Consider the following 124275-nt stretch of genomic DNA (forward strand, 5'->3'; position numbering starts at 1 on the left):
CTCCCCCCCTGTCTCTGCTGGTACACCCGTCTCTCCTGGTACACTCCCGTCTCCCCCCCCCCGTCTCTCCTGGTACACCCCTGTCTCTCCTGGTACACCCCTGTCTCTCGTGGTACACTCCCGTCTCCCCCATCTCTCCTGGTACACCCCTGTCTCTCCTGGTACACCCCTGTCTCTCCTGGTACACTCCCGTCTCCCCCGGTACACCCCTGTCTCTCCTGGTACACTCCCGTCTCTCCTGGTACACCCCCGTCTCTCCTGGTACACCCCTGTCTCTCGTGGTACACTCCCGCCTCCCCTGGTACACCCGTGTCTCTCCTGGTACACTCTCGTCTCCCCTCGTCTCTCCTGGTACACCCCTGTCTCTCGTGGTACACTCCCATCTCCCCCCGTCTCTCCTGGTACACTCCCGTCTCCACCCATCTCTCCTGGTACACCCTGTCTCTCCTGGTACACCTCTGTCTCTCCTGGTAGACCCCTGTCTCTCCTGGTACACCCCTGTCTCTCCTGGTACACTCCCGTCTCCCCTGTCTCTCCTGGTACACCCCTGTCTCTCCTGGTAAACTCCCGTCTCCCCCCGTCTCTCCTGGTACACCCCTGTCTCTCCTGGTACACCCGTTTCTCCTGGTACACCCCTGTCTCTCCTGGTACACCCCTGTCTCTCCTGGTACACTCCCGTCTCCCCTGTCTCTCCTGGTACACTCCCGTCTCCCCCCATCTCTTCTGGTACACCCCTGTGTCTCCTGGTACACCCCTGTGTCTCCTGGTACACTCCCGTCTCCCCCCCCCCCCGGTCTCTCCTGGTACATCCCTGTCTCTCCTGGTACACTCCTGTCTCCCCCATCTCTCCTGGTACATCCCTGTCTGTCCTGGTACACCCGTCTCTCCTGGTACACTCCCGTCTCCCCCGTCTCTCCTGGTACACCCCTGTCTCTCCTGGTACACTCCCGTCTCCCCTGGTACATCCCTGTCTCTCCTGGTACACCTCTGTCTCTCCTGGTACGTCCCTGTCTCTCCTGGTACACTCCCGTCTCCCCCGTCTCTCCTGGTACACCCCTGTCTCTCCTGGTACATCCCTGTCTCTCCTGGTACACTCCCGTCTCCCCCCATCTCTCCTGGTACACCCCTGTCTCTCGTGGTACACTCCCGCCTCCCCCTGTCTCTCCTGGTACACCCCCGTCTCTCCTGGTACACCCCTGTCTCTCCTGGTACACCCCTGTCTCTCCTGCTACACTCCTGCCTCTCCTGGTACACCCCTGTCTCTCCTGGTACACTCCCGTCTCCCCCCGTCTCTCCTGGTACACTCCCGTCTCCCCCTGTCTCTCCTGGTACACCCGTCTCTCCTGGTACACTCCCGTCTCCCCCCCGTCTCTCCTGTTACACCCCTGTCTCTCCTGGTACACTCCTGTCTCTCATGGTACACTCCCGTCTCCCCCATCTCTCCTGGTACACTCCCGTCTCCCCCGGTACACCCCTGTCTCTCCTGGTACACCCCTGTCTCTCGTGGTACACTCCCGCCTCCCCCCCGTCTCTCCTGGTACACCCCCGTCTCTCCTGGTACACCCCTGTCTCTCCTGGTACACTCCCGTCTCTCCTGGTACACCCCTGTCTCTCCTGGTACACTCCCGTCTCCCCCCGTCTCTCCTGGTACACTCCCGTCTCCCCCCTGTCTCTGCTGGTACACCCGTCTCTCCTGGTACACTCCCGTCTCCCCCCCCGTCTCTCCTGGTACACCCCTGTGTCTCCTGGTACACCCCTGTCTCTCGTGGTACACTCCCGTCTCCCCCATCTCTCCTGGTACACCCCTGTCTCTCCTGGTACACTCCCGTCTCCCCCCGTCTCTCCTGGTACACTCCCGTCTCCCCCTGTCTCTCCTGGTACACCCGTCTCTCCTGGTACACTCCCGTCTCCCCCCCGTCTCTCCTGTTACACCCCTGTCTCTCCTGGTACACTCCTGTCTCTCATGGTACACTCCCGTCTCCCCCATCTCTCCTGGTACACTCCCGTCTCCCCCGGTACACCCCTGTCTCTCCTGGTACACCCCTGTCTCTCGTGGTACACTCCCGCCTCCCCCCCGTCTCTCCTGGTACACCCCCGTCTCTCCTGGTACACCCCTGTCTCTCCTGGTACACTCCCGTCTCTCCTGGTACACCCCTGTCTCTCCTGGTACACTCCCGTCTCCCCCCGTCTCTCCTGGTACACTCCCGTCTCCCCCCTGTCTCTGCTGGTACACCCGTCTCTCCTGGTACACTCCCGTCTCCCCCCCCCGTCTCTCCTGGTACACCCCTGTGTCTCCTGGTACACCCCTGTCTCTCGTGGTACACTCCCGTCTCCCCCATCTCTCCTGGTACACCCCTGTCTCTCCTGGTACACCCCTGTCTCTCCTGGTACACTCCCGTCTCCCCCGGTACACCCCTGTCTCTCCTGGTACACTCCCGTCTCTCCTGGTACACCCCCGTCTCTCCTGGTACACCTCTGTCTCTCGTGGTACACTCCCGCCTCCCCTGGTACACCCGTGTCTCTCCTGGTACACTCTCGTCTCTCCTGGTACACCCCTGTCTCTCGTGGTACACTCCCATCTCCCCCCGTCTCTCCTGGTACACTCCCGTCTCCCCGCGTCTCTCCTGGTACACCCCTGTCTCTCCTGGTACACTCCCGTCTCCTCTGTCTCTCCTGGTACACCCCTGTCTCTCGTGGTACACTCCCGTCTCCACCCATCTCTCCTGGTACACCCTGTCTCTCCTGGTACACCTCTGTCTCTCCTGGTAGACCCCTGTCTCTCCTGGTACACCCCTGTCTCTCCTGGTACACCTCTGTCTCTCCTGGTAGACCCCTGTCTCTCCTGGTACACCCCTGTCTCTCCTGGTACACTCCCGTCTCCCCTGTCTCTCCTGGTACACCCCTGTCTCTCCTGGTACACTCCCGTCTCCCCCCGTCTCTCCTGGTACACCCCTGTCTCTCCTGGTACACCCCTGTTTCTCCTGGTACACCCCTGTGTCTCCTGGTACACCCCTGTCTCTCGTGGTACACTCCCGTCTCCCCCATCTCTCCTGGTACACCCCTGTCTCTCCTGGTACACCCCTGTCTCTCCTGGTACACTCCCGTCTCCCCCGGTACACCCCTGTCTCTCCTGGTACACTCCCGTCTCTCCTGGTACACCCCCGTCTCTCCTGGTACACCCCTGTCTCTCGTGGTACACTCCCGCCTCCCCTGGTACACCCGTGTCTCTCCTGGTACACTCTCGTCTCCCCTCGTCTCTCCTGGAACACCCCTGTCTCTCGTGGTACACTCCCATCTCCCCCCGTCTCTCCTGGTACACTCCCGTCTCCCCGCGTCTCTCCTGGTACACCCCTGTCTCTCCTGGTACACTCCCGTCTCCTCTGTTTCTCCTGGTACACCCCTGTCTTTCGTGGTACACTCCCGTCTCCACCCATCTCTCCTGGTACACCCTGTCTCTCCTGGTACACCTCTGTCTCTCCTGGTAGACCCCTGTCTCTCCTGGTACACCCCTGTCTCTCCTGGTACACTCCCGTCTCCCCTGTCTCTCCTGGTACACCCCTGTCTCTCCTGGTACACTCCCGTCTCCCCCCGTCTCTCCTGGTACACCCCTGTCTCTCCTGGTACACCCGTTTCTCCTGGTACACCCCTGTCTCTCCTGGTACACCCCTGTCTCTCCTGGTACACTCCCGTCTCCCCTGTCTCTCCTGGTACACTCCTGTCTCCCCCCATCTCTTCTGGTACACCCCTGTGTCTCCTGGTACACCCCTTTGTCTCCTGGTACACTCCCGTCTCCCCCCCCCCCCGGTCTCTCCTGGTACATCCCTGTCTCTCCTGGTACACTCCTGTCTCCCCCATCTCTCCTGGTACATCCCTGTCTGTCCTGGTACACCCGTCTCTCCTGGTACACTCCCGTCTCCCCCGTCTCTCCTGGTACACCCCTGTCTCTCCTGGTACACTCCCGTCTCCCCTGGTACATCCCTGTCTCTCCTGGTACACCTCTGTCTCTCCTGGTACGTCCCTGTCTCTCCTGGTACACTCCCGTCTCCCCCGTCTCTCCTGGTACACCCCTGTCTCTCCTGGTACATCCCTGTCTCTCCTGGTACACTCCCGTCTCCCCCCATCTCTCCTGGTACACCCCTGTCTCTCGTGGTACACTCCCGCCTCCCCCCGTCTCTCCTGGTACACCCCTGTCTCTCCTGGTACACCCCTGTCTCTCCTGGTACACTCCCGTCTCTCCTGGTACACCCCTGTCTCTCCTGGTACACTCCCGTCTCCCCCCGTCTCTCCTGGTACACTCCCGTCTCCCCCCTGTCTCTCCTGGTACACCCGTCTCTCCTGGTAAACTCCCGTCTCCCCCCCCCCCCCGTCTCTCCTGGCACACCCCCGTCTCTGCTGGTACACCCCTGTCTCTCGTGGTACACTCCCGCCTCCCCTGGTACACCCGTGTCTCTCCTGGTACACTCTCGTCTCCCCCCGTCTCTCCTGGTACACCCCTGTCTCTCGTGGTACACTCCCATCTCCCCCCGTCTCTCCTGGTACACCCCTGTCTCTCCTGGTACACTCCCGTCTCCTCTGTCTCTCCTGGTACACCCCTGTCTCTCGTGGTACACTCCCATCTCCACCCATCTCTCCTGGTACACCCCTGTCTCTCCTGGTACACCCCTGTCTCTCCTGGTAGACCCCTGTCTCTCCTGGTACACTCCCGTCTCCCCTGTCTCTCCTGGTACACCCCTGTCTCTCCTGGTACACTCCCGTCTCCCCCCGTCTCTCCTGGTACACCCCTGTCTCTCCTGGTACACCCTTGTCTCTCCTGGTACACCCCTGTCTCTCCTGACACACTCCCGTCTCCCCTGTCTCTCCTGGTACACCCCTGTCTTTCCTGGTACACTCCCGTCTCCCCCCCCCCGGTCTCTCCTGGTACACCCCTGTCTTTCCTGGTACACTCCTGTCTTCCCCCATCTCTTCTGGTACACCCCTGTGTCTCCTGGTACACCCTTGTGTCTCCTGGTACACTCCCGTCTCCCCCCCCCCCGGTCTCTCCTGGTACACCCCTGTCTCTCCTGGTACACTCCTGTCTCCCCCCATCTCTTCTGGTACACCCCTGTGTCTCCTGGTACACCCCTGTGTCTCCTGGTACACTCCCGTCTCCCCCCCCCCCGGTCTCTCCTGGTACACCCCTGTCTCTCCTGGTACACTCCTGTCTCCCCCCATCTCTTCTGGTACACCCCTGTGTCTCCTGGTACACTCCCGTCTCCCCCCCCCGGTCTCTCCTGGTACATCCCTGTCTCTCCTGGTACACTCCTGTCTCCCCCATCTCTCCTGGTACATCCCTGTCTCTCCTGGTACACCCGTCTCTCCTGGTACACTCCCGTCTCCCCTGGTACACCCCTGTCTCTCCTGGTACACTCCCGTCTCCCCTGGTACATCCCTGTCTCTCCTGGTACACCTCTGTCTCTCCTGGTACATCCCTGTCTCTCCTGGTACACTCCCGTCTCCCCTGGTACACCTCTGTCTCTCCTGGTACATCCCTGTCTCTCCTGGTACACTCCCGTCTCCCCCCATCTCTCCTGGTACACCCCTGTCTCTCCTGGTACACCCCTGTCTCTCGTGGTACACTCCCGCCTCCCCCCCGTCTCTCCTGGTACACCCCCGTCTCTCCTGGTACACCCCTGTCTCTCCTGGTACACCCCTGTCTCTCCTGGTACACTCCCGTCTCTCCTGGTACACCCCTGTCTCTCCTGGTACACCCCTGTCTCTCGTGGTACACTCCCGCCTCCCCCCCCCCCGTCTCTCCTGGTACACCGTCATCTCTCCTGGTACACCCCTGTCTCTCCTGGTACACTCCCGTCTCTCCTGGTACACCCCTGTCTCTCCTGGTACACTCCCGTCTCCCCCCGTCTCTCCTGGTACACTCCCGTCTCCCCCCGTCTCTCCTGGTACACCCGTCTCTCCTGGTACACTCCCGTCTCCCCCCCCCCCCGTCTCTCCTGGTACACCCCTGTCTCTAGTGGTACACTCCCGTCTCCCCCGTCTCTCCTGGTACACTCCCGTCTCCCCCCCCCCCCGTCTCTCCTGGTAAACCCCTGTCTCTCGTGGTACACTCCCGCCTCCCCCCCGTCTCTCCTGGTACACCCCTGTCTCTCCTGGTAAACCCCTGTCTCTCTTGGTACACTCCCGCCTCCCCCCCGTCTCTCCTGGTACACCCCCGTCTCTCCTGGTACACCCCTGTCTCTCCTGGTACACTCCCGTCTCTCCTGGTACACCCCTGTCTCTCCTGGTACACTCCCGTCTCCCCCCGTCTCTCCTGGTACACTCCCGTCTCCCCCCTGTCTCTGCTGGTGCACCCGTCTCTCCTGGTACACTCCCATCTTCCCCCCCCCCCCCCGTCTCTCCTGGTACACCTCTGTCTCTCCTGGTACACCCCTGTCTCTCCTGGTACACTCCCGTTTCCCCCGGTACACCCCTGTCTCTCCTGGTACACTCCCGTCTCCGCCCCCCGTCTCTCCTGGTACACCCCTGTCTCTCGTTGTACACTCCCGTCTCCCCCATCTCTCCTGGTACACCCCCGTCACTCCTGGTACACTCCCGTCTCCCCCCCCCTCTCCTGGTACACCCCTGTCTCTCCTGGTACACTCCCGTCTCCCCCCCTCTCCTGGTACACCCCTGTATCTCCTGGTACACTCCCGTCTCCCCCCCCCCTGTTTCTCCTGGTACACCCCTGTCTCTCCTGGTACACCCCTGTCTCTCCTGGTACACCCCTGTCTCTCGTGGTACACCCCTGTCTCTCCTGGTACACCCCTGTCTCTCCTAGTACACTCCCGTCTCCCCCATCTCTCGTGGTACACTCCCGTCTCCCCCGTCTCTCCTGGTACACCCGTCTCTTGTGGTACACACCCGTCTCCCCCCGTCTCTCGTGGTACACTCCCGTCTCCCCCCCTCTCTCGTGGTACACTCCTGTCTCCCATCCCCCGTCTCTCCTGGTACACCCCTGTCTCTCGTGGTACACTCCCGTCTCCCCCCCACTCTCCTGGTACACCCCTGTCTCTCGTGGTACACTCCTGTCTCCCCCCCCCCCCGTCTCTCCTGGTACACCCCTGTCTCCCGTGGTACACTCCCGTCTCCCCCCCTCTCTCCTGGTACACCCCTGTCTCTCGTGGTACACCCCTGTCTCCCCCCGTCTCTCCTGGTACACCCCTGTGTCTCCTGGTACACCCCTGTCTCTCCTGGTACACTCCCACCTCCCCTGGTACACCCCTGTCTCTCCTGGTACACTCCCGCCTCCCCTGGTACACCTCTGTCTCTCCTGGTACACTCCCGTCGCCCCCGTCTCTCCTGGTACACCTCTGTCTCTCCTGGTACACCCCTGTCTCTCCTGGTACACTCCCGCCTCCCCCAGTCTCTCCTGGTACACCCGTCTCTCCTGGTACACCCCTGTCTCTCCTGGTACACCCCTGTCTCTCCTGGTACACTCCCGTCTCCCCCATCTCTCCTGGTACACCCCTGTCTCTCGTGGTACACTCCCGTCTCCCCCCCCGTCTCTTCTGGTACACCCCTGTCTCTCGTGGTACACTCCCGTCTCCCCCATCTCTCCTGGTACACTCCCGTCTCCCCTGGTACACCCCTGTCTCTCGTGGTACTCTCCCGTCCTCCCCCCCCCCCCCCCCGTCTGTCCTGGTACACCCCCGTCACTCCTGGTACACTCCCATCTCCCCCATCTCTCCTGGTACACTCCCGTCTCCCCTGGTACACCCCTGTCTCTCGTGGTACACTCCCGTCTCCCCCCCGTCTCTCCTGGTACACCCCTGTCTCTCCTGGTACACCCTTGTGTCTCCTGGTACACCCCTGTCTCTCGTGGTACACTCCCGTCTCCCCCCCCCCCCCCCCCCCCGTCTCTCCTGGTACACCCCTTTCCCTCGTGGTACACTCCCGTCTCCCCCATCTCTCCTGGTACACTCCCGTCTCCCCTGGTACACCCCTGTCTCTCGTGGTACTCTCCCGTCCCCCCACCCCCGTCTGTCCTGGTACACCCCCGTCACTCCTGGTACACTCCCGTCTCCCCCCGTCTCTCCTGGTACACCCCTGTCTCTCCTGGTACACCCCTGTCTCTCGTGGTACACTCCCGTCTCCCCCCCCGTCTCTCCTGGTACACCCCTGTCTCTCCTGGTACACTCCCGTCTCCCCCCCGTCTCTCCTGGTACACCCCTGTCTCTCCTGGTACACTCCCGTCTCCCCCCGTCTCTCCTGGTACACCCCTGTGTCTCCCCCTCTGTTCTCCTCTTTTCTTTCTTCCGATGAAATCTCGGCTTGTCTCTTGATTGACAGGTCTGGACGAGTCCATTTGGTGGGAGGGGTGGTCGTCGTGTGCAGGCGTTGAGTCCCGCCACAGCTGCGGTGCGGGGAGTTGTGGTGACCTCTTGCGGACAGGTTTCCCAGTATTTCCCCGTGTGGAGCAGGACCGGTACTCAGCGGGAAGTGTCGGTGTGTGCGTGTCCCCCGTGCAGGCGCGCAGTGGTGCGCTCCGCCTCGGGTCCTCCGCCGTCTCCCCTCTCCCCTCAGTCTCATGGTTGTCGCGGCGGCGGTCACCTCGGGCCCATGAATGCTGCGCTCCCGGGGCCCCCGCACTGATGTGAGCGCCGCTCCCGGCCCGGCATGGCTCTGAGCGGGATCATCGTGTGCCTGCTGCTGCCCCTGACCCGGGCCGTGGAAGGTGAGAGGCCGGAGGAGAGGAGCTGTGTATGGGGGTATATAGGGGAGAGGAGCTGTATATGGGGGTATATATAGGGGAGAGGAGCTGTGTATGGGGGGAGAGGAGCTGTATATGGGGGAGAGGAGCTGTATATGGGGGTATATATAGGGGAGAGGAGCTGTGTATGGGGGGAGAGGAGCTGTATATGGGGGTATATATAGAGGAGAGGAGCTGTGTATGGGGGGAGAGGAGCTGTATATGGGGGTTATATAGGGGAGAGGAGCTGTATATGGGGGAGAGGAGCTGTATATGGGGTTATATATAGGGGAGAGGAGCTGTATATGGGGGTATATATAGGGGAGAGGAGCTGTGTATGGGGGGAGAGGAGCTGTATATGGGGGTATATATAGGGGAGAGGAGCTGTATATGGGGGAGAGGAGCTGTATATGGGGGTATATATAGGGGAGAGGAGCTGTGTATGGGGGGAGAGGAGCTGTATATGGGGGTATATATAGAGGAGAGGAGCTGTGTATGGGGGGAGAGGAGCTGTATATGGGGGTTATATAGGGGAGAGGAGCTGTATATGGGGGAGAGGAGCTGTATATGGGGGTATATATAGGGGAGAGGAGCTGTATATGGGGGAGAGGAGCTGTATATGGGGGTATATATAGGGGAGAGGAGCTGTGTATGGGGGGAGAGGAGCTGTATATGGGGGTTATATAGGGGAGAGGAGCTGTATATGGGGGAGAGGAGCTGTATATGGGGGAGAGGAGCTGTATATGGGGGTATATATAGGGGAGAGGAGCTGTATATGGGGGTATATATAGGGGAGAGGAGCTGTATATGGGGGTATATAGGGGAGAGGAGCTGTATATGGGGGTATATAGGGGAGAGGAGCTGTATATGGGGTATATATAGGGGAGAGGAGCTGTATATAGGGGAGAGGAGCTGTATATGGGGGTATATAGTGGAGAGGAGCTGTATATGGGGGTATATATAGGGGAGAGGAGCTGTATATGGGGGTTATATAGGGGAGAGGAGCTGTATATGGGGGTATATGGGGGAGAGGAGCTGTATATGGGGGAGAGGAGCTGTATATGGGGGTATATATAGGAGAGATGAGCTGTATATAGGGGAGAGGAGCTGTATATGGGGGTATATATAGGGGAGAGGAGCTGTATATGGGGGAGAGGAGCTGTATATGGGGGTATATAGGGGAGAGGAGCTGTATATGGGGGTATATATAGGGGAGAGGAGCTGTATATGGGGGTATATATAGGTGAGAGGATTTGTGTATGGGGGTATATAGGGGAGAGGAGCTGTATATAGGGGAGAGGAGCTGTGTATGGGGGTATATAGGGGAGATGAGCTGTATATGGGGGTTATATAGGGGAGAGGAGCTGTATATGGGGGTATATAGGGGAGAGGAGCTGTATATGGGGGTATATAGGGGAGAGGAGCTGTATATGGGGGTATATAGGGGAGAGGAGCTGTATATGGGGGATATAGGGGAGAGGAGCTGTATATGGGGGATATAGGGGAGAGGAGCTGTATATGGGGGTATATAGGGGAGAGGAGCTGTATATGGGGGTATATAGGGGAGAGGAGCTGTATATGGGGGTATATGGGGGAGAGGAGCTGTATATGGGGGAGAGGAGCTGTATATGGGGGAGAGGAGCTGTATATGGGGTTATATAGGGGAGAGCTGCTGTATATGGGGGAGAGGAGCTGTATATGGGGGTATATATAGGGGAGAGGAGCTGTATATGGGGTATATATAGGGGAGAGGAGCTGTATATGGGGGTATATATAGGTGAGAGGAGCTGTGTATGGGTGTATATAGGGGGAGAGGAGCTGTGTATGGGGGTATATAGGGGGAGAGGAGCTGTATATGGGGGTATATAGGGGAGAGGAGCTGTATATGGGGGTATATAGGGGAGAGGAGCTGTATATAGGGGAAAGGAGCTGTATATGGGGGTTATATAGGGTAGAGGAGCTGTATATGGGGTATATAGGGGGAGAGGAGCTGTATATGGGGGAGAGAGGAGCTGTATATGGGGGTATGTAGGGGAGAGGAGCTGTATGTAGGGGAGAGGAGCTGTATATGGGGGTATATAGGGGAGAGGAGCTGTATATGGGGTTATATAGGGGAGTGGAGCTGTGTATGGGGGTATATAGGGGAGAGGAGCTGTATATGGGGTATATATAGGGGAGAGGAGCTGTATATAGGGGAGAGGATCTGTATATGGGGTATATATAGGGGAGAGGATCTGTATATGGGGGAGAGGAGCTGTATATAGGGGAGAGGAGCTGTATATGGGGGTATATATAGGGGAGAGGATCTGTATATGGGGGAGAGGAGCTGTATATGGGGTTATATAGGGGAGTGGAGCTGTGTATGGGGGTATATAGGGGAGAGGAGCTGTATATGGGGTTATATAGGGGAGTGGAGCTGTGTATGGGGGTATATATAGGGGAGAGGAGCTGTATATGGGGTATATATAGGGGAGAGGAGCTGTATATGGGGGTATATAGGGGAGAGGAGCTGTATATGGGGGTATATATAGGGGAGAGGAGCTGTGTATGGGGGGAGAGGAGCTGTATATGGGGGTTATATAGGGGAGAGGAGCTGTATATAGGGGAGAGGAGCTGTATATGGGGGTATATATAGGGGAGATGAGCTGTATATAGGGGAGAGGAGCTGTATATGGGGGTATATATAGGGGAGATGAGCTGTATATAGGGGAGAGGAGCTGTATATGGGGGTATATATAGGGGAGATGAGCTGTATATAGGGGAGAGGAGCTGTATATGGGGGTATATATAGGGGAGATGAGCTGTATATGGGGGTATATAGGGGAGAGGAGCTGTATATGGGGGTATATATAGGTGAGAGGAGCTGTGTATGGGGGTATATAGGGGAGAGGAGCTGTATATAGGGGAGAGGAGCTGTGTATGGGGGTATATAGGGGAGAGGAGCTGTATATGGGGGTTATATAGGGGAGAGGAGCTGTATATGGGGGTATATAGGGGAGAGGAGCTGTATATGGGGGTATATAGGGGAGAGGAGCTGTATATGGGGGTATATAGGGGAGAGGAGCTGTATATGGGGGTATATAGGGGAGAGGAGCTGTATATGGGGGTATATAGGGGAGAGGAGCTGTATATGGGGGTATATAGGGGAGAGGAGCTGTATATGGGGTTATATAGGTGAGAGCTGCTGTATATGGGGGAGAGGAGCTGTATATGGGGGTATATATAGGGGAGAGGAGCTGTATATGGGGTATATATAGGGGAGAGGAGCTGTATATGGGGTATATAGGGGAGAGGAGCTGTATATGGGGGTATATATAGGGGAGAGGAGCTGTGTATGGGGGTATATAGGGGGAGAGGAGCTGTATATGGGGGTATATAGGGTAGAGGAGCTGTATATGGGGGTATATAGGGGAGAGGAGCTGTTTATGGGGGTTATATAGGGTAGAGGAGCTGTATATGGGGGTATATAGGGGGAGAGGAGCTGTATATGGGGGTTATATAGGGGAGAGAGGAGCTGTATATGGGGGTATGTAGGGGAGAGGAGCTGTATGTAGGGGAGAGGAGCTGTATATGGGGGTATATAGGGGAGAGGAGCTGTATATGGGGTTATATAGGGGAGTGGAGCTGTGTATGGGGGTATATAGGGGAGAGGAGCTGTATATGGGGTATATATAGGGGAGAGGAGCTGTATATAGGGGAGAGGAGCTGTATATGGGGTATATATAGGGGAGAGGATCTGTATATGGGGGAGAGGAGCTGTATATAGGGGAGAGGAGCTGTATATTGGGGTATATATAGGGGAGAGGATCTGTATGTGGGGGAGAGGAGCTGTATATGGGGTTATATAGGGGAGTGGAGCTGTGTATGGGGGTATATAGGGGAGAGGAGCTGTATATGGGGTTATATAGGGGAGTGGAGCTGTGTATGGGGGTACATAGGGGAGAGGAGCTGTATATAGGGTATATAGGGGAGAGGAGCTGTATATAGGGGAGAGGAGCTGTATATGGGGGTATATAGGGGAGAGGAGCTGTATATGGGGGTATATATAGGGGAGAGGAGCTGTATATGGGGGTATATAGGGGAGAGGAGCTGTGTATGGGGGAGAGGAGCTGTATATAGGGGAGAGGAGCTGTGTATGGGGGTATATAGGGGAGAGGAGCTGTATATGGGGGTATATAGGGGAGAGGAGCGGTATATAGGGGAGAGGAGCTGTGTATGGGGGTGTATAGGGGAGAGGAGCTGTGTATGGGGTTATATATAGGGGAGAGGAGCTGTATATGGGGGTATATAGGGGAGAGGAGCTGTGTATGGGGGTATATAGGGGAGAGGAGCTGTGTATGGGGGTATATAGGGGAGAGGAGCTGTGTATGGGGTTATATATAGGGGAGAGGAGCTGTATATGGGGGTATATAGGGGAGAGGAGCTGTATATGGGGGTATATAGGGGAGAGGAGCTGTGTATGGGGGTATATGGGGGAGAGTAGCTGTGTATGGGGGTATATAGGGGAGAGGAGCTGTGTATGGGGTTATATATAGGGGAGAGGAGCTGTGTATGGGGGAGAGGAGCTGTGTATGGGGTTATATATAGGGGAGAGGAGCTGTGTATGGGGGTATATATAGGGGAGAAGAGCTGTATATGGGGGTATATAGGGGAGAAGAGCTGTATATGGGTGTATATAGGGGAGAGGAGCTGTATATGGGGGTTATATAGGGTAGAGGAGCTGTATATGGGGTATATAGGGGGAGAGGAGCTGTATATGGGGGAGAGAGGAGCTGTATATGGGGGTATTTAGGGGAGAGGAGCTGTATGTAGGGGAGAGGAGCTGTATATGGGGGTATATAGGGGAGAGGAGCTGTATATGGGGTTATATAGGGGAGTGGAGCTGTGTATGGGGGTATATAGGGGAGAGGAGCTGTATATGGGGTATATATAGGGGAGAGGAGCTGTATATAGGGGAGAGGATCTGTATATGGGGTATATATAGGGGAGAGGATCTGTATATGGGGGAGAGGAGCTGTATATAGGGGAGAGGAGCTGTATATGGGGGTATATATAGGGGAGAGGATCTGTATATGGGGGAGAGGAGCTGTATATGGGGTTATATAGGGGAGTGGAGCTGTGTATGGGGGTATATAGGGGAGAGGAGCTGTATATGGGGTTATATAGGGGAGTGGAGCTGTGTATGGGGGTATATAGGGGAGAGGAGCTGTATATGGGGTATATATAGGGGAGAGGAGCTGTATATGGGGGTATATAGGGGAGAGGAGCTGTATATGGGGGTATATATAGGGGAGAGGAGCTGTGTATGGGGGGAGAGGAGCTGTATATGGGGGTTATATAGGGGAGAGGAGCTGTATATAGGGGAGAGGAGCTGTATATGGGGGTATATATAGGGGAGATGAGCTGTATATAGGGGAGAGGAGCTGTATATGGGGGTATATATAGGGGAGATGAGCTGTATATGGGGGTATATAGGGGAGAGGAGCTGTATATGGGGGAGAGGAGCTGTATATGGGGGTATATATAGGGGAGATGAGCTGTATATAGGGGAGAGGAGCTGTATATGGGGGTATATATAGGGGAGAGGAGCTGTATATGGGGGTATATAGGGGAGAGGAGCTGTATATGGGGGTATATATAGGTGAGAGGAGCTGTGTATGGGGGTATATAAGGGAGAGGAGCTGTATATAGGGGAAAGGAGCTGTGTATGGGGGTATATAGGGGAGAGGAGCTGTATATGGGGGTTATATAGGGGAGAGGAGCTGTATATAGGGGAGAGGAGCTGTATATAGGGGAGAGGAGCTGTATATGGGGGATATAGGGGAGAGGAGCTGTATATGGGGGTATATAGGGGAGAGGAGCTGTATATGGGGGTATATAGGGGAGAGGAGCTGTATATGGGGGTATATAGGGGAGAGGAGCTGTATATGGGGGTATATAGGGGAGAGGAGCTGTATATGGGGGTATATAGGGGAGAGGAGCTGTATATGGGGGTATATAGGGGAGAGGAGCTGTATATGGGGGTATATAGGGGAGAGGAGCTGTATATGGGGGTATATAGGGGAGAGGAGCTGTATATGGGGTTATATAGGGGAGAGGAGCTGTATATGGGGGAGAGGAGCTGTATATGGGGGAGAGGAGCTGTATATGGGGGTATATATAGGGGAGAGGAGCTGTATATGGGGTATATATAGGGGAGAGGAGCTGTATATGGGGTATATAGGGGAGAGGAGCTGTATATGGGGGTATATATAGGTGAGAGGAGCTGTGTATGGGTGTATATAGGGGGAGAGGAGCTGTGTATGGGGGTATATAGGGGGAGAGGAGCTGTATATGGGGGTATATAGGGTAGAGGAGCTGTATATGGGGGTATATAGGGGAGAGGAGCTGTTTATGGGGGTTATATAGGGTAGAGGAGCTGTATATGGGGTTATATAGGGGAGAGGAGCTGTATATGGGGGTATGTAGGGGAGAGGAGCTGTATGTAGGGGAGAGGAGCTGTATATGGGGGTATATAGGGGAGAGGAGCTGTATATGGGGTTATATAGGGGAGTGGAGCTGTGTATGGGGGTATATAGGGGAGAGGAGCTGTATATGGGGTATATATAGGGGAGAGGAGCTGTATATAGGGGAGAGGAGCTGTATATGGGGTATATATAGGGGAGAGGAGCTGTATATGGGGGTATATAGGGGAGAGGAGCTGTATATGGGGGTATATATAGGGGAGAGGAGCTGTATATGGGGGTATATAGGGGAGAGGAGCTGTGTATGGGGGAGAGGAGCTGTATATAGGGGAGAGGAGCTGTGTATGGGGGTATATAGGGGAGAGGAGCTGTATATGGGGGTATATAGGCGAGAGGAGCGGTATATAGGGGAGAGGAGCTGTGTATGGGGGTGTATAGGGGAGAGGAGCTGTGTATGGGGTTATATATAGGGGAGAGGAGCTGTGTATGGGGGTATATAGGGGAGAGGAGCTGTGTATGGGGGTATATAGGGGAGAGGAGCTGTGTATGGGGTTATATATAGGGGAGAGGAGCTGTATATGGGGGTATATAGGGGAGAGGAGCTGTATATGGGGGTATATAGGGGAGAGGAGCTGTGTATGGGGGTATATGGGGGAGAGGAGCTGTGTATGGGGGTATATAGGGGAGAGGAGCTGTGTATGGGGTTATATATAGGGGAGAGGAGCTGTGTATGGGGGAGAGGAGCTGTGTATGGGGTTATATATAGGGGAGAGGAGCTGTGTATGGGGGTATATATAGGGGAGAAGAGCTGTATATGGGGGTATATAGGGGAGAAGAGCTGTATATGGGTGCATATAGGGGAGAGGAGCTGTATATGGGGGTATATAGGGGAGAGGAGCTATGTATGGGGTTAAATATAGGGGAGAGGAGCTGTGTACGGGGGTATATATAGGGGCGAAGAGCTGTGTATGGGGGTATATATAGGGGAGAAGAGCTGTGTATGGGGGTATATATAGGGGAGAAGAGCTGTATATGGGGGGAGAGGAGCTGCATATGGGGGTATATAGGGGAGAAGAGCTGTATATGGGGGTTATATAGGGGAGAGGAGCTGTGTATGGGGGAGAGGAGCTGTATATGGGGGTTATATAGGTGAGAGGAGCTGTGTATGGGGGAGAGGAGCTGTATATGGGGGGTATATATAGGGGAAAGGAGCTGTGTATGGGGGTATATATAGGGGAGAGGAGCTGTATATGGGGGTATATAGGGGAGAAGAGCTGTATATGGGGGTATATAGGGGAGAAGAGCTGTATATGGGGGTTATATAGGGGAGAGGAGCTGTATATGGGGGTATATATAGGGGGAGAGGAGCTGTGTATGGGGGTATAGAGGGGAGAGGAGCTGTGTATGGGGGGATGGGAGCTGTATATGGGGGTATATAGGGGAGAGGAGCTGTATCTGGGGGTTATATATAGGGGAGAGCTGTATATGGGGTTATATAGGGGAGAGGAGCTGTATATGGGGGTTATATATAGGGGAGAGGAGCTTTATATAGGGGGCAGGAGCTGTATATGGGGGTTATATAGGGGAGAGGAGCTGTATATGGGGGTATATATAGGGGGAGAGGAGCTGTGTATGGGGGTATATAGGGGAGAGGAGCTGTGTATGGGGGTATATATAGGGGAGAGGAGCTGTATATGGGGGGTATATAGGGGAGAAGAGCTGTATATGGGGGTTATATAGGGGAGAGGAGCTGTATATGGGGGTATTTATAGGGGGAGAAGAGCTGTGTATGGGGGTATATAGGGGAGAGGAGCTGTGTATGGGGGGATGGGAGCTGTATATGGGGGTATATAGGGGAGAGGAGCTGTGTATGGGGGTTATATATAGGGGAGAGCTGTATATGGGGTTATATAGGGGAGAGGAGCTGTATATGGGGGGAGAGGAGCTGTATATGGGGTTATATATAGGGGAGAGAAGCTGTATATGGGGGTATATAGGGGAGAGGAGCTGTATATAGGGGAGAAGAGCTGTGTATGGGGGTTATATAGGGGAGAGGAGCTGTATATGGGGGGTATATATAGGGGAGAGGAGCTGTATATGGGGGTATATAGGGGAGAGGAGCTGTGTATGGGGGTTATATATAGGGGAGAGCTGTATATGGGGGAGAGGAGCTGTATATGGGGGTTATATATAGGGGAGAGGAGCTGTATATGGGGGGTATATAGGGAGAGAAGCTGTATATAGGGGGAGGAGCTGTATATGGGGGGTATATATAGGGGAGAGTAGCTGTATATGGGGGAGAGGAGCTGTATATGGGGGTTATATATAAGGGAGAGGAGCTGTATGGGGGTATATAGGGGAGAGGAGCTGTATATGGGGGGTATATAGGGGAGAGAAGCTGTATATAGGGGGGAGGAGCTGTATATGGGGGGTATACATAGGGGAGAGGAGCTGTATATGGGGGTTATATAGGGGAGAAGAGCTGTGTATGGGGGTTATATAGGGGAGAGGAGTTGTATATGGGGGTATATATAGGGGAGAGGAGCTGTATATGGGGGTATATAGGGGAGAGGAGCTGTGTATGGGGGTATATAGGGGAGAGAAGCTGTATATAGGGGAGAGGAGCTGTATATGGGGGGAGAGGAGCTGTATATGGGGTTATATATAGGGGAAAGGAGCTGTATATAGGGGGTTATATATAGGGGAGAGGAGCTGTATATAGGGGGTTATATATAGGGGAAAGGAGCTGTATATAGGGGGTTATATATAGGGGAGAGGAGCTGTATATAGGGGGTTATATATAGGGGAAAGGAGCTGTATATAGGGGGTTATATATAGGGGAGAGGAGCTGTATATAGGGGGTTATATATTGGGGAGAGGAGCTGTGTATGGGGGTTACATATGGGGGAGAGGAGCTGTGTATGGGGGTTATATATAGGGGAGAGGAGCTGTGTATGGGGGTTATATATAGGGGAGAGGAGCTGTGTATGGGGGTTATATAGGGGAGAGGAGCTGTATATGGGGGTTATATATAGGGGAGAGGAGCTGTATATGGGGGAGAGGAGCTGTATATAGGGGAGAGGAGCTGTATATGGGGGTATATATAGGGGAGATGAGCTGTATATAGGGGAGAGGAGCTGTATATGGGGGTATATATAGGGGAGATGAGCTGTATATGGGGGTATATAGGGGAGAGGAGCTGTATATGGGGGAGAGGAGCTGTATATGGGGGTATATATAGGGGAGATGAGCTGTATATAGGGGAGAGGAGCTGTATATGGGGGTATATATAGGGGAGAGGAGCTGTATATGGGGGTATATAGGGGAGAGGAGCTGTATATGGGGGTATATATAGGTGAGAGGAGCTGTGTATGGGGGTATATAGGGGAGAGGAGCTGTATATAGGGGAGAGGAGCTGTGTATGGGGGTATATAGGGGAGAGGAGCTGTATATGGGGGTTATATAGGGGAGAGGAGCTGTATATAGGGGAGAGGAGCTGTATATGGGGGATATAGGGGAGAGGAGCTGTATATGGGGGTATATAGGGGAGAGGAGCTGTATATGGGGGTATATAGGGGAGAGGAGCTGTATATGGGGGTATATAGGGGAGAGGAGCTGTATATGGGGGTATATAGGGGAGAGGAGCTGTATATGGGGGTATATAGGGGAGAGGAGCTGTATATGGGGGTATATAGGGGAGAGGAGCTGTATATGGGGGTATATAGGGGAGAGGAGCTGTATATGGGGGTATATAGGGGAGAGGAGCTGTATATGGGGTTATATAAGGGAGAGCTGCTGTATATGGGGGAGAGGAGCTGTATATCGGGGAGAGGAGCTGTATATGGGGGTATATATAGGGGAGAGGAGCTGTATATGGGGTATATATAGGGGAGAGGAGCTGTATATGGGGTATATAGGGGAGAGGAGCTGTGTATAGGGGAGAGGAGCTGTATATGGGGGTATATATAGGTGAGAGGAGCTGTGTATGGGTGTATATAGGGGGAGAGGAGCTGTGTATGGGGGTATATAGGGGGAGAGGAGCTGTATATGGGGGTATATAGGGTAGAGGAGCTGTATATGGGGGTATATAGGGGAGAGGAGCTGTTTATGGGGGTTATATAGGGTAGAGGAGCTGTATATGGGGGTATATAGGGGGAGAGGAGCTGTATATGGGGGTTATATAGGGGAGAGAGGAGCTGTATGAGGGTATGTAGGGGAGAGGAGCTGTATGTAGGGGAGAGGAGCTGTATATGGGGGTATATAGGGGAGAGGAGCTGTATATGGGGTTATATAGGGGAGTGGAGCTGTGTATGGGGGTATATAGGGGAGAGGAGCTGTATATGGGGTATATATAGGGGAGAGGAGCTGTATATAGGGGAGAGGAGCTGTATATGGGGTATATATAGGGGAGAGGATCTGTATATGGGGGAGAGGAGCTGTATATAGGGGAGAGGAGCTGTATATTGGGGTATATATAGGGGAGAGGATCTGTATATGGGGGAGAGGAGCTGTATATGGGGTTATATAGGGGAGTGGAGCTGTGTATGGGGGTATATAGGGGAGAGGAGCTGTATATGGGGTTATATAGGGGAGTGGAGCTGTGTATGGGGGTACATAGGGGAGTGGAGCTGTATATGGGGTAAATAGGGGAGAGGAGCTGTATATAGGGGAGAGGAGCTGTATATGGGGGTATATAGGGGAGAGGAGCTGTATATGGGGGTATATATAGGGGAGAGGAGCTGTATATGGGGGTATATAGGGGAGAGGAGCTGTGTATGGGGGAGAGGAGCTGTATATAGGGGAGAGGAGCTGTGTATGGGGGTATATAGGGGAGAGGAGCTGTATATGGGGGTATATAGGGGAGAGGAGCGGTATATAGGGGAGAGGAGCTGTGTATGGGGGTGTATAGGGGAGAGGAGCTGTGTATGGGGTTATATATAGGGGAGAGGAGCTGTATATGGGGGTATATAGGGGAGAGGAGCTGTGTATGGGGGTATATAGGGGAGAGGAGCTGTGTATGGGGGTATATAGGGGAGAGGAGCTGTGTATGGGGTTATATATAGGGGAGAGGAGCTGTATATGGGGGTATATAGGGGAGAGGAGCTGTATATGGGGGTATATAGGGGAGAGGAGCTGTATATGGGGGAGAGGAGCTGTGTATGGGGGTATATAGGGGAGAGGAGCTGTGTATGGGGTTATATATAGGGGAGAGGAGCTGTGTATGGGGGAGAGGAGCTGTGTATGGGGTTATATATAGGGGAGAGGAGCTGTGTATGGGGGTATATATAGGGGAGAAGAGCTGTATATGGGGGTATATAGGGGAGAAGAGCTGTATATGGGTGTATATAGGGGAGAGGAGCTGTATATGGGGGTATATAGGGGAGAGGAGCTATGTATGGGGTTAAATATAGGGGAGAGGAGCTGTGTACGGGGGTATATATAGGGGCGAAGAGCTGTGTATGGGGGTATATATAGGGGAGAAGAGCTGTGTATGGGGGTATATATAGGGGAGAAGAGCTGTATATGGGGGGAGAGGAGCTGCATATGGGGGTATAAAGGGGAGAAGAGCTGTATATGGGGGTTATATAGGGGAGAGGAGCTGTGTATGGGGGAGAGGAGCTGTATATGGGGGTTATATAGGTGAGAGGAGCTGTGTATGGGGGAGAGGAGCTGTATATGGGGGGTATATATAGGGGAAAGGAGCTGTGTATGGGGGTATATATAGGGGAGAGGAGCTGTATATGGGGGTATATAGGGGAGAAGAGCTGTATATGGGGGTTATATAGGGGAGAGGAGCTGTATATGGGGGTATATATAGGGGGAGAGGAGCTGTGTATAGGGGTATAGAGGGGAGAGGAGCTGTGTATGGGGGGATGGGAGCTGTATATGGGGGTATATAGGGGAGAGGAGCTGTGTCTGGGGGTTATATATAGGGGAGAGCTGTATATGGGGTTATATAGGGGAGAGGAGCTGTATATGGGGGTTATATATAGGGGAGAGGAGCTTTATATAGGGGGCAGGAGCTGTATATGGGGGTTATATAGGGGAGAGGAGCTGTATATGGGGGTATATATAGGGGGAGAGGAGCTGTGTATGGGGGTATATAGGGGAGAGGAGCTGTGTATGGGGGTATATATAGGGGAGAGGAGCTGTATATGGGGGGTATATAGGGGAGAAGAGCTGTATATGGGGATTATATAGGGGAGAGGAGCTGTATATGGGGGTATTTATAGGGGGAGAAGAGCTGTGTATGGGGGTATATAGGGGAGAGGAGCTGTGTATGGGGGGATGGGAGCTGTATATGGGGGTATATAGGGGAGAGGAGCTGTGTATGGGGGTTATATATAGGGGAGAGCTGTATATGGGGTTATATAGGGGAGAGGAGCTGTATATGGGGGGAGAGGAGCTGTATATGGGGTTATATATAGGGGAGAGAAGCTGTATATGGGGGTATATAGGGGAGAGGAGCTGTATATAGGGGAGAAGAGCTGTGTATGGGGGTTATATAGGGGAGAGGAGCTGTATATGGGGGGTATATATAGGGGAGAGGAGCTGTATATGGGGGTATATAGGGGAGAGGAGCTGTGTATGGGGGTTATATATAGGGGAGAGCTGTATATGGGGGAGAGGAGCTGTATATGGGGGTTATATATAGGGGAGAGGAGCTGTATATGGGGGGTATATAGGGAGAGAAGCTGTATATAGGGGGAGGAGCTGTATATGGGGGGTATATATAGGGGAGAGTAGCTGTATATGGGGGAGAGGAGCTGTATATGGGGGTTATATATAAGGGAGAGGAGCTGTATGGGGGTATATAGGGGAGAGGAGCTGTATATAGGGGGGAGGAGCTGTATATGGGGGGTATATATAGGGGAGAGGAGCTGTATATGGGGGTTATATAGGGGAGAAGAGCTGTGTATGGGGGTTATATAGGGGAGAGGAGTTGTATATGGGGGTATATATAGGGGAGAGGAGCTGTATATGGGGGTATATAGGGGAGAGGAGCTGTGTATGGGGGTATATAGGGGAGAGAAGCTGTATATAGGGGAGAGGAGCTGTATATGGGGGTGTATATATAGGGGAGAGGAGCTGTATATAGGGGGTTATATATAGGGGAAAGGAGCTGTATATAGGGGGTTATATATAGGGGAGAGGAGCTGTATATAGGGGGTTATATATGGGGGAGAGGAGCTGTGTATGGGGGTTACATATGGGGGAGAGGAGCTGTGTATGGGGGTTATATATAGGGGAGAGGAGCTGTGTATGGGGGTTATATATAGGGGAGAGGAGCTGTGTATGGGGGTTATATAGGGGAGAGGAGCTGTATATGGGGGTTATATATAGGGGAGAGGAGCTGTATATGGGGGAGAGGAGCTGTATATGGGGGTTATATATGGGGGAGAGGAGCTGTATATGGGGTATATATAGGGGAGAGGAGCTGTATATGGAGGTTATATATGGGGGATTGGAGCTGTATATGGGGTATATATAGGGGAGAGGAGCTGTATATGGGGGGAGAGGAGCTGTTTATGGGGGTTATATATAGAGGGAGAGGAGCTGTGTATGGGGGGAGAGGAGCTGTATATGGGGTATATATAGGGGAGAGGAGCTGTATATGGGGGTTGTATATGGGGGTTATATATAGGGGGAGAGGAGCTGTATGTGGGGGGAGAGGAGCTGTATATGGCGGTTATATATGGGGGAGATGAGCTGTATATGGGGGTTATATATAGGGTGAGAGGAGCTGTATATGGGGGTTATATATAGGGTGAGAGGAGCTGTATATGAGGGTTATATATAGGGGGAGAGGAGCTGTATATGGGAGTTATATAGGGGAGAGGAGCTGTATATGGGGGTTATATATAGGGGGAGAGGAGCTGTATATGGGGGGAGAGGCGCTGTATATGGGGGTTATATAGGGGAAGAGGAGCTGTATATGGGGGAGAGGAGCTGTATATGGGGGTTATATATGGGGGGGGAGAGGAGCTGTATATGGGGGTTATATATGGGGGGGGTAGAGGCGCTGTATATGGGGGTTATATAGGGGAGAGGAGCTGTATATGGGGTTATATATAGGGGAGAGGAGCTGTATATGGGGTTATATATAGGGGAGAGGAGCTGTATATGGGGGTTATATATAGGGGGAGAGGAGCTGTATATGGCGGTTATATATGGGGGAGATGAGCTGTATATGGGGGTTATATATAGGGTGAGAGGAGCTGTATATGGGGGTTATATATAGGGTGAGGAGCTGTATTTGGGGGTTATATATAGGGTGAGAGGAGCTGTATATGAGGGTTATATATAGGGGGAGAGGAGCTGTATATGGGAGTTATATATATATATAGGGGAGAGGAGCTGTATATGGGGGTTATATATAGGGGAGAGGAGCTGTATATGGGGGTTATATATAGGGGGAGAGGAACTGTATATGGGGGAGAGGCGCTGTATATGGGGGTTATATAGGGGAAGAGGAGCTGTATATGGGGGAGAGGAGCTGTATATGGGGGTTATATATGGGGGGGGAGAGGCGCTGTATATGGGGGTTATATAGGGGAGAGGAGCTGTATATGGGGGTTGTATGTAGGGGAGAGAAGCTTTATATGGGGGTTATATATAGGGGAGAGGAGCTGTTTATGGGGGTTATATATAGGGGAGAGGAGCTGTATATGGGGGTTATATATAGGGGAAGAGGAGCTGTATATTGGAGAGGAGCTGTATGTGGGAGGGTCATATATAGGGGGAGAGGAGCTGTATATGGGGTTATATATAGGGGAGAGGAGCTGTATATGGGGGTTATATATAGGGGAGTGGAGCTGTATATGGGGGTTATATATAGGGGAGTGGAGCTGTATATGGGGGTTATATAGGGGAGAGGAGCTGTATATGGGGGTATATAGGGGGAGGAGCTGTATATGGGGGTTATATATAGGAGAGAGGAGCTGTATATGGGGGTTATATATAGGAGAGAGGAGCTGTATATGGGGGTTATATATAGGGGAGGAGCTGCATATGGGGGTATATATAGGGGAGAGGAGCTGTATATGGGGGTTATATATAGGGGAGTGGAGCTGTATATGGGGTTATATATAGGGGAGGAGCTGCATATGGGGGTATATATAGGGGAGAGGAGCTGTATATGGGGGTTATATATAGGCGAGTGGAACTGTATATGGGGGTTATATATAGGGGAGAGGAGCTGTATATGGGGGTTATATATAGGGGAGAGGAGCTGTATATGGGGGTTATATATAGGGGAGAGGAGCTGTATATGGGGGTTATATATAGGCGAGTGGAACTGTATATGGGGGTTATATATAGGCGAGTGGAACTGTATATGGGGGTTATATATAGGGGAGAGGAGCTGTATATGGGGGTTATATATAGGGGAGAGGAGCTGTATATGGGGGTTATATATAGGGGAGAGGAGCTGTATATGGGGGTTATATACAGGGGAGAGGAGCTGTATATGGGGTTATATATAGGGGGAGGAGCTGTATATGGGGTTATATATAGGGGGAGGAGCTGCATATGGGGGTTTATATAGGGGAGAGGAGCTGTATATGGGGTTATATATAGGGGGAGGAGCTGCATATGGGGGTTTATATAGGGGAGAGGAGCTGTATATGGGGGTTATATATAGGCGAGTGGAGCTGTATATGGGGTTATATATAGGGGGAGGAGCTGTATATGGGGTTATATATAGGGGGAGGAGCTGCATATGGGGGTATATATAGGGGAGAGAAGCTGTATATGGGGGTTATATAGGCGAGTGGAGCTGTATATGGGGTTATATATAGGGAGGAGCTGTATATAGAACAGGTTCGTCTTTTTTTGCTTTAATTATTGTATTAACGTTGTTACTTATGACTGTTGTGTATGAACTGTTAAACTGTAAAGCGCTGTGGAATATGTTGGCGCCATATAAATGCAGATTATTATTATTATTGGGGTATATGGGGGAGGGGATCTGAGACACAGACTTGTTCCTGCTCCACTGATTCTGATCCATCTTCATCCGAAAAGAAGCAGCGCGCTCCTCTGTAATCCACCCATAGCAGAGCCCCCTCCTCCTCGCTGTCTTATGGAGGTGGGGTCTGTGCTCGGCACTGATCCTTCCCCTGCCGGTCCTTAAAACCCAGGAACAATGTGTATCAAATATATGTTGTCTCAATACTGACATTTTTCTAATTTGTCTTGCTCAGTGGTGGTCGGGCTCGGCCTCCTCACCTCTGCCCTGCCTGAGCGCGCCCTCTGCCCTGTCTCTGCGCTGGGCGCCCTCTGCCCTGTCTCTCCCTGTCTCTGCTCTGTGCGCTCTCTGCCCTGTCTCTGCGCTGGGCGCCCTCTGCCCTGTCTCTGCGCTGGGCGCCCTCTGCCCTGTCTCTCCCTGTCTCTGCTCTGTGCGCTCTCTGCCCTGTCTCTGGACACCTTTTGCCCTGTCTCTGATTGCTCTCTTCCCTGTCTCTGCGCTGGGCGCTCTCTTCCCTGTCTCTGCGCTGGGCGCTCTGTCCTGTCTCTGCCCTGTCTCTGCGCTGGGCGCCCTTTGCCCTGTCTCTGCGCCCTCTGACCTGTCTCTGCTCTGTGCGCTCTCTGCCCTGTCTCTGGACACCAATTTGCCCTGTCTCTGGGCGCTCTCTGCCCCGTCTCTGTGCTGGGCGCTCTCTGCCCCGTCTCTGTGCTGGGCGCTCTCTGCCCCGTCTCTGTGCTGGGCGCTCTGTCCTGTCTCTGCCCTGTCTCTGCGCTGGGCGCCCTCTGTGCTGGGCGCTCTCTTCCCTGTCTCTGCGCTGGGCGCTCTCTTCCCTGTCTCTGCGCTGGGCGCTCTGTCCTGTCTCTGCCCTGTCTCTGCGCTGGGCGCCCTTTGCCCTGTCTCTGCGCCCTCTGACCTGTCTCTGCTCTGTGCGCTCTCTGCCCTGTCTCTGGACACCAATTTGCCCTGTCTCTGGGCGCTCTCTGCCCCGTCTCTGTGCTGGGCGCTCTCTGCCCCGTCTCTGTGCTGGGCGCTCTCTGCCCCGTCTCTGTGCTGGGCGCTCTCTGCCCCGTCTCTGTGCTGGGCGCTCTCTGCCCCGTCTCTGTGCTGGGCGCTCTCTGCCCCGTCTCTGTGCTGGGCGCTCTCTGCCCCGTCTCTGTGCTGGGCGCTCTCTGCCCCGTCTCTGTGCTGGGCGCTCTCTGCCCCGTCTCTGTGCTGGGCGCTCTCTGCCCCGTCTCTGTGCTGGGCGCTCTCTGCCCCGTCTCTGTGCTGGGCGCCCTGTGCCCCGTCTCTGGGCGCTCTCTGCCCCGTCTCTGTGCTGGGCGCCCTGTGCCCCGTCTCTGCGTAGGGAGCTGTCTCTGAGCGCGCTCTGTGTGTGAGATGTCTGGTGCTTTGTTCCTTGAGGTCCTGGCGCAGCTTTGTCTCGTTGTGCAGCGGGGGCTGCAGCCGGACCCCTGAAGACGAGCTCTGCTGAATCCCATTGTTCTGCATTGTCTGCAGACCTCTGAGGATAATATTCTTTGCAGACCCCCTGCCCTGCAGCGTCTCGGGGTGAGGGGGTGCCCCCTGTAGGGTCTTGGGGAGGGGGGTGCCCCCTGCAGGGTCTTAGGGGCTCCTGCAGTGTAGGGGGCTGTGGAGTGGCAGCTGCCGCCATGCTTCTCGTGCTGCCTTCTGGCAGGGTCTTGCGTGTTGTTCTCAGCATTGAGGGGGGAGCAGAGGCCGCTGCTGGGATTAATTATGGAGACGTGGAGTCTCGTTAGGTACGTGGCGATATTACCGAGCGCTGTGGGCTCCCTGCTGTACATATAGGGAGCGGCTGTGGTGGTCTTCATTCCTCTGTGCCCTCCCTGTCACCAGCAGGTTTCTCATTCTCGGGTGGCTGATATACGCTTGATCCAAGCTAAACTGCATGAAATTGACGTGCCGCATCCCAGAGCCCTTAAGGAGCTTGGCTCAGTTAATGCTGCTCCCCTGTACATAATCTATACACACTCCAGTGATTGGTGCCGAGAAACAGGCACAAAGGTACAGAGCTACTGCCGTGCCCAGTACCACGCGGCTCCACCTCTATCCCAGGTAACTATAGGCCAGTAAGCCTAACATCCACGGTGTGGACCAACGTCCAAGGTGCTTGTAAGGGATTATGTGCAGGAGCATGTAGTAGAAAATGACAGAAGTGATCGCCAGCAAGGACTAGCTAAGGACCGAAGTTGTCAAACCAACCTGATAAGTATATATGAAGAAGTGAGTGGAAGCATGGACTCAAGGGAGTTGTGAATATATAGTATATACAGAGCGTGTGACTACAGAGAGGAGCTGTGGATATATAGTATATACAGAGCGTGTGACTACAGAGGAGCTGTGGATATATAGTATATACAGAGCGTGTGACTATAGTGAGGAGCTGTGGATATATACTATATACAGAGTGTGTGACTATAGAGAGGAGCTGTGGATATATAGTATATACAGAGCGTGTGACTACAGAGAGGAGCTGTGGATATATAGTATATACAGAGTGTGTGACTACAGAGAGGAGCTGTGGATATATAGTATATACAGAGCGTGTGACTACAGAGAGGAGCTGTGGATATATAGTATATACAGAGTGTGTGACTATAGTATATATAGTGATATATAGTATATACAGAGCGTGTGACTATAGAGAGGAGCTGTGGATATATAGTGTATACAGAGCGTGTGACTACAGAGAGGAGCTGTGGATATATAGTATATACAGAGTATGTGACTACAGAGAGGAGCTGTGGATATATAGTATATACAGTGCGTGTGACTATATAGTGTATATATAGTGATAGTGATATATAGTATATACAGAGCGTGTGACTATAGAGAGGAGCTGTGGATATATAGTATATACAGAGTGTGACTACAGAGAGGAGCTGTGGATATATAGTATATACAGAGCGTGTGACTACAGAGAGGAGCTGTGGATATATAGTATATACAGAGTGTGTGACTACAGCGAGGAGCTGTGGATATATAGTATATACAGAGCGTGTGACTACAGAGAGGAGCTGTGGATATATAGTATATACAGACCGTGTGACTACAGAGAGGAGCTGTGGATATATAGTATATACAGAGTGTGACTACAGAGAGGAGCTGTGGATATATAGTATATACAGAGCGTGTGACTATATAGTATATATAGTGATATATAGTATATACAGAGCGTGTGACTACAGAGAGGAGCTGTGGATATATAGTATATACAGACCGTGTGACTACAGAGAGGAGCTGTGGATATATAGTATATACAGAGTGTGGGACTACAGAGAGGAGCTGTGGATATATAGTATATACAGACCGTGTGACTACAGAGAGGAGCTGTGGATATATAGTATATACAGAGTGTGACTACAGAGAGGAGCTGTGGATATATAGTATATACAGAGCGTGTGACTATATAGTATATATAGTGATATATAGTATATACAGAGCGAGTGACTACAGAGAGGAGCTGTGGATATATAGTGTATACAGAGCGTGTGACTACAGAGAGGAGCTGTGGATATATAGTATATACAGAGTGTGTGACTACAGAGAGGAGCTGTGGATATATAGTATATACAGAGTGTGTGACTACAGAGGAGCTGTGGATATATAGTATATACAGAGTGTGTGACTACAGAGGAGCTGTGGATATATAATATATACAGGGCGTGTGACTACAGAGAGGAGCTGTGGATATATAGTATATACAGGGCATGTGACTACAGAGGAGCTGTGGATATATAGCATATACGGTGTGTGACTACAGAGAGGAGCTGTGGATATATAGTATATACAGAGCGTGTGACTACAGAGAGGAGCTGTGGATATATAGTATATACGGTGTGTGACCAGAGAGGAGCTGTGGATATATAGTATATACAGAGCGTGTGACTATAGAGAGGAGCTGTGGATATATAGTATATACAGAGCGTGTGACTACAGAGAGGAGCTGTAGATATATAGTATATACAGAGTGTGTGACTACAGAGGGGAGCTGTGAATATATAGTATATACAGAGAATGTCACTACAGAGCGGAGCCGTGGATATATAGTATATACAGAGCGTGTGACTACAGAGGAGCTGTGGATATATAGTATATACAGAGCGTGTGACTATAGTGAGGAGCTGTGGATATATAGTATATACAGAGCGTGTGACTACAGAGAGGAGCTGTGGATATATAGTATATACAGAGCGTGTGACTACAGAGCGGAGCTGTGGATATATAGTATATACAGAGCGTGTGACTACAGAGGAGCTGTGGATATATAGTATATACAGAGCGTGTGACTATAGTGAGGAGCTGTGGATATATAGTATATACAGAGCGTGTGACTACAGAGAGGAGCTGTAGATATATAGTGTATACAGAGCGTGTGACTACAGAGAGGAGCTGTGGATATATAGTATATACAGAGTGTGTGACTACAGAGAGGAGCTGTGGATATATAGTATATACAGAGTGTGTGACTACAGAGAGGAGCTGTGGATATATAGTATATACAGAGTGTGTGACTACAGAGAGGAGCTGTGGATATATAGTATATACAGAGTGTGTGACTACAGAGAGGAGCTGTGGATATATAGTATATACAGAGTGTGTGACTACAGAGAGGAGCTGTGGATATATAGTATTTACAGAGCGTGTGACTACAGAGAGGAGCTGTGGATATATAGTATATACAGAGCGTGTGACTATATAGTATATATAGTGATATATAGTATATACAGAGCGTGTGACTATAGAGAGGAGCTGTGGATATATAGTATATACAGAGTGTGTGACTACAGAGAGGAGCTGTGGATATATAGCATATACGGTGTGTGACTACAGAGAGGAGCTGTGGATATATAGTGTATACAGAGCGTGTGACTACAGAGAGGAGCTGTGGATATATAGTATTTACAGAGCGTGTGACTACAGAGAGGAGCTGTGGATATATAGTATATACAGAGCGTGTGACTATATAGTATATATAGTGATATATAGTATATACAGAGCGTGTGACTATAGAGAGGAGCTGTGGATATATAGTATTTACAGAGCGTGTGACTGCAGAGAGGAGCTGTGGATATATAGTATATACAGAGCGTGTGACTATATAGTATATATAGTGATAGTGATATATAGTATATACAGAGCGTGTGACTATAGAGAGGAGCTGTGGATATATAATATATACAGGGCGTGTGACTACAGAGAGGAGCTGTGAATATATAGTATATACAGAGCGTGTGACTATAGAGAGGAGCTGTGGATATATAGTATATACAGGGCATGTGACTACAGAGGAGCTGTGGATATATAGTATATACAGAGTGTGTGACTACAGAGGAGCTGTGGATATATAGTATATACAGAGCGTGTGACTACAGAGAGGAGCTGTGGATATATAGTATATACAGGGCATGTGACTACAGAGGAGCTGTGGATATATAGTATATACAGAGTGTGTGACTACAGAGGAGCTGTGGATATATAGTATATACAGAGCGTGTGACTACAGAGAGGAGCTGTGGATATATAGTATATACAGGGCATGTGACTACAGAGGAGCTGTGGATATATAGCATATACGGTGTGTGACTACAGAGAGGAGCTGTGGATATATAGTATATACAGAGCGTGTGACTACAGAGAGGAGCTGTAGATATATAGTATATACAGAGTGTGTGACTACAGAGGAGCTGTGGATATATAATATATACAGGGCGTGTGACTAGAGAGGAGCTGTGGATATATAGTATATACAGGGCATGTGACTACAGAGGAGCTGTGGATATATAGTATATACAGAGTGTGACTACAGAGGAGCTGTGGATATATAGTATATACAGAGCGTGTGACTACAGAGAGGAGCTGTGGATATATAGTATATACAGAGTGTGTGACTACATAGAGGAGCTGTGGATATATAGTATATACAGAGCGTGTGACTACAGAGAGGAGCTGTGGATATATAATATATACAGAGCGTGTGACTACAGAGAGGAGCTGTGGATATATAGTATATACAGAGCGTGTGACTACAGAGAGGAGCTGTGGATATATAGTATATACAGAGCTTGTGACTACAGAGGAGCTGTGGATATATAGTATATATAGAGTGTGTGACTACAGAGAGGAGCTGTGGATATATAGTATATACAGAGCGTGTGACTACAGAGAGGAGCTGTGGATATATAGTATATACAGAGCGTGTGACTACAGAGAGGAGCTGTGGATATATAGTATATACAGAGCGTGTGACTACAGAGAGGAGCTGTTGATATATAGTATATACAGAGCGTGTGACTACAGAGAGGAGCTGTGGATATATAGTATATACAGAGCGTGTGACTACAGAGAGGAGCTGTGGATATATAATATATACAGAGTGTGACTACAGAGGGGAGCTGTGGATATCTATATACATAATTGTCTAAGGGGTACTTCTGTCTGTCCTTCTGTCACGGTTATTTGTTCGCTGATTGGTCTCGGCAGGTGCCTGTCATGGCTGCCGCGACCAATCAGCGACGGCCACAGTCCGATTAGTCCCTCCCCTACTCCCCTGCAGTCAGTGTCCGGCGCCCGCTCCATAATCCCCTCCACTCACCGCTCACACAGGGTTAATGGCAGCGGTAACGGCCCGCGGTGTAACGCACTCCGTTATCGCTGCTATTAACCCTGTGTGTCCCCAACTATTTACTATTGATGCTGCCTATGGAGCATCAATAGTAAAAATATGTCATGTTAAAAATAATTGAAAAAAAAAAACCTGCTATACTCACCCTCCGCCGCCTTTCCCGCTCCTCGCCACGCTCCCGGGACCGCTCCATTGCAAGCGGCAGCTTCCGGTCCCAGGGCTGGTGTGCGACAAGGACCTGCCGTGACGTCACAGTCATGTGACCGCGACGTCATCATAGGTCCTGCTCACACCAGCCCTGGGACCGGAAGCTGCTGCTTGCAATGGAGCGGTCCCGGGAGCGTGGCGAGGAGCGGGAAAGGCGGCGGAAGGTGAGTATAGCAGGACTTCAACGGGCTATAGGTGAGTTGGAGCAGAACAATATTGTATCATACAATTATTAGGTTCTGTAGAAGGACGTAGATCTGGGTATTTATTATGATGGAATATAGGCTGAACTGGATGGACAAATGTCTTTTTTCGGCCTTACTAACTATGTTACTATGTTACTATGTATATGGTTATTTATTTTTTTTTTTTTAAGTCTCTATACTACGTAGCTCTGTGCTGGGCAATATACTACGTGGCTGGGCAATATACTACGTGGCTGGGCAATATACTACGTGGCTGGGCAATATACTACGTGGCTGGGCAATATACCGTACTACGTGGGCTGTGCTATATACTATAAGGCTGGGCAATACGTGACTGGGCAATATACTACGTGGCTGGTCAATATACTACGTCGCTGTGCAATATACTACGTGGACATGCATATTCTAGAATACCCGATGCGTTAGAATCGGGCCACCATCTAGTTTTGAATAAATCCCCAGCAGTGTCACCAGCAAAGCCCCCCACACCATCACACCTCCTCCTCCATGCTTCACGGTGGGAACCAGGCATGTAGAGTCCATCCGTTCACCTTTTCTGCGTCGCACAAAGACACGGTGGTTAGAACCAAAGATCTCAAATTTGGACTCATCAGACCAAAGCACAGATTTCCACTGGTCTAATGTCCATTCCTTGTGTTCTTTAGCCCAAACAAGTCTCTTCTGCTTGTTGCCTGTCCTTAGCAGTGGTTTCCTAGCAGATATTTTACCATGAAGGCCTGCTGCACAAAGTCTCCTCTTAACAGTTGTTGTAGAGATGTATCTGCTGCTAGAACTCTGTGTGGCATTGACCTGGTCTCTAATCTGAGCTGCTGTTAACCTGGATAAACTTATCCTCAGAAGCAGAGGTGACTCTTGGTCTTCCTTTCCTGCGGCGGTCCTCATGTGAGCCAGTTTCTTTGTAGCGCTTGATGGTTTTTGCCACTGCTCTTGGAGACACTTTCAAAGTTTTCCCAATTTGTCGGACTGACTGACCTTCATTTCTTAAAGTAATGATGGACACTCGTTTTTCTTTGCTTAGCTGCTTTTTTCTTGCCATAATACAAATTCTAACAGTCTATTCAGTAGGACTATCAGCTGTGTATCCACCAGACTTCTGCACAACACAACTGATGGGCCCAACCCCAGTTATAAGGCAAGAAATCCCACTTATTAAACCTGACAGGGCACACCTGTGAAGCGAAAACCATTCCCGGTGACTACCTCTTGAAGCTCATCAACAGAAGGCTGGTTTCACACTGCGTTAGTGTGACCCGTTTAACGGGCTACGTTACACCGCGGCATAACGCGGTGTAACGTAGTCCGTTAACGCCGCCATTATTTTCAATGGTGGATGCATCGCTAGCGCACGCACACAACGGGCGTCTGCTAGCGATGTGCCGTCATTGAGTGAAGGACCCGAGACGCGGGCTGCAGCGTTTCCGCCACTAGCTAGCAGAGGCTCAATCTGCGCTAGCGCTGTGCAAACGTTGGCACTTGCGCTAGTGCAGTCCGTTTAACGGATGTGTTGAACGGACTGCACTAACGCAAGTGTGAACTTAGCCTAAGACATATTTTCAGTTGTTTCACACTTTTTTGTTAAGTATATAATTCCACATGTGTTAATTCATAGTTTTGATGCCTTCAGTGTGAATGTACAATTTTCATAGTCAAGAAAATACCGAAAAATCTTTAAATGAGGTGTGTCCAAACTTTTGGTCTGTACTGTATATGCCTGCGCCCCCTCTTCTCCTTCCTCTGGTCGCTGCCTGCGCCCCCTCTTCTCCCTCCTCTGGTCGCTGCCTGCGCCCCCTCTTCTCCTTCCTCTGGTCGCTGCCTGCCCCTCCTCTTCTCCCTCCTCTGGTCGCTGCCTGCGCCCCCTCTTCTCCTTCCTCTGGTCGCTGCCTGCGCCCCCTCTTCTCCTTCCTCTGGTCGCTGCCTGCGCCCCCTCTTCTCCCTCCTCTGGTCGCTGCCTGTCCCTCCTCTTCTCCCTCCTCTGGTCGCTGCCTGTCCCTCCTCTTCTCCCTCCTCTGGTCGCTGCCTGTCCCTCCTCTTCTCCCTCCTCTGGTCGCTGCCTGCCCCTCCTCTTCTCCCTCCTCTGGTCGCTGCCTGTCCCTCCTCTTCTCCCTCCTCTGGTCGCTGCCTGTCCCTCCTCTTCTCCCTCCTCTGGTCGCTGCCTGTCCCTCCTCTTCTCCCTCCTCTGGTCGCTGCCTGTCCCTCCTCTTCTCCCTCCTCTGGTCGCTGCCTGTCCCTCCTCTTCTCCCTCCTCTGGTCGCTGCCTGCCCCTCCTCTTCTCCCTCCTCTGGTCGCTGCCTGCCCCTCCTCTTCTCCGTCCTCTGGTCGCTGCCTGCCCCTCTTCTCCCTCCTCTGGTCGCTGCCTGTCCCTCCTCTTCTCCCTCCTCTGGTCGCTGCCTGTCCCTCCTCTTCTCCCTCCTCTGGTCGCTGCCTGTCCCTCCTCTTCTCCCTCCTCTGGTCGCTGCCTGTCCCTCCTCTTCTCCCTCCTCTGGTCGCTGCCTGTCCCTCCTCTTCTCCCTCCTCTGGTCGCTGCCTTTCCCTCCTCTTCTCCCTCCTCTGGTCGCTGCCTGTCCCTCCTCTTCTCCCTCCTCTGGTCGCTGCCTGTCCCTCCTCTTCTCCCTCCTCTGGTCGCTGCCTGCCCCTCCTCTTCTCCCTCCTCTGGTCGCTGCCTGTGCCCCCTCTTCTCCCTCCTCTGGTCGCTGCCTGCCCCTCCTCTTCTCCCTCCTCTGGTCGCTGCCTGCCCCTCCTCTTCTCCGTCCTCTGGTCGCTGCCTGCCCCTCTTCTCCCTCCTCTGGTCGCTGCCTGTCCCTCCTCTTCTCCCTCCTCTGGTCGCTGCCTGTCCCTCCTCTTCTCCCTCCTCTGGTCGCTGCCTGTCCCTCCTCTTCTCCCTCCTCTGGTCGCTGCCTGCCCCTCCTCTTCTCCCTCCTCTGGTCGCTGCCTGCCCCTCCTCTTCTCCCTCCTCTGGTCGCTGCCTGCCCCTCCTCTTCTCCCTCCTCTGGTCGCTGCCTGTGCCCCCTCTTCTCCCTCCTCTGGTCGCTGCCTGCCCCTCCTCTTCTCCTTTCTCTGGTCGCTGCCTGCGCCCCCCGCAGTACCCTTAAGCTCATGCATCATGTGAGTGGCCAGTTTCAACATGGCGGCCGCGCTGCGCTCTCCTGATAGTGTGATGAAATGGTGCTGATTACGGGGGAGGGAGAACACTCTCAGAAGAGCGGTGCGGACACAATGGTGCATCAGACTTGGGGTCCAGGGTTAGAGTGGTCTTCATTTTAGTAATAGCGGCTGCATAATGACCCCTGAGCTGGGGCTTACATGGACGGCGGGGGAGGGGAGTTGTGTGATGTGGTGGTGAATCCATCTGCATGTGAACCCTCCGGAGCCGGCCACGTGGTGTGGTGATGAGCATCCATTTCCACTGCTCGTGAACACGTTGGCTGCGGTGCCTCAGATTTACTAGACCTTTGCAGCCCAGCCGTCATTGTTTCCTGCAGACCTTAGACATCTGATTGCTCACGTCAGCGGCGACTGTACAATTGTACCTTCTGGCGGTGCTGGGGTTAATGGTATCTGTGATGGGCACATGCCACGCAGCGGGCAGGGCGTCCCCCAGCAACGCGCCGCAGTGATGAGTATGCGAGTGGTCCTGGATATCCTCCCGTTCCATCGCTGGACACAGCCCCACTGCTGTGTTGAAATTGGTGTATCGCCTGATGCCCGCTCCTGCAGCGATGGCGCCATAATGCAGAGACATGCGGACAAGAGTGCAGTGATGGGAGTCAGCGCCCCTTCAGTCGCAGCCATGTGGAGGCCGTAAGCGCACTGATAAACATTTAGTCTGTGTCCGGCTCCTGCGCGTCATGTTCTGGAAAGACTGAAGACCTTGGAGAACAGGTCATTGTTGTACCCTTTGCTTTTCCTCTCTGCTGGCTAGTTGGGCCCCTGGTATGCTGCCGCTGTCTGGTTGGGGCCCTCATAAGCTGCTTTCCGTCTGCTGACTCGTTGGGTTCCTAAGGAGCTGCCCCTGGCCAGGTCCCTGGGATGCCGCCCGTTCCTCCTGGCTGGTTGGGGCCCTGGGATGCCGCCCGTTCCTCCTGGCTGGTCGGGGTCCTGGGACGCTGCCTGTCCCTCCTGGCTGGTCGGGGCCCTGGGACGCCGCCTGTCCCTCCTGGCTGGTTGTGGCCCTGGGACGCCGCCTGTCCCTCCTGGCTGGTCGGGGCCCTGGGATGCCGCCTGTCCCTCCTGGCTGGTTGTGGTCCTGGGACGCCGCCTGTCCCTCCTGGCTGGTTGTGGCCCTGGGACGCCGCCTGTCCCTCCTGGCTGGTCGTGGTCCTGGGACGCCGCCTGTCCCTCCTGGCTGGTTGTGGTCCTGGGATGCCGCCTGTCCCTCCTGGCTGGTTGTGGTCCTGGGATGCCGCCTGTCCCTCCTGGCTGGTCGTGGTCCTGAGACGCCGCCTGTCCCTCCTGGCTGGTTGTGGTCCTGGGATGCCGCCTGTCCCTCCTGGCTGGTTGTGGTCCTGGGATGCCGCCTGTCCCTCCTGGCTGGTCGTGGTCCTGGGATGCCGCCTGTCCCTCCTGGCTGGTCGTGGTCCTGGGATGCCGCCCGTCCCTCCTGGCTGGTTGGGGCCCTGGGACGCTGCCCGTCCCTCCTGGCTGGTTGGGGCCCTGGGACGCCGCCCGTCCCTTCTGGCTGGTTGGGGCCCTGGGACGCCGCCCGTCCCTCCTGGCTGGTTGGGGCCCTGGGACGCCGCCCGTCCCTTCTGGCTGGTTGGGGCCCTGGGACGCGGCCCGTCCCTCCTGGCTGGTCGGGGCCCTTGAACACCGCCCGTCTCTGCTGACGTGTTTGTGCTGAGCTCATAATGGCTCCGTGTCGGTGACTGCAGAGTGAATGTGGCCTGTATGATGAACTGGGGCCGAGGCTGCCATGTTTTGTGAGTATAACATCCAAATTATCATTACTGCAAACGGAGAATCAAGGGCTGTGATTGGAGGGTGTTGTAGTTGAGGGGTCACCGTAGTAAACAATATCATAGTGGGGTGCTGTCGTGGTTTATAGGAGGGGTCTGCACTGCGGTCATATAGGAGGTGTCTGCGCGGAGTTATATAGGAGGGTCTGCAGTCCTTGGGTCACTTGGTGAGGGTGGTCCGCCTCTGTTCTGTGATCATGTGACCTCGCCCTCTCATTGATTTTTTTTTTTTGTCTGTGTTTTTCAGAAACGTTAATGGATTCCACGACGGCGACGGCGGAGCTGGGCTGGACCGTGCACCCGTTATCGGGGGTGAGTGGGCTGACCCGCGTCCTGGACAAGCCGCGCACGGTGTGACACCAGAGGCTTTGTTCACAGGCAGCAGTTTCTTTTGCAGCGAACATCCGCTCTGCTGGCAGTAAAAACGCTGCGTTCATAATGCGGTTACTGCAGAGCTTGACACTGATCTCTCCTTCAAACCACATATCCAAGCCCTTTCCACTTCCTGCCGACTTCAACTCAAAAATATTTCACAAATCCGTACATTCCTAAACCAAGAATCTGCCAAAACCCTAGTCCATGCCCTCATCATCTCTCGCCTCGACTACTGTAACCTCCTGCTCTGTGGCCTCTAACACTCTCGCACCCCTCCAATCTATTCTAAACTCTGCTGCCCGACTAATCCACCTGTCCCCCCGCTATTCCCCGGCCTGTCCCCTCTGTCAATCCCTTCACTGGCTCCCCATTACCCAGAGACTCCAGTACAAAAGCCTAACCATGACGTACAAAGCCATCCACAACCGGTCTCCTCCATACATCTGTGACCTCGTCTCCCGGTACTTACCTACCCGCAACCTCCGATCCTCACAAGATCTCCTACTCTACTCCCCTCTTATCTCCTCTTCCCACAATCGCATACAAGATTTCTCTCGCGTATCACCCCTACTCTGGAACCCTCTACCACAACACATCAGACTCTCGCCTACCATCGAAACCTTCAAAAAGAACCTGAAGACCCACCTCTTCCGACAAGCCTACAACCTGCAGTAACCACCGATCGACCAAACCACTGCACGACCAGCTCTATCCTCACCTACTGTATCCTCACCCATCCCTTGTAGACTCTGAGCCCTCGCGGGCAGTGTCCTCTCTCCTCCTGTATCCTCACCCATCCCTTGTAGATTGTGAGCCCTCGCGGGCAGGGTCCTCTCTCCTCCTGTATCCTCACCCATCCCTTGTAGATTGTGAGCCCTCGCGGGCAGGGTCCTCTCTCCTCCTGTATCCTCACCCATCCCTTGTAGATTGTGAGCCCTCGCGGGCAGGGTCCTCTCTCCTCCTGTATCCTCACCCATCCCTTGTAGATTCTGAGCCCTCGCGGGCAGGGTCCTCTCTCCTCCTGTATTCTCACCCATCCCTTGTAGATTCTGAGCCCTCGCGGGCAGGGTCCTCTCTCCTCCTGTATCCTCACCCATCACTTGTAGATTCTGAGCCCTCGCGGGCAGGGTCCTCTCTCCTCCTGTATCCTCACCCATCCCTTGTAGATTGTGAGCCCTCGCGGGCAGGGTCCTCACTCCTCCTGTACCTGTTATGACGTGTATTGTTCAAGATTATGTATACCCTCCTCACATGTAAAGCGCCATGGAATAAATGGCGCTATAATAATAATAAATAATAATAATAGCTTCTCTGGGGGAAAAAGGAAGCGAAAATGCTGCATGTGAACAAAGCCTAAAAGTGCTGTAAGAGTTACAAGGTGAAGACCGGCCTCCGCCTGGAACTCATGGCTGCCGGAGACATTGGGGGGCAATAGCCAGGCTCTGGTTATTGGGGGCGGTAGCCGGGGCTCTGGTTATTGGGGGCGGTAGCCGGGGCTCTGGTTATTGGGGGCGGTAGCCGGGGCTCTGGTTATTGGGGGCGGTAGCCGGGCTCTGGTTATTGGGGGCGGTAGCCGGGGCTCTGGTTATTGGGGGCGGTAGCCGGGGCTCTGGTTATTGGGGGCGGCAGCCGGGGCTCTGGTTATTGGGGGCGGCAGCCGGGGCTCTGGTTATTGGGGGCGGCAGCCGGGGCTCTGGTTATTGGGGGCGGCAGCCGGGGCTCTGGTTATTGGGGGCGGCAGCCGGGGCTCTGGTTATTGGGGGCGGCAGCAGGGGCTCTGGTTATTGGGGGCGGCAGCCGGGGCTCTGGTTATTGGGGGCGGCAGCCGGGGCTCTGGTTATTGGGGGCGGCAGCCGGGGCTCTGGTTATTGGGGGCGGCAGCCGGGGCTCTGGTTATTGGGGAGGGGGGGCTCAGTCTCCCTTCCGCCTGATCTCCTTGCCTGGTTTTGCAGTCCTGTCTCCTCTCGCCCACCCCCAGAGCGGAGCTGAGGAGGCTGGGGGTTATTGTTCTCGTCTCCAGCGCTTGGCATGTTAATTAGAGGAGCAGGATAAAGGCCGAGGGTCCTAATTAGCACAGGGGGCACCTGCCTGGTGCGAGGACTCTGGGATTAGTCAGGCCGCCATGCTTCCTGGTGACAGTCGCACAATGCGGCCTCGCTCCCTTCCCCCTCTGGTCTCTTCTGCTTATTTGGTAGCGATACTTGCAATGGAGGCAGGTTGTCATGGCAGCCAAGTAACAGCACAAAGTGGGGGGGATGTTACCAGAGACCACCAGAGACACTAGTCCTATTTTTAACCCTTCCATTTTGCAACTCATTTTCGCTTTTGTCTCCTGCTTTTCGTGTACTTTCCAGCGGTCGTGTGAACGCAGGTGTTTCGTGGGACGGTTTCTACTTCTGAATGACATCGTTCACATTGCCATATAATTTACTGCAAAACGTGCAACGAAATGGCGAAAAAAATCCTAATTTCCGCCATTGTTTCTGAGCTTTGTGTTGTCAGCATATGATCTGCGGTTGTGACCCGGAGCCAACAGTATCCCAGTCGTGGCGATTTCTGCCGGGTCTGGTGTTTCTGGGCCTGTAACTGCTCCTCGTCCGCTGTGGCCAGGTCTGGTGTTTCTGCGCCTGTGACTGCTCCTCGTCCGCTGTGGCTGGGTCTGGTGTTTCTGCGCCTGTGACTGCTCCTCGTCTTCTGTGGCCGGGTTTGGTGTTTCTGTGCCTGTGACTGCTCCTCGTCCCCTGTGGCCGGGTCTGTTTTTCGTGTGCCTGTGACTGCTCCTCGTCCGCTGTGCCTGGGTCTGGTGTTTTTGTGCCTGTGACTGCTCCTCGTCCCCTGTGGCCGGGTCTGGTGTTTCTGCGCCTGTGACTGCTCCTCGTCCGCTGTGGCTGGGTCTGGTGTTTCTGCGCCTGTGACTGCTCCTCGTCCGCTGTGGCTGGGTCTGGTGTTTCTGCGCCTGTGACTGCTCCTCGTCCGCTGTGCCTGGATCTGGTGTTTCTGCGCCTGTGACTGCCCCTCGTCCTCTGTGGCCGGGTTTGGTGTTTTTGTGCCTGTGACTGCTCGTCCTCTGTGGCCGGGTTTGGTGTTTCTGTGCCTGTGACTGCTCCTCGTCCGCTGTGCCTGGGTCTGGTGTTTCTGCGCCTGTGACTGCTCCTCGTCCGCTGTGGCTGGGTCTGGTGTTTCTGCGCCTGTGACTGCTCCTCATCCGCTGTGGCTGGGTCTGGTGTTTCTGCGCCTGTGACTGCTCCTCGTCCGCTGTGCCTGGATCTGGTGTTTCTGGGCCTGTGACCGCTCCTCGTCCGCTGTGCCTGGATCTGGTGTTTCTGTGCCTGTGACTGCTCCTCGTCTGCTGTGGCCGGGTCTGGTGTTTCTGGGCCTGTGACTGCTCCTCGTCCCCTGTGGCCGGGTCTGTTTTTTGTGTGCCTGTGACTGCTCCTCGTCCGCTGTGGCTGGGTCTGGTGTTTCTGCGCCTGTGACTGCTCCTCGTCCGCTGTGCCTGGATCTGGTGTTTCTGGGCCTGTGACCGCTCCTCGTCCGCTGTGCCTGGATCTGGTGTTTCTGGGCCTGTGACTGCTCCTCGTCCTCTGTGGCCGGGTCTGGTGTTTCTGGGCCTGTGACTGCTCCTCGTCCGCTGTGGCCGGGTCTGGTGTTTCTGCTGGGCCTGTGACTGCTCCTTGTCCGCTGTGCCTGGGTCTGGTGTTTCTGTGCCTGTGACTGCTCCTCATCCGCTGTGCCTGGGTCTGATGTTTTGCACATGTGACTGCTCCTCTTCCACTTTGGCCAGGGCAGGTGTTTGCAAGCCCTGTGATTGCTCTTTGTCAGCTGTGCTTGGGTCTGGTGTTTCTGTGCCTGTGACTGCTCCTCATCCGCTGTGGCCGGGTCTGGTGTTTCTAGGCCTGAGACTGCTCCTCGTTCGCTGTGGTTAGGTCTGGTGTTTCTGTGCCCTGTGTCTGCTCCTTGTCCGCTGTGCCTGTTTCTGCGCCTGTGACTGCTGCTCGTCCTCCGTGGCCGGATCTGGTGATTCTGCGCCTGTGACTGCTCTTCTTCCACTTTGGCCATGGCGGGTGTTTGCAAACCTGTGACTGCTCCTTGTCCGCTATGCATGGGTCTGGTATTTCTGTGCCTATGACTGCTGCTCGTCCTAAGTGGCCGGGTATGGTGTATCTGCGCCTGTGATTGCTCCTCGTCCGCTGTGGCTGGGTCTGGTGTTTCTGCGCCTGTGACTGCTCCTCATCCGTTGTGCCTGGGTCTGGTGTTTCTGTGCCTGTGACTGCTCCTCATCCGTTGTGCCTGGGTCTGGTGTTTCTGTGCCTGTGACTGCTCCTCGTCCGCTGTGGTTAGGTCTGTTGTTTCTGCGCCTGTGACTGCTCGTCGTCCGCTGTGGTTAGGTCTGGTGTTTCTGTTCCTGTGACTGCTCCTCGTCCGCTGTGGTTAGGTCTGGTGTTTCTGTTCCTGTGACTACTCCTCGTCCGCTGTGGTTAGGTCTGGTGTTTCTGGGCCTGTGACTGCTCCTCGTCCGCTGTGGTTAGGTCTGGAATTTCTGCGCCTTATGACTGCTTGTCGTCCGCTGTGGTTAGGTCTTGTGTTTCTGTGCCTGTGACTGCTTCTCGTCCGCTGTGGTTAGGTCTGGTGTTTCTGTTCCTGTGACTGCTCCTCGTCCGCTGTGGTTAGGTCTGGTGTTTCTGTGCCTGACTGCTCCTCGTCCGCTGTGGTTAGGTCTGGTGTTTCTGTGACTGACTGCTCCTCGTCCACTGTGGTTAGGTCTGGTGTTTCTGTTCCTGTGACTGCTCCTCGTCCGCTGTGGTTAGGTCTGGTGTTTCTGTGCCTATGACTGCTCATCCGCTGTGGCCGGGTCTGGTGTTTCTGTTCCTGTGACTACTCCTCGTCCGCTGTGGTTAGGTCTGGTGTTTCTGTTCCTGTGACTACTCCTCGTCCGCTCTGGTTAGGTCTGGTGTTTCTGGGCCTGTGACTGCTCCTCGTCCGCTGTGGTTAGGTCTGGAATTTCTGCGCCTTATGACTGCTTGTCGTCCGCTGTGGTTAGGTCTGGTGTTTCTGTGCCTGTGACTGCTTCTCGTCCGCTGTGGTTAGGTCTGGTGTTTCTGTTCCTGTGACTGCTCCTCGTCCGCTGTGGTTAGGTCTGGTGTTTCTGTGCCTGACTGCTCCTCGTCCGCTGTGGTTAGGTCTGGTGTTTCTGTGACTGACTGCTCCTCGTCCACTGTGGTTAGGTCTGGTGTTTCTGTTCCTGTGACTACTCCTCGTCCGCTGTGGTTAGGTCTGGTGTTTCTGTGCCTGTGACTACTCCTCGTCCGCTGTGGTTAGGTCTGGTGTTTCTGTTCCTGTGACTACTCCTCGTCCGCTGTGGTTAGGTCTGGTGTTTCTGTGCCTGTGACTGCTTCTCGTCCGCTGTGGTTAGGTCTGGTGTTTCTGTTCCTGTGACTGCTCCTCGTCCGCTGTGGTTAGGTCTGGTGTTTCTGTGCCTGACTGCTCCTCGTCCGCTGTGGTTAGGTCTGGTGTTTCTGTGACTGACTGCTCCTCGTCCACTGTGGTTAGGTCTGGTGTTTCTGTTCCTGTGACTACTCCTCGTCCGCTGTGGTTAGGTCTGGTGTTTCTGTGCCTGTGACTACTCCTCGTCCGCTGTGGTTAGGTCTGGTGTTTCTGTTCCTGTGACTACTCCTCGTCCGCTGTGGCTGGGTCTGGTGTATCTGCGCCTGTGACTGCTCCTCATCCGTTGTGCCTGGGTCTGGTGTTTCTGTGCCTGTGACTGCTCCTCGTCCGCTGTGGTTAGGTCTGGTGTTTCTGTTCCTGTGACTACTCCTCGTCCGCTGTGGCTGGGTCTGGTGTATCTGCGCCTGTGACTGCTCCTCGTCCGCTGTGGTTAGGTCTGGTGTTTCTGTGCCTGTGACTGCTCCTCGTCCGCTGTGGTTAGGTCTGGTGTTTCTGTGCCTGTGACTGCTCCTCGTCCGCTGTGGTTAGGTCTGGTGTTTCTGTGCCTGTGACTACTCCTCGTCCGCTGTGGTTAGGTCTGGTGTTTCTGTGCCTGTGACTGCTCCTCGTCCGCTGTGGTTAGGTCTGGTGTTTCTGTGCCTGTGACTGCTCCTCGTCCGCTGTGGTTAGGTCTGGTGTTTCTGTGCCTGTGACTGCTCCTCGTCCGCTGTGGTTAGGTCTGGTGTTTCTGTGCCTGTGACTGCTCCTCGTCTGCTATGGTTAGGTCTGGTGTTTCTGTTCCTGTGACTGCTCGTCGTCCGCTGTGGTTAGGTCTGGTGTTTCTGTGCCTGTGACTACTCCTCGTCCGCTGTGGTTAGGTCTGGTGTTTCTGTGCCTGTGACTGTTCCTCGTCCGCTGTGGTTAGGTCTGGTGTTTCTGTTCCTGTGACTACTCCTCGTCCGCTGTGGTTAGGTCTGGTGTTTCTGTTCCTGTGACTGCTCGTCGTCCGCTGTGGTTAGATCTGGTGTTTCTGTGCCTGTGTCTGCTCCTTGTCCGCTGTTGCTAGGTCAGGTCTTTATGCGCCAAGAGCTTATGTTTGCGCTGATATTTTTTAGACTTTTTAACAACCAACCTTTTGTAGAAAGTAGAAGCTTAGATACACAGGAGAGGATCACATTCTTTCTGCTAAGCCAGTGTATCTGCTCTGTGGCGGGTGACTGGTACGAAGACAGTTGGTGGTGGGTGACTGGCACGGTGCTTTCCACGGTCTCAAGGGGGTTACTGGCATGGAGGCTGCATCAGTCAAAGGCGGGTGACTGTCACGACGGTTATCGGCGGGTGACTGTCACGACGGTTATCGGCAGGTGACTGGAGTGGAAACATGGAGGCTGCCGCAGTTGGTGGTGGGTGACTGTCATGGAGGCTTCCTTGGTCGGGGACTTGTGATTTATGGGGAGTCCTGCCCGTTGCCCTGTTTGTGGCATGCCATCCCCCTTCCATGGGTCCTGGACAAGCTCCCAATCCTTGTGAAGGTTTCTTGGATGCAGATCTCCTAGAGCCCAGGGTCCCAGACTGCTTGAGACAGTGTGGCGGTGCCCAGGGTTGAAGATCCATTTTCTCCTTATGAGTTTGATGTTTTCATTGTCCATGTTATCCATCTCCTGGTGTAAATCCTGTGGAGATTGAGGGTTGTAATCCTACCTGTGATGGTATGCTCAAGCTGTACATTCCTCTCTTGCAGTGGGAAGAGGTGAGTGGTTACGATGAGAACATGAACACCATCCGGACCTACCAGGTGTGTAACGTCTTCGAGTCCAGTCAGAACAACTGGTTGAGAAGCAAGTACATCCGGCGTCGTGGAGCGCACCGCATCCACGTGGAGATGAAGTTCTCTGTCCGGGATTGCAGCAGCATCCCCAATGTCCCCGGCTCCTGTAAAGAAACCTTTAACCTTTATTATTACGAATCGGATAGTGACTCTGCCACCAAGACCTACCCTCTCTGGATGGAGACCCCTTGGGCCAAGGTGGACACCATAGCTGCTGACGAGAGCTTCTCCCAGGTGGATTTGGGTGGACGGGTGATGAAGATTAACACAGAGGTTCGCAGTTTTGGCCCAGTTTCTAAGAATGGATTTTACCTGGCGTTCCAAGACTATGGTGGCTGCATGTCTCTTATCGCCGTGCGAGTTTATTACCGGAAGTGTCCGCGGGTGATTCAGAATGGTGCAGTATTCCAGGAAACCTTGTCTGGAGCAGAGAGCACGTCTTTGGTGGCAGCTCGAGGGAGTTGTATATCCAACGCGGAGGAGGTGGATGTGCCGATCAAACTGTACTGTAATGGGGATGGCGAATGGCTGGTGCCGATCGGGCGCTGCATGTGCAAAGCCGGCTACGAGTCTGTGGAGAACGGAACTGTGTGCAGAGGTAAATATGGAGGACTGAATGCTATATTTCATGCAGGGTATGAGGGCTGTATATTATATGTGGTATATTACATGGAGGCTATTAGGGGTTGTATACTATATGCAGTCTATTACATGGAGGATATGAGGGCTATATATTATATGTGATATTTCATGAAGGATATGAGGGCTGTATATTATATGTGGTATATTACATGGAGGATGTGAGGGGCTATATATTATATGTGGTATGTTACATGGAGGATGTGAGGTGCTATATATTATATGTGGTATGTTACATGGAGGATGTGAGAGGCTATATATTATATGTGGTATATCACATGGAGGACATGAGGGGTTGTATATTATATGTGGTATGTTACATGGAGGATATGAGAGGCTATATATTATGTGGTATTTCATGCAGGATATGAGGGCTGTATATTATATGTGGTATATTACATGGAGGATATGAGGGGCTATATATTATATGTGGTATGTTACATGGAGGATGTGAGGGGTTGTATATTATATGTGGTATGTTACATGGAGGATATGAGAGGCTATATATTATGTGGTATTTCATGCAGGATATGAGGGCTGTATATTATATGTGGTATATTACATGGAGGATGTGAGGGGCTATATATTATATGTGGTATGTTACATGGAGGATGTGAGGGGTTGTATATTATATGTGGTATGTTACATGGAGGATATGAGGGCTATATATTATGTGGTATATTACATGGAGGATATGAGGGCTGTATATTATGTGGTATATTACATGGAGGATGTGAGGTGCTATATATTATATGTGGTATGTTACATGGAGGATGTGAGAGGCTATATATTATGTGGTATTTCATGCAGGGTATGAGGGCTGTATATTATATGTGGTATATTACATGGAGGATGTGAGGGGCTATATATTATATGTGGTATGTTACATGGAGGATGTGAGGGGTTGTATATTATATGTGGTATATTACATGGAGGATATGAGAGGCTATATATTATGTGGTATTTCATGCAGGATATGAGGGCTGTATATTATATGTGGTATATTACATGGAGGATGTGAGGGGCTATATATTATATGTGGTATGTTACATGGAGGACATGAGGGGTTGTATATTATATGTGGTATGTTACATGGAGGATATGAGGGCTATATATTATGTGGTATATTACATGGAGGATATGAGGGCTGTATATTATGTGGTATATTACATGGAGGATATGAGGGGTTGTATATTATATGTGGTATGTTACATGGAGGATATGAGAGGCTATATATTATGTGATATTTCATGCAAGATATGAGGGCTGTATATTATATGTGGTCTGTTACATGGAGGACATGAGGGGTTGTATATTCTATGCGGTCTATTACATGGAGGATATGAGAGGCTATATATTATGTTGTGTATTACATGGAGGATATGAGGGGCTATATAGTGTATGTGGTCTGTTACATGGAGGCTGAGAGGGGCTGTATATTATATGTGGTATATTGCATGTAGGATAGGAGGGATTGTATATTATATGCGGTCCATTGCATGGAAGCTGCGAGGGGCTGTATATTATATGTGGTATATTACATGGAGGCTATTAGGGGTTGTATACTATATGCAGTCTATTACATGGAGGATATGAGGGCTATATATTATATGTGGTATGTTACATGGAGGATATGAGAGGCTATATATTATGTGGTATTTCATGCAGGATATGAGGGCTGTATATTATATGTGGTATATTACATGGAGGATGTGAGGGGCTATATATTATATGTGGTATGTTACATGGAGGATGTGAGGGGCTATATATTATATGTGGTATATCACATGGAGGACATGAGGGGTTGTATATTATATGTGGTATATTACATGGAGGATATGAGGGCTGTATATTATGTGGTATATTACATGGAGGATATGAGGGGTTATATATTATATGTGGTATGTTACATGGAGGATATGAGAGGCTATATATTATGTGATATTTCATGCAAGATATGAGGGCTGTATATTATATGTGGTCTATTACATGGAGGACATGAGGGGTTGTATATTATATGTGGTCTATTACATGGAGGATGTGAGGGGTTGTATATTATATGTGGTATGTTACATGGAGGATATGAGAGGCTATATATTATGTTGTGTATTACATGGAGGATATGAGGGGCTATATAGTGTATGTGGTCTGTTACATGGAGGCTGAGAGGGGCTGTATATTATATGTGGTATATTGCATGTAGGATAGGAGGGATTGTATATTATATGCGGTCCATTGCATGGAAGCTGCGAGGGGCTGTATATTATATGTGGTATATTACATGGAGGATATGAGGGGCTGCATATTATGTTGTCTATTACATGGAGGCTATTAGGGGTTGTATACTATATGTGGCATATTACATGGAGGTTATGAGGGCTCCTTATTATATACATGGTTGTCATAGATGTAGTGCTATGTATGAAGCCATCTCTTGAGAGGTGATGTCACCCTTCTAATGAACATGGAAGCTCGGCTTTATTACAACTTGGGAGAGGAACGAGCTCGCACCTCACTGCCGGGAACAGGTCATTAGAGTAGGTTATCTGCTGATGAACAGCCATGAAGTCTGCTCCGTGTGCACAAGAGGAGGCGACCAGTAAATAGACCTGTAAAGCTGCCTTCATTGTGAACGGCGCAGGTCCTATTCTGGTATTCTCGACATCTAACAAACTTATCACACTTGCATCACTGGGCGGTCGCCACATCCGCTCTATATTAATATCGGACAGATGGATGACTATATATGCCAAGCTTCCTATCCATGGAAAGCTAAACGCCTGATGGTAAATATGGCATTAATATCTCCCGCCTGAGCAGGGCTGTCGCCAGGAATTTCAGGTCCCCATACTGGCAACATATATTCTGGCCCCGTTGAGGCTCCGCCTCCACCCATCAAACCTTTCACAGTCACCACCACCCACTCTTGGAAAAACTCCACATCTCCACCACGTCCTCACCAGTCAGATATTAACCATTCCCATCGAACACCAGATCATAGCCAGAAGCTTTTATTTTGGCCAAAAGAATTTTTAAGTTCCCACCATAACAAGGTAGACTCTGTTGGCCGGGCCCTACTCTACTCTATCCTGTTAAACATTTCTTTAAAAACATGTACTCTTTTTAGGTATATTTTTATTTATTTTTCTCTAAGGGACTGTGTCACATAATTTTTTTTTTTAAATGACCAATAATACCACATACAAAGGACAAATACCGTCTCACTATGGCCGGACCACATATTACCACCACATAATGACCAAACAATGCCACATACAAGTGACAAATATCGCCACACCATGGCCAGATCACATATTACCACCACATAGTGACCAAATTGCTACAATTCTGATCATTAGTAAAAAAAAAGCCACAATACTAATATTACCATAAGTACCATTATACACAATAGCTCTGTACATAGTATACAGTCTATACTGTAAGTGTAAAGGTAATACAGTGTTCACCAGTGACATTATACTCAGGAGCTCTGTACATAGTGTATAGTGTCAAGGTACAGGTATGTCACGATTCACACCGTGACGTCACCCCTACGCCATGGATCGGGGTGACTTTAGGCCAACAGACGGCTATCACATGTGCAGGGGGGCTTATCTTAGTTATCCCTCCACTGCTACAATGTGATGAAAACACACACAAGGCTAACGGCCTATCAGTTTACAGCAGGGGCTTATTTTAGTTATCCCACTGCTCTGCAATATACCACGAACTGCAGGGATTTATGTATATCCCGCTTTACAGTTCCGCTTGAAAACTTGCAGCTCTCTGGCGCCCGCTTACCCTCAGGTCAGATTAGGTACTGCACCCTGGGTAATTAGTCGCCAGAAAGGCTGCCTGCTATGTACTGGCTATTGGGCACGCTGCAGCGAGGCAATATAACTAATCCCACTCAGGCAGGAACAATAATTATCAACGCCGCAGTCGCTACAACGACTCCCAACTACCCAGTACAAACCTATGCTGCCACCAGCTTCGATTAAACGGGTCCGAAGCTAACCCAAAACAGTAGCGTAATTCCCTTCAGAAGACTTGGGGTACGTTATAGGCTGAACTGGATGGACAAATGTCTTTTTTCGGCCTTACTAACTATGTTACTATGTTACTATGTTTTAGAGCAGGAAGAACGAAAACTAGTAATTAAAATATTTTTCTCCGAAAGATTAAGGCAGTGTTTCTAAAAATTATTACAAGGATGTTACAATAAGAGACAATTGAAAATATGTACAAGGTAATTATAAAAATAACAGAGGTTAAATGAGAAATCAACACTTACATGTGTTCGGGACATAGCAGGCAATCAGGCTAGTTGGCGGAGTTCCCATATATCCCAGTTCATCAGGGCTAGCAGTAAGGGCTCCTCAGGTAAGACTCACTGCTGGGTGCCTTGCCTAAAACTTATAGCTCAGCCTGGTGACATCACTAAAAGGGTTGGATTACCCAGACCCTCCCCTTTCATCAGACTTACCAAATTTAACACAAAGTTTTATAATGCTCTTAGCTCCACTCCAGAACATGTCAGAATCCACAGTATCTAGAGCAACTCTCCCAGAGCACATTCCCCAACTTCTAAACTTCGCAGCTGAATACAGATGTAGTTCGCTCTGGTTCTGTAACCTTTTCCTAAAAGGAGAGCTTCCCTCCACTAAGATCTGCGCCATTTCCGTGACATCAGGTTTATTACTTCTCTTGTTATTCCTTTTTATTGTATATTTTGTGACAAGGTCTCAGGTAAAGTACTGGAGGAGAGATATGTATCACTGAGGATGTTGGCTTCAGTGATATGAACCTGGGCAAAATATCCCAACACACTAAGGGTTTAATGGGCCATGTTAAGGGCTGGGTTTTTTTGTGAATAGCTGAAAAGTGGGTGGGAGTCTGTTCACCATATATCCACCCCAGGGTGGGTTTCTAGAAGGTTAAGGGTATGTTTCCACGTTCAGGAAACGCTGCGTTTTTGATGCTGCGTTGAGCCGCAGTGTCAAAAACGCAGCGTCCAGACGTTACAGCATAGCGGAGGGGATTTCATGAAATCCCGTCTCAACTATGCAGTAAAAGATGCATGCGGCAGACCCGCGGAAACGCACAAGCGGCGCGTCTTTTAAGAACGCAGCATGTCCTTACATTGCAGAAACAACGCAAGGACGGCGCAGGTGACCTGCCAGTGACCTCTGGTGCAGATTTGGTCAGGATTGTACCTGCATAAAATCCTGATCAAATCCTGATGCAATCCTGAATGTTGACACATACCCTTATAGTCCGCCTTCTGAGACATTCAGGGTTCAGTGTGTCTGTAGATGGGCGCTCCAGAGCTGGGCTTGTGGTAATGAAATCTGGATCTGGCTGTTTTCCCTGAGAGGGCTGATCTCCGCAGCCAGACTGTGCTATATGGGGTATTGTTGTGAAGCCAGTAAGGCTATGCTCTCTGTACTTCACTTTGCCTAGGTTTCTACCCTTGTAATAAACCAGTGGAAGATGATAAATGTCCCTGTGTCCTCCTCTGTGAGCCGGCCTCCTGCAATGCTGTACTCTTTTGTGGTATATGTGTACACTGTACTTTCAGAATGGAATGGCTGTGACCGCCTCGCTCTGTGAACTGCACCCTTGGAGCCGTACGCTACCTGTGACTGGTCCCATCGGCCATATAAGCGATTGGTGGCAGCGAGATGTCCTAGGTTATTTCAAAGCTTTGCAGTGACAGTACCAGTGTATGTATGGGTGTATGTATATATAATGTATATATACTGTGGTATATTACATGGAGGCTACGAGGGACTGTATATTATATGTGGTATATTACATGGAGGCTACGAGGGGCTGTATATTATATGTGGTATATTACATGGAGGCTACGAGGGGCTGTATATTATATGTGGTATATTACATGGAGGATACGAGGGGCTGTGTATTATATGTGGTATATTACATGGAGGATACGAGGGGCTGTGTATTATATGTGGTATATTACATGGAGGCTACGAGGGGCTGTATATTATATGTGGTATATTACATGGAGGCTACGAGGGGCTGTATATTATATGTGGTATATTACATGGAGGCTACGAGGGGCTGTATATTATATGTGGTATATTACATGGAGGATATGAGGGGCTGTATATTATATGTGGTATATTACATGGGGGATACGAGGGGCTGTATATTATATGTGGTATATTACATGGAGGCTACGAGGGGCTGTATATTATATGTGGTATATTACATGGAGGCTACGAGGGGCTGTATATTATATGTGGTATATTACATGGAGGCTACGAGGGGCTGTATATTATATGTGGTATATTACATGGAGGCTACGAGGGGCTGTATATTATATGTGGTATATTACATGGAGGATATGAGGGGCTGTATATTATATGTGGTATATTACATGGGGGATACGAGGGGCTGTATATTATATGTGGTATATTACATGGAGGCTACGAGGGGCTGTATATTATATGTGGTATATTACATGGAGGATATGAGGGGCTGTATATTATATGTGGTATATTACATGGGGGATACGAGGGGCTGTATATTATATGTGGTATATTACATGGAGGCTACGAGGGGCTGTGTATTATATGTGGTATATTACATGGGGGATACGAGGGGCTGTATATTATATGTGGTATATTACATGGGGGATACGAGGGGCTGTATATTATATGTGGTATATTACATGGAGGCTACGAGGGGCTGTATATTATATGTGGTATATTACATGGAGGCTATGAGGGGCTGTATATTATATGTGGTATATTACATGGAGGCTACGAGGGGCTGTATATTATATGTGGTATATTACATGGGGGATACGAGGGGCTGTATATTATATGTGGTATATTACATGGGGGATACGAGGGGCTGTATATTATATGTGGTATATTACATGGAGGCTACGAGGGGCTGTATATTATATGTGGTATATTACATGGAGGATATGAGGGGCTGTATATTATATGTGGTATATTACATGGGGGATACGAGGGGCTGTATATTATATGTGGTATATTACATGGAGGCTACGAGGGGCTGTGTATTATATGTGGTATATTACATGGGGGATACGAGGGGCTGTATATTATATGTGGTATATTACATGGGGGATACGAGGGGCTGTATATTATATGTGGTATATTACATGGAGGCTACGAGGGGCTGTATATTATATGTGGTATATTACATGGAGGCTATGAGGGGCTGTATATTATATGTGGTATATTACATGGAGGCTACGAGGGGCTGTATATTATATGTGGTATATTACATGGAGGCTATGAGGGGCTGTATATTATATGTGGTATATTACATGGAGGCTACGAGGGGCTGTATATTATATGTGGTATATTACATGGGGGATACGAGGGGCTGTATATTATATGTGGTATATTACATGGGGGATACGAGGGGCTGTATATTATATGTGGTATATTACATGGGGGATACGAGGGGCAGTATATTATATGCAGTCTATTACATGGAGGATACCAGAGTTGTATATATACAGTTGTGGCCAAAAGTATTGACACCCCTGCAATTCTGTCAGATAATACTCTGTTTCTTCCTGAAAATGATTGCAATCATAAATTATTTATTATCTTCATTTAATTTGTCTTAAATGAAAAAACACAAAAAGAATTGTGGGAAAAAAGGTAGAGACGGCGCATAAGGGAGTACAGTAGAAATAAGAGAAATGTGCGATACCACAGCACATGGAGGCGCTAGTATTGCACATTTCTCTTATTTCTCGTGTTCTCCCTTATGCGCCGTCTCTACCTTTTTTCCTATCTACTGTTTATATCGGGTGGCGTCTACCTGTTTCGAGTCAAGCTGCAAAGGGTTTTCTTTTGGTTCAGTAAAGGTACCGTCACACATAGCGACGCTGCAGCGATACCGACAACGATCCGGATCGCTGCAGCGTCGCTGTTTGGTCGCTGGAGAGCTGTCACACAGACCGCTCTCCAGCGACCAACGATCCCGAGGTTCCCGGTAACCAGGGTAAACATCAGGTTACTAAGCACAGGGCCGCGCTTAGTAACCCGATGTTTACCCTGGTTACCATCCTAAAAAGTAAAAAAACAAACACTACATACTTACCTTCCGCTGTCTGTCCTCGGTGCTCTGCTTCTCTGGTCTGGCTGTGAGCGCCGGGCAGCCGGAAAGCAGAGCGGTGACGTCACGGCTCTGCTTTCCGGCTGACCGACGCTCACAGCCAGAGCAGGAGGAGTGCAGAGCACCGAGGACAGAGAGCGGTAGGTAAGTATGTAGTGTTTGTTTTTTTACTTTTAGGATTGTAACCAGGGTAAACATCGGGTTACTAAGCACGGCCCTGCGCTTAGTTACCCAATGTTTACCCTGGTTACCAGCGAAGACATCGCTGAATCGGTGTCACACACGCCGATTCAGCGATGTCTACGGGGAGATCCAGCGACGAAACAAAGTTCTGGACTTTCTTCCCCGACCAGCGATCTCCCAGCAGGGGCCTGATCGCTGCTGCCTGTCACACTGGACGATATCGCTAGCGAGGACGCTGCAACGTCACGGATCGCTAGCGATATCGTCTAGTGTGACAGTACCTTAAGCGCTGGTGAGTTTATTATTTTACAAAAAGAATTGTCCTAAAGCCAAATTGGATATAATTCCACACCAAACATAAAAAGGGGGTGGACAAAAGTATTGGCACTGTTCAAAAAATCGTGTGATGCTTCTGTAATTAGTGTAATTAACAGCTCCTGTAACTTACCTGTGGCACCTAACAGGTGTTGGCAATAACTAAATCACACTTGCAGCCAGGTGACATGGATTAAAGTTGACTCAACCTCTGTCCTGTGTCCTTGTGTGACCACATTGAGCATGGAGAAAAGAAAGACCAAAGAACTGTCTGAGGACTTGAGAAACCAAATTGTGATGAACCATGAGCAATCTCAAGGCTACAAGTCCATCTCCAAAGACCTGAATGTTCCTGTGTCTACCGTGCGCAGTGTCATCAAGAAGTGTAAAGCCCATGGCACTGTGGCTAACCTCCCTAGATGAGGACGGAAAAGAAAAATCGACAAGAGATTTCAACGCAAGATTGTGCGGATGTTGGATAATGAACCTCGACTAACATCCAAACAAGTTCAAGCTGCCCTGCAGTCCGAGGGTACAACAGTGTCAACCCGTACTATCCGTCGGCGTCTGAATGAAAAGGGACTGTATGGTAGGAGACCCAGGAAGACCCCACTTCTTACCCCGAGACATAAAAAAGCCAGGCTGGAGTTTGCCAAAACTTACCTGAAAAAGCCTAAAACATTTTGGAAGAATGTTCTCTGGTCAGATGAGACAAAAGTAGAGCTTTTTGGGCAAAGGCATCAACATAGAGTTTACAGGAGAAAAAAAGAGGCATTCAAAGAAAAGAACACGGCCCCTACAGTCAAACATGGTGGAGGTTTCCTGATGTTTTGGGGTTGCTTTGCTGCCTGTGGCACTGGACTGCTTGACCGTGTGCATGGCATTATGAAGTCTGAAGACTACCAACAAATATCGCAGCATAATGTAGGGCCCAGTGTGAGAAAGCTGGGTCTCCCTCAGAGGTCATGGGTCTTCCAGCAGGACAATGACCCAAAACACACTTCAAAAAGCACTAGAAAATGGTTTGAGAGAAAGCACTGGAGACTTCTAAGGTGGCCAGCAATGAGTCCAGACCTGAATCCCATAGAACACCTGTGGAGAGATCTAAAAATGGCAGTTTGGAGAAGGCGCCCTTCAAATATCAGGGACCTGGAGCAGTTTGCCAAAGAAGAATGGTCTACAATTCCAGCAGAGCATCGTAAGAAACTCATTGATGGTTACCAGAAGCGGTTGGTCGCAGTTATTTTGGCTAAAGGTTGTGCAACCAAGTATTAGGCTGAGGGTGCCAATACTTTTGTCTGGCCCATTTTTGGAGTTTTGTGTGAAATGATCAATGTTTTGCTTTTTGCTTCATTCTCTTTTGTGTTTTTTTTATTTAAGACAAATTAAATGAAGATAATAAAACCAAAGAATTTGTGTTTGCAATCATCTTCAGGAAGAAACTGAGTATTATCTGACAGAATTGCAGGGTGTCAATACTTTTGGCCACAACTGTATGTTGTATATTACAAGAATATGAAGGATTGTATATTATGTGGTTAATTACATGTACGATGAGAGCTTTATATTATATTTGGTATATTACGAGGAGGCTACGAGGGGCTGTATATTACATGGATGAAGTGAGGTCTGTATGTTGTATGTGGTATATTACATGGAGGATACGAGGGCTGTATAGTGTATACAGTGTGTGCCCCTTCTTGATTTTCTATACTTTTGCATGTTTGTCACACTTTAAGATTTATATTTGTTTGGTGATATGAAATATTAGACAAAGTTAACACCGTAACCACAAAATTCAGTTTATAAATGAATGACTTTATTACTAAGGGAAAAGAGATGAAAACCTACAGGGCGCTGCGTGAGAAAGTGACTTGGCAGTGTGTCAGTAATGGTGGGGGGTGGCATTTCTTTGGAGGGCCGCACAGTCCTCCATGTGCTCGCCAGAGGTAGCCTGACTGCCATTAGGTACCGAGATGAGATCCTCAGACCCCTTGTGAGACCATATGCTGGTCCGGTTGGCCCTGGGTTCCTCCTAATGCAGGACAATGCCAGACCTCATGTGACTGGAGTGTGTCAGCAGTTCCCACAAGATGAAGGCATTGAAGCTATGGACTGGCCGCCCGTTCCCCAGACCTGAATCCGATTGAACACATCTGGGACATCATGTCTCGCACCATCCACCAACGTCACGTTGCACCACAGACTGTCCAGGAGTTGGCGGATGCTTTAGTCCAGGTCTGGGAGGAGATCCCTCAGGAGACCATCCGCCACCTCATCAGGAGCATGCCCAGGCCTTGTAGGGCGGTCATACAGGCACATGGAGGCCACACACACTACTGAGCATCATTTCCTTGTCTTGAGGCATTTCCACTGAAGTTTGATCAGCCTGTAACTTCATTTTCCACTTTGATTTTGAGCATCATTCCAACTCCAGACCTCCATGGGATATTAGTTGTGATTTACGTTGATCATTTTTAGGTTTTATTGTTCTCAACACATTCCACTATGTAATGAATAAAGATTTACAACTGGAATATTTCATTCAGTGATATCTAGGATGTGGGATTTTAGGGTTCCCTTTATTTTTTGGATATATTATACACCTGGCCCCGCTCATGTTCCATGTAATAAATACGTAAATTATATATGTGTGTATTAGCCCCCACCCTGTGCCCCATCCATCGTTCCTACAGTCTCCACGCCCTTCTCCTCACCAGCTACAGATTTTCCACCCCTCTCATTGACTCCTGATTGCCCCCATCCCCTCATCCCTCACTGGCTCCTTATTACCCCTTATTGGTTCCTGATCCCCTCCCCTCTTGTTGGTTCCTTAGTGCCCCCTTCCTTGGTTCCTGATTGCTCTCCCCCACCCTCATCTACTCCCGATTGCTCCTTCTCAATTCGTGATTGCTCTCTTCCCCCTTCCTCGGCTCCTGATTGCTCTTTCTCCCTCCTCGTTGGCTCCTGATTGCTCTCTTTCCCCCTTCTCAGCTCCCGGTTGTTCTTTTTCCCTCTTGTCGGCTCCTGGTTGTTCTTTCCCCCCTCGTCGGCTCCTGATTGCTCTTTCTCCCCCCTCGTTGGCTCCTGATTGCTCTCGTTCCCCCTTCTCAGCTCCTGGTTGTTCTTTCCCCCCTCGTCGGCTCCTGATTGCTCTTTCTCCCCCCTCGTCAGCTCCTGATTGCTCTCTTTCCCCCTTCTCAGCTCCCGGTTGTTCTTTTTCCCTCTTGTCAGCTCCTGGTTGTTCTTTCCCCCCTCGTCGGCTCCTGATTGCTCTCTTTCCCCCTTCTCAGCTCCCGGTTGTTCTTTTTCCCTATTGTCTGCTCCTGGTTGTTCTTTTCCCCCTCGTTGGCTCCTAATTGCTCTCTTTCCCCCTTCTCAGCTCCCGGTTGTTCTTTTTCCCTCTTGTCTGCTCCTGGTTGTTCTTTCCCCCCTCGTCGGCTCCTGATTGCTCTTTCTCCCCCCTCGTTGGCTCCTGAATGCTCTCTTTCCCCCTTCTCAGCTCCTGGTTGTTCTTTCCCCCCTCGTCAGCTCCTGATTGCTCTCTTTCCCCCTTCTCAGCTCCTGGTTGTTCTTTCCCCCCTCGTCGGCTCCTGATTGCTCTCAGCTCTTGGTGCTTCCCTCCTCATTGGACCCTCCTTCCTTAGGTTATGTAGCTGGGGTTTCTCTTGGGATCTGTCCCTGGTTGGAGGGGCTCAGCTACCACTTGTCTCCTGACAATATTGGAGCCTCGATGATGTCCTAGAGAACTGATGGGCGCTGTGTGGGGAGACTGAAGAATGCTCTTGTCCATACGTAGCCTTCCATGTTTTGGTGCTGTCCAGTCTGGGCTTTAAGCCATGGTGCATATCCTCTTCCAGAATTGGGGGTCGGCTGGTGGTGAGGGAATGCCAGGATACAAGCAATGACCCGCTCATCCCATCCTGACAGCTTGTCCACTCCCCTCCAGTTTTCGTCTCAGAAGCTGGCGGCTCTTGTGGTTGGTGCCCACCGTGTCTTGAGCTTGGCACAGTGGTGCCCAGTGACGGACACTGGCGGTTTGAACAGACATTTGCTGAGGAGTCTCAGAATTTGTGCTGTAGCTGTGAGCGGCGGCAGCGATGGCGGGAGAAGCCGTCTTTGTCAGGCGTTGGAAGCCTCCAACCTCCTCTAATTAGAGACAATTACTGCTTTCTGCGCTTCTCGCAGCTCCGCTCCGCTGTTTGCAAACACGCAGCTGCCGAGGCTTTTGTCGCCCCTTCTCCTCCCTCCTCCCGGCTGTCATGTCTGATCGTCTACACGTAGCGCGCTTCCTATCGCGTACCGCCATCAGTGAAAGGGTTAACGCCTGGCAGCAGAGGATGGGGGCTCTGAACAGCAGGGTCCTGGGCACCATGATGCCTTTATGGTATGTGGCGCGGACAATAATGCGTCTCATCATAGGTAGCAGGGAGCGCACACGTGTGTGGATATATATATTAGCTATTGAACCCGTTCTATGCCCGGGTGGCTAGCATCTATATTGGTATATGGTCTCCATCCTGTCATGTGCTGCTCCATCCTGCGTCCCCATCCTGTCATGAGCTGCTCCATCCTGCGTCCCCATTCTGACGTGTGCTGCTCCATCCTGCGCCCCCATTCTGTCATGTGTTGCACCCATCTTGCGCCCCCGTTCTGTCATCAGCTGCTCCATCCTGCGCCCCCATTCTGTCATGTGCTGCTCCCATCCTGCGCCCCCATTCTGTCATGTGCTGCTCCCATCCTGCGCCCCCGTTCTGTCATGTGCTGCTGCCATCCTGCGCCCGTTCTGTCATGTGCTGCTGCCATCCTGCGTCCCCGTTCTGTCATGTGCTGCTGCCATCCTGCGCCCCCGTTCTGTCATGTGCTGCTCCATCCTGCGCCCGTTCTGTCATGTGCTGCTGCCATCCTGCGCCCGTTCTGTCATGTGCTGCTGCCATCCTGCGCCCGTTCTGTCATGTGCTGCTGCCATCCTGCGTCCCCGTTCTGTCATGTGCTGCTCCCATCCTGCGCCCGTTCTGTCATGTGCTGCTGCCATCCTGCGCCCGTTCTGTCATGTGCTGCTGCCATCCTGCGCCCGTCCTGTCATGTGCTGCTGCCATCCTGCGCCCGTTCTGTCATGTGCTGCTCCCATCCTGCGCCCCCATTGTGACATGTGCTGCTCCCATTCTGCGCCTCCATTCTGACATGTTCTGCACCCATCCTGCGCCCCCATCCTGCCATGTGATGCTCCCATCCTGTGCCCCTGTTCTGTCGTGCTGCTCCCATCCTGCGCCCCCATTGTGACATGTGCTGCTCCCATCCTGCGCCTCCATCCTGCCATGTGTTGCACCTATCTTGCGCCCCATTCTGTCATGTGTTGCACCCATCCTGCGCCCCCATTCTGTCATGTGCTGCTTCCATCCTGCGCCCCCATTGTGACGTGCTGCTCCCATCCTGCGCCCCCATTCTGACATGTTCTGCACCCATCCTGCGCCTCCATCCTGTCATGTGCTGCTCCCATCCTGCGCCCCCGTTCTGTCATGTGCTGCTCCCATCCTGCGCCCCCGTTCTGTCATGTGCTGCTCCCATCCTGCGCCCCCGTTCTGTCATGTGCTGCTGCCATCCTGCGCCCGTTCTGTCATGTGCTGCTGCCATCCTGCACCAGTTCTGTCATGTGCTGCTGCCATCCTGCGCCCGTTCTGTCATGTGCTGCTGCCATCCTGCGCCCGTTCTGTCATGTGCTGCTGCCATCCTGCGCCCGTTCTGTCATGTGCTGCTGCCATCCTGCGCCCGTTCTGTCATGTGCTGCTGCCATCCTGCGCCCGTTCTGTCATGTGCTGCTCCATCCTGCATCCCCATCCTGTCATGTGCTGCTGCCATCCTGCGCCCGTTCTGTCATGTGCTGCTGCCATCCTGCGCCCGTTCTGTCATGTGCTGCTGCCATCCTGCGCCCGTTCTGTCATGTGCTGCTGCCATCCTGCGCCCGTTCTGTCATGTGCTGCTGCCATCCTGCGCCCGTTCTGTCATGTGCTGCTGCCATCCTGCGCCCGTTCTGTCATGTGCTGCTCCCATCCTGCGCCCATTCTGTCATGTGTTTCTCCCATCCTGTGCCCCCGTTCTGTCATGTGCTGCTCCCATCCTGCGCCACCATTGTATTATATGCCCCCCATAACATGCTCCATTGTATTATATGCCCCGTATGCTGCTGCCATATATATATAAAAAGAAAAAAAATACCATACTCACCTATCGTCGCTGGGGGACCTGAGCAGGCGGGGACACCGGCGCGCTGTGGGGGTCAGGTGCCGGAGTCACCACTAGCTCAGGCCCCCAGCACTTGCTATACTCACCTGTCTGTCCCGTTCCAGTGCTGCGTGCTGCCATCTTCCGGCTCCTCTGGCTGTGACTGGTCAGTCAGAGGGCGGTGCCGGCGCGCATTAAGCGCGTCATCGCGCCCTCTGAACTGGGAACGTCACAGCAGAGGACCCGGGAGACGGAGCCGCACGCAGCGCTGGAACGGGGGACAGGTGAATATACTCACCCTCCTGGTGGTCCCTGACTCTCCGGTGGAGATCGCGGTGTGCGTTCAGTGTTTACGCATACCGCGATCTCCTGGGAGCGTCACTCTGTGGGGTCCGGACTGCGCCGGCGCTTGCGCAGTCTATAAAGGCTTCGGACAGAGTGACGCTCCCAGCGTTATATTATAGATCATCCCCAGATCAACACCTGGTCGTCTAATGGTTGGACGGAGACCTGGAGAGGTACAAGCCACAAGGTCCTGCACCCACTGTGAGATCTGGTGGAGGATCGGTGATGATCTGGAGATGCTTCAGCAAGGCTGGAATTGGGCAGGTTGTTCTTTGTGAAGGACGTATGAATCAAGTCGCGTACAAGGTTCTCCTGGAAAAACAGTTGATTCCTTCTGCTCAGGCAATGTTCCCCAACGCTGAGGACTGGTTTCTCCAGCAGGACCATACGCCACACAGCTAGGTCAATCAGGGTGTGGATGAAGGACCACCACATCAAATCCCTGTCATGGCCGCCCAATCTCCAGACCTGAACCCCATTGAAAACCTCTGGAATGTAATCAAGAGGAAGATGGATAGTCACAAGCCATCAAACACAGAAGAACTGCTGACATTATTGTACCAGGAGCGGCACAAGGTCACCCAGGAGCCGTGTGATAGACTGGTGAAGAGCATGCCAAGACGCAGGAAAGCCGGGATTAACAATCATGGTTATTCCACACAATATTGATTTCTGAACTCTTCCGGAGGTAAAACATTAGTGTTGTTGTTTCTAAATGATTATGAACTTGTTTTTTTGCATTATTTGAGGTCTACAATGCATATTTTGTTATTTTGACAATTTCTCAATTTCAGAAAATAAATACAAAACTTATTGCTTTGAACTTCGGAGACGTTGTCAGTAGTTTATAGAATAAAAGAACAATTTACATTTTACTCAAAAATATAAAGAGGAAAATCAGAGAAACTGAACGTTTTGCAGTGGTCTCTTCATTTTTGCCAGAGCTTTGTATGTATGTATATATGTCTATGTATGTACACACACACACACACACACACACACACACACACACACACACACACACACACACACACACACACACACACACGATATTCTGCCAACTTTGCAAGTTTTCCCACCTACAAACAATAGAGAGGTCTGTAATTGTCATTGTAGCGACACTTCACCTGTGACGGACATAATCTACATATAAAATCCAGAAAATCACATTGTGAGATTGTTAGATGATAATAATGAGCATTTTATTGCATGAAATAAGTATTTACTACAATAGAAAAACAGAACTTAATATTTGGTCTAGAAACCTTTGTAATTACAGAGGTCGGACGTTTCCTGTAGATCTTCACCAGGTCTGCACACACTGCCGCACAATTTGGCCCCCTCCTCCTTGCAGACCTCCAGATGATGGGGGAAAGCGGACAGCAGACAGGGAGCTGCACGCTGGTGATGGGGGGAGCGGACAGCAGACAGGGAGCTGCACGCTGGTGATGGGGGGGGGGGGGGGAGAGCGGACAGCAGACAGGGAGCTGCACGCTGGTGATGGGGGGGGGGGGGGGGGTAAGCGGACAGCAGACAGGGAGCTGCACGCTGGTGATGGGGGGAGCGGACAGCAGACAGGGAGCTGCACGCTGGTGATGGGGGGGGGGGGGGGGGAGCGGACAGCAGACAGGGAGCTGCACGCTGGTGATGGGGGGGGGGGGGGGGGAGCGGACAGCAGACAGGGAGCTGCACGCTGGTGATGGGGGGGGGGGGGGGGGAGCGGACAGCAGACAGGGAGCTGCACGCTGGTGATGGGGGGGGGGGGGGAGAGCGGACAGCAGACAGGGAGCTGCACGCTGGTGATGGGGGGGGGGGGGGGGTAAGCGGACAGCAGACAGGGAGCTGCACGCTGGTGATGGGGGGAGCGGACAGCAGACAGGGAGCTGCACGCTGGTGATGGGGGGGAGCGGACAGCAGACAGGGAGCTGCACGCTGGTGATGGGGGGGGGGGGGGGGAGCGGACAGCAGACAGGGAGCTGCACGCTGGTGATGGGGGGGGGGGGGGGGGAGCGGACAGCAGACAGGGAGCTGCACGCTGGTGATGGGGGGGGGGGGGGGAGCGGACAGCAGACAGGGAGCTGCACGCTGGTGATGGGGGGGGGGGGGGGAGCGGACAGCAGAAAGGGAGCTGCACGCTGGTGATGGGGGGGGGGGGGGGGTAAGCGGACAGCAGAAAGGGAGCTGCACGCTGGTGATGGGGGGAGCGGACAGCAGACAGGGAGCTGCACGCTGGTGATGGGGGGGGGGGGGAGCGGACAGCAGACAGGGAGCTGCACGCTGGTGATGGGGGGGGGGGGGGAGCGGACAGCAGACAGGGAGCTGCACGCTGGTGATGGGGGGAGCGGACAGCAGACAGGGAGCTGCACGCTGGTGATGGGGGGGGGGGGGGAGAGCGGACAGCAGACAGGGAGCTGCACGCTGGTGATGGGGGGGGGGGGGGGTAAGCGGACAGCAGAAAGGGAGCTGCACGCTGGTGATGGGGGGGGGAGCGGACAGCAGACAGGGAGCTGCACGCTGGTGATGGGGGGGGGGAGCGGACAGCAGACAGGGAGCTGCACGCTGGTGATGGGGGGGGAGCGGACAGCAGACAGGGAGCTGCACGCTGGTGATGGGGGGGGGGGGGAGCGGACAGCAGACAGGGAGCTGCACGCTGGTGATGGGGGGGGGAGCGGACAGCAGACAGGGAGCTGCACGCTGGTGATGGGGGGGGGGGAGCGGACAGCAGACAGGGAGCTGCACGCTGGTGATGGGGGGGGGAGCGGACAGCAGACAGGGAACTGCACGCTGGTGATGGGGGGGGGGGGAGCGGACAGCAGACAGGGAACTGCACGCTGGTGATGGGGGGGGAGCGGACAGCAGACAGGGAACTGCACGCTGGTGATGGGGGGGAGCGGACAGCAGACAGGGAACTGCACGCTGGTGATGGGGGGGAGCGGACAGCAGACAGGGAACTGCACGCTGGTGATGGGGGAGAGCGGACAGCAGACAGGGAGCTGCACGCTGGTGATGGGGGGGGGGGGGGAGCGGACAGCAGACAGGGAACTGCACGCTGGTGATGGGGGGGGGGGAGCGGACAGCAGACAGGGAGCTGCACGCTGGTGATGGGGGGGAGCAGACAGCAGACAGGGAACTGCACGCTGGTGATGGGGGGGGGAGCGGACAGCAGACAGGGAACTGCACGCTGGTGATGGGGGGGGGGGGAGCGGACAGCAGACAGGGAACTGCACGCTGGTGATGGGGGGGGGGGAGCGGACAGCAGACAGGGAACTGCACGCTGGTGATGGGGGGGGGAGCGGACAGCAGACAGGGAACTGCACGCTGGTGATGGGGGGGGGGGGAGCGGACAGCAGACAGGGAACTGCACGCTGGTGATGGGGGGGAGCGGACAGCAGACAGGGAGCTGCACGCTGGTGATGGGGGGGAGCGGACAGCAGACAGGGAACTGCACGCTGGTGATGGGGGGGGGGGAGCGGACAGCAGACAGGGAACTGCACGCTGGTGATGGGGGGGAGCGGACAGCAGACAGGGAACTGCACGCTGGTGATGGGGGGGAGCGGACAGCAGACAGGGAACTGCACGCTGGTGATGGGGGGGAGCGGACAGCAGACAGGGAACTGCACGCTGGTGATGGGGGGGAGCGGACAGCAGACAGGGAACTGCACGCTGGTGATGGGGGGGAGCGGACAGCAGACAGGGAACTGCACGCTGGTGATGGGGGAAAGCGGACAGCAGACAGGGAGCTGCACGCTGGTGATGGGGGGGGGGGGGGAGCGGACAGCAGACAGGGAACTGCACGCTGGTGATGGGGGGGGGGGGAGCGGACAGCAGACAGGGAGCTGCACGCTGGTGATGGGGGGGAGCAGACAGCAGACAGGGAGCTGCACGCTGGTGATGGGGGGGGGGGGGGGAGCGGACAGCAGACAGGGAGCTGCACGCTGGTGATGGGGGGGGGGGGGAGCGGACAGCAGACAGGGAGCTGCACGCTGGTGATGGGGGGGGAGCGGACAGCAGACAGGGAGCTGCACGCTGGTGATGGGGGGGGGGAAAGCGGACAGCAGACAGGGAGCTGCACGCTGGTGATGGGGGGGGGGGGAAGCGGACAGCAGACAGGGAGCTGCACGCTGGTGATGGGGGGGGGGGAGCGGACAGCAGACAGGGAGCTGCACGCTGGTGATGGGGGGGGGGGGGGAGCGGACAGCAGACAGGGAGCTGCACGCTGGTGATGGGGGGGGGGGGAGCGGACAGCAGACAGGGAGCTGCACGCTGGTGATGGGGGGGGGGGGAAGCGGACAGCAGACAGGGAGCTGCACGCTGGTGATGGGGGGGGGGGAAGCGGACAGCAGACAGGGAGCTGCACGCTGGTGATGGGGGGGAAAGCAGACAGGGAACTGCACGCTGGTGATGGGGGGGGGAAGCGGACAGCAGACAGGGAACTGCACGCTGGTGATGGGGGGGGGGGGGGGAAGCGGACAGCAGACAGGGCCGCCATGTCCCTTGCCATCCGGGTGGATAGACGTTTGAGGTAGAGGCATACACCAAATGTGCCCCCTGTAGTCCTTGCTAGGGAGGACGACACACCTGACCAGGCGGACGAACCCATGCAGCTGGGAGGAGTTGGTTCCCAAACGGGGTTGTCTGTGGTTCACCGTGGAGTGGGGGCATGTTTCTACTGTGGGCAGACCGGTCATTTTATCAATGTCTGCCCAGCGCGTGCCAAAATATCTGCACCATCTAAAAAGCCGCGTCCCCCTGGTTGTGTGGAAGGAGGCGACCAGGGTGTGTATATTTCCTCCGTTTTCTCGTCTCAGTGTACCTTACCTGCTGAGGTGGTTGGTGGGGTCACTGAGAATATTCTGGTGTTTGTGGACAGTGGAGCAGGAGTCAATTTGGTGGATGCTCATTTTGTCCAGACCCATGGCCTGATGAGTAGGACCCTAGTGAGACCCGTAATCGTCCAGGCCATTGACTCTGCCCCGCTCAGCCAGGGGAGCATTACACAAGTCGTAGACAATATACATCTGCGTATAGGGGCTTGTCATGAAGAGTCCCTGTCATGCTACGTCTTGGAGGGCACACCAACTCCCATGGTCTTAGGACTCCCTTGGTTTAAAAGACACAAACCTGTCATAGACTGGCCGTCCAGAGAAGTAGTCAGCTGGGGTCAGTTGTGTGAGGACTGCTGCCCTGGAGCTACGATCTCTGCCGTCCTTCTACAACCTACCCCTTCTTCTCCAGTGGGGGCAGTAGAGGTGCTGCTAGGGGCAAGACTCAACCCTCACTACATGTTAATCCGGTATGTCAGACACGTCTTAGGAGGAGGGGTCGGAGGAGAGTGGTGGTTCCCTCGGTGCGTAGTGGGGGTGTGAGTTTGGTGACACAGGGGGACACCACTGTTGTCAGTTCTGTAAAGAGTTCACCATCTTGTGGCAGATGCATGTGTGAAAATAAACGTTCAGGTCCGGACCTGTGTGTGAATGAATACGTATGGGTGTCCACCAAAAATATCAGGTGGATGTGTGGTACTGGAATCTGGAGTTCCAGGGTAATCGGGCCGTATCGAGTGTCGGCCATTCTCAGCCCAGGGACTTACCAGCAGGAGTTACCCCCAGTAATGCCCGTACACAACTCATTCCACAGGTTGGCGCTCTGGAGATTTGTGCCGCCTGCTTTATCTCCATCGTGCTATGTTCACCGTAACCTGAGGGTCAGGTGACTGCCGAGGTGAACTCTGGTGAATCGAGACGTCCTCACTGTAGGTTGTTTACTGGTGAGGTCCAGTGTTGAGGGTCCGGAGGCCCCTCATTGAAAGGGGGGTACTGTCACGATCCATTTTTGGATTTCTGGCAGATCTGGTTTCCCTCCGTTTAATACCTCTTTTCCGTTCTGGTCATGGGGGGGTTATTACAGTTTCCCCCCGGTGGCTGCTGGTGTTATTGCATTGCTGCTGGGTCAGCTGATGTTGGTGGTGACCACTCCCACCATCCTTTGAGGTCACCTGATGCATCAGCTGACTGTCGGTGTTAGTTCATTCGCAGTGACCAAGCAGGGAGTAGGAGCTTGCTGTGAACAGTTGTTCTTCTGCGGAGTGCGGTGAATCTGGTGTTTCTTCCCGCTGTGCTGTGCTTAGCAGCAATAAGCTCAGTGTTGTTTTCCTTTACCTTGTCTGTCTTTCCTTACCCCTTGTTGTATTCGTGCAGTGGTGGGACCAGTGCTCTCACGTGCCAGTTCCCTACGTAGGGAGAGGTGCAGGGAAAGTGAGGGACAAGGTATCCTGGTCGGCGACGGGGTGAAAGAACCCGTATAGGGACGATAGCAAGATCAGGGCACATCTGCAGGTCTGTGCAGGAGATGTCCATTTCCCCAGTCCCTACCGACAGGGCCCACCGTTGTAATTGTGTTCCTTTGATGTGCTGTTTGTGACAGACCTACGGTTGGGTTGTTTCATATCGTGTCAGTCACATCGTGACAGCACGGCTAATGTTGTGGGACACGTGCTTGTGTAATGCAGGGACGGCACACTGGGAGAAATAGTGGCGGCTGGGGACCGAGTAACGAGGGATGGCCGCCATCAGGTTGTGGAAAGCTTTTGTCTCAACTAGCCTAAAAAGCAACATTTCAAGCGCAAGCAGTCACGAAATGTTGAAATTTAGTACTGTGGCCTTTGGGGCGTTGGGTGCGTTTTTTGCGCTTGCATTCCAAGGACTGGGGTATGGACAACTGAATGCTGCGCTGGGACAAGGACGTGGACGGGCTTTCTGATGGTGCTAGTTGAATGTGGGCAACGACAGTTGCAGGGCAGGAGGCATCTTCGCAGGCAGCATGGGCAGGGGATTGGCTTACATGCACAACAGTGGAAGAAGCAGTGGTGTCACCCGCACAATGGATGGATTTTTAGCGCTGTAGTATGGAAAGGATCTGGCTGTATTCTGCAGTGCCAACAAGCAATTGAAGCAGAAAAACGGTGTTCTCTGGATTGCTTTTGTAAGCAAATAATCAGGATTAAGATCCAAAAGAATTATTCCTGGCCCCTGATACCTGGGGCCATGTATATAAGGTAATAGGCAGCAGCAGACCGAACTGGAATGGACCCTCTTGCTGCATGCACTGCAGTCTGCCACATCCACTGCCTGCCTAGCACTGATATCTATGCAGCTTTATTAGTCCTCAGAAGGACTGTAGTTGAAATTGATATTTGTATAATATTTGGTGTGCCCACACTAAATAAGAACCAAGCAAATCTCTCCCTAGTTCAGCAGCTCCTCTCCATACACTACCTGATTCCGGAGCAGACAGACAAGCATGGCGGCGCCAGGTCTGATATAGACCTGATGAAGCTGTGCTGCCAGCCAATCACTGTAATGCCACTACCAACATGGCTGCGGCATTACAGTGTGTGGCAGACAATCCCTGCATGTTCATTGGCTCTCTAAAGAGCGCCAACATGCAGGGCGGGGGACCTGAGCTCCCGCCGAGCAACCCCGGAAATATTCAGCGAGCTCCGAGCACTGCGATGCTCGGGCGAGTACAGAGTAGTGGCGAGCATGCTCACTCATCACTAGTGACAGCGGACAGGAGACAAGGCACAACGCGCTGGTAAAGGGGGAAAGCGTACAGCAGACAGAAAACGGCACCGCGCGCTGGTGATGGGTGACAATGGAAAGGAGACAAGGCACAGTGCGCTGGTGATGGGTGACAATGGAAAGGAGACAAGGCACAGCGTGCTGGTGATGTGTGACAATGGAAAGGAGACAAGGCACAGTGCGCTGGTGATGGGTGACAATGGAAAGGAGACAAGGCACAGTGCGCTGGTGATGGGTGACAATGGAAAGGAGACAAGTTACAGTGCGCAGGTGATGGGTGACAATGGAAAGGAGACAAGGCACAGCGTGCTGGTGATGTGTGACAATGGAAAGGAGACAAGGCACAGTGCGCTGGTGATGGGTGACAATGGAAAGGAGACAAGGCACAGTGCGCTGGTGATGGGTGACAATGGAAAGGAGACAAGTTACAGTGCGCAGGTGATGGGTGACAATGGAAAGGAGACAAGGCACAGTGCGCAGGTGATGGGTGTCAGTGGAAAGGAGACAAGGCACAGTGCGCAGGTGATGGGTGACAGTGGAAAGGAGACAAGGCACAGTGCGCAGGTGATGGGTGACAATGAAAAGGAGACAAGGCACAGTGCGCTGGTGATGGGTGACAATAGAAAGGAGACAAGGCACAGTGCGCTGGTGATGGGTGACAATGGAAAGGAGACAAGTTACAGTGCGCAGGTGATGGGTGACAATGGAAAGGAGACAAGGCACAGTGCGCAGGTGATGGGTGTCAGTGGAAAGGAGACAAGGCACAGTGCACTGGTGATGGGTGACAATGAAAAGGAGACAAGGCACAGTGCGCTGGTGATGGGTGACAATAGAAAGACAAGGCACAGTGCGCTGGTGATGGGTGACAATGGAAAGGAGACAAGTTACAGTGCGCAGGTGATGGGTGACAATGGAGAGGAGACAAGGCACAGTGCGCAGGTGATGGGTGTCAGTGGAAAGGAGACAAGGCACAGTGCGCTGGTGATGGGTGACAATGAAAAGGAGACAAGGCACAGTGCGCTGGTGATGGGTGACCATAGAAAGGAGACAAGGCACAGTGCGCTGGTGATGGGTGACAGTGGAAAGGAGACAAGGCACAGTGCGCAGGTGATGGGTGACAGTGGAAAGGAGACAAGGCACAGTGCGCAGGTGATGGGTGACAGTGGAAAGGAGACAAGGCACAGTGCGCAGGTGATGGGTGACAGTGGAAAGGAGACGAGGCACAGTGCGCAGGTGATGGGTGACAGTGGAAAGGAGACGAGGCACAGTGCGCAGGTGATGGGTGACAGTGGAAAGGAGACAAGGCACAGTGCGCAGGTGATGGGTGTCAGTGGAAAGGAGACAAGGCACAGTGCGCTGGTGATGGGTGACAATGAAAAGGAGACAAGGCACAGTGCGCTGGTGATGGGTGACAATGAAAAGGAGACAAGGCACAGTGCGCTGGTGATGGGTGACAATGAAAAGGAGACAAGGCACAGTGCGCTGGTGATGGGTGACAATAGAAAGGAGACAAGGCACAGTGCGCTGGTGATGGGTGACAATAGAAAGGAGACAAGGCACAGTGCGCTGGTGATGGGTGACAATGGAAAGGAGACAAGGCACAGTGCGCTGGTGATGGGTGACAATGGAAAGGAGACAAGGCACAGTGCGCTGGTGATGGATGACAATGGAAAGGAGACAAGGCACAGTGCGCTGGTGATGGGTGACAATGGAAAGGAGACGGGGCACAGCGCGCTGGTGATGGATGACAATGGAAAGGAGACGGGGCACAGCGCGCTGGTGATGGGTGACAATGGAAAGGCGACAAGGCACAGTGCGCAGGTGATGGGTGTCAGTGGAAAGGAGACAAGGCACAGTGCGCTGGTGATGGGTGACAATGAAAAGGAGACAAGGCACAGTGCGCTGGTGATGGGTGACAATGAAAAGGAGACAAGGCACAGTGCGCTGGTGATGGGTGACAATGAAAAGGAGACAAGGCACAGTGCGCTGGTGATGGGTGACAATAGAAAGGAGACAAGGCACAGTGCGCTGGTGATGGGTGACAATAGAAAGGAGACAAGGCACAGTGCGCTGGTGATGGGTGACAATGGAAAGGAGACAAGGCACAGTGCGCTGGTGATGGGTGACAATGGAAAGGAGACAAGGCACAGTGCGCTGGTGATGGATGACAATGGAAAGGAGACAAGGCACAGTGCGCTGGTGATGGATGACAATGGAAAGGAGACAAGGCACAGTGCGCTGGTGATGGGTGACAATGGAAAGGAGACGGGGCACAGCGCGCTGGTGATGGATGACAATGGAAAGGAGACGGGGCACAGCGCGCTGGTGATGGGTGACAATGGAAAGGCGACAAGGCACAGTGCGCAGGTGATGGGTGTCAGTGGAAAGGAGACAAGGCACAGTGTGCTGGTGATGGGTGACAATGAAAAGGAGACAAGGCACAGTGCGCTGGTGATGGGTGACAATGGAAAGGAGACAAGGCAGTGCGCTGGTGATGGGTGACAATAGAAAGGAGACAAGGCACAGTGCGCTGGTGATGGGGAGGAAGTGGACAGCAGACCATGCACAGCGCGCTGGTGATGGGTGACAATGGAAAGGAGACGGGGCACAGCGCGCTGGTGATGGGTGACAATGGAAAGGAGACAAGGCACAGTGCGCTGGTGATGGGTGACAATGGAAAGGAGACAAGGCACAGTGCGCTGGTGATGGGTGACAATGGAAAGGAGACAAGGCACAGTGCGCTGGTGATGGGTGACAATGGAAAGGAGACAAGGCACAGTGCGCAGGTGATGGGTCACAATGGAAAGGAGACAAGGCACAGTGCGCAGGTGATGGGTGACAATGGAAAGGAGACAAGGCACAGTGCGCTGGTGATGGGTGACAATGGAAAGGAGACAAGGCACAGTGCGCTGGTGATGGGTGACAATGGAAAGGAGACAAGGCACAGTGCGCTGGTGATGGGTGACAATGGAAAGGAGACAAGGCACAGTGCGCTGGTGATGGGTGACAATGGAAAGGAGACAAGGCACAGTGCGCTGGTGATGGGTGACAATGGAAAGGAGACAAGGCACAGTGCGCTGGTGATGGGTGACAATGGAAAGGAGACAAGGCACAGTGCGCTGGTGATGGGTGACAATGGAAAGGAGACAAGGCACAGTGCGCTGGTGATGGGTGACAATGGAAAGGAGACAAGACACAGTGCGCTGGTGATGGGGAGGAAGTGGACAGCAGACCGTGCACAGCGCGCTGGTGATGGGTGACAGTGGACAGGGCACATCACGCTGGTGACAAGGGACAGTGCACAGCAGACATGGCACAGCGTGCTGGTGATGGGGGGAAGCGAACAGCAGACAGGGCACAGCGCACTGATGATGGTGGAATAGTGGACAGGAGACAGGCAATGTGCACTCCAGACAGGGAACAATTAGGCTTGTGTGCCCCCCTTGAAACCGGCGGCCTCTTTGTCCACTGCATCCCCCCGCCGACACCAGTGACTCGTGTGCTCATCCCTCCTTCCCCGAGACTCATGTTCAACCTACAACGTACTTGTCAACGATGACGCTGTGGGAAAAATCAGCGCAAAATGGGGTCTTATCCGATAGGCATTTGTAGTATATGCTCAGATTATACTAACCTGATTAATCCTTTGATAGAGCGAGAATTATCATGGGGGATGTCAGCTGCAGCAGATCCACAGGTCAGCAAGTGACCGTATCAGAATTAAAATAAAAGAAATCTGGTAGATATTAACCGAGCTGCTGAATAAAATACCAATCCAGACGTAGTAAATGAAAGATGGTGGTTTATTCTATGCGCTTCGAAGTATCCAGTTCCTTCTTCATTAGGAAATTACCACATACAGTATATACCAAGGTTGGGTGGTGTCAGGGTTGGGATGTGTTTGTCGGCTGCAGGGTGCCGGGGTCGGGATATGGGTGTCAGAGTCAAAATGTTTGTCTGCTGCACTGTGTCAAGGTTGGGATGTGTTCGTGGGCTGCAGGATATCGGGGTCGGGACATGTTTGTCGGCTGCAGGGGGTTGGGATTGGGTTGTGTTAGTCGGCTGCAGGGTGTCAGGGTTGGGATGTGTTTATCTGCTGCAGGGTGTTGGGGTCGGGATGTGGGTGTCGGGGTCAGGATGTGTTTGTCTGCTGCAGGGTGTTGGGGTCGGGATGTGTTTGCTGCAGGGTGTAGGGGTCGGAATGTGTTTGTCTGCTGCAGGGTGTTGGTCGGGATGTGGGTGTCGGGGTCGGGATGTGTATATCTACTGCAGGGTGTTGGAGTCGGGATGTGGGTGCCGGGGTCAGGATGTGTTTGTCTGCTGCAGGGTGTAGGGGTCGGAATGTGTTTGTCTGCTGCAGGGTGTTGGTCGGGATGTGGGTGTCGGGGTCGGGATGTGTATATCTACTGCAGGGTGTTGGGGTCGGGTGTGGGTGTCGGGGTCAGGATGTGTATGTCTGCTGCAGGGTGTTGGGGTCGATGTGTTTGTCTGCTGCAGGGTGTTGGGGTCGGGATGTGGGTGTAGGGGTCAGGATGTGTATGTCTGCTGCAGGGTGTTGGGGTCGAGATGTGTTTGTCTGCTGCAGGGTGTTGGGGTCGGGATGTGGGTGTCGGGGTCAGGATGTGTATGTCTGCTGCAGGGTGTTGGGGTTGACATGTGTTTGTCTGCTGCAGGGTGTTGGAGTCGGGATGTGGGTGCCGGGGTCAGGATGTGTTTGTCTGCTGCAGGTTGTTGGGGTCGGGATGTATTTGTCTGCTGCAGGGTGTTGGGGTCGGGATGTGGGTGTCGGAGTCGGGATGTGTATGTCTGCTGCAGGGTGTTGGGGTCGGGTGTGGGTGTCGGGGTCAGGATGTGTATGTCTGCTGCAGGGTGTTGGGGTCGATGTTTGTCTGCTGCAGGGTGTTGGGGTCGGGATGTTGGTGTCGGGGTCAGGATGTGTATGTCTGCTGCAGGGTGTTGGGGTCGAGATGTGTTTGTCTGCTGCAGGGTGTTGGGGTCGGGATGTGGGTGTCGGGGCCAGGATGTGTTTGTCTGCTGCAGGGTGTTGGGGTCGATGTGTTTGTCTGCTGCAGGGTGTTGGGGTCGGGATGTGGGTGTCGGAGTCAGGATGTGTTTATCTGCTGCAGGGTGTTGGGGTCTGGATGTGGGTGTCGGGGTCAGGATGTGTATGTCTGCTGCAGGGTGTTGGGGTCGAGATGTGTTTGTCTGCTGCAGGGTGTTGGGGTCAGGATGTGGGTGTCGGGGCCAGGATGTGTATGTCTGCTGCAGGGTGTTGGGGTCGGGATGTGGGTGTCAGGGTCAGGATGTGTATGTCTGCTGCAGGGTGTTGGGGTCGAGATGTGTTTGTCTGCTGCAGGGTGTTGGGGTCGGGATGTGTGTGTCGGTCGGGATGTGTTTGTCTGCTGCAGGGTGTTGGGGTCGGGATGTGTGTGTCGGTCGGGATGTGTTTGTCTGCTGCAGGGTGTTGGGGTCAGGATGTGTGTGTCGGTCGGGATGTGTATGTCTGCTGCAGGGTGTTGGGGTCGAGATGTGTTTGTCTGCTGCAGGGTGTTGGGGTGGAGATGTGTATGTCTGCTGCAGGGTTTAGGGGTCGGGATGTGTTTGCTGGAGGGTGTAGGGGTCGGGATGTGGGTGTCGGGGTCAGGATGTGTTTGCTGGAGGGTGTTGGGGTCGGGATGTGGGTGTCGGGGTCAGGATGTGTTTGCTGGAGGGTGTAGGGGTCGGGATGTGGGTGTCGGGGTCAGGATGTGTTTGCTGGAGGGTGTTGGAGTCGGGATGTGGGGGTCGGGATGTGTTTGTCTTCTGCAGGGTGTCGGGGTCAGGATGTGTTTGTCTGCTGCAGGGTGTCGGGGTCAGGATGTGTTTGTCTGCTGCAGAGTGTTGGAGTCGGGATGTGGGTGCCGGGGTCAGGATGTGTTTGCTGCAGAGTGTTGGGATCGGGTTGTGGGTGTCGGGATGTGTTTGCTGCAGGGTGTTGGGATCGGGATGTGGGTGTCGGGGTCAGGATGTGTTTGCTGCAGGGTGTTGGGGTCGGGATGTGTTTGTCTGCTGCAGGGTGTCGGGGTCTGCATGTGGGTGTCGGGTTCAAGATGTGTTTGTCTGCTGCAGGGTATTGGGGTCAGGATGTGTTGGTCAGCTGCAGGGGGCAGGATGTGAGTACCTGGTAGGGATGTTGGTGTCGGGATGTGGGTCTGGGTCAGGATGTGTTTGTCAGCTGCAGCGTGTTGGTGTCTGGATGTGTTTGCTGCATGGTGTTGGGGTCGGGATGTGGGTGCCCGGGTCAGGATGTGTTTGTCTGCTGCAGGGAGTTGGGGTCAGGATGTGGATGTCGGGGTCGGGATGTGTTTGTCAGAGTCTGTATGTGTTTGTCAGCTTCAGGGTGTCTGGATTAGGTTGTGTTTGTTACAGAATGTGGGGGTCTGCTGCAGGGTGTTGGTGTCAGGATGTGTTTGCTGCAGGGTGTTGGTGTCAGGATGTGGGTGCCTGGGTCAGGATGTGTTTGTCTGCTGCATGGTGTAGGGGTCGGAATGTGTCTGCTGCAGGGTGTCGGGGTCAGGATGTGTATATCTGCTGCAGGGTGTTTGGGCTGGGATGTGGGTGTCGGGGTCAGGATGTGTATATCTGCTGCAGGGTGTTGGGGTCGGATGTGAGTGTCGGGGTCGGAATGTGTTTGTCTGCTGCAGGGTGTTGGTCGGGGATGTGGGTGTCGGGGTCAGGATGTGCTTGTCTGCAGCAGGGTGTTGGGGTCGGGATGTGGGTGTCGGGGTCAGGATGTGCTTGTCTGCAGCAGGGTGTTGGGGTCGGGATGTGGGTGTCGGGGTCAGGATGTGTTTGTCTGCTGCATGGTTTTGGAGTCGGGATGTGTGTGTCTGCTGCAGGGTGTTGGGTCGGGATGTGAGTGTCGGGGTCGGGATGTGTTTGCTGCATGGTGTTGGGGTTGGGATGTCTGGGTCGGGATGTGTATATCTACTGCATGGTGTTGGGGTCGGGATGTTGGTGTCGGGGTCAGGATGTGTATGTCTCCTGCAGGGTGTTGGTAGGGATGTGGGTGTCGTGGGCAGGATGTGTATGTCTGCTGCAGGGTGTTGGGGTCAAGATGTGTTTGCTGCAGGGTGTTGGGGTCGGGATGTGGGTGTCGGGGTCAGGATGTGTATGTCTGCTGCAGGGTGTTGGGTGTTGTGAATTCTGTGGCTGAATTCACTCCTGTGGTCACAAGTGGTACTGCAGCTTCTGAGCTTCCTCCCTCAGGTGTTCTGGTGAGCTCGTTAACTGCTTCATTACTTAACTCCGCCTGATGCTGCTATCCTTGCTCCTTGTCAATGTTTCAGTGTTGGATCTGAGCTTCTCCTGATCGTTCCTGTGACCTGCTGCTCTGTATAGCTAAGTGCTTTTTGCTTTTTTGTTGCTTTTTTTCTGTCCAGCTTGTCTTTTGTTTTGCTGGAAGCTCTGAGACGCAAAGGGTGTACCGCCGTGCCGTTAGTTCGGCACGGTGGTTTTTTTTTGCCCCCTTTGCGTGGTTTTGCTCTAGGGTTTTTTGTAGACTGCAAAGTTCGCTTTACTGTCCTCGCTCTGTCCTAGAATATCGGGCCCCACTTTGCTGAATCTATTTCATCCCTACGTTTTGTCTTTTCATCTTACTCACAGTCATTATATGTGGGGGGCTGCCTTTTCCTTTGGGGAATTTCTCTGGGGCAAGTCAGGCCTATTTTTCTATCTTCAGGCTAGCTAGTTTCTTAGGCTGTGCCGAGTTGCCTAGGTAGTTGTTAGGCGCAATCCACAGCCGCTTTTAGTTGTGTTTAGGATAGGATCAGGTGTGCAGTCTACAGAGTTTTCACGTCTCAGAGCTCGTTCTTGTATTTTTGGGTATTTGTCAGATCACTGTGTGCGCTCTGATCGCTTTTCTAAAATGGTCCATCTGGTGCCCTTGGCTAAATTGCCTTCCTCCTCTGATTTGGTACCTTTGTTCTTTCAGCATGTGGTTCGGTTGCATGGCATTCCTGAGAATATTGTTTCTGACAGAGGTTCCCAGTTTGTTTCAAGGTTTTGGCGAGCCTTTTGTGGTAGGATGGGCATTGACCTATCCTTTTCCTCGGCTTTCCATCCTCAGACTAATGGCCAGACCGAACGAACCAATCAGACCTTGGAAACATATCTGAGATGTTTTGTTTCTGCAGACCAGGATGATTGGGTGTCCTTTTTGCCGTTGGCTGAGTTCGCCCTTAATAATCGGGCCAGCTCGGCTACCTTGGTTTCTCCATTTTTTTGCAATTCTGGGTTCCATCCTCGTTTCTCTTCAGGACAGGTTGAGTCTTCGGACTGTCCTGGTGTGGATTCTGTGGTGGATAGGTTGCAGCAGATCTGGACTCAGGTAGTGGACAATTTGATCTTGTCCCAGGAGAAAGCTCAACTTTTCGCTAATCGCAGACGCCGTGTGGGTCCCCGACTTCATGTTGGGGATCTGGTTTGGTTATCTTCTCGTCATATTCCTATGAAGGTTTCCTCTCCTAAATTTAAACCTCGTTTTATTGGTCCGTATAGGATTTCTGAGGTTCTCAATCCTGTGTCTTTTCGTTTGACCCTCCCAGACTCCTTTTCCATACATAATGTATTCCATAGGTCGTTGTTGCGGAGATACGTGGCACCTATGGTTCCATCTGTTGAGCCTCCTGCCCCGGTTTTGGTGGAGGGGGAATTGGAGTATATTGTGGAGAAGATTTTGGATTCTCGTGTTTCTAGACGGAAACTCCAGTATCTGGTTAAATGGAAGGGTTATGCTCAGGAAGATAATTCCTGGGTTTTTGCCTCTGATGTTCATGCTTCCGATCTTGTTCGTGCCTTTCATGCGGCTCATCCTGGTCGGCCTGGGGACTCTGGTGAGGGTTCGGTGACCCCTCCTCAAGGGGGGGTACTGTTGTGAATTCTGTGGCTGAATTCACTCCTGTGGTCACAAGTGGTACTGCAGCTTCTGAGCTTCCTCCCTCAGGTGTTCTGGTGAGCTCGTTAACTGCTTCATTACTTAACTCCGCCTGATGCTGCTATCCTTGCTCCTTGTCAATGTTTCAGTGTTGGATCTGAGCTTCTCCTGATCGTTCCTGTGACCTGCTGCTCTGTATAGCTAAGTGCTTTTTGCTTTTTTGTTGCTTTTTTTCTGTCCAGCTTGTCTTTTGTTTTGCTGGAAGCTCTGAGACGCAAAGGGTGTACCGCCGTGCCGTTAGTTCGGCACGGTGGGTTTTTTTTGCCCCCTTTGCGTGGTTTTGCTTTAGGGTTTTTTGTAGACTGCAAAGTTCGCTTTACTGTCCTCGCTCTGTCCTAGAATATCGGGCCCCACTTTGCTGAATCTATTTCATCCCTACGTTTTGTCTTTTCATCTTACTCAGTCATTATATGTGGGGGGCTGCCTTTTCCTTTGGGAAATTTCTCTGGGGCAAGTCAGGCCTATTTTTCTATCTTCAGGCTAGCTAGTTTCTTAGGCTGTGCCGAGTTGCCTAGGTAGTTGTTAGGCGCAATCCACAGCCGCTTTTAGTTGTGTTTAGGATAGGATCAGGTGTGCAGTCTACAGAGTTTCCACGTCTCAGAGCTCGTTCTTGTATTTTTGGGTATTTGTCAGATCACTGTGTGCGCTCTGATCGCTAAGCACACTGTGTTTCTGGATTGCCTTCATAACACCTGTCATTAGCAAACATAACAGTTGGGGTCGGGATGTGGGTGTCGGGGTCAGGATGTGTATGTCTGCTGCAGGGTGTTGGGGTCGGGATGTGGGTGTTGGGGTCGGGATGTGGGTGTCGGGGTCAGGATGTGTATGTCTGCTGCAGGGTGTTGGGGTCGGGATGTGGGTGTCGGTGTCAGGATGTGTTTGCTGGAGGGTGTTGGGGTCGGGATGTGGGTGTCGGGGTCAGGATGTGTTTGTCTGCTGCAGGGTGTTGGGGTCAGGGTGTTCGGGTCAGGGTGTTTGTCTGCTGTGGGTGTTGGGGTCGGAATGTGTTTGCTGCAGAGTGTTGGGGTCGGGTTGTGGGTGTCGGAATGTGTCTGCTGCAGGGTGTCGGGGTCGGAATTTGGGTATCAGGATGTTTTTGTCTGCTGCAGGGTGTTGGGGTCGGGATGTGGGTGCCGGGGTCAGGATGTGTTTGCTGCAGGGTGTTGGGGTTGGGATGTCGGGGTCGGGATGTGTATATCTGCTGCATGGTGTTGGGGTCGGGATGTGGGTGTCGGGGTCGGGATGTGTATGTCTCCTGCAGGGTGTTGGGCTTGGGTTGTGGATGTGAGTGTCGGGATGTGTTTGCTGCATGGTGTTGGGGTTGGGATGTCGGGGTCGGGATGTGTATATCTGCTGCATGGTGTTGGGGTCGGGATGTGGGTGTCGGGGTCGGGATGTGTATGTCTCCTGCAGGGTGTTGGGGTCGCGTTGTGGATGTGAGTGTCGGGATGTGTTTGCTGCATGGTGTTGAGGCCGGGATGTGGGTGTCGGGGTCGGGATGTGTTTGTCTGCTGCAGGGTGTTGGGGTCGGGTTGTGGATGTGAGTGTCGGGATGTGTTTGCTGCATGGTGTTGGGGTTGGGATGTCGGGGTCGGGATGTGTATATCTGCTGCATGGTGTTGGGGTCGGGATGTGGGTGTCGGGGTCGGGATGTGTATGTCTCCTGCAGGGTGTTGGGCTTGGGTTGTGGATGTGAGTGTCGGGATGTGTGTTTGCTGCATGGTGTTGGGGTTGGGATGTCGGGGTCGGGATGTGTATATCTGCTGCATGGTGTTGGGGTCGGGATGTGGGTGTCGGGGTCGGGATGTGTATGTCTCCTGCAGGGTGTTGGGGTCGGGTTGTGGATGTGAGTGTCGGGATGTGTTTGCTGCATGGTGTTGAGGCCGGGATGTGGGTGTCGGGGTCGGGATGTTTGTCTCCTGCAGGGTGTTGGGCTTGGGTTGTGGATGTGAGTGTCGGGATGTGTTTGCTGCATGGTGTTGGGGTTGGGATGTCGGGGTCGGGATGTGTATATCTGCTGCATGGTGTTGGGGTCGGGATGTGGGTGTCGGGATGTGTATGTCTCCTGCAGGGTGTTGGGGTCGGGTTGTGGATGTGAGTGTCGGGATGTGTTTGCTGCAGGGTGTTGGGGTCGGGATGTTGGTGTCGGGGTCAGGATGTGTTTGTCTGCTGCATGTGTTGGGGTCAGGATTTGTTTGTATGCTACATGTGTTGGGGTCAGGATGTGGGTGTTGGTGTCGGGATGTGTATGTCTCCTGCAGGGTGTTGGGGTCGGGATGTTGGTGTCGGGGTCAGGATGTCTGTCTGCTGCAGGGTGTTGGGGTCAGGATTTGTTTGTATGCTACATGTGTTGGGGTCGGGATGTGGGTGTCGGTCAGGATGTGTTTGTCTGCTGCAGGGTGTTGGGGTCGGGATGTTGGTGTCGGGGTCAGGATGTCTATGTCTGCTGCAGGGTGTTGGGGTCAGGATTTGTTTGTATGCTACATGTGTTGGGGTCGGGATGTGGGTGTCGGTCAGGATGTGTTTGTCTGCTGCAGGGTGTTGGGGTCGGGATGTGGGTGTCGGGGTCAGGATGTCTATGTCTGCTGCAGGGTGTTGGGGTCAGGATTTGTTTGTCTGCTACATGTGTTGGGGTCGGGATGTGGGTGTCGGTCGGGATGTGTATGTCTGCTGCAGGGTGTTGGGGTCAGGATTTGTTTGTATGCTGCATGTGTTGGGGTCAGGATTTGTTTGTATGCTGCATGTGTTGGGGTCAGGATTTATTTGTATGCTGCATGTGTTGGGGTCAAGATTTGTTTGTCTGCTGCAGGGTGTTGGGGTCGGGATGTGTGTGTCGGGATGTGTTTGTCTACAAGAATAGAGACAATGGGGGCACCACGGTCAGTGGGATTCAAACCCAGGCCTTGAAAAGTACCAGGTATATAATGAGAGAAGAAAGGTAGGCCTTATAAATGGGAATCACCACCAAGTAAATAACAAATCACAGCTTTATTAAACACTAGATTGTGGCCCGATTCTAACGCATCGGGTATTCTAGAATATGCATGTTCCCGCAGTATATGGACAATGATGATTCCAGAATTCGCGGCAGACTGTGCCCGTTGCTGATTGGTCGAGGCAACCTTTATGACATCATCGTCGCCATGGCAACCATTATGACATCTACGTCGATACTGTGCCCGTCGCTGAATCAGAAACGTGAGATGTCTACGTCCTTTATGACATCCTGTGCCCGTTGCTGATTGGTCGAGGCCTGGCGGCCTCGACCAATCAGAGACACGGGATTTCTACGTCGATGCTGTGCCGGTCTCTGATTGGTCGAGGCCGCCAGGCCTAGAATATGCATGTCCCCGTAGTATATGGACAATGATGATTCCAGAATTTGCGGCAGACTGTGCCCGTCGCTGATTGGTCGAGGCAACCTTTATGACATCATCGTCGCCATGGCAACCATTATGACATCTACGTCGATACTGTGCCCGTCGCTGAATCAGAAACGTGGGATTTCTATGTCCTTTATGACATCATCGTCGCTGTGCCCGTTGCTGATTGGTCGAGGCCTGGCGGCCTCGACCAATCAGAGACGCGGGATTTCTACGTCGATGCTGTGCCGGTCTCTGATTGGTCGAGGCCTGGCGGCCTCCACCAATCAGAGACGCGGGATTTCCAGGACAGACAGACAGACGGAAAAACCCTTAGACAATTATATATATAGATATACACATACAAAAGGCAAAGCACACTTAAAAACATTTAAAACAAGGGGATATGAAATAACCCCGTAACCACAGAAGCCCAAAATAAGGCCAAAAACCCGCACAAACCCAGAGTGAAATACACATGCCCACTAGTAAAAACGGCCTAGAATGACAGCGTGATGGCAAAATAAATGGAGTAACTATAACCAGCCCAACCAACCCCATTTAGTCACTCACATGAAGAGACATGATAACCTGGGGACAAACATGACCTAACTGCACCATATGATAAACGTGCCGTGGTGTCCACAATGAAGCCGTTATGCAAAGAACATGAGACTGGCCATAAGGATGGTAAAGGCAAGGCTGAGAAAGCAAATACAGATGAATAAGCTGTCCAATACCCACCAAAAATGAGACCAAGCGCCTGGAAAGAATAAAGCAATAAAGTGCATAGGTAGCCAAATCCTGTGGACACCGGTCATGGGCAGGACCAAGAGGGCATGTGTACCCTGAAAATGGAGAGTGTGGGCTGCAGACACCCAACGCGTGTCGCCACGCACTGGTGGCTTCGTCAGGGGTAGTCACTTGAGGCTTTCTGGAGGAGTTCTTCCTGCCGAGATGTAGGCTGTCGTGATGGTAGATTTAATCCATCTTGCTAGAGTAGCTTTGGATGCTAGTGTAGAATTGTCCTTTTTACATCTAAAGCGTGAAGGGAACGCTCTTTGGCATTACTGAAGTTCTGGCAGAATGTAGGCAGAACAATCTCTTGACTTCTGTGGAAGTCAGAAACCACTTTAGGAAGGAACCCAGGATTTAGTTTAAGGATGATAGTCATCTTGGATTTTTAAGTATGGATCTTTCATAGAGAAAGATTGGATTTCACCAATACGTCGTGCTGACGTTATTGCCACTAGGAAGAGAGCTTTAAAAGTTACAGCTCTCAAGTCTGCTTGAGCTAGTGGCTCATATGGTTCCTTACAGAGTTCATTCAAGACCAGGTTTAGATCCCAGGGAGGCACTGAACTGCGAATTGTAGGTCTAAAGGTACCTTCACACGTAACGATTTAGTTAACGATATCGTTGCAACGTCGCGCTTTTTGTGACGTAGCAACGATCCCGCTAACGATCTCGTTATGTGTGACAGCGACCAACGATCAGGCCCCTGCTGGGAGTTCGTTGGGGAATGATCAGGACCTTTTTTTGGTTGCTGATCACCCGCTGTCATCGCTGGATCGGCGTGTGTGACGCCGAACCAGCGATGTGTTCACTTGTAACCAGGGTAAATATCGGGTTACTAAGCGCAGGGCCGCGCTTAGTAACCCGATATTTACCCTGGTTACCCTTGTAAAAGTAAAAAAAAAAACAAAAAAACACTACATACTCACATTCCGATGTCTGTCACGTCCCCCGGCATCAGCTTCCCTGCACTGACTGTCAGTGCTGGCCGTAAAGCAAAGCACAGTGGTGACTTCACCGCTGTGCTCTGCTTTACGGCCGGCGCTGACACAGTCAGTGCAGGAAGCTGACGGCGGGGGACGTGACCGACATCGGAATGTGAGTATGTAGTGTTGTTTTTTTTTTTTTTATTTTACAATGGTAACCAGGGTAAATATCGGGTTACTAAGCGCGGTCCTGCACTTAGTAACCCGATGTTTACCCTGGTTACCCGGGGACTTCGGCATCGTTGAAGACCGTTTCAACGATGCCGAAGTCGTTCCCCTGATCGTTGGTCGCTGGAGAGAGCTGTCTGTGTGACCGCTCCCCAGCGACCACACAACGACTTACCAACGATCACGGCCAGGTCGTATCGCTGGTCGTGATCGTTGGTAAGTCGTTTAGTGTAACGGTACCTTAAGTCTCTGAATGGCCTTGAGAAACCTCATTATCCATGGATGAGAGGCTAGCTGGAAGTCATAGAAGGAACTGAGGGCTGAGATCTGTACCTTCAATGTACTAGGCCTTAGTCCTTTATCAAACCCCAACTTGAGAAAGTCTAGAATTTTTGGAATATCTGGACCGTGAGAGACCGATACAGGAACTGTACTCTGAGAGCAGAACTTCTTCCATGTCTTCCTGTATATTGCAGCAGTTACAGGTTTCCTACTGTTTTGAATAGTGGCAATGACTGCCTCCGAGAAGCCTTTTGATCTTAGGATCTCTTTCTCAGGATCCATGCTGTTAGTTGTAGTAGACCCGGGTTTTGATGGACTAGGGGCCATTGAGATAAAAGGTCCGGTACTGCTGGTAGATGAATTGGATCCTCCCAGGACATCCATTTTAGTAGAGGAAACCAGCCCCTTTTGGGCCAGTATGGGACTATCAAAATAACTGATGTCTGGCTCTCCTGAATCTTCCTCAATACTCTTGGTATTAGGGCCAACGGAGGAAAGGCGTAAGCCAACTTCATGTCCCAGTTTTGAGCCAGTGCATCTATTCCTGATGGTCTGTCTCCTGGGTTTAGCGAAAAGAATCTTTCTGTCTTCGCATTCATCCTTGAGGCGAATAGATCTACTTCCGGGAAGCCCAAACTTTGGGTTATTTGGAGTAAGATTTCCTCGTTTAAGGACCATTCTGTGGGACATAATTTCTGTCTGCTTAGGAAGTCGGCTACCTGGTTTTCGGTGCCTTTCAGGTGAACTGCCGTTATTGATCTGACTGTCTGTTCTGCTCAGGAGAATATTGTATCTGATAGGTCTTGTAAGTGACGATGTTTTGTAGAAAGGCTACTGTCTAGATAATGTGAAGACACAAAAGAGAATAGTAAAACCAAAAACACTCAGTTTGAAAAAATGTTGCAGTAATCCGCAAGTGCTAGTAAAAGATGTAAAAAACAGGGTATTTGGTTGATACGTTTTTTGCAAAAAATGTATACTAAGCTGCTCTACCAATCTTCACGGTATACCCTTATCAGAGCAGTCCTAACTAATGTATGCAATCCCTATCTGATGTATTTAAAAACCTGATCATCTGTATATAACCTGTGTGAACAGGGTTCAGAGAGGAAAAATCCATGTGTGCATACAGGGTAGAACAGCTTTTGTGCAGATAGCCCAAGAGGAGTGGTGGAACTCCCCAGTCTTGTAGACACAAGAGAACAATTATGGAAACAGGAACACATGGGCTACTTGCACAGTGAACAAGTCTGTATGATCATGTTCACACACCACCAAGAAACCTGAAGACACAAAAGAGAATAGTAAAACCAAAAACACTCAGTTTGAAAAAATGTTGCAGTAATCCGCAAGTGCTAGTAAAAGATGTAAAAAACAGGGTATTTGGTTGATACGTTTTTTGCAAAAAATGTATACTAAGCTGCTCTACCAATCTTCACGGTATACCCTTATCAGAGCAGTCCTAACTAATGTATGCAATCCCTATCTGATGTATTTAAAAACCTGATCATCTGTATATAACCTGTGTGAACAGGGTTCAGAGAGGAAAAATCCATGTGTGCATACAGGGTAGAACAGCTTTTGTGCAGATAGCCCAAGAGGAGTGGTGGAACTCCCCAGTCTTGTAGACACAAGAGAACAATTATGGAAACAGGAACACATGGGCTACTTGCACAGTGAACAAGTCTGTATGATCATGTTCACACACCACCAAGAAACCTGAAGACACAAAAGAGAATAGTAAAACCAAAAACATTCAGTTTGAAAAAATGTTGCAGTAATCCGCAAGTGCTAGTAAAAGATGTAAAAAACAGGGTATTTGGTTGATACGTTTTTTGCAAAAAATGTATACTAAGCTGCTCTACCAATCTTCACGGTATACCCTTATCAGAGCAGTCCTAACTAATGTATGCAATCCCTATCTGATGTATTTAAAAACCTGATCATCTGTATATAACCTGTGTGAACAGGGTTCAGAGAGGAAAAATCCATGTGTGCATACAGGGTAGAACAGCTTTTGTGCAGATAGCCCAAAAGCTATCCTATTCCCCCACATGAGGAGCACAGAGCTGTACATCATATGTCCACCACCCATGAGGAGCAAAGAGCTGGACATAGTGTGTCCATCACCCATGAGGAGCAAAGAACTCTACACCGAGTGTCCGCCACCATGAGGGGCAAAGAGCTGTACATACTATGTCTACCACCCAAGAGAAGCAGAGAGCTGTGCATAAGATGCCCACCACCCATGAGGAGCAAAGAGCTGGATATAGTGTGTTCCCCTCTTCCCCATGAGGAGCAGAGAGCTGGACATTGTTTGATGTTCTTTTTTTTCTTTTAGGATGTTCTACAGGAATGTTCAAACCCAACCAGGGAGATGACAGCTGCCTACATTGCCCCTTCAACAGCCGGACCACCTCAGAGGGGGCCATCAATTGTGTGTGCCGGACGGGCTACTACAGAGCGGACTCAGACCCTTTACAGATGCCTTGTACCAGTATGTGATTTGGTGGATTAGGTTAATGGGATAGTGTAAGCTCTTATGGTCAGTGGGGTCCTCTCTCTCCCGTAGAGTGTAAGCTCTTATGATCAGTGGGGTCCTCTCTCTCCTGTAGAGTGTAAGCTCTTATGGTCAGTGGGGTCCTCTCTCTCCTGTAGAGTGTAAGCTCTTATGATCAGTGTGGGTCCTCTCTCCTGTAGAGTGTAAGCTCTTATGGTCAGTGGGGTCCTCTCTCTCCTTTCTTTTTCTGTTGTTGTTGTTGCTTTCTTTCTGTATCTCTCGCTCTCTCCTGGTTAGTGGCACTCTCGGACTATTTCTCTATATCTTCCTGCCTCTTGACTGTCTCTTTCTGTCTTTATCATTCTGTCTCTGTCTCTCTCGCGCTCTCTCTCTCCTGGTTAGCGGCATTCTCGGACTGTTTTTCTGTATCTTCCTGCCTCTTAACTGTCTCTTTCTTTCTGTCTTTATCGTTCTGTCTCTCGCTCTCTCTCTCCTGGTTAGCAGCCGTCTCGGACTGTTTCTCTGTATCTTCCTGCCTCTTGACTGTTGTAACGGGGTCTACTGTGCTGTAGTACCTCTTTCAGCGCCCCCCGTGTTTCAGGAGGTCCACTCTGCTTTTGCTGGATTCTGAATGGAAGCTGGCTGGAATTACTTGATTACGTGAGAGCATATAAAAGCTGACTGCTACTCCACGTATTTCCAGTCTAAAAGAACACACTTTATTCACAGCACACAGAATATATAACTCAGATACACAGGGCAGGCCAATAGAAAAAGCAGGCCAGACATACATTACAATAGCCGCAGGGGGCCGGAGCCTGGTGATATTTACTGTGGGAATTACAAAGGTGGGGGAGGTCAGAAGGAGAATATCTTGTCCCCTCTAACCAGGGGCGCAGCCTGTGGACTGATGCATTTCACATGGAACCTATTATACATAATATATACTGCATAACATATTCTTGGTGCTGGGGGTTCTGTAACACGGCTCCCCTTTTCAGCGACGCGATCGGCATACACAGTCTGATCCTTAACGGATCGGTTTGGGGATGACCGAAGTTTATGGGGTTGGTACAAGTTCCGTATGTCGACTTAGTCCATCGGCATTACCGTTTTGTTTGCTGAGTCTGTAGTGGATGGTGAAGTCCAGAAGTTGTAGGGCTAAACTCCACCGCAGTAATCTGGCGTTGTCTCCGGAGACCCGATTAAGCCAGACTAGGGGATTATGGTCCGTTAGGAGGGAAAACTGCCGTCCATACAAATATGGTTGTAACTTTTTGAGTGCCCATACTATTGCCAGGCCCTCCTTCTCGATGGCCGCATAGCTCACTTCACTGGGCAGTAGTTTCCGACTCAGGTAAGCTACCGGGTGTTCTTGGCCGTCCGGCCCGACTTGGCTTAGTACTGCCCCCAATCCAAACATAGAAGCGTCTGTGTGAACAAGGAAACGTTTAGTTGGATCGGGTGCGGCCAATACAGGGGTATTGGTGAGGGCGTCCTTTAGCTGGCGGAAGGCTTCCTCACACTCTGGGGTCCAGGTTACCTGGCGGGGTTGGTTCTTACGGGTCAGATCAGTGAGGGGCTTGGCCACGCTGCTGTAATTGGGAACAAATTTCCTGTAATACCCCGCTGTCCCTAGAAACGCCATGACCTGGGTTTTAGTGCGTGGGGTGGGCCGTTTGGCTATGGCCTCAATCTTGGCTGGTTCTGGTCTCTGTTTCCCACTTCCCACCCAATGCCCTAAATACTGAACCTCTGCTTTGCCCACGTGACACTTGTTTGGGTTCAGGGTGATTCCGGCCTGGTGGATCCTGTCTAATACTGTCTCTACGTGATTTAGATGCTCTTCACATGTCGTGCTGTAGATGGCGATGTCATCCAGGTAGGCACACGCATAGTCCTGGAGACCATCCAGAAGCCGGTCAGCCAGCCTCTGGAAGATCGCCGGGGCAGTCTTCATACCGAATGGCATAACTCAAAACTGAAATAAGCCAAACGGGGTGGCAAATGCCGACTTGGGAATAGCATCAGGACTAAGGGGAATCTGCCAGTAGCCTTTGCATAGATCGATGGTGGTCAAATACTTTGCCCCTGCCAGCCTGTCTAACAAGTCATCCGCACGCGGCATGGGATACGCATCCGTCACTGTTTTCTCATTGAGCTTACGATAGTCTACACAAAACCGTGTAGTCCCATCCTTCTTAGGCACTAACACTACGGGGGATGCCCAGGGACTATCTGACTCTTCAATGACCCCTAAACGCAACATCTCTTGTATCTCTTGTCGCATCCCTTCTCGTACAGACTCAGGGACGCGGAAGGGGGGTTGTCGCAGGGGGGTCTGATCCTGGGTCTCAACCTTGTGTTGTGCCAGGTGAGTGTACCCGGGTTTCCCCGAAAACATCCTCTGTCGCTGCCTCAATAACTCCTCCACCTGCTGTCTCGCCCGGGGACCTAAGTCTTCACCCAAGTGTACCTGGTCCCATGTTTTAGACTGAGTCCTCTCCCCTAAGACATCAGGCAAGGGAAGTCCGGCTAAATCCTCTGCTTCAGGTGCACAGATGGCCACTACCTCTTCAGGGCGCTCCCGATAGGGCTTCAGCATATTCACGTGGAACATGCGGATAACCCTGGGGTCGTCACAATCGGCGACTTTATAGGTGGTGTCGGCTATTTTCCCCACTACCTGGTAGGGCCCCTGCCATGCAGCTTGGAACTTGTTCTGCCTAGTGGGCTCTAACACCAGGACCTTCTGCCCTATTTCCAAGGTGCGCTCTCTGGCCCTCCGATCGTACCATACGCGCTGGCGCCGCTGGGCCACCTGCATGTTCCCACGTACAGCCTGGGTCAGCTCCTGTAGGCGGTCCCGGAATTCCAGCACATAGGGTACAATAGGAACCCCTTCTATGATGCCCTCCCCTTCCCAGTGTTCTAGCACTAAGTCTAGGGGTCCCCTTACCCGTCTCCCGTATACCAGTTCGAATGGGGAGAACCCCGTGGATTCTTGGGGCACCTCTCGATAGGCAAACAGGAGGTGAGGCAAGAATTTCTCCCAGTCCCTGTAGGTCCTGGTAAAAGTCCCAATGAGTTGTTTTAACGTCCCGTTAAAGCGTTCACACAACCCATTGGTTTGCGGGTGGTACGGGGCGCTTCTAATGGACTTTACGCCGCACAGCTTCCACAGTTGGTTGGTCACCTCTGCTGTAAACTGGGTACCCTGGTCTGAGATAATCTCCCGGGGAAATCCAACCCGTGAGAAAACCTGGAGCAGGGCAGCCGCCACTGTCTCTGCCAGTATGTTAGGTAACCCAACCGCCTCTGGATACCGTGTGGCATAATCTACCACTGTCAATATATACCTTTTCCCTGACAGACTGGGTTTGGCTAACGGCCCTATCAGATCGACCGCTACTCGGCTAAATGGTTCCTCCACAATGGGGAGGGGGCGTAATTTGGCCTTGCATCGATCTCCCCTCTTGCCAATGCGCTGGCAACTGTCACAGGTCTGGCAGTATTGATGAACATCATAGGTTACCCCCGGCCAAAAGAAGTTTTTTGTCAGACGATGCCTGGTGCGACTGACGCCGAAGTGCCCGGCCAAGGGTATGTCATGAGAGATTCGCAGTAACTCCTGCCTATACTTCTTGGGAACTACCAGCTGTCGTTTTATAGTGGGGCTCGTCCCTGTGTGGTGCTGCTCTGTGATCCGGTAGAGGAGTCCCTGCTTCCATACAAACTGTTCCCCTTCCAGTACCCCTCTCCCCTCCTGTGCCTTCCCACGATATCCCTCCAATGAAGGATCCTCAAGTAACTCCCTCTTAAATTCATCTGGGGTGGCCCAAGAAATGTGTAAGGCTATGGGAATACGTGTAGGGCTGGGATGTCTTACCTGGGCCTCCTCTGAGTGTGATTCCGCCTCCACAGCTCGAGCTTGTCTCCGGGTGGTCACAGGATATGTCTCAGCCAGAGGGGCAACCGAGAAGGCAGACAACATGGGTCATTTCCCAGCAAAACGTCTGCAGGCAAATCCTCCTTCAAGCCGACCTCAACAAGGCCATCCCCAACTCCCCAGTTCAGGTGAATCCTGGCAGTGGGCAGTCGATGTATGGCTCCCCCTGCTACACGGACTGCCACTGTCCGGTCCGTCTTCTCTTGGTCCCGGACGAGATGAGGCTTCACAAGGGTCAAAGTTGCTCCGGAATCTCTTAGTCCCTGCATGCGTTTCCCATTAACCCACACGACCTGTCGATGCTGTTGTCGATTATCTGCCCGGGCTGCCTGCACGGGGTCTACTTCATGCAGCACTTCCTCCATGTCTTCCACCCCTTGGTTAGTTGTAGCCCCCAATGCCAGGTCAGCTTCGCCTTGGTAGCAGTGTACAGCGGCCCGGCGAAAGGTAGCTGTTCCCGCCTTTGGCCACTGGGTATGCTGAGTCCGGTTGGGACATTGTCTTTGCAGGTGGCCCAGCTGACGGCATCGCGCCCCAGGGGAACTGTGGTAGGCCGGGTTTGTAGCTGGTCCCCCTACAATCTTCGGTGGTTTGGGGCCCTCCAGGTCCATGGGCGGACCCCTAGTGACCATCTTTGATCCAGACAACTGAGGCCTCCTGGCATCATGATGTTCATCGGCCAGACGAGCGGCTTCCTCAAGAGTCATTGGCCGCCTGTCCCGAAGCCATTCCTGTGTCTCGGGGTTTAGTCCATTAAAGAATCGTTCTAACAAGAAGAGCTGGAGGATGTCCTCCTTAGTGGTTGCTTGGCTCCCTTGTACCCACTATAGCAGTGACCGCCGTAATTTACAGGCCCATTCAGCGTGGGTATCGGTTACTCGTTTTATAAGTCCGCGGAACTTTTGGCGGTATGCCTCTGGTGTCAGCGCATACCGGGCCAAGATCACTTCTTTGATCCGCTCATAGTTCATACAGTCCTCATCAGGTACCATGCGATAGGCGTCCGCTGCCCGGCCTGTCAGCTTGCTGGCCAGAATCTGAACCCGTTCCTCCGGCTTCACTTGATGAAGGGCACACTGCCGCTCAAAGTCCTGCAGGAAGCCATCAATGTCTTCCTCTGCCTCCCCCAACTGTCGGAAGGCATTATACTGGATCTTTTTGTGGCTTACTGTTGAAGGTACCTGGGCGGAGGCCAGAGCTCCCCTTGCTCGCTGACTCCTCTCTCCGCTCTGCCATCTCCATCTTGGCCAGCTCCACTTTAGTCCGCTCTGCCATCTCCATCTTGGTTAGCTCTATCCTGGTCCGCTCGGCCATCTCTTCCTTCAGATCAGTACGCACATCAGCCATCACCTCTCGTATGATCTCTACTGCAGGGTTTGGGCCATAGAACGCCAGTCTGTTCTTTACCTCCCTCTGGAATTGTCTCCTCCACGTTCACATTGGGGGGCGCTGCACTGTCGTGTTCCATGATGGCTGCTATCAAATCCGCTTTTGTTTTGTTGGTGGCGATTAACCCTCAGGCTTCCACCAGATCTTTTAATGTAGTCCTCTTTAACTTCTGGTAGTTGTCTTCCATTCATTCCTTTCCTCCTGTAGAAGGGGTATCACATCTGTCTGCCACCAGTGTAACGGGGTCTACTGTGCTGTAGTACCTCTTTCAGCACCCCCCGTGTTTCAGGAGGTCCACTCTGTTTTTGCTGGATTCTGAATGAAGGACGCTGGCTGGAATTCCTTGATTACGTGAGAGCATATAAAAGCTGACTGCTACTCCACGTATTTCCTGTCTAAAAGAACACACTTTATTCACAGCACACAGAATATATAACACAGATACACAGGGCAGGCCAATAGAAAAAGCAGGCCAGACATACATTACAATAGCCGCAGGGGGCCGGAGCCTGCTGATATTTACTGTGGGAATTACAAAGGTGGGGGAGGTCAGAAGGAGAATATCTTGTCCCCTCTGACCAGGGGCGCATCCTGTGGACTGATGCATTTCACATGGAACCTATTATACATAATATATACTGCATAACATATTCTTGGTGCTGGGGGTTCTGTAACAACTGTCTCTTTCTTTCTGTCTCTATCGTTCTGTCTCTGTCTCTCTCGCTCTCTCCTGGTTAGCGGCACTCTCGGACTGTTTTTCTGTATTTTCCTGCCTCTTGACTGTCTCTTTCTTTGCTCTCCTCAGCGACGCCATCTTCCCCGCAGACTGTCATCTCTAGCGTTAACGAGACCTCCCTGATGCTAGAGTGGTCATCTCCCCGAGACTCCGGAGGCCGCGAGGACCTGGTGTATAACATCATCTGTAAGAGCTGCGGCTCGGGGCGCGGAGGCTGCACCCGCTGCGGAGACAACGTCCAGTTTGCGCCTCGTCAGCTGGGCCTCACCGATCCGCGGGTTTACATCAGTGACCTCCTGGCGCACACGCAGTACACATTCGAGATCCAGGCTGTGAATGGCGTCACCGACCAAAGCCCGTACTCCCCGCACTTTACAGCCGTCAACATCACCACCAACCAGGCCGGTAAGTGTCCCCTGCCGGGCTGATATCTGTGCTGGAGCGTAATTACAGGCATATATCAGTGCTGCAGCCCCATAACAGGCGGATATTAGTTCTGGAGTGTAATAACAGGTGGATATACACTGTAAACCATGTTTCTGTTTGTTTTCACTTTCACCCCTATAATTCTTCACTTTCTGCAAACTCCCCTAATCCCTACTCCCAGTAAAGAACTGTTCATCTCTTCTTCAATCCTCTCCATCCATCTCACCTCCTCCTCAGAACTGTTCCTTAACATACAATCCTCTGTCTCCAAACACAGACAGCCACCTCATGCCCTCTCCTGCTCCCACCTGCTAACACTTTCTCTGCTCCTTCTCACTGCTGGTGATATCTCTCCAAATCCTGGTCCTCCTCACCACATCCCCACAGTCAGTTCTACCTCCCATCCACGCTCCATCACAAATTTCCGTAACCTCTCTAACCTTATACCCATTCGCCCAGCCCCCACTTCCCCAGTCCCACTAACAGGAGTTCTGTGGAACGCTCGCTCTGTCTGCAACAAGCTTTCCTACATCTGCAATCTTTTTGTTACTACCAAACTTTCCTTCCTTGCCATCACAGAAACCTGGCTCACCCCTTCTTCTGACACAGCCTCTCCTGCTGCACTTTCCTATGGTGGCTTCCACCTTTCTCACACACCCCGCCCCAGCAGCAAGCATGGCGGAGGAGTTGGTTTTCTCCGGTCAGGTACCTGCTCCTTCACCCCAATCCCACTGCCACCCTCTGTTACTCTCCCTTCCTTTGAGGTGCACTCTGTGCGCATCTATGCCCCCACCAACCTCCAACTGGCTGTCATTTACCGCCCCACAGGGACAGCCACCACCTTCTTTGACCACTCCACCACCTGGCTACTTCATATCCTTTCTGCGGACATCCCCACTATCATCATGGGCGACTTCAACATCCCCATTGACACTTCCCCCTCAGCTGCCACTAAACTTCTATCTCTCACTTCCTCCTTCGGCCTCACTCAATGGTCTTCTGCAGCCACTCACAAAGATGGTCACACATTGGACCTCATCCTCACCTGCCTCTGCTCCCTATCTAGCCTCTCTAACTCACCTCTTTCTGACCACAATCTACTCACATTCTCTTCCCTCTTCACTCCTTGTCTACAATCCCCACCCCACAAACTTGCACACCCTCACAGAAATCTTAAACACCTTGATCTACACTCACTCTCTGAATCCCTCCTCCCTCTCACAGATATAAGTTCCTTACACAATGCGGATGACACTGCCGCTCTATATAACACCACAATAGCTGCAGCTTCGGAATCTCTTGCCCCTCACACATACCAAAGCTCGCAAAATCAACAGACAGCCCTGGCACACCATCCTGACCAAAGAACTGAGGCGAGCTTCCAGGGCTGCTGAGCGCAGATGGAAAAGATCCCACTTCAACGATCACTTCATCGCTTTCAAACAGTCCCTCACTACTTTCAAGACCACACTCGCCACAGCTAAACAAACCTACTTCTCGTCTCTCATAACCTCCCTGTCTCACAACCCTAAACAGTTATTCAACACCTTCAATTCTCTCCTCCGTCCCCCAGCACCTCCTCCCTCCCCACTCATCTCAGCTGAAGACTTTGCCTAATTTTTCAAGCAGAAGATTGATCACATCAGAGACAGTTTTAGTCGACAACCCCCAGAGCCCTTCCTCCCAACTACCCAGCCCTCCACCTCCAAAACCAACTTCTCCACCATTACAGAAGATCGACTCTCCACTCTACTCTCAAGATCACATCTCACCACCTGTGCACTTAACCCGATCCCATCCCACTTCATCCCAAACCTCACCATAGTCTTCATCCCAACTCTAACCCATCTCTGCAGCCTAGCAATAACAACTGGTGTTTTCCCCTCAAGCTTTAAACATGCCTCAATCACACCTATCCTCAAAAAGCCCTCTCTTGACTCATCCTCTGTATCTAGCTATCACCCTATATCACTTCTCCCCTATGCCTCAAAACTACTGGAACAACACGTCCATCTTGAACTGTCCTCCCATCTATCTTCCTGCTCCCTTTTCGACCGCTTACAATCAGGCTTCTGGTCACACCATTCCACTGAAACTGCCCTAACTAAGGTCACCAATGACCTATTAACCGCCAAGAGCAAGCGACACTACTCTATCCTCCTCCTCCTGGACCTGTCGGCTGCCTTTGACACAGTGGACCATTCCCTATTACTACAGACCCTCTCATCCCTTGGCATCACAGACTTGGCCCTATCCTGGATCTTGTCATACCTAACAGACCGGACATTCAGCGTCTCCCACTCACACACCACCTCCTCACCTCGCCCCCTATCTGTCGGAGTCCCACAAGGTTCAGTCCTTGGGCCCCTGCTCTTCTCCATCTACACTTTTAGCCTGGGACAGCTCATAGAATCTCATGGCTTTCAGTATCATCTCTATGCTGATGACACACAGATCTACATCTCTGGACCAGATATCACCTCCCTACTAACCAGAATCCCTCAATGTCTATCCACTATTTCATCCTTCTTCTCTGCTAGATTTCTAAAACATAACATGGACAAAACAGAATTCATTGTCTTTCCCCCATCTCACGCGACCCCCCCCCCCCAACAAACCTATCCATTACAGTAAACAGCTGCCCACTCTCCCCAGTCCCACAAGCTCGCTGTCTCGGGGTAATCCTTGACACTGATCTCTCCTTCAAACCACATATCCAAGCCCTTTCCACTTCCTGCTGCCTTCAACTCAAAAATATTTCACGGATCCGTACATTCCTAAACCAAGAATGTGCAAAAACCCTAGTCCATGCCCTCATCATCTCTCGCCTTGACTACTGTAACCTCCTGCTCTGTGGCCTCCCCTCTAACACTCTCGCACCCCTCCAATCTATTCTAAACTCTGCTGCCCGACTAATCCACCTGTCCCCTCACAAGATCTCCTTCTCTACTCCCCTCTTATCTCCTCTTCCCACAATCGCATACAAGATTTCTCTCGCGTATCTCCCCTACTCTGGAACTCTCTACCACAACATATCAGACTCTCGCCTACCATCGAAACCTTCAAAAAGAACCTGAAGACCCACCTCTTCCGACAAGCCTACAACCTGCAGTAACCACCGATCGACCATACCGCTGCATGACCAGCTCTACCCTCACCTACTGTATCCTCACCCATCCCTTGCAGATTGTGAGCCCTCGCGGGGCAGGGTCCTCTCTCCTCCTGTACCAGTTGTGACTTGTATTGTTATTATTATTATTTATTGTTATAGCGCCATTTATTCCATGGCGCTTTACATGTAAGGATGGGTATACATAATAAAAACAAGTACAATAATCTTAAACAATACATACTTCATCCTCTGTCTCCTTCATCCTCTGTCTCCTTCCCTTCATCCTCTGTTCCTCCTCATCCTTCTCGTTTTGGATAATGGTCAGGCTCCTTTTCCTTTTGCGCCTCCTGCTCTTGGATCAGGGTTGAGTCCCTCCTCCTTTTCCTCCTCTTGAATCTGGGCCGAGTCCCTCCTCCTCGTCCTCTGCCTCTTGGATCAGGATTGGGTCCTTCCTCTTCTTGGATTAGGGCTCCACTCCAAAAGCGCTGGGTCCCTCCTCTTTTTTCTTTTCCTCTTGTGTTCAGGACAGGTCTTCCTTTTCTTGTATCGTGATCGAGGCCTTCCTTCTTTTCTACCTTCTCTTGTATCATGGCTGGGTCCCTCCTTTTCCTTCTTTTGTATCATGGCCTTAGCCTTCCTTCTTTTCCTCCTTGTCTTGTAGCATTCCCTCCTTTTCCTCATTCTCCTCTTTTATAATTGCTGGGCCCCTCATCCTTTCCTCCTCTTGTATCGGGGTGGATCCCTCTGGTTCCCTCCCCCTTTTCCTCCTCTTCCTTTTGTATCGTGGCCAGGTCCCTCTCTCTTTTCCTCCTCTTTCTCTTGTATTGTGACCAGGTCCTTCCTCCTTTTCCTCTTGTATCGTGGCCACGTCCTTCCTGCTTTTCTTCCTCCTCTTGTATCGAGGCTGGGTCCCTCCACGTTTTCCTCCTGCTCCTCTTTTATCAGGGCCAAGTCCTTCCCCCTTTTACTCCTCCTGTATCGTGGCCGGCTACTTCCTCCTTTTCTCACCTCCTCCTCTTGTATCATGACTTCGTCCCTCCTTCTCTATTGGGCCGATCTCTCCTCCTTTTCCTCCTCTTATATCGGGGCCTGTTCCATCCTTCTTTTTCTCCTCCACCTCTGGTATCAGGACCGGGTCGCAAATCCTTGGTCTCCTCTTGATTCGGAGCTGGATCCTTCCTTGTCCTCCTATTATATTGCATGCAGGTCCCTCCTCCTTCTCCTCCTCTTCTTGTATCCGGACAGGGTCACTCCTTTCCCTCTTCTTTTATCAAGGCCGGGTCCCTTTTTCCTTTTCTTTTCCCTCCTCAACCCTGACTGTCAATCTGCGCTCCCTATGCCCTCAGCCTTGAAGGTCAATAATCGACACCTTGTGTACCCCTCAACCCAGACTGTCAATAATCTGCACCTCCTAGGCCCTCAGTCATTATGGTCAATAATTGGTGCCTCCTGTGACCCCAGCTCATGCAATCAATGGTGGGCCCTTCCTGTGCCCCCCAGCTCAGGTAGTTAATGATCGGTGCCTCCTGTGCCCTCAGCCCGGAAGGTCAATGATCGGTGCATCCTTGGCCTCCATCTTGGACTGTCAATGATTGACGCCTCCCGTGTCCCTAGACCGTCAATGATCGGCTCCTCCTGTTCCCTCACCTAGGACTGTCAATGATCGGCTCCTCCTATGTCCTCAGCGTGGACGGTCAATGATCGGCGCCTCCTGTGCCCTCACCTTGGACTGTTGATCGGCTCCTGTGTCCTCAGCACGGACTGTCAATGATCGGCGTCTCTTGTGTCCTCCGCATGGACTGTCAATGATCGGTGCCTCTTGTGTCTTCAGTGTGGACTGTCAATGATCAGCACCTCCTGTGCCCTCAGCATGTACTGTCAATGATAAGCACCTCCTGTGCCCTCACCTCGGACTGTTAGTGATCGGCGTCTCCTGTGCCCTCACCTCGGACTGTCAGTGATCGGCTCCTCCTGTGTCCCCAGCGTGGACTGTCAATGATCGGCGCCTCTTGTGTCGTCAGTGTGGACTGTCAATGATCGGTGACTCTTGTGTCGTCAGTGTGGACTGTCAATGATAAGCACCTCCTGTGCCCTCACCTCGGACTGTTAGTGATCGGCGTCTTCTGTGCCCTCACCTCGGACTGTCAATGATCGGCTCCTCCTGGGTCCTCAGCATGGATGGTTAATGATCGGCACCTACTGTGTCCTCACCTTGGACAGTCAATGATCGGCTCCTCCTGTGTCCTCAGCCTGAACAGGCAATGTTTGGCACCTCCTGTGCCCTCACCTTGGATGGTCAGCGATCGGCTACTCCTGTGTCATCACCTCTCAATGATTAGCTCCTCCTGTGTCCTCCGCGTGGATGGTCAATGATCGGTGCTTCTTGTGTCCTCAGCGTGGATGGTCAATGATCTGCGCCTTCTGTGTCCACTACATGGACGGTCAATGATCGACGTCTCTTCTTCCCTCACCTTGGACGGTCAACGATTGGCACCTCCTGTGCCCTCACTTTGGATCAAGTCTCCCACATAGTCATGTCCCTGTTTGTACCCCAACCCTCCTCGTGAAGGTTAAGTACTTGTCAGTCTGCTTGGGGTTGTAGTCTCCAGCCACATCGCACCCTCAACTCTCTGTCTCCTGGTCAGCTCGGAGTTCTCTGCTGCACGACCTGGCAAATAGGCCATGTGCTGCTATTAAAGCTGACAGCTCCTTAGTTAGAGAGCAGCGCACGCTGTCAGGGGCGCCGTCATCACGAGAGGTGAACTTTCTGCTCCAGTAACCCCAGCATCAGTGCTGCTGTCAGGAGCCGCGCCACCACTAATCCCCCATACTCTGCTCTTTTCCAGCTCCGTCCAGCGTCTCCATCATGCACCAGGTGAGCCGTGCCGTGGACAGCATCACCCTGTCGTGGTCGCAGCCGGACCAGCCCAACGGCGTCATCTTGGACTATGAGCTCCTGTACTATGAAAAGGTGTGGAGTGTGTGCTCTGCTGCCGCCGGCGTAGGTCGCACGTCCCCCATTACCTGCATGTTTCAGTTCTGCCCCATTTGTAAGATCTCTGGTTGTACGGAAGATTGATCCAGTTCACTGACAGCAAGCAGTCAGGAACAGACTGATGCATTGTAGCAAAAAGTAGGAGGATGTCTGCCCTGACACATTGTAACAAGACCTTCAGCTGTGTGAGCAGGACTAGGTGCACCAGTGAGCTGTTAATTAACCCCTTGTCCCCCTTCTTACAGTGACGATACCTCCCACTGATATTTATGGAAATGAATAACCCCCTTCAGTACGGCTGCAGAGCTGCGTACGATATTCTCCGTCCCGGGAGATCACTGGCTGCCAGGCTCTGACCGGCTGCCGGGCTCTGACCGGCGGCTGTGATTGTGCTGGCAGCAGGAGGTCACATGAAAGTGCGTGACTGATGTAGATGAGGTGACGCCGCGCATGAGCCGGACTTTCTCTCCAAATAACGAGCACGGGCATCACCAGATAGTGCCCGCCGCAACAATGGCCGCTGTCTGCACAGAGGCACTGGCACTACAGCCTCTCCAGTGCCTAAGATACTGAGCCCATGCCCTGTACGTCAGTGCCCACTGCCCAGTCACTCAGCTCCCGCTTCCCCAGTGCCCACTGCCCAGTCACTCAGCTCCCTCCCCCCCAGTGCCCACTGCCGCGTCCGCTCCCCCCTGTGCCCACTGCCCAGTCACTCAGCTCCCGCTCCCCCCAGTGCCCCGTACGTCAGTGCCCAGTCACTCAGCTCCCGCTCCCCCCACTGCCCAGTCACTCAGCTCTCGCTCCCCCCAGTGCCCACTGCCCAGTCACTCGGCTCCCGTTCCCCCAGTGCCCACTGCCCAGTCACTCGGCTCCCGTTCCCCCAGTGCCCACTGCCCAGTCACTCGGCTCCCGCTCCCTCCAGTGCCCACTGCCCAGTCACTCGGCTCCCGTTCCCCCAGTGCCCACTGCCCAGTCACTCGGCTCCCGCTCCCTCCAGTGCCCACTGCCCAGTCACTCCGCATCCGCTCCCCCGATGCGCACTGCCCAGTCACTTAGCTCCCGCTCCTCCCAGTGCCCACTGCCCAGTCACTCAGCTCCCGCTCCCCCCACTGCCCAGTCACTCAGCTCCCGCTCCCCCAGTGCCCACTGCCCAGTAACTCAGCTCCCGCTCCCCCCAGTGCCCACTGCCCAGTCACTCAGCTCCCGCTCCCCCCAGTGCCCACTGCCCAGTCACTCAGCTCTCGCTCCCCCCAGTGTTCACTGCCCAGTCACTCCGCATCCACTCCCCCGGTGCGCACTGCCCAGTCACTCAGCTCTCGCTCCCCCCAGTGCCCACTGCCCAGTCACTCAGCTCCCGCTCCCCCCAGTGCCCACTGCCCAGTCACTCAGCTCCCGCTCCCCCCAGTGCCCACTGCCCAGTCACTCAGCTCCCGCTCCCCCGGTGCGCACTGCCCAGTCACTCAGCTCCCGCTCCCCCCAGTGTTCACTGCCCAGTCACTAAGCTCCCGCTCCCCCCAGTGCCCACTGCCCAGTCACTCCGCATCCACTCCCCCGGTGCCCACTGCCCAGTCACTCAGCTCCCGCTCCCCCCAGTGCCCACTGCCCAGTCACTCCGCATCCACTCCCCCGGTGCGCACTGCCCAGTCACTCAGCTCTCGCTCCCCCCAGTGTTCACTGCCCAGTCACTTAGCTCCCGCTCCCCCCAGTGCCCACTGCCCAGTCACTAAGCTCCCGCTCCCCCCAGTGCCCACTGCCCAGTCACTCAGCTCTCGCTCCCCCCAGTGCCCACTGCCCAGTCACTCAGCTCCCGCTCCCCCAGTGCCCACTGCCCAGTCACTCAGCTCCCGGTGCCCCGTACGTCAGTGCCCAATCACTCAGCTCCCGCTCCCCCCAGTGCCCACTGCCCAGTCACTCAGCTCCCGCTTCCCCCTGTTCTCACTTCTTGCAGTACCTTTTCAGTCATTCAACACCCGCCTCCCACTCCACTGCCCCCTGTCTTTTCGGGGCGCTCACTGCTGCCCGTTCTTACCTCTGACCTCAGGACCTGTTTGCCAGCTGTCCCACACATGCGAGTTCACCTCCCTTAGAGGGCAGGAGTGTTAATTGCCCACCTAGCCGCCCAAGGGTGTGGGCGCCACGGCCCGTGTGCCTGTAGAGGGTGTGATGGTCAGGTATCTGCCGCCTCCTGCCAGGTAAGAGCCTCTGCATTGTGTGTTTGCAGGACCTGACGGAACATAACTCATCGGTGGTGAAGAGTCCGACCAACACCGTGGTTGTGTCCGGCCTGAAGGCGGGCACCATATACGTCTTCCAGGTGAGAGCGCGGACTGTGGCTGGATACGGCAGATACAGCGGCAAGATGTATTTTCAGACCATGACAGAAGGTGAGCGTCAGCTGGGTGATGTTGTGAGGGCTGCTGGCATCAGTGGTGCCCGCAGGTAACGCCAGACCTCTCGTTACAGCCGAGTATCACAGCAGCTTCCAGGAAAAGCTCCCGCTGATCATCGGCTCGTCGGCTGCCGGCCTGGTCTTCCTCATCGCCCTGGTGGTCATCATTATTGTCTGCAATAGGTAGAGTACGGCGTATATATATACCCCATCGTGTCCGCTCCATGCCCAGCCTGCCGCTCCTGTACAGCGCCCCCTGCAGGACAGATGATCTGATGGGGGTAGTAGTGGTTTGATCCCTGGATTAACTACGGTTTGTATTTTCTCCAGAAGACGAGGATTTGAGAGAGCAGACTCTGAATACACAGACAAACTGCAGCACTACACCAGCGGCCACAGTACGTACCGCCTGCCCTCGCCGGTGCTGGCCGCGCGCTCCCTCCTTGGTTCGTGGCTCAATTTGTTCCCCTAAAGTTGTAACATATTCACCAAATCATAGCACCCACCTGTCCTCCGCGGACCGTCGCTGCACTCCATCCCACCCCTATGTTACCTGGGAGGGTGGTCTTCACTATGTAGGGGATCATCGCAACCACCATTTGCAATCCTCTAGAAGTAAGGTTGTCAGATGGAGAGGTCGGGGGATGGGCTCATGTGATTGTCACACTCCATTGTAGATCTCCATCAAATCATCTGCTCGTGTCATGCTGCTCCTCACAAGATCCTGCTGCCTCTTCACATCACCCAGCATCCTCCACCATGTAACACGGCCCACCCTGCTCGCCTCCCCTCTCCCCCGCACTGCTCGCCTCCCCCGCACTGCTCGCCTCCCCTCTCCCGCCGCACTGCTCGCCTCCCTCTCCCCCGCACTGCTCGCCTCCCCCGCACTGCTCGCCTCACCTCTCTCCCCCGCACTGCTCGCCTCCCCCGCACTGCTCGCCTCCCCTCTCTCCCCCGCACTGCTCGCCTCCCCTCTCCCCCGCACTGTGCTCGCCTACCCCTCTACCCCGCACTGCTCGCCTCCCCTCTCCCCCGCACTGCTCGCCTCCCCTCTCCCCCGCACTGCTCGCCCCCCACCCCCGCACTGCTCGCCCCCCACCCCCGCACTGCTCGCCCCCTCCCCCGCACTGCTCGCCCCCTCCCCCGCACTGCTCGCCTCCCCGCACTGCTCACCTCCCCTCTCCCGCCGCACTGCTCGCCTCCCTCTCCCCCGCACTGCTCGCCTCCCCCGCACTGCTCGCCTCACCTCTCTCCCCCGCACTGCTCGCCTCCCCCGCACTGCTCGCCTCCCCTCTCTCCCCCGCACTGCTCGCCTCCCCTCTCCCCCGCACTGTGCTCGCCTACCCCTCTACCCCGCACTGCTCGCCTCCCCTCTCCCCCGCACTGCTCGCCTCCCCTCTCCCCCGCACTGCTCGCCCCCCACCCCCGCACTGCTCGCCCCCTCCCCCCGCACTGCTCGCCCCCTCCCCCGCACTGCTCGCCCCCTCCCCCGCACTGCTCGCCTCCCCGCACTGCTCACCTCCCCTCTCCCGCCGCACTGCTCGCCTCCCTCTCCCCCGCACTGCTCGCCTCCCCCGCACTGCTCGCCTCACCTCTCTCCCCCGCACTGCTCGCCTCCCCCGCACTGCTCGCCTCCCCTCTCTCCCCCGCACTGCTCGCCTCCCCTCTCCCCCGCACTGTGCTCGCCTACCCCTCTACCCCGCACTGCTCGCCCCACCCCCGCACTGCTCGCCCCCCACCCCCGCACTGCTCGCCCCCCACCCCTGCACTGCTCGCCCCCTCCCCCGCACTGCTCGCCCCCCCCCCCCCCCCGCACTGCTCGCCTCCCCGCACTGCTCGCCTCCCCTCCTCTCTCCCCCACACTGCTCCTCTTCTCTCTCCCCCGCACTGCTTGCCCCCGCACTGCATGCCTCCCCGCACTGCTTGCCTCCCCTCCCCCCCGCACTGCTCTCCTCCCCTCTCCCACGCACTGCGCTCCTCCCCTCTCCCCCGCACTGCTCGCCTCCCCTCTCCCCCGCACTGCTCGCCTCCCCTCTCCCCCGCACTGCTCGCCACCCCTCTCCTCCGCACTGCTCGCCTCCCCGCAACCCCGCACTGCTCGAAACCCTGCACTGCTCGCAACCCCGCACTGCTCGCCTCCCATGTAACACAGTCCAACCTGTTTGCCTCCCCACTCCCTCGCACTGCTCGCCTCCCCATCAATATAGTTCACCCTTCCTCCTCACAAGACTCGCCTCCCCTGTAACACAGCCCACCCTGCTCATCACCCCTGAAACACAGAGGAGGTTAGAAGTGTGAGAGAGCGGGGAGGCTAGACTGTATTTCAGGGGTGGTGAGCAGTTGAGCTGTGTTACAGGGGAGGCGAGCAGATTGGAATGCATTACAGAGGAGGCTAACAGTGTGTACTGTAACACCTTCCAACCTGCTTGCCTCTCCACTGCCTCCCCACCCCCTCACACTGCTTGCCTCCCCTGAAACACAATCCAACCTGCTGCTGTCTCTTACTGTTTGCCTACCCTCTCCCTCACACAACTCTACTCCCTTGTATCACAGTCCACCCTGCTTTCCTCCCCACTCCCTTACACTGCTCGCCTTCCCAGCCCCCTTGCCACTTGCCGCTCGCCTTCCGGCCCCCTCGCCACTTACCGCTCGCCTTCCCTGCCCCCTTCTCGGCCCCCCTCGCCACTTGCCGCTCGCCTTCCTGGCCCCCCTCGCCACTTGCCGCTCGCCTTCCTGTCCCCCCTCGCCACTTGCCGCTCGCCTTCCCGGCCCCCCTCGCCACTTGCCGCTTGCCTTCCCGGCCCCCCTCGCCACTTGCCGCTCGCCTTCCCGGCCCCCCTCGCCGCTCGCCTTCCCGGCCCCCCTCGCCGCTCGCCTTCCCGGCCCCCCTCGCCGCTCGCCTTCCCGGCCCCCCTCGCCGCTCGCCTTCCCGGCCCCCCTCGCCGCTCGCCTTCCCGGCCCCCCTCGCCGCTCGCCTTCCCGGCCCCCCTCGCCACTTGCCGCTCACCTTCCCGGCCCCCCTCGCCACTTGCCGCTCGCCCCCTCTCGCCACTTGCCGCTCGCCTTCCCGCCCCACTTGCCGCTCGCCTTCCCGCCCCACTTGCCGCTCGCCTTCCCGCCCCACTTGCCGCTCGCCTTCCCGTCCCCCTTGCCACTTGCAGCTCGCCTTCTCGACCCACTTGCCGCTCGCCTTCCCAGCCCCCTTGCCACTTGCCGCTCGCCTTCCCGCCCCACTTGCCGCTCGCCTTCCCTGCCCCCTCGCCACTTGCCGCCCGCCTTCCCTGCCCCCCTCCCTGGCCCCCTCGCCACTTGCCACTCGCTTTCCAGGCCCCCTCGCCACTTACCGCTCGCCTTCCCTGCCCCCTTCCCGACCCCCCTCGCCACTTGCCGCTCGCCTTCCCGGCCCCCATCGCCACTTGCCGCTCGCCTTCCCGGCCCCCTCACCACTTGCCGCTCGCCTTCCCGGCCCCCCTCACCACTTGCCGCTCGCCTTCCCGGCCCCCCTCACCACTTGCCGCTCGCCTTCCTTGCCCCCTTCCCGGCCAACCTCGCCACTTGCCGCTCGCCTTCCCGGCCCCCCTCGCCACTTGCCGCTCGCCTTCCCGGCCCCCCTCACCACTTGCCGCTCGCCTTCCTGGCCCCCCTCACCACTTGCCGCTCGCCTTCCCTGCCCCTTTCCCGGCCCCCCTCGCCACTTGCCGCTCGCCTTCCCGCCCCCCTCGACGCTCGCCTTCCCACCCGACTTGCCGCTCGCCTTCCCAGCCCCCTCGCCACTTGCCGCTCGCCTTCCCGGCCCCCCTCGCCACTTGCCGCTCGCCTTCCCGGACCCCTCTCGCCATTTGCTGCTCGCCTTCCCGGCCTCCCTCCCCACTTGCCGCTCGCCTTCCCGGCCTCCCTCCCCACTTGCCGCTCGCCTTCCCGGCCCCCTCGCCAGTTGCCGCTCGCCTTCCCGGCCCCCTCGCCACTTGCCGCTCGCCTTCCCGGCCCCCTCGCCACTTGCCGCTCGCCTTCCTGGCCCCATCACCATTTGCCGTTCACCATCCCAGCCTCCTCACCACTTGCTGCTCACTTTCCGACCCTCTTGCTCTCTGCTTTATACTCATCTATTCTCCCAGTTTCTCAGATGTCGTTTTCCGCTGCAGTGACACCGGGAATGAAAATTTACATAGATCCTTTTACTTATGAGGATCCCAATGAGGCCGTTCGTGAATTTGCTAAAGAAATTGACATTTCGTGTGTGAAAATTGAGCAAGTGATTGGAGCAGGTACGTGGCGGAGTGCTGTGTGGAGTTGGTTCCTGCACGGTTGTCGATGTCATCTGACACCTCGGCGCCTCTCCCCTCTTGTGATTCCCGTAGGGGAGTTTGGTGAAGTTTGCAGCGGACATCTGAAGCTCCCGGGAAAAAGAGAGATTTTTGTGGCCATCAAGACTTTGAAGTCGGGGTACACAGAGAAGCAGAGGAGGGACTTCCTTAGTGAAGCCAGCATCATGGGGCAGTTTGACCACCCCAACGTCATCCATTTGGAAGGAGTGGTTACCAAAAGCTCGCCAGTTATGATCATCACAGAGTTCATGGAGAATGGATCCCTGGACTCATTTCTCCGGGTGCGGACTTGTCAGATGCTATAGAGGGTGATGATGGTTCTGTATTGCCTGGTCTGGAGGTTTGAAGATTGTTTGTAAGCCTCCACTTTTGGTGGGCTGGTGGAGGTCTTTTGATGCCAGCTGTTGCTCGGATTGTGGGCTGATAAAGTCTGCTGCCCCTGAGGTGGTAGGCTGATAACGTTCGGTTCCTCTTTCCGGCCTGGTAAAGTCCTCAGCTCCTGGGGTTGGGTGCTTGTAACGTCCGGTTCCTCTTTCCGGGCTGATGACATCCTCTGCTCCTGGGGTGGTGGGCTGGTAACCTCCGTTCCTTCTGGGGTGGTGGGATGGTGACATCCTCTGCTCCTGGGGTGGTGGGCTGGTAACCTCCGTTCCTTCTGGGGTGGTGGGATGGTACCTTCCTCTGCTCCTGGGGTGGTGGGCTGGTAACCTCCGTTCCTTCTGGGGTGGTGGGATGGTACCTTCCTCTGCTCCTGGGGTGGTGGGCTGGTAACCTCCGTTCCTTCTGGGGTGGTGGGATGGTACCTTCCTCTGTTCCTAGGGTGGTGGGCTGGTAACTTCCATTCCTCCTGGGGTGGTGGGATGGTGACGTCCTCTGCTCCTAGGGTGGTGGGCTGGTAACTTCCATTCCTCCTGGGGTGGTGGGATGGTGACATCCTCTGCTCCTGGGGTGGTGGGCTGGTAACCTCCGTTCCTTCTGGGGTGGTGGGATGGTGACATCCTCTGCTCCTGGGGTGGTGGGCTGGTAACCTCCGTTCCTTCTGGGGTGGTGGGATGGTACCTTCCTCTGCTCCTGGGGTGGTGGGCTGGTAACCTCCGTTCCTTCTGGGGTGGTGGGATGGTACCTTCCTCTGCTCCTGGGGTGGTGGGCTGGTAACCTCTGTTCCTTCTGGGGTGGTGGGCTGGTAACTTCCATTCCTCCTGGGGTGGTGGGATGGTACCTTCCTCTGTTCCTAGGGTGGTGGGCTGGTAACTTCCATTCCTCCTGGGGTGGTGGGATGGTGACGTCCTCTGCTCCTGGGGTGGTGGGCTGGTAACTTCCATTCCTCCTGGGGTGGTGGGATGGTGACATCCTCTGCTCCTGGGGTGGTGGGCTGGTAACCTCCGTTCCTTCTGGGGTGGTGGGATGGTGACATCCTCTGCTCCTGGGGTGGTGGGCTGGTAACCTCCGTTCCTTCTGGGGTGGTGGGATGGTACCTTCCTCTGCTCCTGGGGTGGTGGGCTGGTAACCTCCGTTCCTTCTGGGGTGGTGGGATGGTACCTTCCTCTGCTCCTGGGGTGGTGGGCTGGTAACCTCTGTTCCTTCTGGGGTGGTGGGCTGGTAACTTCCATTCCTCCTGGGGTGGTGGGATGGTACCTTCCTCTGTTCCTAGGGTGGTGGGCTGGTAACTTCCATTCCTCCTGGGGTGGTGGGATGGTGACGTCCTCTGCTCCTGGGGTGGTGGGGTGGTAACCTCCGTTCCTTCTGGGGTGGCTGGGGTGGTGGGATGGTACCTTCCTCTGCTCCTGGGGTGGTGGGCTGGTAACCTCCGTTCCTTCTGGGGTGGTGGGATAGTGATGTTCTCTGCTCCTAGGGTGGTGGGCTGGTAACTTCCATTCCTCCTGGGGTGGTGGGATGGTGACGTCCTCTGCTCCTAGGGTGGTGGGCTGGTAACTTCCATTCCTCCTGGGGTGGTGGGATGGTGACGTCCTCTGCTCCTAGGGTGGTGGGCTGGTAACCTCCGTTCCTTCTGGGGTGGTGGGATGGTACCTTCCTCTGCTCCTGGGGTGGTGGGCTGGTAACCTCCGTTCCTTCTGGGGTGGTGGGATGGTACCTTCCTCTGCTCCTGGGGTGGTGGGCTGGTAACCTCTGTTCCTTCTGGGGTGGTGGGCTGGTAACTTCCATTCCTCCTGGGGTGGTGGGATGGTACCTTCCTCTGTTCCTAGGGTGGTGGGCTGGTAACTTCCATTCCTCCTGGGGTGGTGGGATGGTGACGTCCTCTGCTCCTGGGGTGGTGGGGTGGTAACCTCCGTTCCTTCTGGGGTGGCTGGGGTGGTGGGATGGTACCTTCCTCTGCTCCTGGGGTGGTGGGCTGGTAACCTCCGTTCCTTCTGGGGTGGTGGGATAGTGATGTTCTCTGCTCCTAGGGTGGTGGGCTGGTAACTTCCATTCCTCCTGGGGTGGTGGGATGGTGACGTCCTCTGCTCCTAGGGTGGTGGGCTGGTAACTTCCATTCCTCCTGGGGTGGTGGGATGGTGACGTCCTCTGCTCCTAGGGTGGTGGGCTGGTAACCTCCGTTCCTTCTGGGGTGGTGGGATGGTGATGTTCTCTGCTCCTGAGGTGGTGTGCTGGTAACATTTACTTTCTCTACCAGGATGGTTTGTGAAGTCCGGTTTCCTAGAATTGTGTGTGCTTTTTTTCTCTGCAGCAGAATGACGGGCAGTTCACGGTTATCCAGCTGGTGGGCATGCTGAGGGGCATTGCTGCTGGCATGAAGTACTTGGCTGATATGAATTACGTCCACCGGGACTTGGCTGCCCGTAACATCCTGGTGAACAGTAACCTGGTGTGTAAAGTCTCTGACTTTGGCTTATCTCGTTTCCTGGAAGATGACACCTCAGACCCAACGTACACCAGCGCCCTGGTGAGTGATATCTGCAGCTACCGCTGTGCCCGGGCTGCTCCTCTACAGCCCTAGTATGTCACAGGACGCATACGCCATCTTACATTATTATGACTCCCCCTCCCGAATGGCGTCCTGTATGATGGGAACCCGGCAAGCTTTGGGGTCCCAGGCTAATCTAATGAGGACCCCCTGGGTCTTTCTTGCCCTCACATTGATTGGCTGTGATGTTCTCTTCTCTGTAGGGAGGGAAGATCCCGATCCGCTGGACGGCTCCTGAAGCCATTCAGTACAGGAAGTTCACTTCCGCCAGCGACGTGTGGAGCTACGGCATCGTCATGTGGGAAGTGATGTCTTATGGGGAGAGACCCTACTGGGACATGACAAACCAGGACGTAAGTCAGGGGGCCGACCGATCCCTGCTCTGGGGCTCATTGCTGCTAACCGCTCCCCCCAAATTCTGTACCAGACCATCGAAGTAACGTGCCGAGCGCGAGGTGTCGGAAAGTGCAACTGCATACCAGGAACCGCACCTTCTGCAATAACCCCTGTATTGTCAGTGTGTGATGGCGGAGGGCCGTGAACGGGGGCTTCATATGCTCTAATCATGTATTGCAGGTTATAAATGCCATTGAGCAGGATTATCGCCTTCCGCCCCCCATGGATTGCCCTAGTGCCCTCCACCAGCTAATGCTGGACTGCTGGCAGAAAGACAGGAACCATCGGCCAAAATTTGGGCAGATAGTCAACACCTTGGATAAGATGATCCGAAATCCAAACAGTCTGAAAGCTGTGGCGCCTCCGTCCTCCGGGTACGACATCTGAGCTTCATCTAGAGGTTTAGGAGACCCTAATTCCACCAGTGATCCATCGGTCACATGAGACCCGTACAGCTCAGTAACTGTAGGGGTATTCACCTGACGTGGGTCATCTGTACTGCGCCCCTTATATTTACCCCAATCTACTGACTCTCTGGTGTTTCCTCCAGGGTGACGCTCCCGCTCCTGGACCGCACAGTCCCTGATTACACCAGTTTCAACACGGTGGACGAGTGGCTGGACGCCATCAAGATGGGACAATACAAGGAGAGCTTCGCCAACGCTGGATTCACGGCCTTCGATGTCGTGTCTCAAATGATCATGGAGTAAGTAAGAATGGCTATCTGGGGGGGCGTCCATTGTGCTTGGGTCCTCCAAGATGCACCATGATATACATCTGTGCCGTATACAGTCACTACACACTCGAGGCCCCTGTTCTATATCAGCAGCAGATCATAGCTACAAGGTCTTGGTCCTATATACACAGTATTACACGTCCCCCTGTATACAGTCACTATACACTCAGCAGATCACAGATACTGTATATATAGAACCAGGACACGTATTACACGTCCCCCCTGTATACAGTCACTATACACTCAGCAGATTAGATATGGGGTCCTATATACACAGTATTACACGTCCCCCTGTATACAGTCACTATACACTCAGCAGATCACAGATACTATGTATATAGAACCAGGACCCGTATTACACGTCCCCCCTGTATACAGTCACTATACGCTCAGCAGATTAGATACGGGGTCCTATATACACAGTATTACATGCTCTCCGCACATTGGACTTCCACCATGAAGCTGCGCGGCGCCCCCAGTGGGTGACACAGGGCAGGTACTGATAACGGACAGTAAGTTATGACTTGTGACTTCTCTTCTCAATGATGACTTCGATGTCTAAGACGTTGTGTCTGACTTATTGGAGTCTTATGTTGGCTGCATAGAGAGGATCTTACAATGAACAGAACCTTTATGGCCGTCTGATTTGGACGCTGGGGCTCTGTAGAGAAGAGGATGTTATCACAACTCTGGTGGAGATGCCCAAAATGGAGACAGTGGAAAGAGATGATGATGGACCTTCCCTGAGCAGCTGAGAAACTGCCCTGACATGGAGGAACAGAGGCCCAAATCTGGAGGTCTCCACCAGAGAGCTCCGTTCGGATTGTGCCTCCCGAATAGGCCTGCGTCAGGAATGGCTCTACACACTAGTGTGATGGATGGCGCCTAGTCTGGAGCCACATTGCAGGGGCCCATAGGCTCCCCTCGCTTTCTTCTCGCGCTGCGCTGTAGATTTGGCTCTGATTGCCGTGACCCATGTGTGGCTTCCATTGACCCATGTTTGGTGTGAGGCGGTGGCCATTGTTCCCGGGGCGTGCATCTAATGTTCTCTTGTAGAAGGGTTGTCAGGGCTCGGCCTGTACATCCAGCCTATGTCTCACTATTGGCTTCTGTACTTTCTTTCAGAGACATCCTTCGGGTTGGGGTCACGTTGGCCGGTCACCAGAAGAAAATCCTCAACAGCATTCAGGTGATGCGAGCGCAGATGAACCAGATCCAGTCAGTGGAAGTCTGAGCAGAATGGCGAGTGCTTCCTCATCCTCACACTTCCGATGTACTTGGGTTGTGAGCCTTCCCTCCTCTCCCAACCCCCGGTACAATGACGTTTTTCTAATGCACCTGGTACGGACAGGACCGTGGCCCCCGAGCCGCCCGGACCGCAGAGCTTCCCTGGAAGGGTCACACTTGGGCCGATGGGAAGGATATCTCTGGACATTCAGCTTGGGTTTGTACAGATCACAATTTACAATAAGACATGATGCTTGAAGGATTGGGATCCTGCCTCCATCGGTAGCCAGAGGAGCGGGAGCAGAGGTCCTAAAAGCGCGGTACGTGGCCAGCCTGGTGCCATTCGTCCCTGGCGTGACCTGAGCGACAGATGAGCTAATTTCCATTAAATGGACCCGCTCCATCTGAAGATAAAGCTCTTCATCTTGAAGATGTTCCAAGAATTATCTAGAAGCAGCTTTTATGAAACGGAAGACGCCGCTGAGACTTGTAGTGTTTGTAATAAATGGGAGGCGTCCATTCTACCAATCCTCCGTGTTTTGTGAGTTCTGCGCTTTCTGCATTTCCCCACATTCCGATCCCTGGATCCACCACAAGGGACGTGATCCATGTCATGGGCGCAGACCCCGCGATCAGCACCTCACCAATTGGCAAACCCCCTTTTATTTTTTTTTTAGACGTCTTTCCCGTTAATGTCCTTGAAGGACAGAACTATGAAGTGTGAACACTGTTGTCAATGTCGTCGTCCGGAGATCTGTTCCTTTGTTTACAAGAATTTGACTTTTTGTACGTTTTTTTGGATATCGGTCTCCTGAGAGAATGAAAAAGAGACATAAAGACCAATCACCTGCACCTCCATGGTCTGGCATGTGGTGGCCTCCTCATGGACCACTCCATGGTCACCCGCTCGGTAGCTTATTATATAAGCTTTCCAGCTCTGGGCGATGGCGAGATTAACCCCATGGGTACCAGGGTAGCACAGCCAATGCCTTCAGCTGTGTCTAGGGATGATCTGCAGGAGATGTCCATCTCAGGTCCCCCTCCACCTGCAGACGTTCCTCACCACAGCATAGACCCTTCTGCATTAAATGGTTGCGTTTGTGTCAGTTCTTTCTGCCCCAGTGGTAGTCGTTGGGATCATGGAGTAGCATGCAGTGAGAATTGAATGCTCCTTTCATGGCCTCATGAATCTTTCAGCAGGAGGAGATGTAATGGTGCCAGTATGGACCTCTTCCTCCGAGTTATCATGGTGGGACTAATCCATCATTCATTGCTATAGCTGTACTGGAGGCTGGCGCCTGCCATGTTCCCCTGTCATCAATATAGTCTGACTTCCGCATTACACCTGCCCAGCATGGCCGCATCTCCCAGTACCTGGCACCAGTCTGAAGAGGATTGTGGTTAGACCTCCACACAGATGGCCAGGACCAAACTATGGAGCCATCTCTATCTACAGGGCTGCACTGATTAGTGAGGGGCGGATGTGATGAAGGCTGTGTCCCGATCTACCAGTCGGGGTGCTGAGGGCTGGAGCGATACCCAGCATTGACCACATGTAGTCCATGGCTATGGAGCAGTGTCTTCATGGCTAAATTTGACCCTATTGTACAGGGTTGTCACGGCTTCTTGGGGGGGAGGGGGGGCAAGCATGACTTCCCAAGCACTGCTGCCCACTGTGAATCCTGTCTGAACCGATCTTCTTTCTCATGACGGTGTAACGTTTCTCATTTGCTTGTTAGTCTTCTGGGGGGGGGGGGGGGGGGTGTGGTGGTGGCTGGGGACATCCCTGGCCGTCCGGCGTCTGAGCTTCCTTTGTGATGTGTTCCTGGATGTGACAGAATAGACAGCAGGAACCAGCATCTCACATGTTTCTGCTGGAGAACACTGGTCAGACCCTGGTCCACAGCGGGTGGCCCCTGTCTAGCTCCTGCACCTCCATGTCTTCAATGTTCTTACATGTGGGTGGCGGGAGTCGTCCATTCTTGTCCAGTCTGAGGTGGGGGTGGGTCGGGCATCTAGAATCTCACCAGCATATAAAGTAGCAGAGATTTAATCGGGGTCTCGGTCAGGTATACCATGGCATCCACCCCACAAGCAATGACAAACACCAACACTGTGAGTCTCGTCCAGTCGCTCCATCCTGGGAGAGCAGCAAGGAGCGCAGATCACCACACAGCTTCCTGGCAATAGCCGAAATAAAAACTGTTTATAAGAGCGTCTGGTCACAATGCCTCGTCTCATCATTGTCCATGTACCAGCCCCCAGAGAAGTGGGTGACCACAGCCCCTAATCCACCCCATGCCTAACTAAGAACAGGCCGCAAGATTGAAGACCACTCATAGGCTCTTCCATACATCAACAACAAACCAGGGAACGAGGCGTAAATGTATGCGATGTCGCACAGCGCTGAGGAGATCTCGCCCAAATTGAGTGGCTGCATTGCACCTGTGCCCTTCATCCCGCCCATGCCTCAATCGCACCGGTTCCCTGGTATCCCACCCATGCCTCAATCCCACCTGTGCCCCGCATCGCGTCTATAGAGGAGAACTTTGAAACAGCATTGCATTCAGTCAGAATAATAGTTGGGCCGTGCATTATCTAATGAAGTATGAATTGTGGCCTATGCTCAGCCACAATGATGGGGTGCAGTCACTGTAGGTACGGGGGCTATAAAGGCAGCGTACGTGATCAGACATGAGCTCCACACTTGATACTACAGCACTCCTCCATTACTGCTGACAACCAGCCTGTGCATCATATGTGAAAGGTTGTCAGCCGCTCCTATTACTAATACCGGGGAAGCAGCCATCGTCTACAGTATGAGACCCTCACGTCATGGCTGAGATGGGTCATCACTGTGGCCGGTGCCAGGCTGTGCAGATTTCTGTGGGACGGGCGAGTCGTGCAGGGGATCAGTGAGGGCGAATATCGTTTCTCACTTATTCTAACAATACAATGTAACACCGATCATCTGGGCTCACCTAAGGACGGTGGCCATTATCTCCAGACAACATCACCACTTGTGTAGGATTCTCACCATGACCCAGATTAGGGAATGTGAGATGTTTAGTGCAGGGGGCTGGGTGTTTGAAGGCCTCGTTCAGGGTCACCGTTCCCTCCACTGCATAATGGGCCTCATTGTTAATGGAGGAGCCTCTAATTAACCTCAATCTGCATTGATGGCCCCTTCACACCAACTGCGCTAATCATACCGCGGCCGGTCACAATCTATCAGTCTGGTCAGGCAGAAAGAGCCAAAAGAGAGGTCCTGTATACGATGGCCGTAAACCACCACAGGTGACACAAAGGGTCAGTGAGAGGCGGTAATCTGGGTATAGGAAGGTATTCCTCGCACGGATGCCCTTTTCTACAGAAATTGTAGCTTATTTATGCATGGCTGCTGCCGATGGGATGACAGATATTGTATGTGATGGTTTTCCGAATGTCCCTTTTATAGAGAGAATGTGAGAAGGGCATTGAACTCTGAGTGACTCGCACATGTAGCCACACAGAAGGGCGGTGGGCACAGAAAAAACTAATCTGGACCCATTTATTTTATCGTAATTTTGTCTCGAGTTCGAAAGTTCAAGATCCGTCAAGCAACAGCGCCGCGGGATACGGGGGCGGGAATCTGCCAGATCTAGCGAGTAGCTTCTCAATCTGGAGACCAGGGATTCGGTAAAAGCGCCAGGAATTAGTGCGGCATTGGAAAGCTGGCGGAAAAGAGCACAGGAGAGGAGGTTCTGCTTTTAGAGAGTGGGAGGCCTCAAGCGCTATCTGATGACCGCCACATGACCCCGCTTCTTACAAGACTCAGCGACAGATGTGGCGCCCATTGTAGGACATGTTATCTTGCATGTCACAACGCACATATGACATTGTGTAGACACTAGGACAATAAACATGTTCAGTGGTGGATCTAGTCTTGACGCCATTGTAGCTAGTTATCGCACTGTATGTACTAGTTGTGCCCTGCCATGTTCATCCAAGAGACACAATGAGTTTCAGATGTAACCGAGATCACTGTAGGAGTTCACCGGTCCAGGATGATATTGCATTCTTCTGAGCTTCTTGATTTCCATCTTGGAAAGGAATTGTCAGGGCAAGAATGAAGCTTCAATAACCTTACAGCAGTTTCTGAGTGCACAACATTCACAGCTTCATCTACTAGATTGTAAGCTCCTGTAGTCCAGGGGTGAATGAGAACTGTGACATCTGCTACTGTATAGAGTCATATGAAGAACTACAACCCTTGGGATTGTCGGTAAGTTTGCAGAACAGTCTTACGCTTGAACTTTTGGTGTGGGACACTCGGCCACCCACATCTACTTTGTCTTCATATTCAGTGTTATTGGGTGATGAAGAACATCAGACATTTACTTAGATCTGCTCTCTCTAAACACAATGGGTTAAAAACAGACTTTAGATCAGTTAATTATGTCCAAGTCATACCAGGACTGGCGTGACCTGTGAAGCTGGATGTATATTAGACTTTAATGAGTCTGGGTTCAGTCAGCCATGCAGAATCCTGTCAACGATCATGTACCATACAGCGCACATATTACCACTTGCTGATTACAGGATAATCGCTCCCTGACCCATCAAAATCACCACCATTAATAGAATCGTAAATGTATCACTGCTGCTAAGAAAAAAGCCATTTGATAAAATGTCTCCTGAGAAAAAAACAGAATCTCAGAGACTGGGCCAAATACCTGATATGTCCCCAAGGAGTGGACCCAAAATGTAATGAATCTTCATGGACTGAACTAAATACTTATAGAATCACCGAGGACCAAAACAAAAATCTAAAGAATCCAGAAGAACTGAAGACGTAAAGAATCACCAAGGACTGAAACAAACTCCTGGAGAATCTTTTGAGAATTAATAATTTCTAATAATAATTTTATTTATATAGCGCCAACATATTCCGCAGCGCTTTGCAAATTAGAATTGAAAGAAATGCCCAATGAACACTTGGAGGACTAAATAAAAAAAAACCTCAGTATCCTGAAAGAACTGAACCAAACGCATTCTGAATGCCTGAGGACTGAACTAAAACCTGGAGACAATTTTACCAAAACCTAGAAGAATCATCCAGGACGTGTTTGGGGGTTTTATGTAAGTGTTGCTTAAAGAGCTGTAAAAATGTTCTTCACCAGATAGTCAAATCATTTTTCTTTATATATATTTTTTACACTTTTGCCAATATCAAGTGATATTAATGGGAAAAATCAAGGAAATGTCTTTTTCACATTTTTATTTTACTTTTTTATGACCAAAATGAATCACTATTATTAATTTTAAAATGTATTCTTTCTGCAACAATTTATTTTTAACATAATGAACTGTCACGCAGTGACTGTCTCGGGTAAGGAAGGGGGTCTCAAACTGTTTCTGGAACTGGGACCCTAACTATCTCTATCCCGGGGGTACTGTTGTAGCTAGAGAGTTCCAAGTTTCCCACCGTACTATGTTAAACCCTGATCAGTCCCATCTCTTGAGGCATGGGATAGAAATATAAGGTAATCAAGGCACAAAGACAAAACAGGGATAGCAGAAAACCTATATCGCACAAAAGCACTAACCAACAATAGGGAGGAGGATAGGGACCGTAAGGAATAAACGAAATAGGAACTGGGACCAGTAAACACACGTACAGTGGGTACGGAAAGTACTCAGACCCTTTAAATTCACTTTTTTTCATTCATTGCAGCCATTTGGTAAATTCAAAAAAGTTTATTTTTTTTCTCATTAATGTGCACTCTGCACCCCATCTTGACTGAAAAAAAACAGAAATGTAGTAATTTTTGCAAGTTTATTAAAAAAGAAAAACTTAAATCTCACATGGTCATAAGTTTTCAGCCCCTTTGCCCAGTATGTAGTAGAAGCACCTTTTGAGCTCGTACAGCCATGAGTCTTCTTGGGAATGATGCAACAAGTTTTTCACCCCTGGGTTTGGGGATCCTCGGCCATTCTTCCTTGCAGATCCTCTCCAGTTCCGTCAGGTTGGATGGTGAACGTTGGTGGACGCCATTTTCAGGTCTCTCCAGAGATGGTCCATTGGGTTTAGGTCAGGGCTCTGGCTAGGCCAGTCAGGAATGGTCACAGAGTTGTTCTGAAGCCGCTCCCTTGTTATTTTAGCTGTGTGCTTGGGGTCATTGTCTTGTTGGAAGGTGAACCTTCGGCCAAGTCTGAGGTTCAGAGCACTCTGGAAGAGGTTTTCATCCAGGATATCTCTGTAGTTGTCCACATTCATGTTTCCTTCAATGGCAACCAGTTGTTCTGTCTCTGCAGCTGAAAAACACCCCCATAGCATGATGCTGCCCCCACCATGCTTCACTGTGGGGATTGTGTTGGGTAGGTGATGGGCAGTGCCTGGTTTTCTCCACACATACCGCTTAGAATTATCGCCAAAAAGGTCTGTCTTCATCTCATCAGACCAGAGAATCTTATTTTTCATAGTCTGGGAGTCCTTCATGTGTTTTTTAGTAAACTCTATGCGGCTTTCATATGTCTTGCACTGAGGAGAGGCTTCCATCGGGCCACTCTGCCATAAAGGCCTGACTGGCGGAGGCTGCAGTGATAGTTGACTTTGTGGAACTTTCTCCCATCTCCCTACTGCATCTCTGGGGCTCAGCCACAGTGATCTTGGGGATCTTCTTTACCTCTCACCAAGGCTCTTCTACGATTGCTCAGTTTGGCTAGACGGCCAGGTCTAGGAAGACTTCTGGTGGTCCCAAACTTCTTCCATGTAAGGATTATGGAGGCCACTGTGCTCTTAGGAACCTTGAGTACTGCAGAAATTCTGTTGTAACCTTGGCCAGATCGGTGCCTTGCCACAATTCTGTCTCTGAGCTCTTTGGCCAGTTCATTTGACCTCATGATTCTCATTTGGTCTGACATGCACTGTGGGCTGTGAGGTCTTATATAGACAGGTGTGCGCCGCTCCAAATCAAGTCCTATCAGTTTAATCAAAAACAGCTGGACTCCAATGAAGGAGGAGAACCATCTCAAGGAGGATCACAAGGGAATGGACGGCATGTGACTTACATATGAGAGTCTGAGCAAAAGGGCTGAAGACTTATGTGATACTTGTTTTTCTTTTTTATTTAATTTGCAAAACGTTCTACATTTCTGATTTTTTTCAGTCAAGATGGGGGGCAGAGTGTACATTAATGAGAAAAAAATGAACTTTTTTGAATTTACCAAATGGCTGCAATGAAACAAAGAGTGGAAAATTTAAAGGGGTCTGAATACTTTCCATACCCACTGTACTACAGCAAACCACGGATCACTACTGCAACAACTCTACTTTAACACTTAGCTTTATCACATAGCAGAAGAAGACAAATGCCACGATTCACACCGTGAATCACATGTGCAGGGGGGCTTATCTTAGTTATCCCTCCACTCCACAATGTGATGAAAAAACAAGGCTATTGACCTCTTAGTTTACAGCAGGGGCTTATTTTAGGTATCTCACTGCTCTGCAATATACCACGAACTGTAGGGATTTATGTATATCCCGCTTACTGTTCCACTTAAAACTTGCAGCTCTCTGGCGCCCCCCTTACTCTCAGGTCAGATGTGGTACTGCACCTGGGGTAATTAGTCGCCAGAAAGGCTGCCTGCTATGTACTGGCTATTGGGCACGCTGCAGCGATGCGATTAACTACTCCCACTCAGGCAGGAACAATAATTATCAACGCCGCAGTTGCTACAACGACACCCAAAGGCACTGTACAAATGTATGCTGCCACCAGCTTCGATTAAACGGGTCCGAATCTAACCCAAAACAGTAGCGTAATTCCCTTCAGAAGACTTGGGGTACGTTTTAGAGCAGGATGAACGAAAACTAGTAATTTATATATTTGACTCCGTTAAAATTAAGGCAGTGTTTATAAAAAAAGATGTTACAATATGAGACAATTGAAATATGTACAAGGTAAATTATAAAATAAACAGGGATTAATTAAAAAGGTACAACTCACATGTTCTCAGTTCATATCAGGCAAAACCATGCTGGTGGGCGGAGCTCCCCAAATGTCCCAGTGCATGAGGACGCTGGTTAGGAACAGCTCTTCAAGTCAGACTCACATAGGCTCCAGCAGACAGACAGACTTATAGCTCAACCTGATGACATCACAGAAAGGGCTGGTTTTTCCAGACCCTCCTACCTCTTCAGTTTAACTAAATGTAACCTAAATGTATCTAATACCTGTAACTCCGCTACAGAACATATCATAGTCATAACAAACCCAGCATTCATCTCGTATTAACATTGGCATTCTAATGAGATCAAATATGTCCTATTTGTGATGCATAATTACAGAGAAATCCCTACTTTTTTACCTGATGGAGTTATAAGCTCATGTTTACAGCGGTTGACAGATCTGCCGATGGACGTAAAGAATATGTATTTTTCCTATTTCCAGCCTAAATCGTTAGCCCAATATCTTACAAGAATGGAACAAAGGACTTCTTGCATTTACAGAAGGGAATCAGACCGGTTTTAGCTAGTACAACTTTCGACTGCAGCTGTGCCAGTCGTAAATACCTTTCTTCAATAAAACTTCCCCACATACATTGACAAGGCAAGCTAAACACAGAGTGAAGGGGGGTCAACACCCACCCTATATGTGCTGGCAGAGAAACTAAAGTTATATGATATTTCATACAATATTGTAATGAAACAAAGAGTGGAAAATTTAAAGGGGTCTGAATACTTTCCGTACCCACTGTACTACAGCAAACCACGGATCACTACTGCAACAACTCTACTTTAACACTTAGCTTTATCACATAGCAGAAGAAGGCAAATCTTTCACCAGCAGGGACAAGAAGGTCTGACCAGTTTTTATAGGAAGAGGTAATGACAAGATCAGAAACAGCTGAAATGGAGCTGCATGTTTGTGACCAGCATACATAGTTGTTAACCTCTTCTGCACCAGAGGAAACTAAATCCATTTAATAGGGGACACAAATCACACCAGGTCTACGGAGGCATTGGACACCCTCATGACAGTTGCCCCCCTTCTACAAGGGGTCACTGGACCCTCGGAACTGGGTTTATCTGGATGGACTGCATGGAAGGACCAAATTATTTTATTGGCATTAACCTCAGATGCTGCTACCCACATCTCCACGGAACCATACCCCTTCCAGTGCACCAAGTATTGTAAAGAGCGGCGAACCATACAAGAATCCACAACTTTTGCCACCTGAAACCCATCAACAATTGGTGGCGGCAGCAAGGGTAACTGCTTCACAGGCGCTACATATTTTTTGAGCAAAGACGTATGGAAAACGTAGATCTTAAGAGTTAGAGGAACCTCAAGATGAAAGGCCACAAGGTTGATTACGGCAATCACTTTGTAAGGACCAGTGAACCTAACACCTAATTTCCAGAAGGGAATTTTCAGTTTAATATTTCTGGTGGACAGCCATACTAAATCATTCACACCCAGGTCCAGACCTACAGACCATTTCTTATCAGCCTTGCATTTGTATCTGTCCCTTATGATCTTTAAGTTGTTCTGAACCCCTTTTCATACAGATGAGTGATGAAGAAAATTGTTCCTCCCCAGGAACCCCTGAAAAACTTAGGATGAAAACAATGTGCACCAAAAAAATAGTGACTTACCAGTGGACTTGCTGTGAAGATTGTTTAAAGCAAACTCAGAAAAGATGACCAGTCCCCTTGGTTATCTGACACAACTGGGTTATCTGACACAACACCTGGGGTATGACTTCAGACTTTGGTTTAGACGGACTATGGAGACCTGGGTGTCGTCAACAGTGCCTTCCCCCCTCCCACCAATCCCGTAATGAAAACACTGACAGGCCTAGGTGGGTTTAACAGGTCGGTCACAGTTTATTAATTACATCAGCAGAGAAAAGCTAATTACATTTCATAACGGGCGGCTCATCACCGAGATCCTGTCCACGATTGACAGGCGAGTTGGTCAATATTGTGCCTGCCATTCAGTCTGGCCATTAGTTTGAGGATGAAATGCCAAAGAAAACGATAGATGCATCCATAGGCAAGAACAAAATATCCTGCAGAATTTTGATACAAACTGGGTCTCCCGATCTGACACCACATTGGAGGGAACCCCATGAAATTTCATGATTTTGTTGACAAACACCTGAGCCATGGTCTTAGCATTAGGGAGAGCAGGTAAAGAAATGAAGTGCACCATTTTACTGAACCTTTCCACGACAACTAAGATTTCAGTCTTACCATAGGAGGAAGATCTGTTATAAAATCCGTGGCTAAATGTGTCTATGGCCGGTCAGGTATGGTTAGCGGTCGAAAAGCCCCAGACAGAAAAGTATGCAGGATCTTAGAATATGTACAGATATTACAGGAAGACAAAGTTGAAAACATCCCAACACAACCTTGGCTACCAAAAACTACGAGAAATGAGGTCCAAGGTTGCTTTACTACCTGGATGACCATCGAGAGCCAAGCTATGATGTGCTCGTAAAACGTTATGATGTTGATGCAATGGTACAAATAATTTACCTGAAGGACAAGCAGGGCCATCTTCCTGAGCATTGAATACCTCTCCTGCTCATAACACTGCAGAGATGACCACCCCTTCCTGTAAAATAGAGACGGAGTCATCTGAACAACCACCCCCAGGGAAACTTCGAGACAAAGTATTAGCTTTAAGTTTCTTAATACCATGTGGGTAAGTGACAAGAACATTAAACCTGGTAAAAAAAAAAATAAAGACAATCTAGCTTGTCTAGAATTAAGACGTTTAGCAGATTTTAGATACAACAGATTTTTATGATTAGTAATGACAGTGACGGTGGACTGCCCCCTACAAAATGTGACCACTCCTCAAAAGCCAACTTGATGGCCAAAAGTTCTCTATTGCCTACATCATAGTTCCTTTCGGCCAACATATTTTTTTCAAGAAAAAGGCACACGGATGCCACATTTGCCAGGGGATGAAAGACAACACAGCCCTGACCCCACCTCAGAGTCGTAAACCTCAACAATAAATGGTTGTGAAACATTGGGTTGAATCAGAATAGGAGCATTGGAAAAGCTTTTCTTCAAAGAAGAAAATTCCTGATGGGCATAGTTGGACCACCTTGAGAAGTCCGTACCTTTCTTTGTCATGTCAGTGAGGGGTTTATCTATCGACGAGGAGTTTCTGTTAAACTTACAATAGTAGTTGGCAAACCTCAAACGGCATTACAGTGCTTTTTATTATTATTGTAGCGCTATTTATTCCATTGAACTTTACATGTGAGGAGGGGTGTACATAATAAAAAACGAGTATTATTATTATTATTATTATTTATTATTATAGCGCCATTTATTCCATGGCGCTTTACATGTGAGGAGGGGTATACATAATAAAACAAGTACAATAATCTTGAAAAATACAAGTCACAACTGGTACAGGAGGAGAGAGGACCCTGCCCGCGAGGGCTCACAATCTACAAGGGATGGGTGAGGATACAGTAGGTGAGGGTAGAGCTGGCCGTGCAGCGGTTTGGTCAATCGGTGGTTACTGCAGGTTGTAGGCTTGTCGGAAGAGGTGGGTCTTCAGGTTCTTTTTGAAGGTTTCGATGGTAGGCGAGAGTCTGATATGTTGTGGTAGAGCATTCCAGAGTAGGGGGGATGCACGAGAGAAATCTTGTATGCGATTGTGGGAAGAGGAGATAATAGGGGAGTAGAGAAGGAGATCTTGTGAGGATCGGAGGTTGCGTGCAGGAAAGTACCGGGAGACGAGGTCACAGATGTATGGAGGAGACAGGTTGTGGATGGCTTTATATGTCATGGTTAGGCTTTTGTACTGGAGTCTCTGGGTGATGGGGAGCCAGTGCAGGGATTGACAGAGGGGAGAGGCCGGGGAATAGCGGGGGGACAGGTGGATTAGTCGGGCAGCAGAGTTTAGAATAGATTGGAGGGGTGCAAGAGTGTTAGAGGGGAGGCCACAGAGCAGGAGGTTACAGTAGTCAAGGCGGGAGATGATGAGGGCATGGACTAGGGTTTTTGCAGATTCTTGGTTTAGGAATGTGCGGATCCGTGAAATATTTTTGAGTTGGAGGCGGCAGGAAGTGGAAAGGGTTTGGATATGTGGTTTAAAGGAGAGATCAGTGTCAAGGATTACCCCAAGACAGCGGGCTTGTGGGACTGGGGAGAGTGGGCAGCCGTTTACTGTAATGGATAGGTTCGTTGGGGAGATCGCGTGAGATGGGGGAAAGATGATGAATTCTGTTTTGTCCATGTTAAGTTTTAGAAATCTAGTGGAGAAGAAGGATGAAATAGCAGACAGACATTGAGGGATTCTGGTTAGTAGGGAGGTGATATCTGGTCCAGAGATGTAGATCTGTGTGTCGTCAGCATAGAGATGATACTGAAAGCCGTGAGATTCTATGAGCTGTCCCAGGCCAAAGGTGTAGATGGAGAAGAGCAGGGGTCCTAGAACTGAACCTTGCGGGACTCCGACAGATAGGGGGCGAGGTGAGGAGGTGGTGTGTGAGTGGGAGACGCTGAATGTACGGTCAGTTAGGTATGATGAGATCCAGGATAGGGCCAATTCTGTGATGCCGAGGGATGAGAGGGTCTGCAGCAGCAGGGAATGGTCCACTGTGTCAAAGGCAGAGGACAGGTCCAGGAGGAGGAGGACAGAGTAGTGTCGCTTGCTCTTGGCGGTTAATAGGTCATTGGTGACCTTAGTTAGGGCAGTTTCAGTGGAGTGGTGTGACCGGAAGCCTGATTGAAAGCGGTCGAAGAAGGAGCAGGAAGATAGATGGGAGGACAGTTCAATATGGACATGTTGTTCCAGTAGTTTTGAGGCAAAGGGGAGAAGTGATATAGGGCGATAGCTAGATACAGAGGATGGGTCAAGAGACGGCTTTTTGAGGATAGGTGTGATTGTGGCATGTTTAAAGCTTGAGGGGAAAATGCCAGTTGTTAGTGATAGGTTAAAGAGATGGGTTAGGGTTGGGATGAAGACTGTGGTGAGGTTTGGGATGAAGTGGGATGGGAGTGGGTCAAGTGCACAGGTGGTGAGATGCGATCTTGAGAGTAGAGTGGAGAGTCCGTCTTCTGTAATGGTGGAGAATTTGGTTTTGGAGGTGGAGGGCTGGGTAGTTGGGAGGAAGGGTTCTGGGGGTTGTTTACTAAAATTGTCTCTGATGTTCTCAATTTTCTGCTTGAAAAATGAGGCGAAGTCTTCAGCTGAGATGAGTGGGGAGGGAGGAGGTGCTGGGGGACGGAGGAGAGAGTTGAAGGTGTTGAATAACTGTTTGGGGTTGTGAGACAGGGAGGATATGAGAGATGAGAAGTAGGTTTGTTTTGCTGTGGCGAGCATGGTTTTGAAAGCAGTGAGGGACTGTTTGAATGCGATGAAGTGCTCGATGGAGTGGGATCTTTTCCATCTGCGCTCAGCAGCTCTGGAAGCTCGCCTCAGTTCTTTTGTCATGCTGGTGTGCCAGGGTTGTCTGTTGATTTTGCGAGCTTTGGTATGTGTGAGAGGGGCAAGAGATTCCAAAGCTGCAGCTATTGTGGTGTTATATAGAGTGGCAGCATCATCCGCATTGTGTAGGGAGCTTATGTCTGTGAGAGGGAGGAGGGATTCAGAGAGTGAGTGAAGATCAAGGTGTTTAAGATTTCTGCGAGGGTGTGAGAGTTTGTGGGGTGGGGGTTGTAGACAAGGAGTGGAAAGGGAAGAGAATGTAAGTAGGTTGTGGTCAGAAAGAGGAAGAGGTGAGTTTGAGAGGTTAGATAGGGAGCAGAGGCGGGTGAGAATGAGGTCCAGTGTGTGACCATCTTTGTGGGTGGCTGTAGAAGACCATTGAGTGAGGCCAAAGGAGGAAGTGAGAGATAGAAGTTTAGTGGCAGCTGAGAGGGAAGTGTCAATGGGGATGTTGAAGTCGCCCATGATGATAGTGGGGATGTCAGCGGCGAGGAAGTGGAGTAGCCAGGTGGTGAAGTGGTCGAAGAAGGTGGTGGCTGGCCCTGGGGGACGGTAGATGACAGCCAGTTGGAGGGGGAGTAGATGCGCACAGAGTGCACCTCAAAGGAAGGGAGGATAACAGAGGGTGGCAGTGGGATTGGGGTGAAGGAGCAGTTATCTGACAGGAGAAAACCAACTCCTCCGCCATGCTTGCTGCTGGGGCGGGGTGTGTGAGAAAGGTGGAAGCCACCGTAAGAGAGTGCCGCAGGGGAGGCTGTGTCAGAAGGGGTGAGCCAGGTTTCAGTGATGCCGAGGAAGGAGAGTTTGTTATTGATAAAGAGGTCATGGATAAATGGAAGTTTATTGCAGACAGAGCGTGCGTTCCATAGTGCTCCAGATAGGGAAATTGGGGGAGTGGGGGCTGGATGAATGGGTATGAGGTTAC

General features: G+C 52.4%; 1 protein-coding gene across 8 annotated transcripts; it reads left to right on the top strand.

Moving 5' to 3' along the window:
- The first annotated feature begins 8268 nt into the window (after positions 1-8268).
- On the top strand, positions 8269-112114 carry EPHB2 (EPH receptor B2). 8 transcript variants are annotated; one of them, XM_069741337.1, is made up of 16 exons: positions 8269-8707; positions 37433-37497; positions 44726-45410; positions 85138-85293; positions 91440-91775; positions 97755-97879; positions 100125-100287; positions 100367-100475; positions 100623-100738; positions 104435-104557; positions 104651-104898; positions 107304-107519; positions 107744-107893; positions 108117-108310; positions 108487-108642; positions 109798-112114. In XM_069741337.1, the coding sequence occupies exons 1-16, from the start codon at positions 8650-8652 to the stop codon at positions 109904-109906; spliced, it is 3009 nt and encodes a 1002-aa protein (XP_069597438.1). In that variant the 5' UTR covers positions 8269-8649; the 3' UTR covers positions 109907-112114. The 8 variants fall into 8 exon arrangements, 7 of the variants coding, with proteins under 7 accessions (XP_069597438.1, XP_069597439.1, XP_069597444.1 ...); XM_069741338.1 differs by having other exon boundaries at positions 8341-8707; positions 100626-100738; XM_069741343.1 differs by having other exon boundaries at positions 8341-8707; positions 100626-100690.
- Positions 112115-124275: the final 12161 nt, after the last annotated feature.

Source organism: Ranitomeya imitator, chromosome 10 (assembly GCF_032444005.1).
Source record: "Ranitomeya imitator isolate aRanImi1 chromosome 10, aRanImi1.pri, whole genome shotgun sequence".
NCBI classification, from domain to species: domain Eukaryota; kingdom Metazoa; phylum Chordata; class Amphibia; order Anura; family Dendrobatidae; genus Ranitomeya; species Ranitomeya imitator.

What these genes read in the sequence shown, in the direction of transcription:
- EPHB2 (XM_069741337.1), top strand. Translation starts at nt 8,650, where the DNA reads ATGGCTCTGAGCGGGATCATCGTGTGCCTGCTGCTGCCCCTGACCCGG. An exon ending in GAACGGAACTGTGTGCAGAG is followed by an intron (nt 45,411 to 85,137) that starts GTAAATATGGAG and finishes TTTTTCTTTTAG; the next exon opens with GATGTTCTACAGGAATGTTC. An exon ending in TTTACAGATGCCTTGTACCA is followed by an intron (nt 85,294 to 91,439) that starts GTATGTGATTTG and finishes TGCTCTCCTCAG; the next exon opens with CGACGCCATCTTCCCCGCAG.